This window comes from Periplaneta americana, chromosome 16, assembly GCF_040183065.1.
Source record: "Periplaneta americana isolate PAMFEO1 chromosome 16, P.americana_PAMFEO1_priV1, whole genome shotgun sequence".
In the NCBI taxonomy this organism is placed as follows: domain Eukaryota; kingdom Metazoa; phylum Arthropoda; class Insecta; order Blattodea; family Blattidae; genus Periplaneta; species Periplaneta americana.
In genome coordinates, this window is record NC_091132.1 from 5448412 (window position 1) to 5592590 (window position 144179).

Consider the following 144179-nt stretch of genomic DNA (forward strand, 5'->3'; position numbering starts at 1 on the left):
TTTAGATCAGAGATGGGCATCGTGCCTCACTTGAGAATTTGTGCCTCACTGACCTTCACAGAGCTTATCGCTCTGTGTGACATCATCTTCACAGTCCCCATTCCTCCCTCATGTAGCTCCTAGGTGTGGGCAGGTTCTATATCAGTTTCATAAGCAATAAGCATAATGGCATTATCAAAGCAGTGTGTATGCATTAGAAAACGATTATTTCATGAGAAATGGGAGGAAGAGTTTTTTTGCTGTTTAGAAGGGGAGAACATACTATGTATGTTATGCTCGAAAATCCTATTAGGCATTAATAAATATAATATACAACGACATTACTCCTTATGTCATAAAGAACATGCTGAATTAGAAGATAAGACAAATTAAATGTTATTTTTCGTACTATTACGAAGAAAATGTATGGTCTTAACATTTGCATAGTACACTAAATTCGACATTATACCTTAAACACGCTGCATTAAAAGGTACGAGGAATTAAATGTTGTTTGTACATTTTATTTCCAAAAGAAATTTATAAAAAAAAAAAAATCGAATGTGTGTAGAAAACGAAATATGATTTTCTGAAATTATTTTAGGTCGAGCATGTGCAAATCTATTAAGTAAACTTGAGAAACGCCAGAATATTCAAGAAAATAAATGTAGACAACGTGATGGAATATTATTGGCTACTTACGCAATTTCTCGCCTGTGATTTAAAGCAATTCAGCTATGGAGAAACAGTAAAGAGGTTTATGATTAAAGCTGCTGAATCAATTTGCCAAATTGAATAAAAGTTTTCGAGTCTCTCACGCTTTCCTAATAATTTATCACTGACCGCCTTAGCGATTACGATAAGGTGACGCAGGTCACAGCAGTTTATATTTCCCATCCTACTCTGCAGTCTCCTCTCCTAGTTAACAAACTATTTAAAATCGAGTGCCTCACGTAACCGAAAATTGTGCCCATGTATGTTTTAGATGAATTGACTCATATTGAACGGCAATAAAATGTCCAGTAGATTAGGAAAGAAAAAGTTTGGTATACCAGACATCATGTAAAAATTAATTTGTAAAATACATTTCAACATAAATCTCGAAATATGGATTTTTTTTTTTTGCATCAAAACCACACAAATTCATGCAAAATTTCTCCATATTTTGAATTTCGAAATTAAAAACGAAACAGAACAATGTGGGTCTTAAAAATTCGGCATATTGCATAATTAAATTCATTATTTCCTTTACCAGCTTATCAGATACGTATTACTTTCTAATTTTCATTACCGGTACTGATATCCTTGCTATCAGTTCAATGAACGAGATTTTAAGGAACATCTGGTTGCACAACTGTCTATGTACAGGCGCTCCACTAGTGAAGGCCTAAGGAGCGCCATATTGCTCGAAAAATTCTTCCTGGTATCCAGGCAATAGAATTATGAAGAGGTATGAGGAAATATTTCTTACAATCATTTTGGATGCTATAATTTTCATAGTAGATAAATGATGGAAACATTTCTTCACAGGACTATTTTGGAAGGTATAATTTCCATAATAGATAGCTGATGGTCGATAAGCGCATTCTCATGGTAAACAAAACACCACATCGAGACGCAGTTTTATAATAACCAGAATAAGGGACGAGTTGTAGAGGAAAACGCTATTTTATATTTATTTTGAAAGCAAATGATAAAATCAAATCAATTTTTAACATGTCATTGACCATATATTCGAATATTTCTTACTGTATCACAGCCACAGGGAATGCTTCATACAAAATTTCTGCATATTTAGTATTTCAATTTTAAAAACCAAACAACGTGAGGCTCAGTAATTCGGTATATTGCATTCTTAAATTAATTAATTGCTTATTCATTTTTCTAACTAATTAGATAAGTATCAGTTTTCAATACAGATATCCTTGCCATTAGTTTAATGAACGAATTGTAGGTATGTACATCTGGTTGCCAGGGTGCGCATTGAATATTTTCTCCCGGGGGGGGGGGGGCGGCGACATTTTTTTTTCATGTACTGAGGAGGGACCCGAAGGCTTATTGTGCTTACCACTCCTATTCTATGACGGTCATGCTCCTGCACAAGTACAGCAAGCCACACCGTGAAGTTAATCCAGGCTATGGTATGGATTATGATGATGATGGCTTCAGTTGGTTGAGAGAAAACCTCAGAAAAAAACCCCAACGAGATAAATTGTCCCAATCAGGATTCGAACCCAGGCTCGCTCATTTTACGATAGACGCGCTAACCGTTACTCTACACCTGTGGACTGGGGGGTGACATTACAATTTTAATTGCCAATAAAAGATGCTGTCCACAATAACTAGCAGTATTGGCTGACTGATAATTATTGTCGTTCTCAACTTATACTAAAGAAGAAAACAGAATCGTTACCGGTATCTACTGCATTAGGAACATAAAATATACTGAAAATATAAATTAAGCACCTAAAAAGATAAATGGAAGGCACATTTTCAGATGAATTTACTCATAATTATACTGTTATATACTGTTCTGTATATTTTGATTGCTATTCTTTCCATCCTTCGTTTTGCTGGTCGTTTATTCACTTGCAAGTTAGATTACGCAATACAGGACAGATGGCAGCACACGCACGATACAAGGAGCAACGGCCTGAAAAATAAGAGTTGGAAGAGGTATTGAGACTACCTTCAGTGAGACACTATGACTACTATAATGAATATTCGTACTTAGACCGTTTTAGCACAAAATTTTTATCGTCGTTTCCAAAACGATTGCATGGATGAATTATATAATTTATCCATGACGATTGTATATTTCTTCAAACAAAATGGTGCTCATCGTAAATGGAGAGCATCTATATTAACTATTATGCAACTCGAGATATATCTAATCATAATAAATAGATCTGTTAGCAAGGTTTGGAATTATAAATAACTAGCTGAATGTGTGATAGGCCAAATTAAAAGAAACGTAGGCTACACGAACGGGAATATGAATTGAAAGAAATGTGACAATTGGAGATATATTAATTAGAATTGCTCTTCTAAAAGTACATTGCACTCCCAGTAAAAAAAAAAAAACTGTCATAATTATTTCGAAAATCTCGTATTACTTTCGTAAATTAGTTACAACACTATTTTACTATAAATATAATTGGAGGTGTGCAATTTTAATAATAAAAAAGTAAATTATGAAAGGTATTGGTACCTTTTTAATAAAATATTTTTATAGGGGTATTTTGCTAGGAAATTTACTCGAAGTGCGAAGCAAATGATAAAATCAATTTGTAAATTTCGAAGTGGAATTTTCTTTGTATCACACCCACGGGAAATACTTCAAGCAATTTTTTTCCTTCACATTTTGAAATTAAAAATGAAACAAAACAATGTGTGTCTCAGAATAATTAGGTGCATTGCATTATTAAATTGAATTATTCCTTATTTAGCTCTCTTAGATACATTCAACACATGTATCTTGTCATTAGTTAAAAGAACAAGATTTTAAGGGTACATCTGGTTTGCAATGTACAAGGTGCTCAACTAACGCAAGGACCGCCATATTGCTTGAAAAAAAATCTTTCTTAGTATCCGGATAATAGAATTTCGAAGAGGCAATGGAAATCTTTCTTCGCACTCCTTTTGGAAGCTATAATTTTCATAAATATTAAATGACTGATTCTTTCTTCCAACGAACTAGAAATTTCTAACTTAGAAAGCATGATGGAATATTCAGATTGTCAATTTCTATAAATGAATACAATATAATATTTTATTACTCAGTCAATGACAATCAATGTAAAATAATGACTTATTTTATAGTCATTAAGTTTATATACATGAATTACAAAATTGCGAACTTTTTGCCTATTCAGGCATCCTCAGGCAGAGTTATACAATATCTCAATGTCACATACGTAGCTAATGGTGGTGAGTATTATTTGAATTAATGATGCACAAGCCATCTCCATTATTAAAATGTAATATTACAGGATGCCTGAATAGGCGAAAACGTTCGCAATTTTGTAATTCATGTATATAATCTTAATGACTATAAAAATAAGTCATTATTTTACATTGATTTGTCATTGACTGAGTAATAAAATATTATATTGTATTCATTTATAGAAATCTCTAGCTCGTTACTTTTATTGAATGCTATTCTATTTCGAGATTTTCCCTTTTCTTTAATTCTCAAATTTTCTCTCTTTTTATTTTTAATCAGTTTAATTAGTATTTGTTCTATTGTTCTGTATATTTTGATTGCTATTCTTTCCATCCTTCGTTTTGCTGGTCGTTTATTCACTTGCAAGTTAGATTATACAATACAGGACAGATGGCAGCACACGTACGACACAAGGAGCAACGGCCTGAAAAATAAGAGTTTGAAGAGGTATTGAGACTACCTTCAGTGAGACACTATGACTACTATAATGAATATTCGTACTTAGACCGTTTTAGCACAAATTTTTTATCGTCGCTTCCAAAACGATTGCATGGATGAATTATATAATTTATCCATGACGATTGTATATTTCTTCAAACAAAATGGTGCTCATCGTAAATGGAGAGCATGTATATTAACTATTATACAACTCGAGATATATCTGATCATAATAAATAGATATGTTAGCAAGGTTTGGAATTATAAATAACTAGCTGAATGTGTGATAGGCCAAATTAAAAGAAACGTAGGCTACACGAACGGGAGTATGAATGGAAAGAAATGTGACAATTGGAGATATATTAATTAGAATTGCTCTTCTGAAAGTACATTGCAATCCCAGTAAAAAAATAAAAAAAAAAAACTGTTATAATTATGTCGAAAATCATATACGGTAGTACTTTCGTAAATTAGTTACAACACTATTTTACTATAAATATAATTGGAGGTGTGCAATTTTAATAATAAAAAAGTAAATTATGAAAGGTATTGGTACCTTTTTAATAAAATATTTTTATAGGAGTATTTTGCTAGGAAATTTACTCGAAGTGCGAAGCAAATGATAAAATCAATTTGTAAATTTCGAAATGGAATTTTCTTTGTATCACACCCATGGGAAATACTTCAAGCATTTTTTTCTTCACATTTTGAAATTAAAAATGAAACAAAACAATGTGTCTCAGAATAATTAGGTGTATTGCATTATTAAATTGAATTATTCCTTATTTAGCTCTCCTAGATACAATGTATCTTGTCAATAGTTACAAGAATACGATTTTAAGGTACATCTGGTTGCATAACTTTCAATGTACAGGTGCTCAATTAACGCAAGGACCGCCATATTGCTTGAAAGAAATCGTTCTTAGTATCCGGATAATAGAATTTTGAAGAGGTAATGGAAATCTTTCTTCGCACTCCTTTTGGAAGCTATAATTTTCATAAAAAACAAATGACTGCTATCTTTTTTTCAACGAACTAGAAATCTCTAGCTCGTTATTTTTATTGAATGCTATTATATTTCGAGATTTCCCCTTTTCTTTAATTGTCACATTTTCTCTCTACTTCAATCAGTTATTTGCAAGACTTTAATAAATTTAATTAGTATTTGTTCTATTGTTTTGCATTTTTGATTGTTAATCTTTCCATCCTTCGTTTTGCGGATCGTTTTTCACTTGCAAGTAGATTACACAATACAGGACAGATGGCAGCACGCGCACGATACAAGGAGCAACGGCCTGAAAAATAAGAGTTGGAAGAGGTATTGAGGCTACCTTCAGTGAGACACTATAATGAATACTTCGACCGTTTTAGCACAAATTTTATATACGATAAAATAGTAATATTCACTCCATTTCTATTCCATTTTTGACCACGAAGATACTTCCCTTTATTCATTCATTATAGTATCTCCGTGGCTTATTGAAGGATAGCCGGCATATTGGACTTCCATTAAAAAGATAGAAAGATGCAATTCTGTTAAAGTAGAAACGAATGTTTGAATGTAATTATTTTCATAATAAACAAATGATGAACACCATGCGCATTATTTTTATAAACAAAATACTGTCGTTATTCACTTGGAAATGGAGAAAGCAATGTGTCTTGGATATTAAAATTCCTTAATTATTTATTTTTTCAACCACTTAGATAATTAACCATTACTTATCATTTTGTAAATAGCATCGAAAGTAATGAAGACGCTATTAATAATTACATCAAATTGTATTTATTTTTTCTAATTCCACTAAACTAATTCTTGCATAAACGTTACTTTCAATCATATGGAGTTTGTCTTATGCCCTGCCCTATTGAATATATTTATTTTATAAAAGAGAGACTAGTTATAAAGTTTTTTTTTTTTTTTCTGAAAATATAAGTGAATTTCTTAATTGTTTCCTGAAGGTTGGGAGAGGGTCTGTTTACCTACCTGCTCTTCTTGAATGACATCCATGGAGCCCACTCATGTCTTGTAACAAATTCCCTATGTAGTATTATTAATGAATGTTTTTCCAAGACACGGTACTAAACAACTTACCAGTTGAAAACTGTTGTGTATTTACAAAATGAAGCTTATCTTCGTAAAATCTAGCCCAGAACAACGAGACTTACTGTATCAGCCCTGTTTGGAACTTAAAACAATAAACTTACTTAAGAAATGGAAGAAAAAATAATGAACTTTAAAATATGTTCAATGCATCTGATATCGTGGTTTAAATCTTTTTATTTTGTTAATTTATTTATAGTCAACTGTACGCCAGTTCACAGTATGGAAAATAGCTCATTTCAAAGGAAATAGAAAGGGAATACGTCATGCAATATATCCTGTAAGAGCTTCCCTAAAAAATTTTGTATCCCCTCCCTAAGCATAAACTGAAATGCGTCCTGATTAAATTTAAAATTGAATCTTAGAGAGAGAGAGAGAGAGAGAGAGAGAGAGAGAGAGAGAGAGAGAAACTCATCCGGCCGGCCTTAATTAAGGATGACCACGAGGATCCGGAAATGAATAGCAAACAAATACAATTAATTAAATATGAATATTGTTATAAAAATGAAGTGTAGTAATTAAGCACCATTGATTATCAATTGTAAAATAAAATCTTAGAAGATGACTAAAATTATACTGATAAAAAAAGATTTTATTTAAAATTAGCATATCCTTAATTAAGGCCTTCTGAGTGGTATAAATGAAATTGTATAATCTGCAGGGAATCTTTGAGAATTTGCGAGATGATTTTTTCAATTTCAAAAGATGATATTGATAATTGTTTTAATAATTGATATGTAAATTTTGGTAAAGAACTCCGAGCACCAAAAAATAAACCTGTCACTGACCAATTGAAGAGAGGGATGTTATACTTGGCACTAAGGTAGGGAATACAAGGTTCATAAATGACCCTCTTTTCCTGATCAACCTGATTCAAGTTGAACAAGAGATGACAAGTATGGGCATATTGCATTCTCTGACCAGGAGTGTACAGACCTTCTGCATACAGAATCACATGCAGGGATATGCTTAGAAGACATGTTACATCTCGTTTAAAGGCTGCAAATGCCAGCGCCTGACATTCCTGAGTTGGACATTACGAAGGAGGGAAGTCAAATGCTTTAGCTTAAGGTGTTGCAGGATATTATTCCCAAAAGGAGGCAATAACTTTTAGATGTCTATTGTCTGATTAAAATAAGTTTGTGACTGATGTTTCTATCAGAGAGAATACAACATTATAGATACTTGGCTCATCAACCTGGTGAACCTCAATGCTGTTTCAATACCTGAGAAATTATTACACGCTATTTTGTTGTAATGCCATTGATATACTCCAATATATCTAATTTTCAATTGCTTAACAAATCCAAGGCAAAAAACAATATACAGATTTATTAACTTTTTTCTGAATAATTATACAGGTTGGCCTTGCCATCTGGTACAAAAAGAAAGTGAGCAGACATACAGACACACTGTATAGATGTATTTCCCAATTTTACTTTCTCATTTTTCGAAACATAGAGATAAAGCATTGTTTTTTTAAGTAGGTTATTTTATGACGCTGTATCAACATCTTAGGTTATTTAGCATCTGAATGATATGAAGGTGATAATGCTGGTGAAATGAGTCCGGGGTCCAGCACCGGAAGTTACCCAGCATTTGCTCAAATTGGATTAAGGGAAAACCTCGGAAAAACCTCAATAACTTGACCCAACCAGGATTCGAACCTAGCCAGCTGTGCTAACCATTACTCCACAGGTGTGGACTAAAGCATTGTGATAGTGCAAAATATTGATTTCAGAATTTAACAGATTTTGTTCATATTCATTATGTGCAGGTCAATTTATTCAGGAATGATGTACATAAATGTAACTTAATAAATTGCAATGGATCTTAAATTTGAAAACAAAAAACACAGAATGGCAATGCAGACCAGATAAAGGCCAATGATTTTGGATTTTGTTTATGATTTTTGTATGACATAGAATAAACTGATAAATAAGACAGTAAAATTCATAGAAAGCAAAAACAGAAATCTTGAAAGAGAAATTATTTATCTCTGTACTTCATTTTTGTTTCATTGTGATTCAAGACTAAGACTTTGCTTTCTCTACACAGTACCTGTGTACCAAAGCATTGCACATTCTGCAAGGACTGTGATCACTTGTTTGGAATGAATTCTGCTCTCTTCAAATTATTTAAAAGATACGCAAACCATTGATTAAAAGCTAAGAGAAGCTCTTTGTGTTTTCATCTCCGACTTTTTTGGAAGCTCATCCATGTCCTAATAATAAAAAATAAATAAATAAAACACTGTAATAAATACACTGAGTACATAAATGATTGATACACATTTAATTTGTTATACCAACATAAGTATTAAAGCTATATACTTGTAACTAGCGTCATTTGGAAGGTAAACACTGAAAGTTTTACTCATACACCTCAGTGTGAGCTCCTTGACCCAAAGTATTCTGGCTCATCCCATAACTCTTTCTAACATATTCTCTTTAGCTGCGGTAATTCTCGATTTCAATTCATCATTGTACACAGTGTTAATTAAGTATGCAATATGACCCATAACTTTTTTATGTATTAGTTTCACGAAAAAATGTGCAAATGTTGTTGAAATTAACTCCCTTAATGGGTTGGGGACAACTCGCCACATAACTGAAATTGGTATCAAAGACAATTCATCACATAATTGAAATTCGTATCAAAGACAATTAGCCATACATTAAAAGTCAAGGCAATACTCAAATTCGCAACAATTTATAATATATTTCTATGGTAACACAAGACAAATCCAGAAGCTGTAAACTAATTAGGAACTATGACGGAAGAAATTCGCTTCACAAAGTCAGAAAGAGGCTCTGACAAATTAATATATCTTGGCTACATGTACTTGAGACTTAGAGAACCAACGTCTGTCGTTATTCAAAATGAGTTACAGCCTGTTGCAAGCGAAGCCAATGTGAATCTACCGAAGAAACCAGCTATTAAAAAAACTGTGCGCCGTGCCAGGAAGCTGCACCTACCACCTGAACCAAGGGACATTGACGAACTGAACGTTATAGCCGACAGATACACTAAGACCGTACAGCCTGGGTTCGATTCCCGGTCGGGGCAAGTTACCTGGTTGAGGTTTTTTTCCGGGGTTTTCCCTCAACCCAATACGAGCAAATGCTGGGTAACTTACGGTGTTGGACCCCGGACTCATTTCACCGGCATTATCACCTTCATCTCATTCAGACGCTAAATAACCAAAGCTGTTGATAAAGCGTCGTAAAATAACCTAATTAAAAAAAAAAAGACCGTACAAGGAGAAAGGTGGTTGTATCTGTGGAAAATTGTCTATCTGTGGCGAATTGTCCGGATCCGATGTTATGAGTGTTCTTACAAAAATATTGTTTCAGATATACAACTTTTGGTAAAAAGCACTTCTTTTTCAAATGACACCCTATATTAATTATTAAGTATTTCAAATGTCCATTCAATTTTACATACATATATACAGAGTGGAAGTTATATAACTGTAAAGACTAAAGGGAGCACTAGAATACATCAAAATAAATTAAAAATCTATTATGCATTTTGTAATTAAGTGCATGGTTAATTAGAAAATTAGGTTGAAAGTCTGCATAGTTTGGCAACAACATATCATCGGCTCACCTACGAATACACACATGCACTCGGTCTGAATAGCAGTATTCCATCCCTTAGTCACTGCAGTAGAGTTGCTAGACTTTCTAATGGCAGGAAATATCGATAAGTGTTAATATTTTTATTTAATTTGCAAGAAAACCATCCGTTTTGTTTAAAAAATGCAAAAGGATAAACCATTCCTTATTAGTTTCTCTACTGGTAAGAGTAGAGATCAGAATCGTCCGGATAGTACTTATCAAGTAAAACAGTGTTAATATTTAGAGAAAAATATATTTTTTTTCTGAGAAATGTGTTCATTTGAGATTAATAAGGTATTAGAATTTTGTATTGCACTCTATTCAAGGAATAAGCTGTTAAAATCTGTAGTTTTTTTTATATATCTTCTCGCCATTCGTGAGCTGCCACAAGAGACAGAGTACTTAAAAATAGAAATTTTTACAAGTTCATGAAAAACCATTGATTTTGTTTTAACAATGAAATTCCTACAAATAATTTTTTTTTTGAGATTAGTGAAAATATACCTATTTTTAGAAAAGTGTTACAAAAAAGTAAAGAATGCTAATGAACTTGGTTTCATTTCGAATATAGGTGATGCTTCAGGAGAGCAATTGATCCATTCAATGCAGCTAAAGTTACAATCGGAATAATAGATGTAGGTATTCCAAGCCTCTTAAACACATCTTTCATGAAGAGAGTAGCGGTACCTCTTGCTCCAACCAGAAGTCCGATTACTTCAAGCTCTTTTAGCTGGTATTTTTGAGGTAATAGGGAATGGTAGGATTGTGGATATTCTTTTTCTCATTATCCACTTCTGCTGGCCGTTCCTCATCCGTTTCGAAATGTACAGTGGGATCAATTATGTATCCAGATCTTGTAGATTCCTTGAAAGCTATTATATCTATGTACTGCCAGTGACGGAGAGACCATGCACTTCTTCAAAGGTGTTGTAATCGGCATCTTTAAGGGCAGTGGCTATAACTGATCGTACTTGGTGGTGTCTAGCGTTTCGCAGAGCTTCGCCGTGCGGACAGGATCCCAGGATGTGTGCAAGAGTTTCAACCTCGTTGTGACAATGCCTACAACGGTTGTCCTGAGATCTTCCCGGCACAGTACGTACTGCAGCAACATTTCCAACCATTTTAATGCCATCGCGCCATTCACTGTTGGAGAGTCCTTCGTGTTTACAAATCCATTTGTTGGCACCAGGATATTGTTTAAATAAAACTACGCCTTTCCCTTTCTGTGGATGACGACATCAAATATCAAATTCTCTGTTCCTCAGAAGGTTACGAATCTTTGTAGCATTTAAGAAATGTTCATTCTTATGAAATAAGGCATCTTCTGGAACAATGTTCAGAGATTGGGCATATCTAATGCTCTCCTCATGAATCTGACGTGTTTGTATGATGTATGGGTTTTGAGATTTATGTAAACATCGAAGGGCATTAAAATAAGCTGTTAAAATGTGTTCATCTGAGATTAAAAAGGTATTAGAATTTTGTATTGTACTCTATCCAAGGAATAAGCTGTTGAAATCTGCAGTTATATTACTTCCACCCTGTATAAAAATGTCTTGCATGACATTGAATAATATTCTCATGTAAATATTACGCTTCTTTCAAAAGCCTTGATACAGAGTAAGTTTATGTATTCATCTAGAGTAGGCCATGAAACTAACAAAACACTACCATAAATGAATGGTGACTTTTAATTCCTGAACTGTCGTCATGGCAATGCTTCCTGAAAGAGAAAGGATACACCTCATTAAATGAACTGCATATCTCTTGTTGATTTCTCTTTCCAATGCCATTACCAACCTTCATTAGAATTTTTATCCTTCAGACTTATTTTGTATTACATATCAAGGCCTTTCAAAGAAGAATAACAACACTTACAAAAGAATATTCAATGGCATTAATGAAATTTTAATACATCTGTATGTAAAACTGAATGGAGATTTCACATGTGTAAGAATTAATATAGGATGCGATTTAAAAAATAAGTGTTTTTGACACACACTGTATACTTGAAACAATATTTTTGTAAGAATATTATCATAACATTAGACAATTATTTGCAAAAACTTTGTACACAGCATTTTTTCGTGAAACTAATATAATATTCAACACTTTGTACAATGGGAGAGTTGGCATAAATACTTTATCCTTCACATAACCTCATAAAAAGAAGTTGCATGAGATGACATAGGAGATCCAATGTTCATCTGCTCTCCAGTCCTCCCAATCCTGAAACTGGCATTAAAGATTGATAATATGGAGATATAACGCATTTTTTGAAATCTGACTTTCTGTTGCTATCAGTAATAACTGATATGGGTATGCTTTGTACTGTATTCCTCTCGTATTTTATTCACAAAAGTATATCACTCTTTATAGACATGATATACATGCCTATAACATTTCAATAATGAATTCATTGTAACATTATAACTTCACTTGTTGAAGTAACTACCACTACCTTCACAACACTACACAATTAAGGAAGTAGGGAGTGATATGTAGATATATTAGGATGTAAACTATCAGAGGCAAAGGCAAATAGACTGCGTGTAAAATCAAAACAATAGGCAACACTGTGCAGTTGCCATGGTAGTAGCACAGTCTAGTATATACAGTCACGAAGCTCAATACTTACTAAATATGCGAACATAGATAGTTGCTCACCACCAGGATAGCTACAATCGCATCACAGACTCTTTCCCTAGCAGACGATAAAATGTATTGTACTTTCGATATCGTGTTCTTTTGAAAAAAAAATTAGGACCTTACACTATTGAAATATGAAATACATAAGGTTTATATATTATTTTCATGAAATATATATTATATTCTATAAACTCACCTTCCTGGATCTTTCGGAAGAAGGATAACTCTAACCTATTTTTCTTACAATTTATAGTACTACAGACATCTCCTTGTCCCATATTATTACTCAAATTATTGTATTTTAGCCATTTACAGTTATTACAACCAATAGCGAACATTTCACAGTTTACATAGCTTTTCACAATAATGCGAAATACGGCACAGTCAATGCCTTTTCGATCTAGACCAGGCCGTAATGTTTGTTCGGGTTTTCTATTTCAGTGTATGGAGCTCAGTGAAATATTATATTATAACTTTATTGCGTATCATTGCTAAGCTTTATTTAGTGTAATGTGTCCATAAGTTCCGTTTACTTCTTGTTGCATAATATGTTGCAGAAATAATTACAAAACTGAGTTATTTTAATGTGAAGAGAATTTTACATGTTAACATAATCTATTCGCGTCAACATTTTAAGTTTAGATGGAAGCTATTTTGAGGTTTAATAAAAAAGAATTTATATTATGATTTCAGTTTAGCACATTTACATTCCTTAATTTCAGACAAAACATTTACCATACCACTCCTATGAAATTAGTGTACGTACAATTGTGTTACTTCGTCTCTTAGATAGTAGATAAATACAATAATTCAATACTCAATTGTAGTATTATTAAAATACAGACAAATTTAATGTATAATTGCGAATTTAGGAATATAAGTTAAATATAGTAAACATCTTATATATAAAAGTCAATGTGGCTATGTATGTATGTATGTATGTATGTACTCTAAACAAATCTACACGCTTTGACCTATACTTGCCAAAGTTTCCACATTTAACCTTCATAACCAGGAGAAGAACATAGGCTACATTAAAATTGTGCAAATGAATGTTAAATTGATAAAAAAAATAAAAAATAAAAAAAAAAAAAATAAAATAAAAAAAATAAAACAATGATGTATAATATTAAAATGCAATTTTATACAGTCAATTGTTCTTTATTATTGTCTGTTGTATTCAACATCGACTTCCATGAGGCCATGGAAAAAATAACACGACATGAAATAACATTGTTGATACATCCTGAAGACCAAAATCTAGACAATCTAGGTTGTGTGACTGTAGCCTGTACATATTTTCGTTTGGTTTTACTTTGTTTACAGTTTCATTTTCTATTATTTTATTCGTATTTCTGGAGGCGTGGAAGAAGGCCTAATGGCCTTAACTACGTCACAATAAATAAATAAATAAATAAATAAATAAATAAACAAAAACAAATAAATATATATTTAAAACAGTTGAAAGTAAGGCACATGACGAAATGTTTCCTTTTTGATGCCTGATCTACAGGTGATTAAATTGAGTTAACCCTGGCAGGCATTTGGCTAAGAAGTTCATTAATTCATGTATGTGAACACTATAGAAAGATTAATCTTTTAGGGTGCTATTCATAGATATTTCGTTAGCCCAGGCTACGAGCGTGCTAAACAGGATTCATATCTTATCATATCGCTGACACTGGTTTATGAATACGAAAAACGTTAGTTCGCTGATCATCCACCGAAAGCCTGTGCTAAGAATGTCTATGAATACGGCCCTTAGGGATGAGGAAAGCTTAGTAAAGACAATTCGTTTTGGTTGTCTGTAGTTGGATTTCGGAGATTTCCGAAATGCCTAATAACCAGTTTAACTAAAAACAGAAGCAGAAAGGAAAACACAGGCAACGACGGGTTATTTCAGCTAGTAACCTATAATTTTCATATGAATGACAAGGCATTGGATTTCACTAAATTTAGACAGAAAGGGGCAACTGGTACAGTAAACATAACCTATAATTTCAACATATCTATCGTGCATGAACGAATGAACAAGAATTTCGCAATATTTAATCGAAATAAAGGCAGGTATTACACATACGAAAACGTAATTTTCACACAACAAATAATATTACACCTTAACTTGCAAGTGAATTATGTCTGAAGTGTCTCATAAACATTGTTTTAAATTTTATTAATGGAATTAAACTACATTTTAGAGAAACATATGTTACTGTTTATGCATTCCAATTAATTTATATGGTTGAAACGCCGCCCTTCGTGATTGGGTTAAGCAAGTTACATGGTCTGCCTTACGGCCTGTATTAGATCACGATGGCAGTGGCACAGTCTATTGTTCCTAGTACTCACAGCGCTCCAAGCGGCTAGCAACTATAGCGAGAATTGCAAAAAATCATCCCAAGCTTCGTGACTGTATATAGTAGACTGTGGTAGTACCACAAACCTTGATAACGAAGGGGAGAGTCCTCCTATCACTGTCAACCACAGACTTATTTTAATAAAGAGGCTAAATTATGGTCTACAGTGTATAAATCGTACTTGGGTATATGTAGGCTTGGGTAATTGTCCACTACAAAAAAAAATCATTGTGAATTCTGTTTAAGAGCTCCAATCTTTATTTGTAGCTTTGAAGGACATCAGTTTTTATAGTTCGAATTGGAAAGGCTACTGCCTAAATATTAAATTCTGTGTAACTCCGTTTAACTGAATCTTCGATTTATTATTTTAAAATTCATTTTGCGGTAAAACATGTAATAAACCAACAACTATAATGAAACAGTTACCTAAAACACAAGACACATTAAAAACTATGCATTACCAACTCCATCTTACAACTTACAGTTTCATCTATATCCAGCAGATGGATTCAATTACAAACAAAATAAATGCTATTCAAAATAAAGCCAGACTGCTGACTTTCATTGATGAATAACCTCAATATAAATTACAATACGACAGAAGCTTCTTCACCAATCAATATAATTATTAGAATAAGACAAGAGCCTGTTCAACAAAAGAAAAATGGCAGGATGATGTTCAAAGCAGTTACAGTGCATGTGCGCAATTCAAGAGACAAGACTGAAACTGAACACACACAACTTTTAATATAGTAGCACTAACAGATAAAAATAACTAGAAACTGTACGTGGAAGATTCTCAACAATGTTGGAAGAGGAAGGATCTCTAGTGACGAATGACATGCACCTTCATCTAACTGCCTCACCTTCCTGTCCTCACCAAATTCCTTCAATGAAAAAAACAGTTTGAGTAAAGAGGAAGTAGTTGGAATAAGGAGAAAATAGTTACACGTAATCTAAGCAGAACCTATAGCCTACCTTCCTTCAAAAATGCTCACCACAAACTTCATATTCTGACTTGTGAATAAATTTTAACCGCAATGAAATCGACTCACACCTGTGTAACACTTTACAGGGAGAAAGACAAGTTCTCATCATTGCACAGCAATCCGAGACTTAAGATAATGTTGCTTAAGTCATTAAAAACTGACTGAACATTAGTACAATTTTCGATGATAATCGAATTTAATGGAATTAAATAATGAATGACAATAAAAAATGATGACAAAGCCCCATTGTACATGTTCCTAAGAATATACAATACATTGAATTTTCATTTCAAAACTTCTCAGATTAAATAATTATTTCAATTAAATTTAATTTAAACAAAAAACACGTAAATTTAGATATTGAGGGGGAAGTTCATAAAACCGGTGTTAATTGCAGTTTAGGTTTCACCCCTTTACTCCTCCAACCCCCTCTTTGTTACGATACTTATATTTGAAAGAGTATGTAATTGCTTATACATCTCATTTATTTCTTTTCTATCGTTGCCTGGCAAACTGGATTGTTATTGTCTATTGTAGGATGGAAAAACAGTTTATTTTGGGTAATTTCCTAAATTTAATTAACTGATTAAATTTATGAAATTATGTGAGGTTTAGGTTTGTCTTCGGACAGTTGACTGAACAACAACATAAGTTTGTGTTACTATCTGAAATAACGTGTAATTAACAAGCCTTGTAGTTTTATTCTATTCAGCTCTAATCAACAATAAAAACAATCCAGGTTGTCAAGCGATAGTAGAAAACAAAAGATGCGAGAACAAATGAATGAGATGTACGTATAAACAATTGAATACGTCTTGGGTTTCTGCCATCATGGAGAATTGCTCCGAATCAACAGACATAATACGGTTCGAATAATTTGAATAATTTCGAGGGAAAAATTGTTCCGGAGCCGGGTATCGAACCCGGGACCTTTGGTTTAACGTACCAACGCTCTACCACTGAGCTACTCGGGAACTCTAACCGACACCGATCCAATTTTTCTCTCTATATCCACAGACCTCAAAATGGGCTGACAACCGTCAAGCAACCAACTTTGAGTGCACACTAACTCCGTGTGAATTAAATTGTGGTTTTCTGTTAACGAACAGTGACGTGTATTATGCAAATCAAGATTTTCAGGTATAACTCCCTGTAAAGTTGATTTGAATAATTTCGAGGGAAAAATTGTTCCGGAGCCGGGTATCGAACCCGGGACCTTTGGTTTAACGTACCAATTGGATCGGTGTCGGTTAGAGTTCCCGAGTAGCTCAGTGGTAGAGCGTTGGTACGTTAAACCAAAGGTCCCGGGTTCGATACCCGGCTCCGGAACAATTTTTCCCTCGAAATTATTCAAATCAACTTTACAGGGAGTTATACCTGAAAATCTTGATTTGCATAATACGGTTCGTTCTCTCATCGCATCTTCAATCCGTCAGAATGCTTCCTAAGAGGTTTATGAGGAGGTTGGTTGCCTCTCTTCTGATGACTCTACTAGACGTGCTGATATCATCATAATTGATCGGCAGAAGGATAAGGGTATCATTCTTGATCCCACAATCCGTTTCGAGATGCACGAGCAACAGCCACAAGAGTTGTGTCGTGAAAAACAAGTCATATATGAGCCTTGTTGTCAGCATCTTGGAGCACAATACCACATCACACATTGGACAGTTTTTGGACTCATGTTCGATGTCCGTGGCACGATCCCACGTGAAACTTTAAATCAACTTAAACAATATAAAATTTCTGATGCAACGATTGATGCCATAGGATCTCACGTGTTAAAATCATCCTTCGCTATAATTAGTAATCATTTGTACCCAACAAACTTTTTTTTTTGTAAATGATTTCCTACGTTTTCTTTAATGTTTTTTTTTTTCTTTCCAAGTGTCACAAAATTGTTTTGTTTACTTATTATTCTTTATGAATTGATTAGTAGGCCGATCTATCGAACCCTTATTTAGGGCGGCTTTTGTGTATATTCACAAATTACTACTACTTCAAATTTAAATATCGTAATATAGGGGTGCCATTTGAAATTTCAAAGATGGGGTTGAAGGGGTATATAAAGTGTAATTTGAAATTTCAGAGGGGGAGAAACTTAAAACACAATTAGCACTGATTTGAAACTTTTCCCTCAATATCTAAATTGATATGTTTATTGTTTAAATTAAATTTAATTGAAATAAATAGTTAAGACTGGGAAGTTTTGAAATGAAAACCCTGCAGTATACTGTTTTGAAACTTTCGACAATGATAAACTATCTCATTCAGAACAAAGTAGCACACCATGGAAGAAAAGCAATAGCTATTTATACCATAAAGTTGACTAGAATCTTATCGTTGCATGGTTACATGGACATGTATTTTATTATCTCGTTGCTGAAGTCAGAAGCTTCTTGGTTCAGTATTTTCGGAGATGTATCCATCTCACTTATTCTGTTCATACCTGGAAAACTATGCAATGCATTTGAATATAATTATATCTATCTAGAGCTTTACTAGTGCTCTGTGCATGTCTTTCAACTCTGGCAACATAAATATTTGTCTAAGAAACAATTATCAATTTAAACTGAAAATAATTGGTGTTACGGTCATTTTGTAATTTTTCAGTTATTCAAAAACTGACTGAATAGAACTTAATCTATGATTTTTCTCCATACAAAATTCTGCATCTTACGTACATATTTCCACTGTTAAAACTGTGTAAAAGCTTGAAGTCAAGATTTCCATTAATGGCAAGACATGTCCACAGGTTTCCATAAAATAAGATAGTTCAAATGATAGTAGGCAAAAAGAGGCTGATAAATTAATCTGATGCACAAACAAAAATACAAAATTCACACCACTTGAACATTGTGGAAGTCCTAAATTACACTTACAAATTAATGACTTGTACATCTGCCTTCCCCTTTCTTCACAAGTGTGTGCAACACCTCATCGTGGCAGCTGTAATCCACATATCAGGAATAATAATTATGAATGAATTGTGGTAGCCATTTTGAAAGGAGTTAAGACTAAGACAACTGGAAGAACTCATGGTATGTGGAAGTGCAACAGAATGGACGAAATCAGTCTTAGGGAAGAGGAACAACGTGGAAGATGTGCCAACAGATCTGGTAACTGCAGGTAACTTGGAGCTTTAAGCTTCATTCGTAAGAGCATTCTTCTGTGATGTTATCCCTGTCTAGCAACTGATATCAGTAAGAAGTTTACAGTTTGTTGCGAGGTACTACGAATTAAAAGATATAGTTAATTGTTCTTTTGTAATTTTCATATTTTCTGCACTTGCTGCCATCAAAGGGTAGAATGGAAGCAAGCAAACCAGGGATTTATTTTTCAACGCTCACATTTCCCTTTAGAAGGAAGCATCAGCCGACAGTCTACAATACAAGCTGTAAAATGAAGTCTGTCGTCGATTTGCAACAGGGGACATGTCCAAAATAACAAAGTGTTGGAAAATCGCAAAAACTACAACTCAGTTAACAAATTAAAATGTTCATATATTTTTTTCTAATTAGATCACTATGGGTACATACATTCAGGATCAGTGAACATTTTAATTTTGTAAGTCTATTGTGGTTTTTTTGCGATTTTCCAACACTCTGTCATTTTGGACGTGTCCCCTTTTGCAAATCGACGACAAAAGTATACAGCACAATTGTTACAAAGCGAGGGTGCCAATGGCAAATACGACATTTTATTGAAACGAAAACCAATTAATATATTTGATTGAAAATTAATGTAATTATGATATATGGTACTATTATTAAAATTATGATCTTATAATACTGTCATATCAAAATTACAGGTCTACCCTGTCAGCCAAGTTCACATAATAAATAAAGTAGTAGTAGTAGTAGTAGTAGTAGTAGTAGTAGTAGTAGTAGTAGTAGTAGTAGTAGTAGTAGTAGTAGTAGTAGTAGTAGTAGTAGTAGTAGTAATAATAATAATAATAATTAATCTTCTCAACTACTATGCCATAAGGTCTGTCAAGACCTTGAGTTTTCTATTCAACTTTTAAAGGACAGTTGAGAGATCTTTTACCATTAGAATTGTATTTTTTTCAAGACACCTTTTGGATATTGTGTATGAAGACAAGACTTCTACTGTTATTTGAACTACACCACAAGCTACCAAAATAGAGGAAAAAATAATGTTACTCTTTTACGTATGTTTCAATACTACAAGAAATGGATTCGGAACACCTCAAAAACTGTGCTTCAGTGGCTGACCATGATAATATCTTTGAAAAATATTGAAGTGCAAGAGGTCAAATGACTTTATTGTCAAACGCCTGGCATTAGAAAACAACAACGTTTCAATACTAGGAGTGCCAACTCTTCCACTATTTTCTGGGATTTTCTCACATTATTGCATCAACAAATTTATAGAATATGCTGCAGAAAGTGATGGCATGCTGAAATACATACAAGATTTGAGTGACGTTATGTTCAAGATGAACATAAAACAATATCCTTGACAGCCTAGATTGTTTTATATTGATTTTTCAAATTATAAATCATGTAATTGTTTCCGAGTGCCCTTCAGATTAATGCATCATAATAATAATTACGAATATAAGTTCATGTAGTCTCTGGGGTTTCCTCTCACGAAAAGTGGTTCTGTCTATCAGCAGACCAACCACCAAGTTACCTGCCAGCTACTTCAGTGCACAAAAATGACTCGGATAAGCATAGTAATGAAGAGAGGCTAGAGTGACAGAAGCAGGTTGGTGAAAGAGTTCAAGTAGACAACACAGGAATAAATGTAACAACCAAATGTAACAATATTTCCAGTGTATATTTTGTTAGATTTTCGTAAGCAGAAAACAGCCATAACACATTATGCAACAAATTATGGAATGTACAGTGAACAAAACACATTATATACACACATACACACTGTGCTTTAAAAGATTTGTGGTGTAAAAACAGACGAAATATTAGGCCTAATACCGTATCAGTCAAAAAAAAAAAAAAACAATAAACCACCGACAAATGGAATGTGCGAGTAGTGGTCAGATAGGAACAGCAAGGGCGAATTTAACAGGAAGAATGCTCAACAAGGGAGAAACGAAAGAGAGAAATAATACTGCCGTACAGTTCTGCAAATACGCAGGGTTTAAGCTGCAATGGAAATAAAATTTAATCTCGTAATATGCCATGACATTTTTAAAACAATGCAAAAATTGTACCTTTAATATAAAAATGCACTTTTTAAGGTTATAAAAAATACTGCCTAAAATTTCGCATCCTAATTTGTTATGTGAACTTCGTATCACACACCGCTGTTGTAGCGATGAAGATGCTTAAACCCTGAGTATGTTTAACATAATAAAATGCGATCCTTAACAGGCGAATACTGTAACTTTGTATGGAAATAAAGAGGAACACACTGCGTTGCCAATTATCTACTCCTCATCCTCATTCTATAGTTACATATTGCGTTAATTCAATTATTACTAGACTTCATAATACGAGGGGGATCCAGGAAATAACGACCGTTCGCGCATACCCGCCGCGCAGCTGACTCCCCTTCCTTGTTTGAAGGTCAACTGGCTTCCTTAACATGTGTTCTCATAATGTTGTGAGTACTGGTTGCAACAAGTCGCCATTGTGCATTTTGTGTTACTTCAAAATGAACGACGTGATTGATAATCCTGCCGACTGTGAGGTGAGGAGTGTGATTCGATTTTTGAATGCCCGACATTTGAAACCTGCAGAAATTTACCGGCAATTGAAAGAAGTGTATGGTGATACTGTAATGAATGAAAGAAATGTGAGAAAATGGTGCGAAATGTTCAACAATGGGCGAACAAATGTCCACGATGAAACTCGACCCGGACGCCCATCACTCATCACAGAAGACCTGAAGACTAAAGTGAACGACAGAATCTTGCAAGACAGCCGCACATCACTCGGAGAATTGCATATTGCCTTTCCTGACATTTCTCGTTCTTTGCTTGGTGAAATTGTGTCGCAACATCTTGGCTTAATGAACTGGCGGCAGAGGAGTATAACACGGGAATTCTAAAGCTAGTGAACAGATACGACAAATGTTTAAATGTAGGTGGTGATTATGTAGAGAAGTAAAGGAAGCTTCAGTTATGTAACAGACTTTGTTTTTTAAAATAAATATATTTTTTTTTAATTATTACAACAAAACGGTCGTTATTTCCTGGATCCCCCTCGTAATAATATTAACATCTTATATGAAATCTAGCTTCGTAGAAGTTGGTTTTCTTTAAAAATAGTTATTGAATATTGCTAACCGATCTACATCTGTCGACTGAGAATAAACCAACTGGGTGGCACTGGTCGAAGTGAAATTCAGTTTGTACTACCAGTGACGAAGTTGTAGTCTTTGCAGAGTATCACTTCAAGCTCGTGAAAATTCGTTTTTACAGTCACTTGGCAGAAGACTGACGTGATTGCAAGCTTAGGATTACGTAACTCATGTGTTAATAAATTAAAATTACTTGCCCTACTTCTTTCGGATAAATGCATACTGAAAAGCAAATTTACGTATTACCAAAGGTTTACCTTATAATTAATGTTTATAGAAATAACTCTTGCTTAAGTACAAATTTCATTCAAATCGTTCCATCACTAGTTTGTGCTGACGAAAAATGTATAAAATTAAACGCGATCTTATATCTCAATAACAGTTAAAACTAAAGACAACTGATGATTCCCCCCGAACCCTAACTGTTAACTCTACTTACAGAAAGCTGTATGCTAGCAATTTCTGTTCCTGCCACACAGACACACACAATTACCACAGCCCTAGTAAGATCAAGATCTCCCTTGAACCAAGTGTGATATGCTTATGATTTGTTGCATGTCTTCCATGGCTGGCTGGAAGATACATCGGAGATGCAGCAATGAGTTGTTTCTACAGCACAACCTGAAGATCGACAATCGTCGAAGGAAACTAACTGGCCTGCCATACAAATTTGCTCTTCATGATCCACTGTTGTCCAAGAGTGTGGTCGCAACTCCTGAGCAGAGGCTGCGATGTGTCTCGTATATCTGGCTTCTGGAGGCACTGGCCGGTGTTGATGTGTTTGATGGTGCGGTCCTGCAAATTGAGATCGCATGTCAAAGCACTGCTACAAAAAGTCATTCTATCCACTTGAAATCTTTTTCGTTTCAAGCTATCAAAACGACCTTTAAAAAAGATATTTTTTTTAAGTTAATAAAACCTTATAATATGGAATGAAAAATATAATTTATATATATTAAAATAAAACTCGCTTGACTGTTTTGTGGCTGGACAAAGGATTTAGCTGATTTTGGAACTGAAGTGTCTGCAATTTTTATTTTCTGTACAGTTGCAATTACATTTAAATCTTAGATTTGACTAATTAATTATTCATAAAGTTAAAGTTTGAAGAATTTTACTACTCTATTCATAGAGCCTATACACAAAATTGCATACTATGTATATGAAGAAACACTTTCAGTTATTTACGGAAAAATATATCATTTCTTTTTCTCTATTTAGTCATCAGATGTTTCTAGTTTAATGGCTAACAGAATTTTTAGGGAGAGTCTCAACTACATTACTTTCACCCTCTAGCATCACATTACTATACTCATCCATTGTTACTCTGGAAGTAAAACTGACAAATTAACGAAGTATAAAATATTCAGAAAAGTAACAGGTAATCTTTGAAAAGGCAGATACAAAGAATTATTAAAATCGAACCGGTTGGTACAAAACTACTATATTAATAATATACAGCTGTTTTTTAGTGTCAACATATTATTTTCTCCCACTTACATATTTATAAATGCCACATAATTTTATTATAAGTGAAAATAAATGTCTCCGATAGTTATACAAAAAGAGTGTAGCTATTTTTGCAATTTGAAGTTTGAGATTGCCATTTTTGTCACAATGATTTAGCTGTTTTTGCAATTATAAATCTGACTGATGGATATAACTTCAGTTGCACTTGACCACAGCAGGGGTTTAACTTCTCTTGCAACTTGACCCACTTTTTTTTCCTTGATTTTATGTGTTTTTAACGGTTGTTTAAAATGTTTAATTCATAACCAAGGAGGAAAGGAATTCAGGGGTACCAAAATCTCTCTCTTTTTTTTTTTTTTTTTTTTTTTTTTTTTTTTTTTTTTTTTTTTGGTATAGCTGCTTTTGCCAATAGCCTACTCATTTCATCAACACCATAATAATATGATACTACAGTAAAACTTTATCTAGTGTGTTCATTTCAAAACTTCCCAGTCTAAATAACTATTAATTTAAATAGGATTTAATTAAACAAAAAACACGTCAATTTAGATATTGAGGGGGAAGTTGTCCTTTTCCATGAATCTATACTCCATCACGTGGCATGCAAATTTGTTTAAGTTGAGATATAACAATGTGTACAGTTTGAGGGGAGGCTGCAACACGAGTTCATTGACAGTCCCCTTGTGAGAAAATTAATTGTTCTCATAATTTAATTCTTCGTTTATTTTTACATTTTCAGCCTTCCACTACCTTCATTTATATACAAATTAAAATTTTTCAGTAGCTGTTTCAATTATATTTAAGAATGTGTCAACCTGCAGTTCTACTGTAGTTGTATTTCTGTGCTACTGCAAAAAACTTTAAATTGTCGATAATGATAAGAAGGTGTACCTGGGTGTTGTAAGTCCAAGCCTGATTTCCGCCCATTCCGTGGCATCTTACAAGCTTCACTGGTCCCTCTGGACTCGATGCATCAAGGCAATTATCATCAGACATGATTTGCTGACGTTTTGTATAGGCAAATACCTGTCAACACACCAAAGAGAAAGCATCAGAGTCAAGTTACTGTCCTTATTCCTGCCGCACGGTGATTAGCCTATATCAACACTTTCTGTTCGCCTGCCCAATGTTTCATCACAGGCAATCTCAACTCTCTACATTAATAGAGGAACACAACTTTAGGTACCGAAAAGGAGAAGGCTTCACTATATTTTCAACTGTAAAATTTCTGCTCTCTTATTTCTAAATTTTATTAACTATATATAGCATACAGAATAGATTACAATAACGATTGTTGGCTCCTTTATATGATTCTGGTCATATGTGTATAGCTGACTGTGTTGGTAACTGAAATCTCTTTTAAATAATTTAGTTTGTATACAAATACACTTCAAAAATAATAATTATTTTTAGCCATCATCTGTAATTTCACTATTTAATGTTCCTGTTTTTAAAGAAGTCTTGACACTGAATTGCTAGCTATTGATGCTGCTCTTCAGTGTGTTGCTCAAATTTCTGAAAAATCTATTTGCATACTTACCGACTCCAAGGGGGCTGTATTTAATATAATTAAATATGTACCAAACCTATATGCACATAGAATTATTCCAATTCAGAAACAACTAAGTAAACTAAAAAAACTCCAAAAGGAAATAACATTTCAATGGATACCTAGTCACTGTGGTATACCTGGAAACGAGAAAGTCAATAATATTGCAGAACAGGCAACATATTTGCAACCAAGACCTCTCCAAGTGACATCTCTATCCAGTGCTTTTGCTTCAGTAAAGTCTCATTTTACAAACCTATGGATCAACAATTGGCTCTCTTCTCACAAAGGAAAAATTTTACAGTCTGTACAGAAGAAACCAAATGACCTGGAAATGTACAAAAACTTGCCCAGACGTGTTCAAACATTTTTAACAAGAGCCAGAATAGGTCACATTCTCACTCAATTGTACCTACACCGATTTCACCTTTCTGATAATCCTACTTGTCTGTGGTGTAATAATCATGATGAAGATCTGGAACACATTCTTCTATACTGTCCATCCATAAACCACAAAAGAAGTAAATTAAAATCATCAGTACAGTTGCAGAAGACACAGCCCTGCAGTATATATTGACTACACCCCAACTCTGGCTACTAGCAACAGGCATCTATAATGAACACCGATCAAAATACCCCTCATTTCTCGTGAAAAACAACTGAATAGACTACAGTGGACTTTATGTTGTCAGCAAACAGCTGGATACATTAAGAAGATTGAAAGAAGAATTTGTTAAATCCCAGTCAAATTACCATAAGAATAATGTTATTAATTCTTGCTGTTAAGGAAACTGGTTTAAGAAAAATCTTGTTTTAAGGAACACTTTTCAAGTGGATTTTGTGATAATGAAGACTGAAATATCAATTTGATTTTCAATAATCAATAGTACCAGCATGTTCGATAACACATCTTAATCAATAGTAATGCAGTGCCACATGGCGGCATTATTCTTGATCATTCTTATGGTTTTGCTTTGTGTTGCTTTCACAGAGTGGTTGCTCAGTTCTCGTGAGTTGTGTGGATCCTGTTTCCAAGTTTTTGTTAGTTTATACTGTTTGTGCATCGTTATAATGGTGACTAAATGGAAGAAATTAACCATCGGACAGAAAATAAAAATAATAAAGGATGTCGAGGCTAATCCTCAAATAACACTATCGCACATGGCAAAAAGGCATGGTTTGCAACTACTTCATTATGGGGAGTATTGAAGAAGAAAGAAGAAATTTCAAATCCTGAGTTTGGTCAGGTTCTACCAAACAGAATAACATTAGTGTATCACCATTTGAAGAGTTAGAAAATATAATGTATTATAATGAAATGTATTTTAAATAATACTTAAATAACTATAATGCCAGTTATATAACACACATATTAGTACTAGTTATTTTAGCCTTTCCTTCCCATTTTATGTAATGTAAACCCCCTTTTAAGGAAAACCCCTATTTAAAGAAAGAAAAAAAAAAGTAATCCCTCAGAAATTCGTTAAAAAGGGGTTCTACTGTGTATGTAAACACTGCAATTCTCAATTTCAGTCTCTGTGAAATAAATTGTAATCAATAATTAAAATTATTTTAACCTTTATAGTCCCGTCGCTCTTATTTCCGGCAGCCAATCACGTTGCAGGTCGGCTACATTTAAACGTGTGAGTTTTGTGATTCGCTGCTGATTACGTAATTCACTTCCTAAGGCTCGATAAATATTTAATATATCCGCCCGCCATTTTGGCTCTTTCATTGGCGTTCGCAGAAAGCACAGTAGGACGTTATTTGCCGTTCAATTATTTGCTCAATTACAGTGCGTTTGATTTATTATCATAGGAGCTACGACATGATAATGTTTAACAGTGCGGCAAATAGATTCCTCGTCTGGTAGCTCGGCAACGAAATAACAAAAATGACGAACGATACTACCTACCTATACTTTATAGAGCCTTCACTTCCTAAGGCGTAAGCAAAGAGGAGGAGTCACGCCGGAAATAACAGCGACGTATGTACATTTATATGTACACAGAAAGTTCTAATTCCCTATTCATTATACTGAAGAGGGTTGATCGTATGTTCATTTATTCCACAAATCTGTAATGGCTATTTTTTTCTGAAATTTTCAATTTAATAAATAAATACTCTCTGGCAAATCCAGAAAAACGCAAAGGACTCAGCAGCAAGAGCCTGGCAAATTGCATTGGGAAGTCAGAGAGAAAATTATGTCAGTCAACTAATTCCCAATGCCACTGGTCAACAACCACCATGGTGACGAATCAGTTCCACTTTCTTGTTATTTTTTTCAACTAAAGATACACTAACAGAGGTGAAAGTGATATTTCATGTGCATCAGTCTCAAATGAATTGACTAGCATATACAAAATTCGTCAACAGTTCAAGAGAAATAACGAACTTTTCATGGCGCAGCATCACAAATCACATGACAATGTTTACCTTTATTGATCCCATACAAGCCACTGTGCTAGCGCTGCACGTACCTGATTCCCTCCCAACCCGTGGCAGTAGCTCATTCCAAGATTCTCTCCACCTTTCCTTCCAAGAGTATCCAAGCAATTCTGAGTCTCTGCATTTCTCACCTATGAAATAAATTATGATCTCAGTATGTACAACAGGCGAAATATCAACTTCCTCTTCCCTTTCCTTCACGAACAGGAAGCAGAATTTTAGGTTTTCTTATAAAATGATAAAATAAAATCCATACATTTTTTCATTTATAACTTCACAAACAACACACTACAAAGAAAAGCCCCACAATGTAAAATTAAATTTAGATTCCAATAATAGATAAAATAATGTATAGCATACGTGGAAATTTTCACCCTCGGCTTCATCATGGACACTAAACTTTCCAGTCATGAATGAAATCTATTTTTAGCCTCTTGTATTAAAAATTACTACTGCACGTTGAATCAAAATCTTTTATTCCTTTAGGGTTCGAATTAAAAAGATTTAACTGTATTTACATAAATTAGTAGTGTATTTAAAATATTAATATTTAGCTAGATGAAAACTGAAACAAATGATGATGGAAGTGGATGACTTATTCAAATGACATTATTAATTAACATTTCACAACACCTATTTACCTCTGATTGAGGTCCTGGCTGACATGTACATCTATTATTATCAAGCAGGACATCTCGCTTGACAATATGTGTCAGAGGAAGAACAATTCTGTAGTGCTCGGGAAAAGTGGCACAAGTCAAAAATGTTAATTTTACAGGAGGAGGAAAAAAACTGTCTTCACACTGGTTTATGTCGAATTGATTTTCTTCTGTATGAATTATTGTAGTGGGAGAAATACTTATGTCTCTTTTCCCAAGCGAGCAGATGTTCTGTAAGTTGTCAATAAATTAATAAAAAATGTTTGCAGAAACTGACTTATGCCACTTTCCCAAGCACTGCAGAATTGTTTTCATATGTCTGAAGTCTGATTAGTGTAATATGTAACTAGTCAGCGATGTATGCAATGGAGGAGTAAAGGAACTGGACACCCTATCCCATTATCTTCTGGCTTAGTTGCCCCATAAGTGATGCCTTATTGGAGTCACTTATGAGGTTCATATCTTCAGACAGTTGACTAAACAACAAGAACACCTATTACTAATGTTTCTCCAGTCTTTACTGAAGATTCTAATCCAGTTTCATTTGTTTTCTTTCCTTTGTTTCTTTCCGTATTTTTTATTGCAGTAGTTGATCCGCCTACATATTTTACCACTCTCTGTTTCGTCCCGCAGCAAATGTCAATTCCTTGAACTTTGCTTTTCATGGCACATTTTTATAATCTTAGTTTTAATTTATCTACATTTGCTTCAACAGTTTCCTCACGTTTTTACGCACTGGGAATTTTGAAATTATTCTCAAAACTATGCCTGCCAGTTCACACTGTACCAATTAACTGCCTTTGTTTTTGGTGGTGTCATCTCATTGAATACAAAGGGCCATATTCATAGACATTCTTACCTCGGGCTTCCGGTGGATGATCAGCGTTTTTCGTATTCATAAACCAGTGTTAGTGATATGATATGATATGAATCCTGTACAAGTAATCTGTCCATAGCCGGGGCTAGTTTAGCACGCTCGTAGCGCGGATTACCTGGTTGGGTTTTTCTGAGGTTTCCCCCACCGAAAAGGCAAATGCCGAGTAATATTTTGGCGAATCCTCGGACCTCATCTCATCTCACTACATCTCGCCAAAATGTAAAAAAATGTAAAAAAAATTGTACAAAATTGTAAAAATTGTAGAAAATTACTAAATTGTAAAACTATAAAAATTTGTAAAAATTGTAATTGTAATATTGTAAAATGTTGACATGTTCCACATCTTAAAGCTTCATTGCTCATGTAAGATCTATGGAATAAAATAAATGAATGAATGAATGAATGAATGAATGAATAGCGAAATGTCTATGAATAGCACCCTAAGTGCTTTGATTGAGTGAAATATCTTGATGTTACCATTTTACTCCTTCCAACCCACATAGGTACATTTCTATCTACCTCCCCACATCCTGGCCAATAAATATGTGATATTGTTTGTCAGGGATATCTGCCTAATGAAATATACACATGGGAATGATATTTTCCCAGCATGCAATAGTGTTCCACGGTAACAGATGAACAAATCTGGAAACAATACTGTGACAGCGACGTGAGATTCGAACTCACGACCAGCGTCCCGCATGAAAGCAGATCGCACAGGCTGCACGGAACATTGAGTGACGTCGCGCGGTGGAGAGAAGAGAGAGGGTGTATTACGTCACGCGACGAGTTTGCGCGCGCATCTGGTGCTGGTAGAGAGGAGAGGGCTCTGGATTTCTCTGGAATGCCATCTCTAGAGACGGGTGGAACCTTCGAGGTTACGTCACTGTGGTTATAAATTACGGTCGCGAAGGAACGACAGCAGTTTTTAAGAGTTTTCAGTTATTCCGTCAGTGAGTAAGCCAGAGCAAGCAAGCCAGAGTTCGACTCGAGTGTGCGTCCGCATCTGCGTCAGCATCCGAAGGCCTGAGTTCGAGTGCAGTGGACCGCAGTTGGAGGGACCTGAGTTCGAGTGCAGTGGACCGCAGTTGGAGGGACCCGAGTTCGAGTACAGTGAACTGTCTCTGAAGGTCTGTGGTTCGAGATACTGTGAACTCGAGTGACTGAGATAGAAGAACTGTGAACTGAGAACTGGTAGTTCTGATTTGTAAATAGTGCTTTGTAAATATTAGTTAAGATTAACAGTTCATTGTTGTGCGTAATAGTCCAAGTAAATTGTCATTGTCGTCGGTGGAGTGCTATAACGAATACGGTGTTGAGTGAAGATCCAATTGTTGACGAGAGCGTTTAAGGTGAATTGTAGAAAGGAATTATTGTTGTGACGAATAAATTACATTGTTGTTACTAATAAAATTTACAATACCTTAATTCACTGAAACTACAATGAACTTCTCATGTCCAATGTTTAGCTGTGGTTGGTGTGGTAGTAATTTTTCTAGCAAGCAATAACAGTTTGCATGAATTCAACAGAGAATTAATCTTTTTTTTTATTATTTATCAATAGTTCGTTGAACTTCCTGTGCAAAAACAATAATTATTTTCAAGTATCTATAACCTAAAATCTGCTCCCTGAGTATCACATTTCACAGAAAATCTTAATTTTGGTAACATAAATACATAACTTTTTATAACCGTTACTCCTTACATGTACGTTTTAAGTTGTTACAATTCTTTTACTGTTGTACAGTTGTAATGCATATACCAATGAATAAATCATATGTAAAATTGTACCAATATAATTGCGCTTGGATTAAAGGAAATGGGACTCATGTTAACAGGAAGGTACAGACATACAACAAGTCATATGCGTTTACATATTGTGTACATACCTCACCCAGATAATAATAATCCAAAGGCATCTGTGATTCTGGATAAACATTCTCCAGATACCACCGGAAACTTTTACACTTTAATTTATTCCTCAATTCCCTTCTTTCTGACACATCACCTACATCAACACTTCTTGCACCTGCGAAATAAGATATCAGTTTGATCAGGTGGTCATGTACAGTCTACTTCATAATAATAATAATAATAATAATAATAATAATAATAATAATAATAATAACAACAACAACAACAGTAGTAGAAGTAATAGTAATAATATAATAAAGTAAAATGTTTTTGTCTGTGATGGTCACACTTATTCTTGTTTAGAGAATATGAATTATAAAACTTTTTCCTTTTTAGTTATAAATTAAATCTGTCCCGGTTTTGTTTTCCATTTGCTATTGTAGATGTTCCTTCCATTTATTACTTTACTGTTGAATTTTAACTTTTCCTGTTCTCTTCTTTCCTGGCATCTCAATTTTATTCAGTAACCTGAAATTCAACTCACAGTTGAGTAGGTAATAAACTATAAATTAAAAAAAGTAAAATAATTGATTGTTCTATGATAGTATTAGATCATGCAACGAAATGGTACTCATGTTACAAACCCCTGTTAGAATAACACTGTACAACCACCACCACAATTTCGCCTACAATAACAAGCCCTACTTCATAACACACAGAGTCTGTCTATATCTGTAACTCATATCGCGAGGACTTAACAATATTTCTGTTTTGCCATGCCATGAAGAAATATCACAAACTCACATAATGAACATGTTCATCATCTCAGGTGCAGGAAACAACATACATACAGTCTTTCACCTTTCATACTGTATTAATTTAAAAATGACAATAATGAAACAGATTTTAAAGATGTTATTGTACATAAACGTTCAAGAATTAAATTTATGCTGCACGGCATTAAATTTGTCCCAACAGTTTCAGGTTTAAACAGAATGCAATACTACTTTCGTTTGTAGAACTAATTTCAAATACATCACATATTCATTATGCGGTCTCGCCCACCTCATTGAATATTACACGACTACTATGAAGTAGTCAATGTGTATCATTACTATTTAATACAAGTAAAAAGCATTACGAGAGGTGTTCGGCCGGCGCCATGTATCATGTCCCGGCATAGCTCAGTTGGAAAGAGCGCTCAGCACGCAGAGCTGAGAGGTCCTGGGTTCGATTCCCGGTGCCGGTACGAATTTTTCTCGTATTAAATAGTAACGATACACATTGGCTACTTCAGAGTAGTCGTATAATATTCAATGAGGTGGGCGAGACCTCATGATGAATATGTGATATATTAACTGTTAGCAGTTGTCACAAACTGATGTTGAATATGGCCATAAAGTCATTTAAATATGCGCTCCTGCATGTATGACTTACATTGTCTAAAGTGCAGGTAGTAAGACCGTAAAATAGCATTACGAGAGGGGTTCGGCTGGCGCCGTGTATCATGTCCTGGCATAGCTCAGTTGGAAAGAGCGCTCAACGCGCAGAGCTGAGAGGTCTTGGGTTCGATCCCCAGTGCCGGTACGAATTTTTCTCGTATTAAATAGTAATAATTTCAAATAACTTGCTGACAACTTTTCCAACACTACATAAAAAATGTTGAGAATTTTGGTATTAGAATGAGAAAATAAATAAATTTGAATACACAACTACCTAATTTTCTCATGAAGAAAAAAATACTCTCTACATAAATTTTGCACGTTTCATAACAATAAATTCAGTTCATCATATTGCGGAGGTTGTTACTGTAGGTACTACTTACAGTTTGTTTTCTTGAGATGTGGTATAAAAGACACAAAACAACCCGAAAAGTAAGATATTTAGCTTAAATACAGTAGTTACATATTCACAAATTTATTGTAATAATTTCTAATATTTTTTTTATTAAAATAATCGACAATTCAAATTGATAAGAATTCCAGGTAAATTGACAAGGGATGTGTACATTTACTTATGTCGGATTGGTGTAAATAATAGAGAATCAGAATACTTTCTTTAATGGGGAAGTAAAATAGTAATAAAATATAGGATGTTTACTTCATTCATTTAAATGCCAGTACTCATCTTCTTTCTTGGCAAGGAAAGATCATCTGCCTTACAGGTTCACTGTAAGAGCTAGTTGCCATGACTACCTGCCATGATCATAGTACGTGTACACACATCTCTGCTTCATTTGAAAAACAAATGTAGTCCAATTCATAGTCATATTTTTTTAATTATTAAATTTACATCAATGTTTAACAAAATCCTGTTTTTTTCTTTTTAAATAACATATCTGTAAAGCTATATGTAAGTTCTTCCCATCTGTACGTCAGAGGATGAAACAAAATATCACGCTGACAGCAGAAGTAACCGCCATGATCTCAGGCCATGGAAAAACCAAGGCATACCTGCACTGTTTCGGGATCAGAGATGACTCAACGTGTTCATGCCTTCAAGATGCACAAACGGTAGATCACCTAATATACTCGTGTGTCAAATTGAATAAACAAAGAGATATACTGAAGAAGGGAAAATATAGAAATCAAGATAGATGGCCAGTGTCACATGAGAAACTATTGTTAAAACACTATAAGGAATTCAGAAACTTTGTTCAATCAATAGATTTCACAGCACTGTAAATATTGCAAATAGTGAAAATGCTACTCTACTTAAAATTAGTATTAGTATTCAAGTTAGAAATGTTAAAATAATTGTACGCAATTCACGACCTTTATTAAGTCAATATTCTTCACGGCAGCGTATTATATTGTAAATAGTGAAAATACTACTCCAGTTAAAATTAGTATTAGTATTAATAATTGTAAGTAATTCATAAACTCTATTCAGTCAGCTGACTTTACATCCTTGTAAATATTGTAAATAGTCAAAGCACTACTATTGTTACAAATAGTTTATTATTAGTTTCTGTTTTAAGTTCAGACAGAATGTAAAAACAGTGTAGCAACAAATGTGTGTAGTATTGCATTACTAAAAAAAAAAAAAAAAAAAAAAAAAAAAAAAAAAAAAAAAAAAAAACAGGTCTTATTACTATAGACAAATTCTGAAGTTATGTATTTTACTCTACACTACAACTGTTGTATCATAATACTGGGTGTTCATTTGAAAGTGTGTCACTGTTGTTGGGTCACCGATTTGAAGCGAGTTTCAGCTTATATGTTAGAGAAGTTGCCTATTATTTAAGGCGTTCTTCAGTCTGGACTTGAGAACGTGTACGGTATAACTTGAACGTCGTAGCAACAGATGGCGGTCTGTACGGTCTGTGTGCTACCATAACCTCTTTCCAACTGTGTTTTGCGCCGGCAAGTCGTACGCAGGGTATTTGTTATCATCGGTTGCGTACGGTAATATTCCACAACACAAATCAAATGCTCCGTGTCCATGTTGACCGTCGAAGTTAATGTCAACAAATACGTAAGTAATCGTCTTAACCCTCTCCCCATATCCCGACAGTACGTATTTCCAAACAGTTCACATTCCTGCCACTACTGGCGTTACCGTACATATCGGTACGTACTCTTCAGAATGAACGCCGTACTTGCTACGCAACTTCTCTACCTCTTACGTTATACACCTCTGCGGAAATGTAGGAAGATTGAATTCTCTAGGCTCATCAGCTAGCCACATGACGGCATACAGCGAGCCATGACACACTTTGAACTGAACACCCAGTATAAGAACAACAGCTGTAACAACACACTCAAGGTCAATAATGGCACATGTACCAGTAAGCAATGGGTTGTATATACACTGGAGGCAGGCCCCTATACACAGCTCGAACTATAAGATTCTGCTACATTACTGCAATATTTCTTTTTTACATAGCAACAGCAACTGTGGGGAGTCCAACTTGTGTACATTTCTATTTTGACTACACAGGTAATTTAAACAAGTTGTGACTGATTTCAAGTGTTGACTTCAAGAAAAATTAAGTGGAAAAAGGTAATACTGTATAACCTGTCAGGATAATGACATGAGAATCAATAGAAACAATGATAAATTACAAGACACATAATCCATGTCCTTACTTAAAGACTTTCGGACAATGGATAAGAATAAGAGATCATACGGGCTCCAAACCTGCTGGTCATTGTCTCACTCCATCAGGCACTTTCCAATCAGGAGACTTTGAGGAAATTAAAACTCTGATGGCAAAAGAAAAAGTAAAAAATTGACATTTATTACGTTAACATGTTCGAATGGAGGGAGAAGAGTTGCAGAGTACTACTATAACAGTTAGGATTTGCAGTAGCAGGATTGGGTGGCCTGAACATGTAGTTGATAGTGAGCACAGCAATCCTCAGTAGTGCTGGAGTCGAAATGCAGCTTTGTAGGAAGCCTCAGGAGGCAAGTAAAAACCAAGACACCGAGCTCAAAAAGTTAAAATTTAAATGTTTGACAAATGTCGGAACTGTTTTACGGAGGGCAGTATAAGACTATTTCCATTTTCATGGCTCATCTCGACATTTGTCTCAGCACCTCAGAAAACATCGGAAACCACAAACAGAATAAGTATCTCAATTCATGAAACGAGCTGTATGATGACTAAGAATTCTGGCACAATCGACCCTGAAAGCAATGTTGAGGGGAAAATGGGGAAGTGAGCAGTGTTGGAAGAGTAAGGCCTGGTTCAGACAGTGCTATAGACTGACAAATCGAACTGAAACTCTGACCGAGTTACTACGTGAGCGCTGGCTGTCATGGGGAGGAGCAAGTGAGAAAGCACGGGGGAAGGGAGAGAGCACTATGCACTATACTTGCAGGTCCACTCACAGTTTGTCAAACCTGCTAACAAAAGCATTAAAAGGTTGACTAGTTGCCTGCAATGCTAGCATAATGGAACCTTCCTAGCCGACAGTCAAGGCAAAAATGAAGAATCCGTTATTGTGGTAATACTGGAGAGTGGTTCTTCTATTGGTCGCGATGCCCACACACACACCCTGTCAGATATTTACGTGGTGATTGGTGACTGAATGACGAGGAGTGAGGGAGAGAGAAGAAAGAAAGAGAGAGATTACAGAAGTTGGCGTGTTTTACGGGGTTTCACTTGAAGTTGTCAAACTACAGTTTCTGTGATGGATTCCAAGGTGGCTGCGCTGATGGCTACCCTGCATGCTCACTTGCTAGAAGTAATGCACTCTGGTGGCTAGCTTGCCGAATTTCGAGGGTAGGTTCCTTGCTATTTTTCGTGATGATTTGCAGGCTGGAACCAAAGATGATATAGTATCACCACTGAAACCATGTCGCCATGTTCGTTGTTTTCCAACTAAACTTGTTTCTTCTATATTCTGTAGTTTCTAAGAAACAACAATTAAATATCGGACTTTAGCTGTTTTGCACTTATGGCTTAATTACCTTATCACAACATTTACTATTGTTAATGTAGGACTTTAGTCTTTTTTTCACTCACTGTTTAGTTTCTTTTTGACCAAGAGTGTTGGCAACAGATGAAACAACAATTTGAACTGTGAAAAGAGCCAGCTCCGTGAGAACAACTACCATCACTGTAGCCAACATGGGAGTCAGCAAGTGAATACGCAGGGCAGCCATCAGCGTAGCCACCTTGGAATCCATCACAGAAACTAGCACCGTCTGAACCAGGCTTAAGAGAGGAGGAGACATCGAGAGAATCTTGAATTGGTAGCATTAAGATGAGAATATACTGAAATTTGATTGTCTATATTATTACCAAATTTCTACCACACACTACTAGTTAAATAACATCACAAGCATGTTATTTTATGGAAACCAAATTAATTTAAATTTGATGCAGGTTAGTTTTTTCAGAAGACAGAGAAAGTACTGGTGACAGTTTTCAGTAAAACACATGCTGTATACTAAGACTATAATGTTTAGTGAGGATAATTACTGTTTCAACCACTCAACACCATATAAAATCTGGCAGGCAAAACAGAAATAAATAAACCCCTTCAAGTTAATTTATACCGCACATTATACCAGGGACAGAGCAACCTGAGGCTTCAGTGACGTCACTACAGAAGAGCTCACACACAGCAGAATTGTTCACTGCACTACTAACTGAAAACGTTGACCACTTAAGGTACGGTCACACGTTGCTACCTTTGCTGCGCTACTTTTGTACTGCAGCTGCAAAAGTTGCGTGTCGTGTTCACACATAAGCCAAAAGTAGCATGCTGCACGCTACTTTTCGTGCTGCGCAACCCGAGTGCAGCAAAAGTTGCAACTGGAGGTTGCGAGTCTGTTCACACACAAGGCGCTACTTTTGCAGCTGCAGTCATGCTGCAGGTCTCCATCTCCGTGTTGACTTCGCAAAATACATTTTGTGGTTATGTTCGCATTATTAATAAACTCATGCGAAAGCTTACTTATCTATTATTTGCTTTTCTGTCCTAACTAGTATTCAGAAATTGACATTATTTTTACTATAAAGCTTTTAAAAACGCCTATATACTTAAATGATAGCAAACAGTATATTCACGTAATCAATGTTGGCAACCCTCCTGTTTGAAACTACGTTACAGAAAATTAAAAAAGTGAATTATATCGTCAGCAAATATGCTCAGACTGTGTTGTGCATTTAATAACTGTTACAAATATTTTATTTTCATTACATCTAATATTAACATACATCCAAATAATAAAAGTATCATTGGCACATTTGGGTGGCAACATTGGTCGCAACCACAGCAAAAGTTTCAACAAAACCGATATCAAAAATGCTGCGGCTGCAACCCTGAGAACCCTGTTCACACGTCGCTACTTTTAAGCTGCGCGCAGCATGGAAAAGTAGCGGGCAGCAGGTTCGGCAGCCGCTACTTTTCGGGTTGTATAGTTGTTCACATGTCGCAGTACGAGAGTTGCGCAGTTTTTTGTACTGCACCACTGCAAAAGTAGTGACCTGTGACCGTACCTTTACTTTCACTGATCCAGCCGCACTCTCACAATACAATAACTTCCGTTTAGAAAATGTTTTGCAGATGAATGGTAGTGCAGGAGAAGGGAGTGGTCAGACTGCTTAAAAGTAACGTCTCCAAACCTCTAGACGCTCTATCCCAGTGTAATTGTCAGTTTAGTTGTAAAAGCATATCAAATATAATAGGTGCTCCAAGAAAACAGAACTGGTTTGCTGATGGAAGTATTTCCTTCACTTATGATAAGTATTTATATATAAGATAACTGTATTGCATGAAGAATCTGGGTTTCCCTACCACATGTTGAGACATCTCAGGTTCCATGACCAGGATCCAGAAATGAAGGATTGCTACTCTGCACAGTTGTAAGAGATAACTAGGCGTCACAGACTCAAGAGGTAGATCATCTTTCAGGTCATAAGTGATATGATTCTGATAATGGAATCTAATTAGTTCTCAAACGTAAAAGACAGAAAGTCTTAACACATATGCTGGAAAACCCAAATTATTCTTCACACGTGTTTCTCCAACTCTCTTTCAGGAATTCAAACCACATTTTTATAACAGCAGGATTTGTAACATTTCTCAAAATTCATCTTCTGGACAACAAAATAAGCTATCATGTAAGAATCCAATAGAAATCATTGTAAGTTCTTACAATTTATGCAGATTAATTTTGTCTAGCACATTCTATAATTTGTAAACAATTTCCCATGCTAGGTATTCATCACGAGATCTTTTTCAGACTTAACACTTTACAATCCAAGCCGAACCTATATTCAGTGACTTGTGCTACTATCTGTAACTTCTTACTGTTGCTCTTTGTAGAGAAAACATAAGACTGTTTTTAATATGTAATAGTTAACTGTAACAGTGGCATGTAAATAGTACCACTGTTAGCAAAGTTGGCACGTTTTCATAAACGTAAGTTCCAATTTCTTGGCGATTACAACTGTAATGATTCCAATTAATATTTGAGGAGAAAAATTCGCTCCGGCGCCGGGGATCGAACCTGGGTCCCTGGTTCCACGTAACAAGCGCTCTGACCACTGAGCCACGCCGAACCCAATCCAAAGGGAAACATTGAAGGAGGAAGATTCGATCCAGTGCTGTGGATTGGGTTCGGCGTGGCTCAGTGGTCAGAGCGCTTGTTACATGGAACCAGGGACCCAGGTTCGATCCCCGGCGCCAGAGCGAATTTTTCTCCTCAAATATTAATTGTCAATATTACAGATATTATTCTGTAGGACAAATTAATACAACTATAATAGTAATGATTCCAGTTTAGAAGGAGAAGAGAGTGGTATAGATTATGTGCCACTAGAATAAAGTCCAGAAAAAGAACTGGCATCTGTTCACATTCCTGCAATAGATATGTTTGGGGGGGGGGGGGCATTGCAGAGAAAGGGTGCACCAGTTGTACAGGAAGGAAACACCCAACAAATGACTAACTGGAAGATATTTCCCTGGGGAGGGGGGAAAAAAAAACAATCACAGAATAGAATATTAACTTAACATGAGTACGGAAAGTTCATTTGTAAAACAAGAAGAAAAGAAGCAAGTTGATGGTGTTCTGATAGTAATGTTACCCTCTACCTACTAGAATGATATAAAATTTTTCATAGAAAAGAAACAAACAAATACTGAAACATATTGTCACCATATTCGAAACTGAATTAATGGTAATTTCTTCTTCTGAGACTTTAGAGTATGATTTATGTCATCTGGAAATGTTGCCAATCAAATAAGAGTGCTAGGACAGCTATCTTATAATTTTCTATTACCGAAAGAAGTTCTAACATAATTATAATGCAAAAGAAAAATGGAATATTGGTAACTATATAAAAGATGGAATGACTTCTAAGATCAGAATAGAAATACATTTTCTAATCTGGGACAATAGAGGGGAGGAGGAGGAGGAGAAGAAGAGGAAGAATCTCTGTTCTCACACTGAAATCTGAAAATTTTCATTAGAATAAAAATAAAAATGTGGTTTGAATTCAATGATCTTATTGTAACAAATAAAAGACAATACCTACATGTAAGTTAGTATACTTTCTATTTTTTTTAATAAGTTATTCTCATGCAAAGTCTTACATACTAGATTAGTCTCACGAAGTACGTACACTGCAAACATACATCTGCTTCACTAGCTTCAATCTACAAACAGAACTTCAGTGGAGAAATCAAACAACATTCACTTATTTACCTGCAGCACGCACGGTAATTCTAGAAGCACTGGCATTTACTGGCTATTATAAAATACACAACATTTAGCCATACTTAACGTAACAAGCTGTTCATAGCATTGTACAACCACCACACACATCACACAGCCACCGGTGTTATTATCGTCCCCACAACTGCTCTTGGCTGATGGTACTGGGGTCACATTGTCAAGGTATTAAGGCCCAAATAACCACACCACAAAGAAAATCTTCGCTAGGAACAGAGGACTAAAGCTAGCAAGGCATGTTTTCATGTTCATATCATTACCTGTACTATATTATTTACAATCTGGTATTCTGTTCACAGTTCTTGCCGTGAGCTGCATGATAGTAGTCTAACCCGAATGATGCTTTGTTCATATTCATGTTCCACAGAGAATTTTAAGCATGGCATCATTTCTAACAAAGTTATGTTTTACCATTGAGTTTTAAGCAGTGAGGATAAAAATTTGGTAATTTTCTATAATGCATCACTGCTACATACCGTTTTTGCCCTAACAAGATAATTGAAAGTTTTTTAATAAATAAAGTTATCTACAATTATTACATTAAGAGTGAAGTGTTTTCATTAATTGTAGAGTTTCAAAATGTTTTGTGTTTTCATTCTAATTAAACTTTACTGTTTTCAATTATACGTGTATTTTCAAATGTATGTTTTTTTTCGTCCCTTCTGTATTGTGAAGAAGCCTATCACTGTATGTTTAATGGCTTAATAAATTGAATTGAATTGAATAAATTAACTATTAGATATCGTTACCTTCTATTTCTTCTCATTTCTCCGTCTTCCTTTCATCACCCCTACCATCTAATTTTATTACTATCTAGCTCATCTAATTTATTGACTACACATTATCCTAACTTAACATTTTATAAGCAGACATCAGAACTCGAATTACAATTGCAGTATTCCCTCCTCCATAAGTCATCTTATCCACTATGCTACGACAGCAGATTGAGAATCATATTCTGCGATTTTCCTCATATAGTAATGACGGCATACATTAAATTAATTTTATTACCCATGAAAATCAATGTAGGTATTTTTATTTCAATTCAAATTAGACACAAACAGTTAAATATTATAATCATTATTGAAATAATGGATAAAAATTCTTTAAAATGCTATAATTTCTAAAAATAAAAGTGTAAAGCTTTATCACCATAGCAACTAGATAAATAATAATTCATTAAGCACCGTATATTAGTCCAGGGAAATTTATTTAAATGTAATGAATATAAGATATTTATTGAATATGTGCTGCAACTGAATTATAAATTGTCAACCGATTCTCAACAAAGTATGCATGCACCCTGGATAAAATAATCGAAAATGATCTTGCAGTAATCAGCAACTACATGAAAAGTGGCAGCTTCGGAAACCAATGTGAACATAAAAACAGTAATTATTTTAATTTTTGCAGAGAGCCTGTTATGTAATCGTAAGTACTCTTAACTCATTGGTGGAGATTCTAAAATTCTCTTATTTCTGAAGGATATGTTCACGGTGTATAAAATAAATACAGCGATACTGGGACATAATAGTTTCAATATCCTCTGACTGAGGTTCTGGCTGATATGTACATCTATTATCAGGCAGTACATCTCACTTGACGATGTGCGTCAGAGAAAGAACAATTGAGCACCGTTTTTGCAAAACTTGCTAACTGCAAAGTTTTCAAAATTGAGATTTTGGTGGATTAGTTAACAAAAGACAGGCCTCTACATGATACTAAAGGCTTCTTAGGAAAATCTTATCATTTCCTTCACAGTAGTGTGTCAAAGTGTGATCGTTTTTTCAAAACTTGCTTTCTGCTATGTGAGAGTTATAGCAAAACTTGCAGTTATTTCAGTTTTTTGTCTCTCCTATAAAATTTAGTTTTTACAGTTAGCAAGTTTTGCAAAAACGGTCCTCAATTGTTTGCATACATCTGAAGTCTGACTAGAGTAATATGTAGCTAGTCAGTGATGTATGCAATGGAGGGGGAAAGGAACTGACTACCCTACCCCATTATCTCCTGATCTAGTTGCCTCATAAGTGGTGCCTTCTTGGTATCACTTGTGAGGTTCAGACCTGTCTTCGGACAGTTGACTAAACAACAAACAATAGTTTCAATATCTATGGCGCTATATTGTCAAAAAATTATATTTCCTTATCTTGATAGAGCAAAAACGGAATATAGGAGTTTAAAATGGCTATTAAAATAATTATGATACAATGGTAGGGTTGCCAGATGTTAAATTCTTGAAAGAGGGACGCAGAATCATGTATGTACATTAAGTCTACGTCAAAACTGTATCAGCAGAAACAGAAGTATTTAAAGCACTGACTAGATTACATTTGTTGTGTGGTGTGGTTCACTTTTAACTGCTGATGACTCACCAGCCAAGAAAGGTTGTGGGAACTGTACCATGTGTTAGTGCTCTAACCTGGGTTAATGCTGTAGTAAAATTCCTTCCACTCATCGAGCCAAACCTCTGCTAGGCGTGCGTTGTTATGGTTTACTATTTTAGAAGTGCCCCCAGGAAAGGTATAAGGGGTGGATTTGCGAAACACATGACCCACATGGGAGCAAGTGGCTATTTCTAAGTTGCCTCCACACATCCACACCTATAACAAGGAAGCTGTGCTTCAACGAGTAGACCATCCACAACACTGTGACTGCGAGGGCGAGAGCAATAGGGAGGTAGGGTATGAAGATACATCACAATTCTTGTTGTACACACCTCACAAGTGTATCATCTGTTTTCATGTCAACAGAGCTCAAAAACTAGACCAAATAAAAATTGAACATCTGTGCAAAACTTCACAATATTTAAACTTTATTCACACTGCAATTTTGTATGATTTCAATCAAAACTTTTTATATCCATTTGTTGTAAACGAAACAAAAAAGCATCATGCTTTCCTTCAGTAACTGTCGTAATAGTTATCCATTTTGTACGCATTTCCTGTATTTTAAATGTTATGATATTTTCCTTCATTCGGTGTCCGATTCATGTAATGCTTATCACCTCTAAAAACCATTAATTTATTTTACGATGGATTTGTAACTTAAATAATTTCAGATTTTCACATAACACAATTTAATAAACTAAGGCCCGGTTGCAGAAACACCGATTAAATATGATTGGTGATCAAGGAAGGTTTGATTGGCCATCAGTTCTATTTCTGTTGCAGAAAGAACAATCAGTATTTGATCGGAGATCAGTCTTCCATCAGATTTGATCAACAGATTTTTGCTGGTTAAGTGACTGATCACTGATCAAGTATTTATGTTGTTCTCTTTATAGTGCAGTTACTGCATTTTATAGTAAATGGTTACAGCGTAATAATATTGTTTTCGACATAATGGATTCTTCTAATGAAGAAATTTTAGAATGAAGGAAATATTATGAAGAAGGCATTTCCGTGATAGACGTGAATTGTTTTTATGTATAATGACAGAGAATTTGAGCAAAGATTTAGGTTAAGTAAGGATTCGTGTGTTTTGTTACTTTCAAAAACTGAAACAAATATATGCAGACAGACAAATCGAAACCTACCACTTTCCCCTATGAACCAAGTTCTAATAACACTGAGATTTTATGCTGTTGGAATTTTTCAGGCGGTCTTGGGTGATCTTGTTAGGGTCCACAAATCAACTATTTGCTGAGTAGTTAGGAATGTTACACATTTCTTTCTCAAATCAGCAATTAGTAAATCGAGACAAGTTGATTGGAGATTCAAGTTTGTGCAATGCAATGTAACCTACTAATGAGCTACACTTGAGCTATAGTGATGAGAGATTAATAAATATTATAAAGTGCCATATTTATGTTTTGTGAACATTATGGTTGTCTTTTTAACATGCCACTAATTTCTTGGTTTTCAATACAATTAATTCACTTGTTGTTCACTTTCATTGCCTATGTGCCATAATTTCTATTACTCCTAAGGATATATTTCCACAATAGATTTTTAAGTTCCAAATAATTGAGATTTTTTAAAAAGAAAATTTCTCATACTTCAATGTATAAATAAATTATTCTAATAGTGTAGGAGAAAGACTGTAAAACAGCAAAAGGTCTTTATTGTCTATTTGCTTAAATTGGAAGAAATCTTTTCTCTGTGGATCACTACTCATTCTTTCAGATTCATATTATTCACACAATTTACTTCGCAATGAATTTAGTGTTGTGCTAGAGAAGGAAAAAACAATAGTAGCCTACAGGACAATATACTTCCGGTAACTTCTGTTATATATTTTGTGGAAAGTGAGATCAGAGTAAAATTCTGCAAGCAAAGTATGGAAACAAACGTGAAACAGCTTACTAAATATGTGGAAGGACACACAAAAAACATGTCAACCTTCATTTCCTGAACAAATGCACGAAAGTGTGACCTCCAATCAGTAATACAACTGAGGCACTGTTCACATTAAGTCTGTCATAGTACAATTGATTTCCACTGACTGACAAATGTTATTCATTTCTCTAACCAACCTAGCAATTGTGAGTACATCAATACTGAAAACAAAACGAATGATATCTATAAACCCTGTATTACAAAACTAAAATAAATTTAATTGCAACAGAAATAATGACTGAGAAGTATTGCAAGGAAATACGTGAAAAACTGAATGTGGACAGCAACTAATATTATAACAATATTATTCTGAAATGAAATTTATTGTGTTCTTCCAATTTCAATTTCAAAGAGTTATCTCGCACTTTTGACGGCAACAGATTGGCATCCTGCAACTTATTCTGATTAAATACAACAGCCACAACCATTTATTGTCATTAAAATTTTTCATGCAAAACATCTTGATTTCATTAATCATTCCAGTCTTTTTAAAATGTAGTCAAATGTTTTCAAAGGTATTATTGTACAAAATTCATGCTTTAGTTATATTTCACAATTACAAACAGGTTTTCATGATGGAAAATCAACATTTGAAGTCATTTTTCCTGCATTTTCTCACATTCAAATAAAATCGGCTCGAATAAATTTCATACTAAGAAGTTCTGAAATTCTGAAAAGTATGGTTCACAAAACTACAGAGCTTTTTCTTTCTTAAGTAAATATTTAAAAAATTAAAACAAATACTATCCAGACACTAAAAAGAATTAAAAATTTTAAACTGACTGAATTACATTCAGAATTCAAGTTAAATTATATTCATGTTAAATATGCTATATAAATTTTTTTCAGGCCTGTAACTTATATTTTGTGGGATTTGATACATTTTGAAAAGTCATAATTTTTATTTTAATAACTCAAAAACTGTAAATTACTATTATTCATCTTAACTTTTCGTATTATGATATAGTGGGAGAATATCTACGGTTTTTCTTCTCACTTTTAAAATGCAACTGTCAAGAGAACTAAGAGAATCTTCATGAAATAAACTGGAAAACATGAGAATTTCTTTGAACAGCTGGCAAGGTTAACCTGTTTCTACATATCTTCCAATATGATCCAAATCTACACAATTGCTGCTAACACCCTCTCTGTGAACAAACAACCTGCTTTCTTTTTGTGACAAAAAATAGGCTAAGGGAAAAGAATAGAATTCTTGAAACGGAACTGAAATACAGCAATTGTAGAATTGAACCTTTTGAATTTTAATTTACGTCTAATCCAAAAGTGTTGTTCTTTTACTGTAGGGGGGAGAGAGGGAAAAATTTTGCAAGGAATCAACAAGAGGAAAACTAAACTGGTCAGTTTTATGTGCCAACTACTGCATGGAATATTATGATTCCCATGTGAGAAGCATCCTAGAAGTGCACTGCAGCTAACAAATACTGCTGCAGACAAGGTGATGAAAAGGTGCATTCACTGGAAACCTGTATGTTACAATGGTCTTATTTCAGTGGTACACAAAAACACACTCAAAAGCCTAGTTAATCAAACTAGTGGCAGAGACAGGTCACCAACACAGTGAAAACATTAATTTCAATTTAAAAAAATGCAGTGTTTGGTTATGTTTTATAAATTTATTTAAAGACAAGAAATGTCTTAAAAAACAGTGTCACACAGGTGATACAAAATATGTTCTTTTCTTTGTTATTGCTTGGGAAGAAAAAAAAAAAAAGAAGCAATATGTTATATTCATTTATCTGAACCAAACACTTCCCCTAAATAACAAGTAAATAATTTCTCATGAAATAATTAATACAGTATCTATTAAAAGGTTAATTTTACACAAATTTTCGGCAGTTTTAATTCACAAATTTCGTAAAACGATAGGAGATAAACAAATGTCACAGTATATACATGAATTTTAAGACAAATTTAAGGATTAAGTGTGAAAGTAGTACTTTTTCCGATATGGTTGGAAAATTATAGTTTTTCATAATGCGAAGTACAGTATGTGGAGCCTATTCAAGAAATGAGAAAACTTTGGATTGCAAGCAACCCTTTTGTTTGCTTGTGCATTACCAGATCAATGCATTAACTGACAGCCAACTTTACTTTACTCAAATGTTTAAGAAAATAAATGAACTAAGAACAGGTATTATTTTACTTAATATTATTATCTACAAACAATGTCGTAAATAGTAGTTTTACTATGTAAGCAGTTTTGTCTATTGCAAGACACTTCCTTTACCTCTATTATCTAAGAGTAGGTTGCTCAAGATATTTGGGGATCTCAACTGATTTAATAACTTTCAAATGGTTAACTACACTCAGGGACAAAAAAAAACCGGACACTTTAATATTTGCTGGTATTTTGCAAAACATTATCTTCTCATACAATATTATGGTAGCCATCTGTTGTTATGGAGAAGTGTATACATTGTTGATTGTTTTTTGTTTTATAAACAAGCCATTACAACCAAATATTTCAATTTTGCTTTCGGAGTCTCAGCTGTAACAATTTTGTCTCAACCATTTTGTGCTTCATTATCGTTATCATTCGTTATTTCTTTATTTTTACATTTTCTGAGTTTAAGTGGGGTTGTAACATTTGTCTTAAAACAAGATGCGACCTGAAGATGTGGCTCGAGCTGTAGCCCTTTACAATGATGGACGCAGTGTACGTTACATTGCAAATGTTATGAATATGGCTAGAAGCACAAGCCATGATGCCATAAAACGGTATAGAGAGACCCTAGAATATACCAGAAGACCAGGTTCGGGTCGTCCAAGAGCTACAAATCCAAATGAAGACAGATATATGGTGTTGAGAGTTCTTAGGGAGCTCAACCTGCCAGCTACTAGTGTAGCCCAGCAATTTGTTAACATGCATGGACGCCCAATTTCGGCCAAAACAGTTAGAAGGAGGTTGAAAGCAAGTGGACTGATATCAAGTAGACCTGCAACTGGTCCCAGACTTCTCAGGATGCATCGAGTTGAACGACTGCGTTTTGCAAATGATCACAGGGATTGGAGAAATGGACAGTGGAGCTGTGTTCTGTTCACCGATGAGTCCCGTTTCAATCTGTGCTCACCTGATGGACGTGAAAGAGTTTGAAGAAGGAGGGGAGAACGATTTTCACAGTGTTGCATTTCCGAAAATGTGCCGTATGGAGGTGGTGGAGTGAGGGTTTGGGCAGGAGTGTGTACGGATGCTCGTACAGAGTTGGTTTTTGTTGAAAATGGAAGACTAACAGCTGATAGGTATATAAATGAATGTTTGGCTGATCATGTTGTGCCATTTGGCCAATTTGTAGGCGATAATTTTGTTTTAATGCATGATAATGCATGGCCGCATATTGCCCATGTGGTTGGAGATTATCTCCAAGAAGTGGGAATCCATGTTCTTCCATGGCCAGCAAGGAGTCCAGACATGAACCCAATTGAACACATGTGGAACATGCTGGGACGGCGTGTTAAGAATAGACGACTGAGACCAGAATCGTTACAAGAGTTGAGGCGAGCACTTGGCGAAGAATGGGAACTTATTTCTCAAGAAGACATTGCTAACCAAATTGAGAGCATGCCAAGACGTATGGATGCAGTTATTCAAGCCGAGGGGGTAATACCCGTTACCAAAAAGAGTTTTTAATGTTTAAGGCACCATAAAATGAAAAAACAGTTAGACCAAACGATGCCATAGTTATACGCCCTTTGTAATCTTTTGTAAATTTTCTCATCAGAGATTTTTTTTTTTTTCAAATGTTGTCGTATAAGGTGCTAAATGAAACATTATTTTGTTTAAATGGGTTTTGTTTCATTTTGAAATAATTGGCAACAAAATACAAGCAAATATAGAAGTGTCCGGTTTTTTTGTCCCTGAGTGTATATTAGTTTCTGAATACGTTTTGAAAAAAAAAATGAAAAATGTCAAAGCCTGCTAATTTTTAAACATGGCACATGGATTAAGTTATTTCTTCATCATTTTTATTCATGAGTTTCTTATGGCAATATTAAATCGCCTTGTCCTATACCCAGAAAAACACATCACAGGTATATTTCATAGCAGGATTCTAAGACAGCAATAACATACCATTAGGTAACATGAAACCTAAGGCTAATGCAAGGCACTAAAGCAATGCTGAATTAAATTACGAAGAAGAAATGCCACTAGTTTGATATTTCTAATAGTTTAAAGCTAAGGCACCTGTAGGCTAATATGGAAGCCCTATTTAAGTTCATACTAAATGATATGCATTGGCTTGTACGTCACTAACAATACTAGCATAAAATATTGTTGTAAAATACTACAGTTCAAGTTAACTGTTAATATTATAAGATTTTAAAGATAATAAAAACTAAAATGGATAAGAAAGACTTGTATGTTGTATCAAATACTGCACATCAAAAAGCATACTTGCAAATTTTACATACTGTTACAGGTTCAACAGATCCATTAAATTAATTTAAATCTTTCGCATTCAACTTCAACTTCTTCTAGGAAAATATATTATTTTAAATTAAATAACTTTTACAAGATACTGTGCACCTTGTTTCCAGCTTATGCTTTCGTTATGATTATTCCTCCAATAAACTATTGGGATAAAATTAAACTTTAAGAAATAGTTTCCATGGGAATGCATGTAGCAAAATAAACTTACACAACAAAATTCATAAATTTACCTCAAGTTATGATGCAAGAAGAGAAAATGTGGTCATGATAGAGTGGAAGGTGAGGGTTACATTATTTGGGCACAAGATGTAATATTATTGGGTTGGATGTCGGATTTGAGGGACACAAGCTCCCTTCATTTCATGCAAAAAAAAAAAAATCTGTAATAAATCCAACAACATTTCAAAATTGTTACCAGCACAGATATCCCTCACACTCCCAACGAGAACAAACATGAAAACAACATATTTAGTATTCTATGTTGCATAACCACGTCAGTACACTATATTAAACAAAAATCCTTCACACAAATTTCCTTTCTGACACATTTAATGTGAAAATGACCACAAGGTGATTTTTATCATCTCTGAAACTGGCAGCTAGTGGATTATCATGCATGCGCTTATATGATCTAATAATAAGATGCATTAAGAAAGCAATAAAATTCATTAATATTGTCCACGCAATGTCGTCATTGGGTCTCATTTGAGAGTATGAATTTATAATACAGTGAAATCTTTCTTAGGCCGGAATCTTCATTAGAAGTAAATTTTTTACAATATAATATTAGTCTATCTAAGGTGATCATTATGACATAGAATGTATTTTCTTTCCATTAAAATTATAATCACCAGTAGCGAAGCTCTTAAGAGGCTTAGCCTACTCAAAAAATTTGAGTTATTATATCTAGTAACAGTCTAAGTTCGTAATAATGATGTATCGTAACATTTGGTTTCACTGCCGACTGTCATTCCATTGTGAGAAGCTTGTGGCAAAAGCCTCACAGTGAAGTGTGACGGCCTTGCTCACAGGCAGCAGCACTCACAAGCTTGAGGGGAGTCCGGGGAGGAGAGGGTATCGATTTGCTACAATTCAGTAGCAGGATGCAGGTCTAGCATCAATTGCGATATAATACGCAGTGCTATGTTGGTTTCTGTGAATGTCCTGCATTGTTGAGTGTTAATTTAAGGGTATATGTACATGAAAGACCACAAATATTATCAGAAAATGCAGAAAATTTTATAAGAAAATGAACTCACAATTGGACAAAAATTACAAGGTACCACAACAAGACTTATTAGAACTTAAATATCTGATAAAAGTACATAAAAAAGGTTACTAATAATAGTTTTTAGAATTTACTTTTTATTTTAAATTAAATTCTCCAAAATTTGAAAATTTTCACACATATTATTTCATAACTCCACAACCTTTAGAGATAGAATTCTGAAATTTTGTACACTGATATAACAGGCATTTATGCAAAAGATAGAGTACATAATGCCCATTTCTTTGAAAATAGAAAAATTAGGTCGCAAAACATTACATAAATTTTAATAATTTTATATAGAACAAAAAATTAATTGTATTAAAATAAACAACTCTACATATCTGAGAGTAGTCTACTTTTTAGAAATAAGTGTTTATTACAGGCAGGAAAAATATTAAAGATGTCAGAGAGACCATAACAATGTTATGGTTACCAAATGATGTAACTGCAGAATTTTTTTTTTCATACTTTGATAAAACTGGTTTGAAAAATATTATTAGTAACCTTTTTTTAAAAACACTTTTATCAGATATTTAAGTTCTAATAAGTCTTGTTGTGGTACCTTGTAATTTCCAGCCAATTGTGAGTTCATTTTCTTATAAAATTTTAGAAACTTAGAGCCTGCATTATCTGATATTTGTGGTCGTTCACGTACATATACCCTTAATCAAAAGTGTATTTATGTGTTACATAATAATTTTACTGATTAACTTTCCATCTTCTTTACTATGTTAATATTTAAGAATTTACCTGGCAACTAGTTTCGAAGTGTTGTTGTTCTTCATTGTCCATAGCCTATGAAGAACACTTCGAAACTAGTCACCAGGTAAATTCCTAAATACTAACACAGTAAAGATGGAAAGTCAATCAGTGATATTTAAGTGTTAAAAATGTATACAGAAAAATGATGTATTAATTTTGTGTAAAATGCCTCATACTGAGAGAACATTGAGGTCATTTGCAGAATTAAAAGAGAAACTGTTTTCAAGTTGGTTGTATGAAACAAAATGTGCTTACAAAGATAGGAGATCAAAGGTAAGCGTTCACTACATCGTATCGCAAGCATTGGACGAATCGCACGGATCGGAAAAAGACTATCTTTGCTGTAATTGTTACGTAACCGCGTTCACTACATCGTATCGCACACATCGCCTCTCGGCAAATCCGTCCACGTTTCTCGGATGGGCAACTTTTCCGATGCGTGCGATCATGACCTTCTTTAATACATCAATTTTAGTTGGTCAACTGTTACTATTATGTTGTGCTATGTTGTGTTGCGCCAAAATGGCAGACGGAAAATTTATTTTGCGTGTAGAAAATTGCGAAGAATTATGTAATTTGAGGCGTTTCCATTACAGTAATCAAGTCGTTTCTTGCAAATATATTATGTAACCAATATTTCTTTCGTTTCTTCCTCTTCAATTAAGACACATAAAGCAATTACAAATTCTTATTCGCTAACAGATGTAATTAATAGACCTAACCTCAACTACTCTGCTTTCAGTAATGTCAATATCGTACAACGTCATGTTTCAAACAGCTGATAGGGGAATCCGATGAGGCGATGAGGTGAAGCCGTTACAGTGAACGCACTGCACTTAAAATATCTGTTGCGTGCGATTCGTACGAGGAGTGCGATACGATGTAGTGAACGCTTACCTCAACACTACATTTACATATTAAAACAATGGATGAAGACAAAAATAGAAATTTTTAATTATCATGGTATAAGAAACATTCTTGGCTAACAGAGTGCTGAGACAAATAAGTTATATTGTTATAACCGTATTCTGTTTCAAGGTGAAGGTAGGGTCTGTGTCACAAAAAATTTTGATAGAAAAACTGAGAAGCATCTGGTGTATAAAAAATACAAGGTAAGCAGATTTTTTCAGCCTACACAGTATTCACACCTTAGCTTCGCCATTGATAATCACTGTGAAGTGTAGGCTACTGTTATACTAACCAGATTAATTTGTACACAACAAAAAGAACTACATGAAGTCACTGTAGGATCAAAGATAACTCGTCATGAAATCTGATGACAACATCATTTCAAAATTTTTCTTGCTTCTTAAAAAAAAATGATATCTTTTATATCAATAAGTTATTTGTGTTTGAGTGTCCTCTTCAACCCTACAATTTCGTAAGTATGGGTTTAATTGCAATATTGACTTTTTCATTGGCGATCTCTTAAGAGACTAGAAAATAAAAACTGAAAGCACAATAAGTCTTTTTTGATACTGTAATTAGATTTGTAAAACACACTGTAGTACTGTATTGTAATACACCTACACTCCATTCTATCTCCAGCTGAAAACTTTTTTTCCGGAATTATTACTGGTCCTTTTAAAACAATTTCACTGTATATAAAATTCATGTTTTCAAAGTTTCTCACTCTGGTAATGTGTATTTTAAATTTCAAGTTTCCCTAAACACAGAAACATTATAATACCAATACCTGCTTAGTCTCAATTGCATTCAATGCTTGTACAATAAAACTGCCATTCTAACATCCAACAATGTATTATTAAGCAACAATTTCGTCCTTCTACTCTTGACTTGTTAGTTGAATGGACATGAATACTGCAGCACACACAATTATGCTGACTTATGTTAGTAACTTATTCATCAATAGACATTAAATTTAATGGTCTAGATTTTTCCTTCTTTTCATGATAGAAAAAATAGAAATGTTAATCCTCAATACAACACAGAAAAGGGCAACCTATTGGGACTACTTGACATATGAATATGATATGAGTTTAAAAGACTGGTGGCCGGTTTTTCCAAGTGTTGTTAGAAAATGTAACGACTGTTAAACTCTAAACAGTTTGTTAATTAATAAAATTGTATGTTTTCAACACCAGTTTGGTTTAACAGATTGTTAACAGTCTGTTAATTTTAAATGTAGGATTTCGGGCAGTTAACTCGTTTAACAGTTACTTAAATATGGCCGATGTTTCCACAGCTGTTCGAACAGAAGTTGCGAATTAATATTTTGTGTCTCTCTGTAGGGAATGTTTAGATATGACTGGTAATATAACTTTAAAAAATACTTTGGACTGTTTAAATACATCAGTGTTATTTTATTTCTTTCATATTTCGTATCCATAATAGCAATGAGGAAATATAACCTTACTTTGTAATTATTATTCAGCACGTCACCTACAACTTTCATTTGTCAACTGTTTGTTTATGGAGCGTGGCCTACTATAACAGGTTGTCATTTTATGCAAGTTTCATGACTCACTCTATAATATAGAATTTAAGGATTAATTTTAGCCAATCATAAATTGTCTTACATGTGTAGAATCATTACCAACTGCTGTTGAGTAGTTAAAATAGTGCTAACAGACGTTATAGTTAAGTGTTGGTTATCTTAAACAAAATTATGTTGAACAAATGGAAAATACATTAACAAAGCGTTAAAAATAAAGAGACTGTTAATTTAACATTCGTTAAGCAAAATTAAACATTACTTGGGCAAACTGGCCATGGGAAAGGAGATTTTAATTGAATGTCAGAACAAATGATGTATTATTATTACTTTTAAAGGTTTTTTAGAGACTACAAGTACCGCAAATGCTGTAAGCAGCATTCTAGCATCATATTTATGAAAAACCTGAAATCAAATGCTTCTAATACTACATGGTTAGATTTGAAGCTAACTTACTTGCTTTAGCATAACCAAATACATAAACTTACTGCATCTGTTGTTAGTAAGTATTAGTTAAAACAAACAACATAAGCAGCGTCAGTGTTAGTAACATGGGTGAGACACAGAAGCCATACAGTATTAGTTTTGCTCCCAATATATGTACGTCACACAGTTGTTTCTTCTATCTACCTGGATTCATTAAATAATAGAACTCTCGCCATTCGTCCATCCAAACTTCTGCCACACGAGCGGCATTTTGCAACACTATTTTGGACACCCCTCCTGGGAAAGTGTAAGGGGACTTGTCACGAAATACGTGACCAACATGTGAACATGGAATTATTTCCAAAATTCCTCCACACTGCCATACCTGGAAACAACCTATGCTTAAAACACAGAAACGTCTATACACTCCAATAGGTTTACATTAGAAAAGGTATAATTGTTGAAGATGGCCAGTAACACAACCTTCTAATATCATATTTACCAGAATTCACAATTACACTTCAACAAAAATAATTAATAAATTGTTACTTGATTATCGGACTGTTACTAACATTATCATAACAAAATATCTTAGCAATTTAACTCGTGTTCATGCATAGAAACACACTATGAAATATAGAGACACAAAATCACAAATAATGATTAATGAAAAGTTTGACAGCCTTACAACTTCATAATTTATACAAGACTGTGCCATCCTCAATGGTGCCACAATTTTCTAGCAATTTTGTAAGAAATTACCTGTCTCCTCTCTCTCATTAGAAATCCGGTATAACAAAGAGGAGAAGAAAATATTTACATTCGGTCTACATGCTAGAGATGGGAAAAGTTGTTATTTTCTAGTAACAGTTCCAACTGTTCCAGTTCCTTGAAAATACTAGGTTCCAAATAACAGTTCCGAAATAACAGTATCATATGTAACGACACATGTGCACAGTGGTATCTTGGAACATGGACATATGACTAGTATCTGATGGAACAGTAGTATTTTGCAACAGGTATACGTACTACTAGTATGTAATGTAACAGTGGTGTTCTGGAACATGCACGTACGACTGTATGCAATGTAACAATGGTATTTAGGTTGTTAAATGATCACATAGGCCTACTTCCTTGTATACCATGTGATGCAGTATGAACCAAAATGTGAATTCGTAGAAAAGAAATGTTTTCTAATGTAAAAATGGAATTCGTAGATCAGATTTCTTCGAAGCAGGAAATGTGTTGTAATTTTATATTTCTTGTAAATTGGTCACGAAATCGAAGTGGATTTCAATGGTAAATAAAACCTAACCTATTCTTCCTCTTCTGCTCAGCTCAAGTTCACAATTTCTCCAAAAATTAATAAATGAAGGCTAAATCATTTCGGCCTTGGTAAATTCATATTAACACTGTTATAAAGAGTAATAATCTCATTGTTATGAAATAGAAAAATTTACCGTTGTATTTTTGTAAATAAAAAAACTTCAACAATAGTCATGTTTCAACAGAATTCAGTTTAATTTTAAGAATTAGTAATGAAACGAAAAATGTAAAATATTTGTAAATAAAATATAACCTATATATTTTCATCTCCCTTGATAAAATTCATAATACAGTTACTGTAGTTTAATATAGGTATTATGTTAATAATTGTTTGATAGAATCCTACACTTAGTAACATCAGTTTTAAGATAATAATGTGTACATTTTTTAAAAGAAATTCTTCGTATCATTAATATTTTTTTTTCTTTTACTTTAGTTTCCAACATGTCTTTCTGTGCGACGAAAGGATTCCCACTTCTGCTTTCATTCCAATAGTGCCAAACGTGTTCGTTCTGTGGAACAGGCGTTGTCTTAATGTAGTTTCAAAGTGAAACGAGTATTTTGTAACAGCAAGTATTTCGTACTAGCTCAGAGCAACACTGTTATTTTGGAACGTAGTGTTCCAAGGTGCTGTTACTTTTTACAACAGTTCGAAGCACGGAACTGTTCCAAAATAACCGTTACGTTATTTTTTCCCCACCTCTACTACATGCTTAACCGATAAGAAAATGTAAAACATCATTGACATGTTAAGCACGTGCTTTCCATCAGCCTGACAAGAAGTTATTCAAGTGCAAGTTTTAAGCTATTTTTCGAAGCTCTTTTTTATGACTTACATACCTACATTATAAGTCAGTCTTCTTTTGTGGTATTTGATCTTTGCTGGAGTGTTTTTAATTCATAATTTTTTTAAGATTCTCTTGTTATTTCTCCCTGGATATATTTTGGAAGAAAAAACATCTACCAATTTTTTAAGACCATTTGAATTCAATTTAATGCACTGAAAAATAATTGTTTATACACAATGAAATTATACAAGATGACTTTTTTTCCTTTATTATATATTTATTTAAAAAGGTATAATTAGGAATTATTTTTAAAATAACCTTTCAGTTTCGATGATCTAAGAAGGAAATTCAAGGATTTTGTTTTGAGGGGGAAAGCAGATGGTAGGCCCATTTTAAATTTCTTTTTGAGTACCTAGATCCATGTTTATTATCTTAACATTCGACATCTGGTGATTACAACGTTCACTGAAATTTAACAAAAACTGAAAAACTTTCCAATAACAGAATAAACATAGCACAATTAATGTTATCACAATTACAGGCCAAAAATTCTGAATCACAAAAATAAGGAACAATGCCTGATATGAATGAGAGGATCTGGATGGGTGGTGGCAGAAAAATGAATAAAATAGCAATTGCTACCAATTATACTGCAGCAAAAATGAGGCACACATAAGCAACTCTTTTCACAAACATTAACGTTTCTTGTGAAATTAGAAAATGAATGCAAAAGCACTGTGTTTCTGGTCCATTAAAGCATCAATTACACATTACTCTCAAAGATATACCAGCATATAATAATTTTCTGAATTTATGTAAGAGAACAAGACACATGAGATAACAAGACATGTATAAAAACGACACACAGCAGTATAACGTGTTGCTGAACTTACCCTGAAAGACATCTCGAGATTCTCTCCCCCCCAGATATCCATTCCCTCATCATAAGCTCCAAGTTCATAGAAATAGTCTCGATCTATTGAGAACAAACCACCAGCCATGGTTGGCGTCCGAAGAGGAGCAGTTCGATCACCTCCTCTCCGATCCATTTCTCTCTGTGGCACACGGTACCTGAAGTAAGAGCAGACAATTTTATTAACCAACATACAAACCTCTACTCTGAAGATAAAACAAATTTCCTTCAAATCACAGTCTTCCTTGGTATACGTATTCATTTCCAAGCATAAAAATAATATTTTTACTATGTTGCCTTTACATTTCTGGTGCTATAGATCAAGGATTAGATTGTTGATTTTAGTGAAGCATTTTATTCAACAGTAAACCCATTTCTTTAAAGTTGTTTCTGACTGAATTTTTTAAGCTTACTTGTCAATTACATCAGCAATAAAATCATAATTACTTCATATCCACTGCATAGTGAGGTCAATGTTTTCATCAGTTCAATTAGCCTATATATTATATTTTGAAGAAGATGATTTACAAATTGCTATATTTAAATTAACTCAAATAGCTAATGAGTATGATATGAGAATTTCGGAACAAAAAACAAAAGTTATGGCTCTTGAAGGGACAAACTACTTGAGATGCAAAATAGTGATTAACTGAAAAATAATAGAACAAGTAAATAACTATTTGGGATGCAATGTATCCTACTGCCAAAAAAGTGATATCAATATAAAAATAAATAAATTCTGTAATATGTGTGGAACAATAAGAAGAACATTAAAAAATAAAACATTAAGAACCACTCAACTAAAATTTTACAAAACAATGGCAGTACCTATGTTAACGTACGCCTGTGAGAACTGGACACTTAATAGATCAGACAGAAGAAAAATAGAGACAGCTGAAATGAAGTTCTTGTGTTCCATAGCGGGTTCTACACTTTTAGACAAAAAAAACATAATGAAGACATAAGAACACAATTAAATATATACAACGTAAATGACAGAATAAACCAAATAAGAACTGGTTAGAACATATTGAAAGGATGCCACATAATAGATTTCCACAGCTGACAGTTCAATAACAACCTAAAGGCAAAAGGAAAGTAGGATGTCCAATTACAAGATGGAAAGATGCAATCTCTTGATGTGGAAACAGGTCAAAGACCTAATTCCATGAAGAAGAAGAAGAAGAAGATTATATTTTGAAATATTTATTTATTTACAATATACTCATAACAGTTCAATTACACAAAACAACCAAATGCACTGACTTGGTCTTAAAACCTGCTTCAAGTTTTATGAGTGTTTATACTCGTAGTACCTATAGTTCAGCTTGCCTCCAAATCCAAGTGTATTTAGGTTCAAATAAGTCGGGGCAATGGATTTTTAGACAGAAACATTTCATGTGTGGTTTCCATCAAACATCTTAGTAATACCTATTTAATTCTTGTTCATTATACCTTCATACATCATTTTCTGAACTTAAAATGTTGTTGTTGTTTTCCAATGCCAGGCGTTTGACAACAAAGTCATTTGACCTCTTGCACTCCAACATCTTTCAAAGACACCACCATGGCCAGCCAATGAAGCACAGATTTTGAGGTGTTCCGAATCCATTTCTTGGTTTGAGTTGCACAATGGGCAGTTAGGGGACTGATATATTCCAATTCTATGCAGATATGAAAATGGCAAGTTGTAGCCAATTTAAGTGAACACTATATTTTAACGTTTTGGTGGCTACTTCATTCACACACAACCCCCAGAATGCAAATATAGTCTTTCAGGTGAAGCTCCCTGTAAAGCAGATTTGAATAATTTCAAGGGAAAAATTGTTCCGGGGCAGGGTATCAATCCCGGGACCTCTGGTTGAACGTACCAGCGCTCTACCACTGAGCTACCCAAGCTGGTACCTGAGCTCAGGTAGCTCAGTGGTAGAGCGCTGGTACGTTCAACCAGAGGTCCTGGGATTGATACCAGGCCCCGGAACAATTTTTCCCTTGAAATTATTCTACCCCCAGAATGTCTGGAGGACCACACCTGCTGTTGGTCGACGGGTCCATTGGACCTAGCTGGGAGTTCTTGTTGATCACCAGCTTTCCCTCCTTAAGCCACTGGAGGACGATTTTAATGCCATAGCAGGTCAGCACTAGGAACAGAAAAGTAGAAAGAGGAGGAAGGAAAGGGAAATGAACCCTTGGCCTCGAATGCTCTAATGCCGTCGGGGTCGAAGAAAGTAAGAGTTCAGTCAGAGGACTGGATAGGAAAGAGTAAAGAGGGAATTAGGTATTGAATAGAGAGAAATTACACCAAATTCGGTCATTAACTCATCAACCTGACCAGTGCTAATTGATGATTAGCCCCTCCCTTTAGTTCAGCTGTAAAATTATGCTTACTAACAGCTGCACCACGGGAAGGTAGGGATGGGACATTGGGTATTTGTCCAGGTTGGTTCCTTAAAGCCTGCAATGGGAAGGATTAATGGCTCTCCCTCCTGTATCCGACAGATACCCTTTTGCAGCCAAACTTAAAATGTTAGTCTTTATAAAATCAATACGGTCATATTAAAATTGAAGAAACTGTAACATTAAAGTGTCACCTGCAGCACACTGAGGTCATGTGACCCAGACTGCAATGTGCAGTAGCCCATAATCACTCTATTCTTGTTTATTTTTATTTCCCCTCTATAGTAGTCTCCAAAACGTGATCTTCAGTTTCCTCTACACAGCAGCAATACTCACCATCTGAAGTTCAGTTTCCAGTTAAAGCCGCCCCATGTCATGTCCGAGGCAGTGATGTACTCGAAAGTCTCGTCGGATATCACATCTATGATGGGACACACCACAGTCTTTCTGCAAGTAAAAACCAAATGACTTACAACTGGAAGTGTTTAATACCAGCAATTCCAAACTTTTCTTTTTTGTCTTTTGACTCCTTAACTAGGCTTTTAATGAAACTGTATCTCCTAACTTCCCCCCCCCCTCGCCATTTTGAACCACACCACTTACATAAAATGTAATAAAACGATTTTATATATCTAAGTTACACTTTTTTAATTTAAAATAATGAAAACAAATAATGGCGACTAACAATTCATGATGGAAACATCCCGCTCTTCCGAAATTGTACTCTAGATACATTATGATATGCAGACGATCAGATTCTTTTTGCTACAAATGAAGACGAGCTGCAATACTCAATACATCACCTGAATATAATAGCACAAAATTTCAATATGAAAACTTCCCCAAACAAAACAAAAATTATGGCGTTTCAAGGTAAACAGCCAGTTAGGAGTAACATTTGCATTGGAACCCATACGGTAGAACAGGTAAACTCATTTAAATATTTAGGTTATAATTTGACATATTTACCTGTTACTGATATGTCTGAAAATATTCAACATTTTAATGGAGCCTTAAGAACCATCAACCAAGTTTTCACAACCACGAAAACCCAAAAACATACCAGGTTAAAAGCATATGAAGTTCTAGCAAGACCTGTCCTCATGTATGGTAGTGAGGCCTGGACTGTCCAGAAACTCAGATGTTCAACGCCTAACAACTGCGGAAATGAGATTTCTAAGGAGGACTGCCGGCTACAGCTTGCTTGACCACAAAAGGAATGAAGTCATTACAAAAGAATTGAAAATTACACCTATTTATGAACATCTCAACCACTATAGACAAAAATGGCTTAACCATGTCAATAGAATGGACCGTTCCAGACTCCCAAGACAAATTCTCCGCTATATACCACATGGAAGACAATCTTTGGGACGCCCCCTGAAAAGATGGACGGAGACCGTACAGGCCACTAGGCCTAATACCTGCAAGGACGATGATGACAATGAAAACAAACTTGGCAGAACCAGTATTTATTTTACAATTTTCTGAATGTAATAATATAATGAGTGGCGACGTGTAGATGACAGGGCATTGCATGGTGTGAGGCAAACAAAATGTAATGTCCGCCATTACCAATATTATCCTGAGTGGCCCAATGTGACCCCATGTTGGGATCCGCTGAACAATACGAAATAACCTTTCACGTTTTGGATAATATAACTTAATTGGGGTGGGGTTAGTTTACAAGAGTCAAAGTGCCTGAAGCAACTCCACTTTCCCAGATGAATAGTCAGATTGTAATTGGCATTCAAGTGGACTGTGAGCAGCCAAGTCATCAATCTTGGTGTACACTTCCTGCCATGTCATTAACCCGACTTCATCGCTTCCCGAGTATCAACATCACCTTGTAACAACATAATACACCTCAGAATTAGTTGTTCACATTACCACAACCCTAACATACATATTTCCAGGTTATTTTAAGAATATGGAACTCCACCTTACGTCTAACACAAATAAGTATTTCCACTTACCTATCTTCAACAATTCTAGCAAGTAAAGGCTCCAGCCAGCCCTCCGTACACTCGCAGTGAGCGTCCAAGAATGTGATAACTTGCCCTTTTACATGTTTTGCTCCGAGCAGTCTTGCGCGGATCAAGCCAGATCGCTTCTCTGTTCTGAAAACACGAACTGAAACTGGCAATGTTGCCACGTAGTCTTCAAGCTGTTTACCTAAGTGCTCTGAAACACACATAAAAAGGATGTTTCAATTATATAAAGATTGTTGAAAGCCAGCACTTGTTGGAACAATTTACTCGTAATATGAACCCTTTCAATACCCTAGTTATCTATCAGGGAAGCCAAACACTTCAAGTATCACTACATGTCACTATATATTTTGTGTATTTAAAAAAAAAAGTTATTCGTTACATTCCTGTTTACGTAATATAATCACATTCTTACAGTACACTTCACATTCTATCTCCTTTACATCACTCTACAGGCATACACACACTGACACACTTCAAAATGCATGTTCGTAAATTCACATAACAGCTATTCGTGTATAAGAGGCGAAGTTGTTGGTATCTCAAAGTGTATAATCAAACAGAATCTAAAGGAGAACGTGACGAAGGGTTATTGGGTGCCTCGAGATCTATAGAAGCCATAACTTAAGAGGATGGCCAAACTCCTCATTAGAGAACCAAAACCCAACTGGCCTAAACAATTCCTAGCTCTGGAAAGGAGAACCTTAAGATAGGTAATCAGACTCCAGACTGCATACTGCCATCTACATAGGCTGGGACTTATAGATGACCTAACTAGGAAATGTGGGATGGATAGTGAGTATCACCTCAAATTCTGCTGATTTAAACTATATCAGACATGAGTATCTCAGGAAACATGATTATGTTGTCTCCTGGGTTGACTTCCAGTTTATGGGGTGCACAATGGGTCATTCGTGCCTAAGGCCTTCAGTACCAGCCTACATCTTGCATCCTTTTGATTACTTGCAGGGCATGACTGTTTGTCAAAATACTTGAACAAAACAGGCATTTTTTTCTTCATCACTTTGTCCATTGTGGAGTCTTCAGGAAGAAATGAATCAGAATCATCTTCAGAAACGTCCAGCCCTTTACTCTAAACTCACTGTGTGTGAGAAATATTGGAGAGCAAGAGAGTTAATGACTTTACTGCCGAGAACTCAGCATTAGTAAGAAGAAGAAGAAGAAGAAGAAGGAGAGAGAGAGAATAAATAGTGTATGAAGGAAGAAAGAAATAATCGGAATGAAAGAAACAAGAAATAATATAACAAATGCAGATAAAAAATACTTTTAACTCCATGTATAAAAATGTAATGTTTATGTATAAACCTCGTAGATCAGAAATGATGTTACACAGACTGGAAGTAGGTTCAGTGTTTTCAAAGCGACCATATTTTTCCTTTATATGGCCAGAACAAAGTTTTGTCACTTGAATACTAATGACACACTGAATGCTTAGGCTTAGTTCCAGAAGACAAACAAGTTGTCTTGGCAATACATGGCCAAATTTATACATATATACACTGGCAGTCAGTGTTGTCAGAGGTACATACTCGTCTTGGGCTTAGTGCCCAGAGAATCAGGAAGAGAAAAGGGAATTAGTTGGGTCACTGACTGAGAAGAAACTGACTACTAAAGGATGCACTGGATGGAATGGTGAACGGAAGAAGAGTTTGGGGCAGAAGAACATATCAGATGTCAGATAACATTAAGATACATGAATCATATGCAGAGACTAAGAGGGAGGCAGAAAATAGAAAATATTGGAGAAAGCTGGGTTTGCAATGAAAGACCTGCCCTTGAGCAGCAAACTGTGAATGAATGAATGAATAATCTTAAGTAAAAAATTAAAAAAATTCAACAATAATATTTTATTCCAAACCACAAATGATAAAAATAAATATACAATTCCATTACTCAATATTATTCAGCTATATGTAAAGCAATAAAACTACAAAAAATCTTTATTCATTCGTGTGTAACCTGATTTATTGGTAAGATATGCATTTTTATATTTATTTTTTTAAGAACCAAATTTATAAATAAAAAAAATCTGAAATTTCAACATCATTCAATCTTAATGACAGGAACTAGTGATTAAAATTTCAATGAAATCAGATAAAAATTGTAGAAGTTTCAAAAGTCAGTAGCGCATGCCCTTAAAGATCTTTGCCATTTTCCAAGAGGCAAAAGAAGTGCAAAAGATCAATGAAAAGATAACGTGAGACCGTAACAGGCCAATGAGGACTCTACATACATTCGGTAATGATGAAAGTGTGTCACTTACCTCTTTCACTAGCATCATCTACAAGAAGTATTTCTTTCAGTAATGGACGTGGAGATCGGTTGATGGCGCTCCATATGGTGCGCATCAGCGTGGACCAGGCTTCATTATGAAATACAATTACTATAGACGTGGTGGGCAGCAGAGCTGGGTACTGCTTCGACTTGCACCTGCAATCAATTATCAACTGATGTAGTACGAACGCCATTATGGGGGCACATATGATCCCGAATATGTCACGAATTTCAGAATTGCTCTTTGATTATCAAAGTCTTTTACGAAATAATATCTATACTAATAATAAATCTGTAGCCGAAATTTTTCTGGTAATTTTCGATTTTCCAAAAATAATTGGTCCTAACATATATAATTAACCACCCTGAAACCGAAAATCGCTTTTTTGAAATTTTTGTTTGTATGTCTGTCTGTCTGTCCGTCTGTCTGTCCGTCTGTCTGTATGTTTGTTACCTTTTCACGCGATAATGGATGAACGGATTTCGATGAAAATTGGAATATAAATTAAGTTCGTTGTAACTTAGATTTTAGGCTATATGGCATTCAAAATACATTATTTAAAAGGGGGGTTATAAGGGGGCCTGAATTAAATAAATCGAAATATCTCGATTATTGATTTTTGTGAAAAATGTTACATAACAAAAGTTTCTTTAAAAATAATTTGCGATAAGATTTATTCCTTGAAAAATTTTGATAGGACTGATATTTAATGAGATAAATGAGTTTTAAAATTAAAATAACTGCCATCTAAGGCTGTGTCATGAATTAAAAAACAAATGACTTCGTCTATAAGGGACCTTGGACAGCAACAATCGAAAGCTATGAAAGATAGCCTACAGAAGCTAAATTAACCGATTTGTATAATTAATTATTATTTCACCATTGGAAAGTGTAGTTTCTCTAGATGGACATAATGCTATAATGTTATTACAGGAACTTCTGAGTGAATCGAGGACAGGTAAGATTAAAATAGATTAAAATAGATTCCTATGCACAGAAAACTTGATAGGCTATTCTGTACATTCGTTTCCTGTATTTCCTAAAATAATTTTTATGACCAAATGAGTGTCTCTGGATCAAAATGATCGCATTTTAATTTTTTAATTCAATTTAAATTAAGTAACATAATAAACGATTTATCCTTCTATCAAACACGAATGTTCCCTGGATCAAATGTCCTATTTTAATTATGTAATTACTTTATATTTATTTCTAACGGGTGCAGCGGAGTGCACGGGTACGGCTAGTTTATAATAAAAGAGTTTCATTGTAATCAAATTTGATAAAAAATTAGAAAATCATCAATTATACAGAAGAATTAATTATAGAAGTGTCATCCTATGTAGTCTAGGAGTTGCCGTGGGTCCCAGAATCACGGGTTTAAACTCAACTGAAGGTGATGGATTTTAAAGGGTCGTAGATTTACGGCATGTAAAAGAAACCCATCCCTCGTAAGAGGGCTTCATTTCTTGCCAATGTTGAATATCAACATGGATAATCTCTGCAGTTGAAACTATAATTAAATACTACCATATAAAGAGAAAGTCTTATTTCTTGACAAAATGGCTCATAGATACTTCCTCTCCCAACCCCAATTGCAACAGGTTGTTTTTCCACATTTCTAGTCTTCTCTCCTGGCAGTAGCTTACATGTAACCCATTTCTAAGGTTGGGGGCACCTGAAAGGAGGAGTTACATTACCCTGAAAATATTTTAGGATAACGATGTGGCACCATTTCTGTTAGCCTACTTGCAAATTTGGCTTTCAGGTATAGCTCCCTGTGAAGCAACTTGAATAATTGAGGGTAAAATTGTTCCGGGGCCGGGTATCGATCCCAGGGCGTTTGGCTTAGCGCACCAATGCTCCACCAAATTATTCAAGAAAGTATATTTCTTTATGTAAGTTTCTGATACTGTAATAGAAATTTGAATAAGAAGGGTTTTGTATTAAGTATGTATGTTTATTATTTTATGAACAAAGCAAAGCGAATATTTACATTTAATACACTTCCTCACTTCAGACTCTTTCTTTCGCACACCCACTCCAACGCTTTTGTCAGTCTGCTATTTCCAAGTCAATAGAGACATAATGTGTGTTTCAATGTTGGATTTCTGAAACTATTTACAAAAAATGAGCACACATTATATGCTACATAATACAGTATACACACACACACAAATGGTGTGTTTATTTGGGTATAGGACTTAAGGATTTAACATTGTCATAAGAAACCTACGTATAAAACAATGAAGAAATGACAATCAGTGGGACATGTTTAGAAATTAGCAGGCTTTGACAATAGTAAAACAAGAGAACATCATTTATGGTTTACTATTAACAGAGAAAAATTCGTTTCGGCACTGGGGATCGAAGCCAGGACCTTCAGCTCTACATACTGAGCTGTGCCAGGGTTCCAAGTAGGCAGTAAGGGAAAACCAAGGACAGGAGTTTGATCTGATGCTGTGGATGGAGCCCTGGCGTAGCTTAGTGGTAGAACTGAAGGTCCTGGGTTCGATCCCCAGTGCCGGAGCGAATTTTTCTCCGTTAATAGTAGATAATAAACATAACAGAGAATTCTGTTGGCTTAAAAAATTAATATCATCATAACAGATAATTTATATTTGCTAAGTCAAAGCCTATGTCTTATACTCAGAAAAACAAATAAATTATAAGTCTGTACATAACTGTAAAGAAGTTCTCCGGCATATTTCATAGAGTGTGCCTGCCAAAACACAACAGTCTGTTCTTGTAACAGCTGTGCAGTTTATGATCACATGTGGCAATAGTTAAACAATCTGTATCCTTGTATGCCGACTTCAAGGCAAATAACAGCATTGCTGACACAAACTGTGAAACACAGATGTGACGAACTTCAAACACGCCTATTACACAGATGAATCAATTTTCCCATCTTTATACGCAATTACAGACGTGTGCAAATTATTAGACTCAACACCACATTTTTTACATATTCATAATTATCATAAATTATTTGCCACAAAATAATTCTGTAGAACTCTATGCGACAGGATCAGTACAAAAAAGTCCTAGAAACTCGATTTTTTCCACAAATGAGGGGCTGGTCCCCTGATGGTGAATGTGTCTTCATGCAGGATGGAGCACCCTGTCACAAAGCCAGATCAGTAACTAATTTTCTGGCTGAAAATAATGTAGACGTCCTTCCCTGGCCAGGTAACAGCCCAGATGCAAATCCAATTGAAAATCTTTTGTCTATCGTAAAGAGAAAACTAAGCCTTCTATAATATGCATACAAGAATCTTTTCAGATTGCTGTATTTTAAAACTCTACAAATTTGCTGACTACAAAATTTTTAATCTGTTTCGTGAAGATAGAGGGAGTGGAGGTGTTGTTACCATGATCCACAACTCCATTCATGTAATTGAATCTAAACAACTATTTTAAAGAGAAAAGTAAAAACAACGACGATTACCACCAAGGTGGCCCTCATAGAAGCACTTATCCAAATATGGCACAGAGATGAAGACATCAAGAAACAACGTGAAAATCTCATGAACAACATGCCAAACTGCATAAAATTGATGATAAAGAACAAAGGGGTTCATACTAAATATTAATATTGTTGCAAATGAATAATGATAAATGAGTTTTGTAGAATAAATGTTACTTGAATGATATGAAGAGTTCGCGGGAAAAACTATGAATGTCACAGTTTTATTAAGCCGGATGGCTTATGGTGAGTCTATGGCAAGTCCTTGGCATCAACCCCTTTGATTTGATTACCCCCCTTTGATTTGATTACCTGGTTGGGGTTTTCCGAAGTTTTCCCCAACCAAAAGGCAAATGCCGGGTAATATTTTGGCGAATCCTCGAACCTTACCTCATCTCACTACATCTCGCCAAAATATTGTAAAAAATTGCACAAAATTGTAAAAATTGTAGAAAATTACTAAATTGTAAAACTATAAAAATTTGTAAAAATTGTAATTGTAATATTGTAAAATTTTGACTTGTTCCACATCTTAAAGCTTCATTGCTCATGTAAGATTTATGGAATAAAATAAATGAATTAAAATGAATGAATCTAATTCAATGGATCACTGCGAAATTTAATGTTGTTCTTATGAAAAATGGTAAAAAGGAGAATTATCACCACGAATACAGTAATCCTTTCCTTTATTTTCTATAGAAACAGCACTACATCTTGCAGTTATAAACTCAATTACATCATTATGTAATCCTTAACAGAAATGTGACATTCATCATTTTTCCAGCGAACTCTTCATATATATTATAGTTTGAGTCTGATAATTTGCACATGTCTGTACATTGCAATATTTAAGTTGTACTGTACCAAAGTTGATGTGGATATAGATAAAAGAAAGTGAAGAAGAGACGGGGCAAGAAAAGAGAGAAGGTGAAACAGGGAGAGAAAAGAAATGGGGAGAAGACAAAGGGATGGAGATGGTAGGAAGAGGTTTAGGAGAGAGAAGAGAAAGAAGACGCAGAATGAGAGAGGAAAGCAGAGGAGAGAAGAGAGTAAAGAGAGACGAGGAAAAAGAGAGATGGGAGAGGAAGGAGAATATGGAAGAAATGTGAAGACCAAGGAAGAGGGAGGAGGGGGGGAGAGAAGACATGGGAGTAACAAAGAGAAAGAAGGGAAGTGAGGAAAGGAGAAAAGAGGAGAGGAAGGGAAGGAAGAGCAAAGAAACGAGGCATGAAAAACGTGAGGACATAGAGGTGAAAGAAGTTCAGTGAAGATTATTAATGCACTTACCCACTTAGTCTTACATCAGTCAGCGAGCGATTGAAGGAGATCATGTCGCTCGCCAGCAGGTTGAACTGATTCAGCTTGAACTTCTCTTTCATGAGTCCCTCCTGGTCGGGGGGGATGCGCACCGCCTTGCCCAGCTCGCCCGGCTGTCCGTGCTGGGGCAGCACGCTGGGGGCAGGCTTCCAGTGCCGCAGATCCTTCACCGGGTACTTGCCCTTCTCTGTCACCTCCGCCTTCCCTCGGTCGTGAAGCTGTTCGTACAGGATCCCGCGACCCTTGCTACTTCCGCCATGGTCCGTGCCGTAATTGCCTATCTGTTCCACACGAGCTGCCGCACTGTTGCCACCACAACCCCAACCCGAGCCCCCCACACAGTCTGAATAGAACGTGAGTACGACGACGTCCACCAGGAACCACACCAGCGAGGTGAGCAGGATCACCTTGCAGGTGTGGATGCGAACTTTAGTCCGGAACATGGTGCACAATGAATAAGCCGTGTACTACGTACACATCACGCTTGCTAACAGATCCATTGTAAACTTGAGATCTTTGCAAAAGGAGCTACAGTTCACAACCACATGTATGATATGTAAAATAGATGCCTCTGAAGATATAACGTGCTTGCAATAATAAAATACTCAACAATCATGTCATACTGTTGTAAGAGGCAGTTGCTGAAGAGTACTCCACCACTTCTGTAACAATAAACAGGGAGATCAGGATTAGTGATCGATAATCTCTTTGGTAACTGCCCATATCCTGGATTTTTGCAATTATTTTTCTGTCGGAATATGTATGGTAAGACTTTCCTGTGTTAAATTTCAACGTACCTCGTTAACATGTTTCGACCTATTTACGGGTCATCTTCAGAACTGGTCGTTGTTGGTCTTGGCGCCACTTGTTCTGTTTCCTGTGAGGGTGTGTTCCTGTGGTATAGTGTAGAGTCAAAGAGTGTGTGTTTTGAAGTTGAGTTGTGAAGTTGAGAATTTCGTTGGGGTGTGTTTTTGTGTGTCTGTATATTTCATATTGTTCTAGTGTGTTTAGTTTCTGGCTGTTTGGTTCGATGTGTAGCATTTCCATGTCTGTGTTGATGTCTCTGTGGGTGTGGTTAGCATTTGTGATGTGTTCTGCATATGTGGAGGTGTTTTGTAATTTTGTTATGGCTGTGATGTGTTCTTTGTAATGTGTCTGAAATGATCTCCACCTCCACATATGCAGAACACATCACAAATGCTAACCACACCCACAGAGACATCAACACAGACATGGAAATACTACACATCCAACCAAAAAGCCAGAAATTAAACACACTAGAACAATACGAAATATACAGACACACAAAAACACACCCCAACGAAATTCTCAACACACAACTCAACTTCAAAACACACACACTCTTTGACTCTACACTATACCACAGGAACACACCCTCACAGGAAACAGAACAAGTGGCGCCAAGACCAACAACGACCAGTTCTGAAGATGACCCATAAATAGGTCGAAACATGTTAACGAGGTACGTTGAAATTTAACACAGGAAAATCTTACCATACATATTCCGAAGTGATACAGTGTTAAAAGTTGTGTAATCAAGATGTATTTTTCTGTGTTGAACGTAGTAAAATTTAGAAGGGAACTGTTGATGAGCTAATATTGAAGCCTCTCCCCAAATTGTGCACATTATCTCAAGAGAAATAGAAAAAAAATTGTCTCCCTATATGAACTGTAAGAGTATAAAATTAAAGCTTGCATAAAACATTATCGAAAAACAGAATCCCCTAACTTGTACTGCGTCAACTGGCACAGCATTCTGGGTGCACGACCTTGCCTTGCATGGCACATGATAGGGTATCAACTACACTCTCCAAATACGCGCTAATGTTTTGTAATGCACCAATTCTATAACTTTGTCACATTTGATCACATACACCCTGTATGCATAAAACATTTCAAATAATATTATGATAAGAAATACAATTTCACTGTATTTATTACGCAGTTATGGCTTCATTAAAACAAGTGGGATTTAACCGTATTAATAAATTAGAGCCAATCTTCTTCACACAATAACTAAATACGTAATCAGTAACGCAAGACTTCTAATGGCATAATTAAATTTAATGTCACAATTCTTCAACGTCAGTTGAAGTCAGATTGCAAAACGACTTACTGTTGGCCACATACGAGTCAGAAGTTCTTTAAATAGACTAATTTGAGCCTACGCCACACACAAGTTCTTTCTCACTTGGAATAAATCTGATGCATCTAATAATCAAATAGTTATACCTTCACTATAAAAACGCACCCACATTAATTAAGATGATCGGAAACAGTCTCCCCTCTGTAGGCTACGCATTTCTGACAAATGAAGTAATTTTTCATCATCAATCAAAGATCTACTTTTATAAGCTTAATTAGAGATAATTTCCTATCATATATTAAGCCAGGTGCTTATTTTATCTAAGTCTACTTCTGTGAACAAACATTATTTATCTTCTTGTACAGTACAAACTAACTTCTCTGTTTCACCAAGCTTTTTGTTGTCCTCGATGGTCCAGCAAATACCATGCTGTTTAATCCAATAATTCCTGGGTTAAAATCTAGCCAAAGGCAATAAGATTCTTTAAAATTTTTTGCATGGATTCCTCTGTCAGGAAGTAAAACTGTGGGTCCCATGTCATAGATCTAAGGCACGTTTTTGATTAAGAGCTTCAAGTGAAATTTGTCAGTAATTTCTCACCTGAATTTTGACACTGAATAACCTCTGTAGTTCAATTAGTAACATACTGTTACTACTACCATAATTCACCACGATTGGTATAATTCAGGGATTCATAGTACAATTTTGAGCCTACTCATGAGACACAAACAAGATTTTAAGACCAGGTTCCTGGAAATACATTCTTAGTAATCCTAAAATAACAAAACTGCGATAAAATTGTCAACTGGGCTCAAAACTGAAGATTCTGTTCGTAAATACGAAAAGAATGTGACAAATGGGAATACGAAGGCACAAACAGAAAGTCATCGTCATCACCAAAGAAGATCCTCGGCTTATGATAGGGAAGTTAAGTGTATAGACTTAAAACAAACTTCAGTTCTCTTCATAGTGAATGAGATTTAATTACAAAATTAATACAGACATGCCCATTTAACATCAATAATTTGCTGCAGAGAGTCAGCAGCACTGCAAGAATTTCAATCCAAAACATCCAACCAATTTTCACAGTAAAATACTAGCAGTGGTCTTCAATTACTCTTCTTCAAGGGTCAAAGAGAAATTTTAGAGTTTGGATACAAATCAGACGACAGAAATAATATTTTATACTCAATACTTAAGAAAAAACTGTTTCTGGTTAATTAGATGGAATGTTTTTCATAACGCCCAATACAAGTATGGATTAACAGTAACTTTGTATTTTGTAATAACTTTGTTAGCAAACATTTTTACATCTAGCCTATTTTATATTTAACTGACTGAACTCCATGTTAATGGGGAAAAATGAGCACGATTTCCATAGGAGATTTTATCTAAGTTGGGGTGTGAGTGATGGTGAATAATCTCAAAGCATCTTGAAAGTGACTGTTTGACAGTCTACTTCTGAATAATCTTAAAGTGACTGACAGTCAATTTCAGTAACAATTTTGTACACTACTGTACTTATGTCAGACAAGCTGATTCCCACATGCAGGTTGACACAAATATTGGCAGAACTTGCAATGCATATTTCTTGGAATTGGAAAATTATCCACATATTTTGTCCAAAAAATGTAATACAATTAATTGATTTTTAAGTTCTTTTAAGCTATCAATGTCATACATTTCAAATTATGAGCTATCTTTGTCTATCTCAATAACATTTATTTTACTTCTTCAGAAATATAATTTATCTTCGAGGATATCAGATTATTTGCCAATTGCTGATAAAATGTACTGTATTTGAAAAATATCTGTAGATCTGTACCTATTTCATATTTATCGAAACAGTCTTATTTCGCGTAACTATATATTCTGACTGGGTCCCCCCCCCCCCTCGGAGGACCGAACCAAACCTTTCATGGGCCCATCTATTTGAAATCGCTGGCCTACAGTAAGATTCAAATGATCCTCTGAAATATGAAGGTACGCAATCTTGCCAATTAATAATAAATTACATGCACACTGCACAAGGAACTCTTACTGCAAGTTTGCTAGTTTGATGCATATGAACTGGTATTGTATTTTAGTAGCAATGAGTTATTTTATTACGTTGTTGCACTAAAGATCTCGGGTTCAACTCCACGCAATGACAATAATTCGTTTTATTCATTCTTGAATTTGTATGGGACATTCTGGAAAAAAAAAAAAAAAAAAAAAAAAAAAAAAAAAAAAAAAAAAAAAAAAAAAGAGAAGAAAACTGCTTGTTTGTATAAAATTAAGAAAACATTTGGTCCTAATCCCTCACACAAAAGTCAAGACGGTAACAGGTCAAAATAAAAGATAAATAAAAATGGGAAGTAGACATATAAGTAAATGAAGTTACCACAGACTAGGGAATTTGGAGGGCAGTAGAGGCGATCCTGCTGAGAAGTCAGATATTTTACTGTTTAATATATTTTTTTATTTTAGTTGGTTATTTAACGACGCTGTATCAAGTACTAGGTTATTTAGCATCGATGAGATTGGTGATTTGGCGAGATGAGGCCGAGGATTCGCCATAGATTACCTTGCATTCACATTACGGTTGGGGAAAACCTAGGAAAAAACCCAACCAGGTAATAAGCCCAAGCGGGGATCGAACCCGCGCCCGAAAGCAACTTCAGACCGGCAGGCAAGCGCCTTAACCCACTGAGTTACGCCGGTGACTACTGTTTAATATTAATGTTTAGGTGAGGGGTTTGGACTTTTTCCATTGCTGATTGTTACAATCAAAAATTAAGACAACGTTTCGAAGGGTGGTTCTCCCTTCGTCTTCAGGTGGAAGGAAGGAGAGAAAGGAAAAAAAAACTTACTGTTGGGATCGTTACGTACAGCTATTCTGTATGACTGATCGATTGATTCCTGGCTTCGGTGGAAATTCTAATTAAGAAAAACCCGAAGTCTTTAGCAGTATGTTGGCACTAAGACGAAGGGAGACCCACCCTTCGAAACGTTGTGTCTTAATTTTTGATTGTGACAACCAGCAATGGAAAAAGTCCAAACCCCTCGCCTAAACATTAATGATCCGCCATTGCTTTCCAACCCCTCATTTAGATCAACTGTTTAATATGTTATGTAGATTTTTAAAATGTTTATCAAGGACGTGTTCTAGTCAGAGATGAAAATCTGCTTGTACTTCTGACCTAAAGAATTCTTCAGGCATCCCTTATAGATGGGCTACGTGATTAGCGGAAGAAGGACATATGTGGCTACTCATCGACACTCGAGGCTATTCTAAAGTAAAAATGTTATTCGATTTCACTGACGTACGTGAAAATTAAATGTACTTTTATACGAAAATGGTTCATACATCTCAATGACGTGCGCAAGGAGACAAAAACCCACACTCTCCCACCCACATCCCTAAGTGTGCACATATATTCCCCGCGATCTCCTGTGGGCACACGCCCCCACGAACACAACCACGCGCTCACACAGCTCCACATCTCCCACGCGCGAACACACCCACCGACCACCACGCCCGTCAACACAACCTCTCAAATACACCTCCCAAAAACATTTTTTTGTGCACTCTCTCCTAACACCTCCCCACGCACGCCCATACGCCTCACGTGGAGACAATTTTACACACTACACAGACACGTGGAAACCGCGAGCGCACGCATTATTGTTCACACACCTTCACGCGAACAAGACACCAGCACAGAGTCCTCCATACAGAATGGAAGCGATATAATTCTGCAGACTGAAGGGGACAATAGAATACATTAATAGGTTTCCTATTATAAGTTATGTAATTACGCGCACGGTTAACTAGAAAATCAGGCTTAAAGTCTACGGAGTCAGGGAACAGCGCTTTGTCGGCTCACCTACGTAAGAAAAAACACAGGCACTCGTCGGAATAGCAAGCAGCATTCCATCCCTGATGATTTCCTTTCCTGATGACAGGAAATAACGATACGCGTTTAATCTTTTTATTTAATTTGCAAGAAAATCGTCCATTTTATTTATTTTGCTTGGTTATTTAACGACGCTGTATCAACTACGAGGTTATTTAGCGTCGCTGGGATTGGTGATAGAGAGATGGTATTTTCGCGATATGAGGCCGAGGATTCGCCATAGATTACCTGACATTTGCCTTACGGCTGGGGAAAACCTCGGAAAAAACCCAACCAGGTAATCAGCCCAAGCGAGAATCGAACCCGCGCCCGTACACAACTCCGGATCGGCAGGCAAGCGCCTTAACCGACAGAGCTACACCGGTGGCCTTTTATTTAAAACTGCAAAGGGATAAATTATTCCTTGTCAAATGATGAGTAAAAATCAGAATCTTAAGTATAGTACTTACCGAGTAAAAGTGTTATCATTTAGAGGAACAATTTTTTTCTGAGAAAAGTATTCATATGGGACTAATATGGTATTAGAATCTGTTGAGGAATAAGCTGTTAAAATCTACACAGTTACATTACTTCCACTCTATGACGTCCCTCACACCTCCATCTTGGCGGCATTTTCTGTTATATACATCTCGCACAGCGTCAAATCGGCGGCCGTTTCTACGGCAGTAACTTTAGTTTCTAAAACCTGTTTGGCGGGGCAACTATTTATGAGCAACCTATGTTCAGAGCGTTCTCCTCATGCTTCAGTACATTTCTGTCATCTCGAAAGATGGTTCTGAAATAATCGACTAATCTCTTCTTGCGAAATGTTCGAAATGACCTGTCCACCTATTTTGGAAACTTAAAACTACAAAAACTTGCTGCAATATGTTATACACTACTAACAACCAGAAGTCCACACCTGTGGAGTCTAGCCGCGAAACAAGGTGGCCCGGGTTCGATTCCCAGACGGGGCAAGTTACCTGGTAGAGGTTTTTTTCCGGGGGTTTCCCTCAACCCAATATGAGCAAATGCTGGGTGACTTTCGGTGTTCGACCCCGGACTCATTTCACCAGCATTATCACCTTCATCTCATTCAGACGCTAAATAAGCTAAGATATTGATAAAGCGTCGTAAAATAACCTACTAAAAACAACCAGAAAAACATAATAGTTTGAACTACACTTCGCACAAATGAGTAATCCATTCAGTGTTCCCAAACAATTAGAAAAAAAACACAATAGCCTGCACTACATTGCGCACTAATGAGTAGTCTAATCCTTTCTGTATCTCACGACAGGCTGAAGTGAATTGCATGCATGCAACGTCCGACAAACGACTTGAACTTTTGGTGCGTACAGCTGGTGTATTGTGGGCGGTAGCATTTCTGGTAATTTCATAGAAGACGGGCACTTGGTTGAATATAGTACGTATTACCAACTTTTTTATTTCAGAGTTAAATGTTGGTGATCTTTTAGTGACTTTAAATGTTGGTTCTAGGTTTTTTATACTAGGTGTCGCCGTGATTTTCTTTTAATTTGATTGGTTATAGTTGTCATTTGTTCTAGAATTTTCGTTAATTTTTAATGGATAATGACGTTATCAGTTGTTCTTGGTTGTTTGACGTGAGTTGTGTTATGTTGTGTCTGATGGCTAAAGCTATTGAAAGTTTGTCATTTTATGATTTTCTTTCGATTTGATTGGTTATAGTTGTAATTTATTCTAGAATTTTCATTAATTTTGAATGGATAATGATGTTGTCAGTCGTTCCTGCTTGTTTGACGTGAGTGATGTTACATTGTAGATTTGTCTGCATTTGTCGAATGCGCATCATCATGCTTACGAAAAGGCACTTTTCAGTGCCAATGATTTATTTTGTGTGCACAAGGTTGGAACTTTGAAGTAAGAGGGAAAGGAAGGAATCCGTGTTCTGAAATTATTTATTAAATTTTGTGTCGATTTTGGTTTAGTTCTTTCGCTGGTGATTAAGGATTGTGTTGAATGTTGAGGAGAAAACTGTTTTTTCTGTGGTTTAAAGAAATTACTTACTGAATTTTCTGTAGATGTTATGGTGTAATAAGTGTTCGAAGAGAATTTCATTTAGTGTAAAGACGTGGTTTATTTATGCACAGTTGACTGTACGACAAAGTGTTGGTTTAGATCTTTGTTGCCTGCATGGTTTAAGGTTAGATTGCCTTAAAGCCTGTGTCATTTATACTGGAAGTGAAGTGGTTGTCGATGAAGACGTCAATGAGAATTGAATTTTATTTGGTAAGGTGATAAATTATTATGTTTTTTTTTTGTGATTTTTGGGGGTAAAGTGCGGACGAAAACTACCAGAAAAGTACTACCAACTACGAAGTTCGAATGCCACGAAACGCCAAAAAAAAATCAAAGGCGAAAAATTAAATATATTTTCATTTTTTGGAGGGCTTGTTCTTCTTTAAAAATACGAATATATATTTGATTTTTCATCTTTGATTTTGCGATGTTTGGTGACATTTGGACTTCATAGTTGGCAGAAAGTTTTTGGTAGTTTTCGTCAGCCATGTTGGATTTTGCCCGTCTTCTAGGAAATTACCGCATTTTCTGTACATTCCATTACGTCATATATATTAGAGATGGGATAAACTGCTCTTTTTAAGAAACAGTTTCGACTGTAACTGTTTCATGAACGAAACTGTTCCAAAATAACAGTTTCAAAGAAACAGTTTCATAAGAATATGTGTACAACACAACGAGTTAGATACTATAGAGAGGCTAAAGATCTCTGATAAGCGCTCCCTGCGGAGGCCAACAGTACTATGGATCGTTCCCTAAAAAACATGGCGGTCTATAGTACCGCCGGCCTCCGCAAGGAGTGCTTATCAAAGGTACACTACAACGAGTTGGTACATGTATTATATTTTTCAAATACATCAATATTTAATTTTAACATTTCGCTAGGTTTTGTAAAAAGCTGATTTATAAATGAAAAAGTAATAATTAAGACTTTGAAATTTCCAAAAATGTCCCATTCCCTCGGATTTAAATGAAATGTACCGTAAATGATAATATTCGTTGCTGGATAATTAAACCCTCTCAATAGAGGTACCATTGCCGCAGAGAATTATAAGATAAGACGGACTGAGCATAAGCGAAATATCTGTATTAATAAGTTTGTACCATCAAGAGTTTAGTATTTATTGTGTTTATAGGGCCTACTCCAATTTTCTTTTATTAATGCGTAGGGCTCTTTTTGTTAACAAAGAGGAAAGTTTGCACTTGCATCACACACAATTTGTCATTATTGTTCAAAATAAAGTAAGAACAGTTTTATTCTGCAAAAGCCTCTGCCTAGTTGCGAGACACGTGTGAGATCAATGTTTGTTTCAAATTATATTAGACTACAAGATGTCTCCATCACGCGACAATATTTGTTTCAAATTATATTAGACTACATGATGTCTCCATCACGCGAAAAGAAGTGTACCTAGCTGTGGCTCCTGTTGTTTCTGATAACAATGTTAATCGTAAGTATCTTATCGCTTCAATAAATGTGGTGAGTTATGATCACGAGTAACTTTCTATTATTGTCATTCTTTAATTATTATGTTGCATGCTAAGAGGTTATTTGTAGTTTTAATAATTGCAGTTTTCAAAAAGTTCTCTGTGTTAATTCCAATTTCAAATGAATTTTTCTCAATAACTTAATTACCGTACTGGATATATTTTTTTTAATTTTCGCCACTAACCTTTCCTATATTTTACTCCTATTAGTTACATACGTCGTCTCTCTTGAAATCACCTGGTGAGCACTGAATTACATAATTTCATATTAGGTTAGATTAGCTGTAAGGTAATTAAATTTGTGACGAAGTCAAAAAATTATTTATTTTTCTTCTGCCGATTAAATTCATCCGTCTTTAGGTGCTTTGCTTTGGTTGCATCGAGTATAGCTTGTCATTTAATATCTGGGCTATATTTAGTGAAACTAATAAAACATAGGCCTACAGCTGTTATAAAACGTAAAGTTTTGTGTGTATTTTACTTTTTACTTATTAACATAGTCTTAATATGTAGCTTAATTCACAATAATACTAACTTCATCATAGTCATTTCCTACAACATCCGAACCACGCCCCTTTGTTTTGACTAACCGAAACATGGCGGACCAATGTTCAATTGTCTTCAACTTTCTGAGATCTTTGTCCTCTCTATAGTATCTAACTCGTTGGTACAACATCAGTGCCATCTGTTTCAACTTCTCGTCTGCTTCAGGAACATGTTTCAAGGCCCTTGTATCGTCTTTAAATCAGCTGTTCAGTGTATTATGACCACGAAAGTCATTTTTCGTAGGTTACTGTTAAAGAGTACAGTAAAGAACTACAATTCAAAATGAATCGATTTTAGTAAAAGTTATGCTTATAACCCTGGGAGAGTTTAATAACTACGGGATTAACCGATGGTATTTTTCGCGGTATATTAATAATTAACACTATGTTAGGGCACCATCAACATATTCTCCATCAATGGACAGCTAATAATTAATATCAGATTTATTAGGGAGTTTGATTCGTACAATTAAATTGTGCTATCCTACATAGGCTACTGTTGCACGAAGGCCGTGTGGAAAATGGATATTATACCTATTTTCGATTGGAGGTCAATGATAGCGCTAGACATGGCCTTTGCAGACAGCAAAGAAGAGGAAAACTGTTTGGAAATTGATCTGTTTATCTCTTGGAACCATGTGGAACGTTGGAGTGATCACTGGAGCAGTGTAACACCCTTTGGAACAGGTTATATCACGAAACTGTTCCGATAACAGTTTCAATTTTGTAACAGTTTAAAAAAAACTGTTCCAGCTTTTTTTACCCATCTCTGATATATATGGAGGACTCTGTACATATCATACTTCTTGCGCGCGAACACATCCCGCCTCGTTACACACACAATCTACACTCAATCAAGACGTTAAAACACACAACACGCTCACCATATACAAGGATGATGGCATTTTCAGGTAAAAAACAGGGTTATGACTGTCCACAGTTTACTAAGCTGGAAATAGAACCGGTGGCATAGGTCAGCACAGCCTACTTCTTCTAATATTAGTTAATGAAACTTAACCCTGCGTTGGTGACGTGGGGTTTGACACACCCCACCTTGCTTTGTTTTTTGTTTGCTACTAATCACTCTGGTTTATTACGTGGGAATTCGTTTAGCTGCTTGAAATACTTCCTTCAGTATGTTCCATGTCATATTCAGTAAAAAGCCAAAAAATGAAATGGGAAATCTCAAATCTCACGTCATTACTGATGTAATTTTCTTTCAGGTCACCAGGGCAGGGTTAACAATGCCAGACTAATAATTATGTGGCTGTACATATTATCAAGTTATCTCGATCATCTAACCAGCGAATAGAGATTATAAAGAATGGACACTTCGCGTCGGTACCTTTGATGTAGCCGGACTGATTTCAATGACCTTCAAGCCAGCTAAAGCGTCAGATTCTGCTTTCTCCCTAGAGTTGGCGCTGACATCACACCAGCTAGCAGTCGACACAGCGGAAATATAACACATTCAATTAATACATCTAGGTACATTATGTATCAAATAAAATAAATTGGATCCATAAAATAATAAATCCTTCATTAACTGCAATGTCTAGACTCTAGAGTTCCTTTAGAATGAGAGTTCAGACGTTGACTCCAACAACAATTAAAATATGTAATGATTTGATAGCGCTGAAAATGGAAAAACAAAACTCTTACGAGAAGTAAAACCATATACCTATATTATATTACTATACAAATATTAAACGAATTCGATACTTAATTTTATAATGTATTATATTATTTTATAATATAATGTATTATATCTGAAATATAAAATATTATTATTACAACTAGTTTGTCACTGAGAAATAAGGAAAAGCTGTTAACTTTAATTTATTTAAAGCAAAGCGTTACTGGATTATGCAATAAGGTAGGCGATGTTTGGATCCTGTGCCTTAACTCTATTCTCAATTATTATCTTAGCATATGCTCGATTACACTACCTCTAGCGCTTGAAAGTGGAACTAGCCGCTGGCGCACAGAGAAACAAAACACAGGAAAATTCGCTCAGTGTCCATTCTTTATAATCCCTATTCGCTGATCTAACCATCTAGTGGTTACCATGTCCGCGAGTTCTGACACGCTCACTTCTGAAGAAAATACAGACCGTGTCGTACAACCCTGTCCCTGAAGAAGAGGGTTCCAGGCAAGAATTACCGGCCATTTCCCGCCTACATACAAAATGTAATTTCAAGGAACAGTACACTGGGTGAGTCCACACCTGTGGAGTAACGGTTAGCGCGTCTGGCCGCGAAACCAGGTGGCCCGGGTTCAATTACCGGTTGGGGCAAGTTATCTGGTTGAGGTTTTTCAGGGTTTTCCCTCAACCCAACATGAGCAAATGCCAGGTAACTTACGGTGCTGGATCCCGGATTCATTTCACCGGCATTATGACCATCTCATTCAGACGCTAAATAACCTAAGATGTTGATAAAGCGTCGTAAAATAACCTACTAAAATAAATAAACAATGGGGAGCGAAGTGTCGGTGGGTTCATCTCACCCTTAACTCGCAATCAAACGATCCACCAACTGCGCACTACTGCAGCCACTCTCCTAACCCACTCAGCAAAGAATTTCTGCAAAACAACGAAGTCTGGTTCAATTCCCCAGCATTAACTAGGGTAATATTTGTGGTGGATAAAATTTCAGAATGAAGATTCTTCAACGGTTCTCCTACTTCTCCTAGCTTTACAATTTCATTATATCAACACAATCTATTTCACCACATCCTTCCTCTTATTCTACTATATATAAAAATAGATAGGTGCATTATAGTACCATAGCTGAACTATGAAGCATATCTTTACACAGAACTACAGAAATGAAATAAGGCGAACACATGGCGAACAAGGGGAACAGGAGGATCACGAAAAAAAGGGGGGGACACACGAACAATTTTTTGTTGGTTATTTAACAACGTTGTATCAACTACTCAGTTATTTGGCGTCAGTGAAATTGGTGATAGCGAGATGGTATTTGGTGAGATGACGCCGAGGATTCGCCATAGATTACCTAACATTCGCCTCACAGTTGGAGAAAACCTCGGAAAAACCCAACCAGGTAATCAGCCTAAGCGGGAATCGAACCCGCGCCCGAGCGCAATTCCGGATCGGCAGGCCGACTGAGCTACGCCGGCGGCCAAGAAGAATAAGGGGAACACAAGGATACCATCGGAATACAAGGAGAATTAGGGGCAGACAAAAAAAGGGAAAAACAAGGAGGAAAGGTGGGACACAAGAAAAAGAAGGTAACGCAAGAAGAAAAGGGGAATACAAGGAGTACAAGAGGAACACAAGGATAACATTGGAATACAAGGAGAATAAGGGGAAGACAAGTAGAACAAGAGGAAGACAAGTAGAACAAGAGGAAGACGAGGAGAAAAAGGGGAAGACAAGGAGGAAAGGTGGGACACAAGGAAAATGAAGGTAATGCAAGAAGAAAAGGGGAATACAAGGAGTACAAGAGGATACAAGAAGAACAAGGAGAACATAAGAATATCAAGGGGAATACAAGGAGAACATAGGGAACACAAGAACAAGGAAAACACAGGAAGAAGAATGGTAAGATCAGAAGAACACGAGGAACACAAAATGAAGGGGAAACATGGAGAACAAGGGGATTACAAGCACAACAAGAAAAGGCAAGTAGATCAAGAGAAATACAATGAGAAAAAGGGAAAGTCAATGAGAATGGAGAGAAGACAAGGGAGGAAAGAGGGAAGACAAAGAGAAAAAGGAGCATAAAAGGAAAACAACGGAAAGGCACGGAGGATTATGAGAATACAAGGAAAACAAGAGTAATACAGGACATGAGGAAGACAAGACGAACGTGGCAAAGACAAAGAGGACTAAGGGACTACAAGAAGAACAAGGCAAAGACAAGGATAACAAGCAAAGGGGCCGCATTTTTATGTGACAGTCAATTTCCAAGTTGCTCCCCTCCCCCTCATACCTAATGAGGAAAAGACGTAAGGTAGTTCTATGTCAAAATATCACACAAGATGACATACAAGCCTTGGTGATATGCGAGAGAGATGGTGAGTCATTTACAACTTTTTCTCTATTGTTATAAGCTCAAGATTCTAGGACAGTGAATTACGTTGAGAGTGCCTATTATGAGACCTGACTCCTCAGTTGGGGTCTTTCGATCTGGAGATCTCTATTTAATGACATGGCCTAGGGTATATCCGAGGTATCTGCAAACTCACCCAACCCATGTCTGCCTCCCTCCCAAGAGCTCAGCAAGCACAAGACTCTAAGGTTGCATCACCTAAACACTCCTCTACAATAAATGTAAAAAAAAAAAAAAAACATAAAAATATATATGTGTATGATTAGTAATTCTAATTAAGCAAGTTTTGACACAGCCATTCCTACAGAAATACTAATCATGAAAACTGAACACTTTCATTTACTTAGTCTAAGCCATATTGTCTTCTTTTTATCCCACTTGGAGAGTAAAACGTGTTTGACATTTTTATATGGAAAAGAATACCATCACAAAGAACCGCTCTTTAAACCGAACAGTTTGAATATCCTCTGATTAGAAGCAAAAGTAGACATAATGGACGACTGGGGTCGAATTATTCACTGATTAACTTTACAACTTCTTTACTGTGTTATTAGAAAATTACCTGGCTGACTAGTTTCGAAGTAGGCTATTCAGAGTTCAACTAATTCGCTTCTCATTAGAATTCTATTCTTTCTACTTTGGTTAGAAAGATCCCTGAATATATTAGCTGTAAGAAAATGTCCTAATAAAGCAATGTATTATCTATGCTTTTAGGCTAGAAATGAATAAAATTGCTCACAAATTCTTTCCACACATAAGAAATTATCTGATATTGGTTATTATTCAAAATTATTATATTCATAAACTCTATGAAATATTTGTTTCAATAATTTGTAATGAAGAAAGGCCTCACTACACAAATTCTTCCTTTTGCATACCTACTTACAACACTCATGAGAGTTAATAGAATACATGGATCACAATGTTATGAACGTCGAATCTGCAGCTTCCCATATCATTAGAAAGATATTTATATTTCTTAGCAGGAAAAATCTCCAAATTCTAGATGCAAGTTTTATTCATTAGCTACTACATAGGCCCTAATTATTATAAATAATATATTCCAGTTCCTTACGGTGCACTATTCTAGAGCTATATAAGATTTCGCTTTGATTCTTACTTTGAATCTGACAGAATATCACAATATTCATCACAAACAATAAATGTAATTTAAAAACTCTACTTATGCTCTTCATCGACCCTTCATTGTGCCTTGTTCAATGATCTCAAGTTCATTCAACCAATCCCAACAAACACAAAATTGATAACTGCAATCTTAACCAAACATACCAACACCTTCCAACGGACACGCTGGCTCTACGTATTCCATACATGGTTGGCAAAAACTGAGCATTCCGCGATAAACACATTAATATATTCATACCTATTTCTTTTTATGAAGGCAACACATTTCTTTTGATAAAGACAACACACCGTACACTTAACGATATATACACTCCTTCATTTCATTTTGACGAGTTATTATGTGAAATGTAATAATAAATGAACCATATAACAAAATTATCAACACATCTTAAATTATCTAATGAAGTGACTAACCAAGAGATCACACCTGTTCCTAGCGTTCTTATCTGCACTCCATTACAATTCCGACTAATTTCAAGCTTTCCCACAAGGTGGCAACACACTTCAGCCACGTCAGACCGTTGCCTACCTTACTGTACACGAACGGGATAAAGATGATGCGGCATTATAGTTAAATATTCGGCCACAAGTTTCGCGGTTCAGCTTCAATATCCAATAGCCGTGGTTAACGAGTTCCAATCCACTTTAATAGATTTTGAATAGGCATCTTAAGTTTATAACGATCATAATCAAAGTAATATTATTATAATTAAGACTTCGCCATTTCGGTGTCTATCAGAGATGAACTGGATGTACAAATTCTCTACTTTTCCCTAATTTTTTTAATGTAGTACCACAGTATATTATATACAGTCGCGAAGCTCAATATGTAGTAAAAATGCAAACATGGGTAGTTGCCCACCACTAGGATCGCTACTATCGCCTCATCATCGCAGATCTCTCTCCTAGCAGCCGACAAAATATGTTAACACTTTCGTTGTGTTCTTTTGGAAAAATTAACACCTTCCTTCCATTATTGAAATATTAAATGCATAAAGTTAATTTGTTATTTTATTAATTATATTAAATTGCACCATAAACTGGAAGATACCTGCAAGAAATAAGTTAATATAATTTTTGTTTATGCAAAACGAACTGAAATTTACTATAATAGCTTCACTCATTCAAGATTATAGCGATAATTAACTATGAAACCAATAAATATTAATTTACATTTCCCTTTGCAACAATAATAATGGAAATATGAATTAAAGGAGTAACTTACGTGTACAGGTACTTGTAGTGTAGACTTACGTAGTTAACAAAGTGGGATGAGGTTAAGCAATAATAATCACACCAGAATTGGAAATAAAACGTGATCAATAAATTTTATTGTAACAGACTTTTTCTATGTCTCTAGTAAAGTAACAAATAAAAATAACAACAAAATTAACAGCTATAATTAAAAACATATTTTTTGAAAAAAAAAAAAAAAAAAAGTAGGCCTAAGCAATAATAATCCCACCAGAATTGAAAATAAAACGTGATCAATAAATTTCATTAAAACAAACTTAATTTTTCTACGTCTTTAGTAAAATAACACATAAAAATAATAACAAAATTAATAGCTACAATTAAAAATATATCCTCTGAAAAAAAAGTAGACCTAACCTTTATTTCTCTGGAAATTTAGCAGCCTAAGTGACAGAACTTTAACAGGTATCTAATGTCCTTTCGGTTAGACTGAAACATTTCATTGTGAAATTTAAGGATATAATGTATTCTAACAGTCACAAAGAACTTCAAATTATTTTGTTTCTGCACAGCATTCTTGTGGAAACCCAGGAACCTTTCTGAATCTTTCGGAAATCGGAAAAAGGATAACTCTGGCCTCTTTCTCTTACTGTTGCTACAATTTATAGCACTACAAACGTCTCCTCCTTGTCCCATATTATTATTCCAATTATTATATTTTAGCCATTAACATTTTAATTATAACCAATAACGAACATTTCACAAGCATCAATGTGAAAAACGCAACGAGCTAGCACTCGATAGAAATACGACGCAGTCCAAAGTTGACCATGGACAGTCTATTGTTTCTAGTTGCTAACCACTTGGAGCGCTTTATCACGAGATTTGCAAAAAAAAACACCTCAAGCTTCGCGACTGTATATAGTAGACTGTGGTAGTACAGAGAGACGAATGTTTTAAAATCCACAGTGCATTTGACTGAGATTAGAGTGTAGGACATAAATTTAAGGTACCGGTACTTACAATTTGTCAATGTTAACAAACATTAGTCATGTACGCATTGCGCCGAAGATTTAGTTTCGAAAAATGACCCTACCAACTTACTCTGTCAAAATGATTAGGCCTAATACCCTTGCTATTAGTATTGCTAACATTGGAGTGAAATATCTCTTGCCTTGGGAATTAGAACTTTCAGAAATCATTGCAAGAGACACACAGCTTAAACTTTGTACTTATCCTTTTCATTATTTTCAGTTTCCAAATATGTGTAAGTTTACTTGTTCAGTGCATATTTGCATGTTTTGGCCTTTTTGGGAATAAAAATATGCATAATGCATATTTAAGCAATTTTTAGCTCAATCATGCATATAATATAAATTTTATTCAGTATAAATGCAAGTTTTAATGGTTTTGAGTGGGGACACTTCAGTTTCTCAATTTTTATGTCCCTTAATTTAGCTTCAGGAATAAGGGTTGAAGAAGAAAAGGAAAAGAAAACTAAAGGTTCATTCAAGTCTGAACTCATAACTTCTTGCGATGTAGAGAGGTCATTCTCTGCCTACAAAAACATACTGACTGACAAGCGCAGGAACCTCTCAGAAACCATTTAGAAATGTTGTTACTTGTTAACTGAAGGGTCCAGGAAAAAAACCAGGTAAGTCACTTTTTTGTCGAGATGGAGTTTGAGGTGCCATTAGGTTCTCTATAGAAAGAACTATCTTTTAGAGGTATGAAACAGGAAAAAAAAAAAAAAAAAACAGATTAATCATGAGTTTATTTGCCTTCAGACTTTCGGCATACAGGAAAAGAAGCAGGCAAGTCAACTGTTTCAGCGAAAAAACCAGGTTTCATGGAAAAAGTGATTTACCTGGTTTTTTCCTTGGACCCTTCAACTGTGCAAAAAAAAAAAAAGTGAAGTGAAGTGAAATAAGAAATTTGGAACAAAAAAATGAAAGTGGGACTGAGGCCGGATGGTCTATGGCGAGTCCTCGGCATCAACCCCTTTGATTTGATTATCCCCCTTTGATTTGATTACCTGGTTGGGTTTTTCCGAGGTTTTCCTCAACCAAAAGGCAAATGCCGGGTAATATTTTGGCGAATCCTCGGACCTCACCTCATCTCACTACATCTCTCTAAAATATTGTAAAAAAATTGCACGAAATTGTAAAAATTGTAGAAAATTACTAAATAATTGTAAAACTATAAAAATTTGTACGAATTGTAATTGTAATATTGTAAAATTTTGACTTTTTCCACATCTTAAAGCTTCATTGCGCATGTAAGATCTATGGAATAAAATGAATGAATGAATGAATGGATGAATGAATGAATGAATGAATGAATAATGTATTTTTCGCTTGATCATGCATGTTTCATAGTTTCATAGTGCATGAATGCATGCATATTTTAGGATTTTATAGTGCATGAAATTCTCGTCTCTACTTACAAAGTAATTTCTGGAATCGAGCTTAGATTGAACAAATTTTAAATTACGTAACAGTAGTATTAAGTTAATTATTCTCAAATATTAATTAAGAAAACTTTCGGCGAATTACCAATAGAATCACCAGAATTACAAACTTCATCTATACTAATAATAAATCTGTAACCGAAATTTTTCTGGTAATTTTCGCTTTTCTAAAAATAATTGGTGTTAACACGTATAATTAACCATCCTGAGACAAAAAATCGCATTTTTGAAATTTTTGTATGTATGTCTGTCTGGATGTTTGTTACCTTTTCACACGATAATGGCCGAACCGATTTCTATGGAAATTGTAATATAAATTATGTTCGTTCTAATTTAGATTTTAAGTTATATGGGATTCATAATACTTAATTTAAAAGAGGTTTATAAGGGGGCCTGAATTAAATAAATCGAAATATCGCCCTGACTTTTGGCTTTCATTAAAATGTTACATATAAACGATTTCCGATAAGTTTTACTCTATACAAAATTTTGATAGGACTGATATTTAACAAGATACACGAGTTTTAAAATAACAATGCTTTTGTCAGCGCCGCCTCAGATTAATACACGAATAATACAGGTAAAATTAATAGCTCTATTTTTATTATTTTATTACCTTCTAATAGCATTAAATTCAACTACATATCGCTCAGTCATCGTTAGTTTCGACAGTATATCAACTTTTCTGTGCGTAGGGTCTGTTTTAATCATGCCGTATCATGCATTTGTGCCCAGTCCTCGATTCTCTCAGGAACTTCTGTAATGACATAAAGCCTATTACCATTGGAAGGAACTACACTTTCCAAATCGATTAAATAGTTTCCTAAGATTGCCTCATACAAACACACAAACATTCTCTTTTTATAATAATATTCAGTATAATTTCAAGGGAAAAATTGTTCCGGGGCCGAGTATCGATCTCGGGACCTCTGGTTGAACGTACCAGCGCTCTGCCAACTGAGCTACCCGGGAACGCCACCCGACACCGTCTCATCTTTTCCAAGTCACACAGAGTTTGTGTGCACTCGATGTGGGTCTCTGGCGTTCGTCAGCCCACGCGAGTTGTGTGGATATAAAGGGAAAAGTTGAGACGGTGTCGGGTGGAGTTCCCGGGTAGCTCAGTTGGCAGAGCGCTGGTACGTTCAACCAGAGGTCCCGGGATCGATACCCGGCTCCGCAACAATTTTCCCCTTGAAATTATTCAAATCTGCTTTAGAGGGAGCTTTACTTGAAAGACTAGATTTGCATAAACTATTCAGTATATTATAAACACTTATGAATAATTAACATTTGAGGAGAAAAATTCGTTCCGGCGCCGGGGATCGAACCCGGGTCCTTGGTTCTACGTACCAAGCGCTCTGACCACTGAGCTACCCGAATTCAATCCACAGCACCGGATCTAACTCTCCTCCTACAGTGTTATTTCTTTTGTGGCCTGACTCCAAGTTGGGCATATGCGTTCACGTTTATATTCCAAGTTAACTGCCATTATACAAGGAGCGCACTCAGCTGAGTGACTAATGGCCGGGATTCCGCAGTGAAGTGCACAGCAATCCCATATAACCTAAAATCTAAATCTAGACGAATTTACTAAAGATGTTATTATTTTGGTCCAACAGAATAATATCTGTTATGGTGACAATTAATATTTGAGGAGAAAAATTCGCTCCGGCGCCGGGGATCGAACCCGGGTCCTTGGTTCTACATACCAAGCGCTCTGACCACTGAGCTGCGCGGAATTCAATCCACAGTACCGGATCTAACTCTCCTCTTTCGATCCCCGGCGCCGGAGCGAATTTTTCTCCTCAAATATTAATTGTCACCATAACAGATATTATTCTGTTGGACCAAAATAATAACATCTTTAGTAAATACTTATGAATAAGTCGGCATGTGTAGCGAAATCGGTATAGTGCTGGCCCTCTGTACTCGAGGTTGTTGGTGCGATCCCGGCCCAGGTCGATGGCATTCAAGCGTGCTTAAATGCGACAGGCTCATGTGAGTATATTTACTGGCATATAAAACAACTCCCGCGGGACAAAATTCCGGCACACTGGCAACGCTGATATAACCTCGGTAGTTGCAAGCGTCGTTAAATGAAAAACAAAATTTTAATTTTCAATTCTCTAAGCCCCCCCCCCCCCCCGTTGAGAATCATTGCGTTAGACAACCATTAAATAACCTATTAAAACAGAACCCATTTCGATGCAAAATAAAATACCTACAACCTTAGCATGTTCCCCATTGAAGTTTTATAAAGCATCGCAGCACTGCCTTGTATATGAGAGTGAATGCTGGATAACAAGACGTAAAAATAACAGTGGGTTCTTATTGTTATCTAGTCTTGGAAACGACATTTTTACGAGCCATAAAAGGATGTTCACGACTATAACGTAGTAAGGATGAAGTCACGAGGAACGAACTAAATATTGACCACGTTTTAAAGATGAGTGCCACGTTAGTCAGACTTACTTTCTCACTATATCATGTTTTACGCATTGCGTAACGATTCAGCTCCTTTACTATGCTGCAAATTGTATTACATCCATACTTTATTTTCTTTAACTATAATTGCATGGTGAATTTGCAAAACGACTTAAGTCCCTAGAAGTAGTTTTGAGAAAATTAAAGAAAACTGTTTTTAGCCTCGCTGAATCATATATTGTTACAATATAATTTTTTATATGTAATAGATATGTAAGAGAAATAGTTTTATTATAAAAATTCATACTTTTTTATTCCTCTTCAGGTCGTAAAAAATTTAATTATCTTCAGGACTTAAGTTGTTCTGCAAATTAACTTCAATCCTGCATCATAATTATTAGGTTACCGACACACAAACATGTTTAACTAAATGTATTTATACCAAAATCATAAAATAACCTTATTGCAGTTGTTGAACAACATTATTTTGAACAATTTGTTAATCACAAGAGCACAGACAACTCTTAGGAGTGTTATAACGAGACCACAGCTTAGTTTCATCTTTCAATTCTTTGTTGTCTCCCATGCTATAATGTTTTCGTAAAATGCATTCACGTCTTCTTCATCACGAATGTGCTTAAGCATTTTACGAATATCTTGAATTTTGGTTTCATTGATCGAGGATAAACCACTGTGTTGGAAAGTGTGGAGAAAGAATGATGTTCAAATGATCAAGAAGTAGAAAGGGAATTGGTTGTGTCATTGGCTGAATAGAACTGCCTACTGAAGGATGCACTGGAAGGAATGGTAAACGTAGGATAAGTTCGGAAAGGATTACCAATGACAACAGACAAAAAAACAATTAATTGTCAGCTGAGTGTATGATTAAAATTACATATTAAGTTTCTTCAGCACTTGACAGGAAAAACAACTTAAGTCCAGGACTAAAGTCGTTTTATCCCTTAACCAAAATATTCTGCTGCTAATAAAAACTATACAAAAGTCCTGGATTAAAGTCATTATGCTACTAAACGATGCCCCTTGCACGCAGTAACATAATTATGCTCTCAACTCAAAACCCCCAAAATGTGGACTTAAGTCGTTTTGCAAATTCACCATTCAATTCAAAAGACGTATAATTAATGAAATATGCCTAATTTAATAATCTAAACTAGAAAATAAATTTACTTTTTCTGGATTGAACACTAAAGGCAACTGCAAGAAATTTAACTTCATTTATGTAGTCTATAATATAGACGGCCGTGATGGGAGGAGCAAAACAATTTTTTTGACGTCAAGAGTTCTGAAAACATATCTCTCCACGAATATCTATAAATAGATTTTTTGTAGCATCACAATGTTTTATGTGCCGCAAAAATTAGAAATGAATTAAGTGAATATAAAGAAATGAGGAGTAGACCTAGCACTCGGTAGTGTAACAGCCCCCTTGGGGGCAATCTACGTAACCCTATTTGAACACGGGGCCGCTAGTTTCATGGTCCAACGTGCTAACCGTTAGTCCACAGTTACCAAATATCTATCAAACTTCAAATAGTGTTGCATGTTAGTAGCAGTATGTGAGTGTAATCATCGACAAGGCAAGCCAAATGAAAACCTTAACAAATCAGTTGCATTGTTTATTGCAAACAAGTGCAGTGGAACTTTGTCATTTGCTGTCTCATATGAAGCATAAATGGAAGTATTAGGGCCTACTATAAAAGTATTGTGATGCTTAAAAAAGAGAATATTTCGAGATACAACTTTTCAGCATCTCTGATACAAGAAAATAAATATTTTGGACTTGCGTCTCCCTGCGCGCAGCGATCTCCTAAAGTATTGGTTCGATTATCCATATTCAGTATCTACGATCTACATAATAATTTCTGATGCGTATAAAATATAACAATTTTTACCATAAAATAACGAGCCTTGGTTAAAATAACACACAAAATGTCAATATACCAGAAATTGTCTCTCGATCAGAATCACTATACGATATTTCTTTTTGTCTTACATAGAATAAAGACAGTGGAACGATAAAAGTTAGTACCGTAAGTACTTGTAGTTATTACAGAATTGTTTCCACTCTTTGTTCCGAAGTTTCAAGGTTTTATAAGCTCCAAAACATGTAAGACGTTTTGCTTTGCGTCAGTAAGCAATCCAAGCGATTACAAGAATATTCTTGATTTGTTTGCAATAAAGAAATATTAATTATAGCAAGTGGCTAAAGAAGTGTTTTTTAATTAGTTGGGTGTCCTGAAAATACGAGTAGGCCTAGAGAAAATCACTGAGTCATGTAATATATTATTTTTTCATCGCCATTTGAATATTTGCAGAAACACATAGATCCTAATAACATTTTTAAAATGTACAAATTTTAGTTACGTAGTTATGAAAAATAAACTGAAATGAGCTAGGCCTACTTGTAAGCACCGTATGTATGTACGTTTCCAGAAGGCGGTGGTTGTAAGTTTCAGTGGTTTCCATAGTAACAATTTACCAACAAGATAAATGAATGAGAATATAGCATAATAGATAAGATATTAAAACATTATTACAAAAATATCCCTAGTCATTTTTAATGAAATTGAATTAAGGGCGCATTTGCTACTATTTTAAATGTTTATAGACTCCAAAAACGGCCCAGGTCAAGTGTAATAGACACAAGGATAAAACACCAGTTTAAACGGAAATAGCTGACATGTGTTATTCTTTTTTTTTTTATTGTTCTCCTGAAAAATAGCAATTTTGACAAGGGTTGTTTTTGTAATAATGTCTTCATATTATTTGTAGTTTTGTTGCTGATGACAGCAGTGAAGAAACCCACAACCATATTAATATAGATGGGTCGAATTTTAGCAGTAGAAGTCAGTAGTATTCCAGGAATTAATACAAATAATATTAATAACAGTACAATTAATATTAACTTTCGTTAACAGTCAATAATATATCACTGAAACTATTTGGAATTTTTATCATTGGTTATTAATGGAAAAAATGCGTTCCGGCGCCGGGATCGAACCCGGAACCCCCAGTTCTACGCACTGAGTGCTCTATGTTTGCATATCTGGGAACTTTACGGGTATCTAAGGTAAGTATTTAGTCCAAGTTTCTTTTATATTTTGAAAAAAATACAGTTGTCAGTAATGTTTTTTTTTTTTTTTTTAAGAGACAGTGATAAAAATTTATAGGTAGTTTCCTTGTACTCGGTACTCCTTACATAAGTCGTTTTTGTGTTAATACAATGGTTCTTTTCTGTAAAGAATTTTAATACTTTGTCACTATATGTGATTTTAGCCAGTTTGTATTATATTTTTGGTTAAGGAAAAATATAGCCTACATCTTTTATTAATATAAAACAATGGCTCACTTAACGGTTTATGTAACGAATACCGGGTACTAGGAAACTTCTAAATTATATTTTAGGTAATGGTTATGAAAAATACAATTTGTATCTCCTTATCTAGGAGCACTATATATATATATATATATATATATATATATATATATATAATTTGAAGTGGTAATGGAAATTACGGGAAAACGGCTGAACGGATTTTAATAAATGACCCCTCATTTTGAAGCTTGGAACCTAAAGTTTTTCAGAAAAATAGTAGTTTTCAGTGAAATGTCAATTTTCCTACATCATTTTCCTATTTTCCGAAATCCATCTTTCGTCAGTTTTGAGAACTAATTAATTGCATTTCAGAATAAAACAAAACACACACTACAGTAAACAATAGACTATTACACCAAGGCCATGACCTGCAGGATTGCTGACATAGAAGTCATATGGCTCAGATTTTTCACATCATAATGCCAATATGTCGATCTTCATTTGTGTAATTTTTTGATAACGTATAAAAAATAATTTACAGGTCTGATTCTGCGGTGTGTAATTTTCTGAGTACAGCTGTGTATTGGATATTAAAAGCTACAAAACTTGAGGTGGTTTGGTGACATTACTGTATTACTATTAGAAATTATTATAGTTAATGTCATGATGTGATTATTTTTCATTAATTATACATATTAATGCTATATTGATGATTTGAAAGTGAAACGTTTTGGAGAGAAATATGTTAAATTAGATGTTCATTTCTATAATTTACTAAGTGGCGGCTATATACTTAATGGCGGTGTGGTGTAGACATTTATATGCGTCATTCTCTTCAGTATTGGCTCGAGAGAGCGCAAAAATTACAGTTCCTAAGGAAAAACCACAAGGTATTACCACAGCCTACTATATACAGTCGCGAAGCTTGAGGTGTTTTTTTTTTTGCAAATCTCGTGATAAAGCGCTCCAAGCGGTTAGCAACTAGAAACAATAGACTGTCCATGGTCGACTTTGGACTGCGTTGTATTTCTATCGAGTGCTAGCTCGTTGCGTATTTCACATTGATGCTTGTGAAATGTTCGTTGTTGATTGTAATGAAAATGTTAATGGCTAAAATATAATAATTGGAATAATAATATGGGACAAGGAGGAGACGTTTGTAGTGCTATAAATTGTAGCAACAGTAAGAGAAAGAGGACAGAGTTATCCTTTGTCCGATTTCCGAAAGATTCAGAAAGGTTCCTGGGTTTCCACAAGAATGCTGTGCAGAAACAAAACTCTTAATTTTGAAGTTCTTTGTGACTGTTAGAATACATTATATCCTTAAATTTCACAATGAAATGTTTCAGTCTAACCGAAAGGACATTAGATACCGGTTAAAGTTCTGTCACTTGGGCTGCTAAATTTCCAGAGAAATAAAGGTTAGGTCTACTTTTTTTCAGAGGATATATTTTTAATTGTAGCTATTAATTTAGTTATTATTTTTATGTGTTATTTTACTAAAGACGTAGAAAAATTAAGTTTGTTTTAATGAAATTTATTGATCACGTTTTATTTTCAATTCTGGTGGGATTATTATTGCTTAGGCCTATTTTTTCAAAGGATATGTTTTTAATTATAGCTGTTAATTTTGATGTTATTTTTATTTGTTGCTTTACTAGAGACGTAGAAAAAGTCTGTTACAATAAAATTTATTGATTACGTTTTATTTCCAATTATGGTGTGATTATTATTGCTTAGGTCTATTTTTTTTCAAAGGATATGTTTTTAATTATAGCTGTTAATTTTGTTGTTATTTTTATTTGTTGCTTTACTATAGACGTAGAAAAAGTCTGTTGCAATAAAATTTATTGATCACGTTTTATTTCCAAATCTGGTGTGATTATTATTGCTTAGGCTTATTTTTTTTCAAAGGATATGTTTTTAATTATAGCTGTTAATTTTGTTGTTATTTTTATTGGTTGCTTTACTAGAGACGTAGAAAAAGTCTGTTACAATAAAATTTATTGATCACGTTTTATTTTCAATTCTGGTGTGATTATTATTGCTTAATCTCATCCCACTTTGTTAACTACGTAAGCCTACACTACAAGTACCGGTACACCTAAGTTACTCCATTAATTCATATTTCCATTATTATTGTTGTAAAGGGAAATGTAAATTAATATTTATTGGTTTCATAGTTAATTATCGCTATAATCTTGAATGAGTGAAGCTATTATAGTAAATTTCAGTTCGTTTTGCACAAACAAAAATTATATTACTTATTTCTTGCAGGTATCTTCGAGTTTATGGTGGAATTTAATATACTTCATTAAAATAATAAATTAACTTTATGCATTTAATATTTCAATAATGGAAGAAAGGTGTTAATTTTTCCAAAAGAACACAACGAAAGTGTAACATATTTTGTCGTCTGCTAGGAGAGAGATCTGCGATGATGAGGCGATAGTAGCGATCCTAGTGGTGGGCAACTACCCATGTTTGCACTTTTACTACATATTGAGCTTCGCGACTGTAGGCCTATATAGTAGACTGTGGTATTACTTACTGATGAAATAAGAGACCTAGAAAATTTTGTAGTCTCCTGATCATTTCAGCAAAATCACTTAGCAGGATAGGATAAAATGATTTTACCCTCTACATTTCAAGCTCTCCATGCAGCAGCTATACCAAGATGCTATATCTATTGTTCGAAAGCATAGCAAACTTGACATTTTTTTAACTTTCACCTACAATCCACAATGACCTGAAATAACTATTGCTTTACTCCCACATGAAAAACCCACTGATCGTCCTGACATTGTTACTTGCGTTTTCGCGTTGAAACTGAAAAATTGAAGGTGGATAGTTTCAAGAAAAAGTATTTGGCATAAAAACCATTCAGAGGGAGTGTGTGTCATTATTACGAAACCAAATAACTTTCAAAATGTCTGGTATTCTTAACTGAAAATAAATCTGAAAAATGTTTATTTGAACGTCTAATGAACGGAATTTGCAGCTTGCTGCACAAGCCACTAGTATGATTTTATTTGCGTGTACCTTGTAAATGATAGTCCAATAAAATAAATCATAAGCAGGTAGCATGATAAAGAACTGGAGTGTCGCGACACAGATAGTACGTCAAGAGAAAGTGCTGAGTGAACAGTTGAGCGATTTTCCGCCACTCGGCTCTGTAGGATCAAGGACAGCGAGATGGAATCATGACGCACCTCGTGTTACATTGCTGCGTAACCACAGCGGATGAAATGGATTAGCTGAAGTATCACAATCCACAAAGAATGTTGCTATGTGATTAGCACGTGCTGACGCACTTAGCAGGTGAAAGTTCAAAGAAGACTTCAATGATACCAGGGGCGGCTTTCGAAGAGGGGCTGCGGAGCTGCAGCACCCCCCGACATTTATGGCTCTTGTCCCGTTTTATGTTGCGAAAAACATTTATTATACAGTCTTTATTTAGCGGCTGGAATTAAAAAAAAAATTCGCTCTCAATGACATGCACGTAATAGTTAGTGAAGTCACTTCCTCCCCTGGCGCTGCCAGAGCGAAACCAGAGACAAGGACTATAGGGTGAAGCCACTTCCTCCCCTGGAGCTGCCAGTCTCGTCTCGGATGCTTTGCGCGTTAGTTTTACCCCTCCTCCCTGCTGCCCCTTGCCATGAATCCGGAGTTTCCAGGCGCTGCAAAATTTGCAGCAGTTTGTCAGTAGCGCGCAGTTTTAATTACATTTTCTTTAACGTTGTGAGTATAACAAGTGCAACAATGTTTCATTCTGTACAATATTTACAGTCTATTCAGTTCAGAACCTTAACAATTCAGGAGAAATGTGAAATTAAGTGCCCATCAGTTGAATCTCATAATGGAAAGAGCCGCTAAACAATATACAAAGGCTCGCATATTTTTTGCTGATTTATCCAGTATCCCTGCTTTCTTCTCTCGATCTCCACACAGTCTGTATTAGATTAATGTGTTTCAAAGACAATTCCATCAGCTGGAGCAACGAGAAAAATTTAAAATAAGAACAGTAAATGTTGTTCATGAGAAAAAGGAGCCATTGCTAGAATGTTTTCAAACCATAACAGAATCTGAAACATCTAACATCACAATAAATAAGGCAAGCGCCCTGGTGCGTACTCTTGAATATCCCGAATTCAATTTCTGGCTGTTATTTTTTTCATTTATTGATGTATCATGTATATATATATATATATATATATATATATATATATATATATATATATATATATAATACAACCAACTACAACATCGCCAGTTAGATATTTCTAAGGTTTAAATCTGCATACATATAAAAAATTAAACTATGGTTTATTTAACGACACTCGCAACAGCAGAGGTTATATCAGCGTCGCCGGTGTGCCGGAATTTTGTCCGTAGGATCCTTTTAAATGCCAGTGAATCTACTAACATGAGCCTGTCTCATTTAAACACAACTTACAAGATAAGGCGCATGGAACTAATCTTTAAATAAAGTAAGTTGCTTGGTTTATTTTTGTATGCAGCCCCCCCTTAATTCAATACCCACGAGCCGCCACTGATGATCACCTATTCCCTAGCGACTAAAGCCTCGTTCACACTTTTCAAGTAATTTGAATTCAAGTCACTTGAAAGACGAACTTGAAAAGTGTGAACTATGTTTCAAGTTGACTTGAAATCAATTAACGGCTTGAATTCAAGTTTCAAGTGAAGCTGGATCCGTTTCTACTTTTTACTTGACTTGAAAAGTGTGAACGTCACTTGATAACTTCAATTCAAGGAGAAAAGAGCAGGAATTTAAATTAACAGCTATTTTAAGAGCGTTAAATTAACAGCTGATTGTTTTTCAGTTCTACAGGGAACGTAAAAATAATAGGAAACAGCAGTAAGTGAAATAATGACCAAATATTTGAGTTTCTGAAGTTGTATAAAATTCACGAAGGCCTGCGGATTATAGAAACTGCAAAGTTTCGTAATAGAAATGCAAAGGAAGGAAGAGTTCATTGAAGAACTGAACAGCAGAGATTTTAACGTGGACACAGATGAGATAGCCTATGAAAAATAATGTAAAACTATTAAACTATAGATAGAAAAGAAGTGAGGAAGATATGAAGGATTAAGAAGAGAAGAGTGTTGCTTGAAGGGATGACATTTATCGCCGAAACTGGCATGGTTCAATGTGGTGGATAGATTTTTGTGGGGGAACTGTAACAGCTTCAAGATAATCATTTTCAATTATAGTAAATCAGACTCGCTTATATTATTATTACATTTGCGATAAGAATTATTAAATCTGCTTGAAGATTTCACTTATTCTATTTGTAATGGTCAGTGGTCGTGTATTTCTCTTATTAATATAATTCCTACTGAACAACGCGTCTTCCATTTCTTCAATATATTTATCATTTCCCTGGCACGGAGGTTTGCTACTACAGAAATTCCTAATTGCACAACATCCATGGACGCCATTTTATCCTACTTGAAAACAAAATAACTTGAATATGTCTGAACGGCGACTTGAATTCAGGTACTTGAAAAATGTGAACGAGGCTTGAGTCCTCAGTTATGCTAACACGTGAGAGTTCAAAGACGATTTCGAAAAAAAAAAAAAAAATTGGGATGTGGCTGTGTTGGGGACACGGGTGTGGGTTTTTCGGGTTAACGTGAATACGTCTGGCTTAATCGACAGATCTAGACGAGATGTTTCGTTTGGCACCAAAATCAGCGTGCTAGCACATCAGAATCTCGAGATATACTGCCCGGAAATTTTCGCCCACGCCCAAAATGGCCGCCAGTTGCCAGTGGGCTTTTACCCGCGTCTCGCGCATGCGCGGCGCCAACTCAAGATTATGCTCGCATCGTAATCGTATACCCTACCGAATGAGATCACATTTATTTCAATTGTGTTACTAGTCACGAAGTTATAGTGTCAGAATGAACCACCCTGCATACGTTACATCGTCGTTTCCATCCTGCTCAGTGGCGGCTGGTGGTTTGAAAATATGGTGGTGCACAATGGATATCGAAGAGGAGTTAAACATACTTTACTTTAAAGTTTAAAACCATGTATACCTTAGGGTGTATACATATAAAGTTAATTTATATGCAATTAATAAGTAAAATGACTAAATACAAGCATACCTATTTATACAGAAAGTCCAAAAGTGGAAGGGGTCGTGGGCGGAGCTCTCTATATTGCGATATACCCTCATGAAAAACATTTGAGCACAGAATCGTTATCAGAATGCTACGAAGTACCAAGTGCAACATTTTCGTTCATAAAATTCAAATGCAGCTTTCGTAGGCTGTCGGGAGATAGCAGCACTTATTGTAAGAATGACAACTCTTAGAACTTTAAAGCAAAATACAAGCTCCTTTATGTATTGAGCTGTTTGTGTGCATGTAGATTGAAAAAGTAATATGCGAAATATGCGACTGTCCGTTGCACAAGCCGAATGAATACATTTTTCATGCTCATTACTTCGGACAAATGTCTAGTTGAAACAGATACTTTCCCAGTGAATTTAGTTTCTTCTGCACTGACGTTGGTGTCCATGTCAGGGAGTGCGACAAACCGTTCTCAATGAGGAAAGCAGTAGACCACGCCTCTAACCCCCCTGTCCCCGCATTAGCCGAACATCTCTATAAACTGCCTTCCCTAGGTTTTCAACATCTTTGCAAACCAAGAGGTTCGGAGGCTCCTGCAGACGTACAAAACAAGACGCCAGCTGCAGATAGTCATGAATGAAAATTGTAAAATAAAATTATATTTTTAATAGTAACAAAGCCGGGAGATTAGGAACATTACTGGGGGGTGTACAAACCTGCAACCCCCTTGAGAAGCCGCCACTGATCCTGCTGCTCCTTATGTCAGACTAATTTTGAAGTCGTATTCACGTCACTCTCTCAGGTAAAGAGAAGGCAATTTACGTAAACAGGAGTAACATTCTAAAATTCCTTTTCGCAACGAAAAGTTACATTTGTTCGGATCAAATTTCTGCACATTTAAAGAGCGGAACTAAAATTCCTTCAATCAATTATTATCATAAGTCGGCCTCGGTAGCGTAGTCGGTATAGCATTGGCCTTCAGTGCTCGAGGTTGCGGGTTCGATTAAGTAAGTATTAAGATTTTTTTATATGTTCCATATTCTAACTGTGAAGCTATGTACGAATACCATGGAATGTAAATAAATACAATACAATACAATAATACATTAGCTTTTACAATGTCCGACTGTAATGAGAAAGACGTCAGAAGATGTGGACGAGCACGTACAACGACGAGATGGGAAAGAACGAGATGATAGAGGAGAGTGATATTTGGTGATGCGAAAGGTAATAAGGAGGAGGTCGAAGGATGAGGTAGACGGGGAGGAAGTGAGGAAGCAGGCGAAGAAAGAAGTCTGAATTGTGAATTAGAACTAGTAAAACTACAGGGACATCATTTTATTTTTACTAACATTTTTAATATTAACCTGGCTATACCTTTAGAGAACCGGAAATACAGATTGGTACCCCCTTCCACGACTGTAGTTCGATGATACTGGCGTAAAACACAAACAAATCACTCTATTAGATATGGGAGGGAAGAAAAGTAGTTCATCCATTTACGTAAACTAGGAAATATCGCGATTTTGAGTTCGATAATTTTCATTAGGTACTCAAGAACTGAGTTAACCATGTGGACGTATTCATTATGCAGTGTATATTATACTGTATACAGCACATTACCGTACATTACAGAGAATGAAGTTAAATTGAAAAATAATCATAATATGGATATTTAAACACATTTTTGAAAATGGTGGCCGTTCATTTCGATACAGGCTTCAGTTCTTTTGTGCATATTATCGCACTATAGACTATTGCATCTAATTCCAATTGTCAGTTTCGTCCTTCGTACTAGTAACTCATGTTGAAATAATTCTGTACCTACTCTATAAAAGAGTACCTTACGTACTGTAAATTCAATCTTCACTTCTGCCCGATCCGAAAAGATAAAATTACTCAGACATGCTATCTACTGTCCGTCCAAGTGGTTATGCCGCAGGATCATAGAAAAGGGGAAATCACGGGACAGTTAATTACAGTACTTAATGAGGCCCTTTTATTTAAGCTATTTTAAACAGTTGTATAATATTACGTAAACGTCCAATTCCTAACAGAAATTAATGTTTTCAGAAAAGAGCTTTTACAGAGGGGCGAACAGAAGCAGGTGGGGGAAATAGGGATGCGACGCAGGCAAACGGACGACAGTACCTGTGCCAAATATGATTCAATATTGAAAGCTCTTTCGTCACTGGAAAACGCGAACATATTTCTGGAACGTACTATACTCATTAACTCAGTGTTTACTATATGCGGTCTTGGATCTGTGTGTAGAGGACAGTTGGAACTTCATTAGTAGAAGGGGTGGGAGTGAAGTACATTCAAAAACTCAGGTACAATAAAAATTGAAGTAAAAATAAAATGATGTCCCTGTACAAAGAGTTGGAAGAGAAGGAAAAAGGGATAATGATGATGTAAAAAGAAATGGGAAGTAGAGGTGGAGGAGAATATGGGGTCTAGAGGAGCAAGCAAAGAAGAAGTATATGGCAGTGACTGGTTCCATCCGTCTTAGAATTTTATAGTAAGATTCCCACCACCACCACCACCACCACCAGCTTGCCGTCTGCGTTCCACAAGGAGGGAACCCAGCTCAGAAGTTATTACTATGGACACAAAGACCGGCGTGGTTTATTACCATACTTTTGCTTTGTCTGGAGAGAAAGTAGTAAAAAGGCAGTTAATTTCCGGAACAAGAGCCTCGCATTGCATGTCTATTGTATGTACAACATCGACTATAACAGAAAAGAAACATGAAATAATGATTAAAGAAATTATAGTTCGAAAGGTAAAAGTTTAAAATCTTTATTCTTTAATTCCAGACTGGGGGAGCGTTGTATGGAATTTGGAGTACGGGGCTAATATATTAAGACATAAAACGTTGCGGTCGATTCAACGCAAATTACTAACCACATCGTTCTAAACGAAGGCATTTTCATGCGGTCTAAACGTACGTGCGTGACTACAACGCATTTTTCAGCGTACGTCTGCATTCTATCCAAACTTCGTAGTCGATACAACAACCAAAGTTTGTTGCATTTGCTGCTTCAGCACCAAACAGAAGCCTACTGGTTCGTAACACTGCAAGTTATACGTACTAACACGGTCAACGTGAAATATCGGCTCGTTTTTAATGCCAAGTTTTATTTGAATGAAATACAAGAAGAAGTATCGTGACGAAATAAGACAGTTCTTCCATACTTTAATGATAACATACGATTCCAGCATCTCTGATACGAAACGACTGGGTTTCAGTAGGGCCTATGTCGTTTCATTAGTTGGTTATTTAACGACTCTGTATCAACTTCTAGGTTATTTAGCATGAATGGAATTGGTAATGGCGAAATGAGGCCAAGGATTGGATATAGATTACCTGACATTTGTCTTGCAGTTGAGAAATATCTCAGAAAAACTCCGACCAGGTAGTTAATCTAAGCCAGAATCGAACCCGTGCTCGAGCGCAACTCCGAACGAAAAATATCTAGGGGAAAGTGAGAAGTGTATGAGTGTAGATCAGTATATAAAAGCCTCAAACTGAAAATTTCACACACATTTTAAGACACACACACACACACACACACACATACATACATACATATATATATATATATATATATATATATATATATATATATCGTCGTCATCATCATCATCATCCAAAACATGTATTAAACCAAGTGGTCTGTTAGGGTCTCACATCAGTCCATCTCTTAGCTGGGCACCAACGGATCTTCTTTCACGTGTAGCATACTGCAGCATTTGTTTCGGGATGCGTGTTCTCTCCGTCCGTGAAAGTTCACATTTGCCTTAGTTATAAATATTTTTGTCTCGAAAATTTTAATGCACTATTTTCCTATTTTCCGAAAGAAATGGCTTACAGGTGGTCCGAATCACCCATTGCCTTTCCGTACGTTTTCTCATTGAAAGAATAGGAATTAATAAAAACGTTTCCTATGAAAGTTGTTTGTTTTGAAGAGCTCTATCAAATGGTACATTATTTGACCCTGACTCCCATTTAAAACTTTAAAGTGATACGCCACTGACCCTACTTCCTGTTAGAGCTGATTGATGAAATCAAGCTCAAGTGAAAGTTCACATGTGGTTTAGTTATAAATATTTTTGTCTCAAAAATTTTAATGCATTAATTCCCGAAATAAATTACTGTTACGGGTGGTCTGAATCACCCTGTATAAATACGTATTTTTTTTTTAACTTTACTGCTTTGTAGACTAATGACATATAGACTATATATCAATAAACGCTCGTTGTTGTTGTTTTTGTTGTTGCTGTTTAGTCAACTGCCCGAAGACAGGTCTGAACCTCACAAGTGATCCAATAAGGTACCAACTATGAGGCAACTAGAGCAGGAGATAATGGGGTAGCGTGACCAGTTCCTTTCCCTCTGCATTGCATACATCGCCGACTTAGCTACATACGAGTATTTCACTAGTCACACTTCAGATAAAAAGAACTGTTCTTCGTCTGATACAACATATCGTCAAGTGAGATGTAGGCTATTATTTACTCTTTAGGATTAAGTGCTGAGAGAACTAACCTAAAGACGACCGGAGTTGCCTGCTTCAAATCTTGGACACAGCGATTCTTCGTAGAATTATCGATTGAATCGAAACGACTAACTCCTTAATTTATTTATAAATTTATTTACTTACTAGCCGTACCCGTGCGCTCCGCTGCACTGGCTAGAAATGAATATAAAGTAATTACATAATTAAAATAGGACATTTGATCCAGGGAACATTCGTGTTTGATAGAAGGATAAATCGTTTAATATGTTACTTAATTTAAATTGCATCCAAATAATTAAAATGCGATCATTTTGGTCCAGAGACACTCATTTGGTGCAATGACAATTCCTTTAACATGTTTCTTAATTTTTATTACATGCAGCCATAGCTTAATGAAGATTGACACCATTTAGATTTAATGTGTATATTTTATTTTACTTGTTATAGGTTTCCATTGAATTATAGTAATAACTGAATTTTAACCCTTGTTTTCTACGTATTCAGTAAATGGCCCTTGGCCCACTATGGTTCTGAACCCTTCAAATAACTTGAGTTATATTATATTATATTATATTATATTATATTATATTATATTATATTATATTATATGTGTTGATAACGGATGTACGCCGATAAGTAAGTTTTTAATTTGTTATGGAGGCTCTTGAATCTCAGGAGGAACAACTTACACAACAGCGCAACATAATCTGCTTGGCTCATTACCCAATTTTTTTTGCATTGCATTTAATGCATATGTATTTTATGTATTTTAACACGTTTCAATTGAGCATTGTTAAAATATGGATTATAAAATAATGGAATGCTAAGCTAACATACTATTACTGCATACTAAATCAATACACTCTCGTTGTTCGTTAATTCTCTGAGATTTAAATGAATGTGTACATAAACATTATTTTAAGAAATACAGGAAACGAATATACAGAATAGCCTACCAAGTTTTCTGTGCATAAGAAGCTATTTTAATCTTACCTGTCCTCAATACACTCAGAAGTTACTGTAATAACATTATAGCATTATGTCCATCTAGAGAAACTACACTTTCCAATGATGAAATAATAATTAATTATACAAATCGGTTAATTTAGCTTCCGATACTACTTCATACAAACACAGCAACATTCTCTGTAGGCTATCTTTTCATAGCTTTCGATTGTTGCTGTCCAAGGCCCCTTATAGACTAAGTCATTTGTTTTTATTACATTACACGGCCTTAGATGGCAGTTATTTTAATTTTAAAACTCATTTATCTCATTAAATATCAGTCCTATCAAAATTTTGTAAAGAGTAAAACTTATCGGAAATGATTTTTAAAGAAACTTTTGTTATGTAATATTTTTCACAAAAATCAATAATAAGCGAGATATTTCGATTTATTTAATTCGGGCCCCCTTATAACCCCCCTTTTAAATAAACTATTTTGAATGCCATATAGCCTAAAATCTAAGTTACAACGAACTTAATTTATATTCCAATTTTCATCGAAATCCGTTCAGCCATTATCGCGTGAAAAGGTAACAAACATACAGACAGACAGACATACAAACAAAAATGTCAAAAAAGCTATTTTCGGTTTCAGGGTGGTTAATTATATATGTTAGGACGAATTATTTTTGGAAAATCGAAAATTACCAGAAAAATTTCGGCTACAGATTTATTATTAGTATAGATTTATTTTTATTTAGGCCTACTGTCTCATAATAGATATACCTATCAGCCAGAACCTCAATCAGAGATGAAACGTTCGTTACAACAATTAATATAAAAGCCATCCAAGACAACAGAACCGTTAGAAGTCGCCCTTTCCTAAGGAATCCGCCATCATTAGTTCTAAGGGCTACTTCGTTTCGCACGGCGAATGCCTTAGCACTCTTCAGTGGTCTCATTTCACAGTACTGATGTCTATGTAACAAAATGAGTAACATACTTAATTGCCCATTGTAAACTGCTAATACGAGGGGGATCCAGGAAATAACGACCGTTTTGTTGTAATAATTAAAAAAATATATATTTATTTGAAAAAACGAAGTCTGTTACATAACTGAAGCTTCCTTTACTTCTCTACATACTCACCACCTACATTTAAACATTTGTCGTATCTGTTCACTAGCTTTAGAATTCCCGTGTTATACTCCTCTGCCGCCAGTTCATTAAGCCAGGTGTTCACTGTCTTCTTCAACTCTTCATCACTTCCAAAACGCGTACCACCCAGAAAGTCTTTCAGCTTAGTGAAAAGGTGAAAATCGCTAGGAGCAAGGTCTGGACTACAGGGCGGATGATCAAAGATTTCCCAACCGAATTGATCCAGCAATTCTCGAGTTGAAGCAGCAGTGTGCGGACTGGCACAGATTTTGTGGTAGCCAAGATGTTGCGACACAATTTCACCAAGCAAAGAACGAGAAATGTCAGGAAAGGCAATAAGCAATTCGTCGAGTGATGTGCGCCTGTCTTGCAAGATTCTGTCGTTCACTTTAGTCTTCAGGTCTTCTGTGATGAGTGATGGGCGTCCGGGTCGAGTTTCATCGTGGACATTTGTTCGCCCATTGTTGAACATTTCGCACCATTTTCTCACATTTCTTTCATTCATTACAGTATCACCATACACTTCTTTCAATTGCCGGTAAATTTCTGCAGGTTTCAAATGTCGGGCATTCAAAAATCGAATCACACTCCTCACCTCACAGTCGGCGGGATTATCAATCACGTCGTTCATTTTGAAGTAACACAAAATGCACAATGGCGACTTGTTGCAACCAGTACTCACAACATTATGAGAACACATGTTAAGGAAGCCAATTGACCTTCAAACAAGGAAGGGGAGTCAGCTGCGCGGCAGGTATGCGCGAACGGTCGTTATTTCCTGGATCCCCTCGTACCTTAGATATTTCTATCATACCGAAATAGAGTGATTTCCCATAACTATGGTCCAATAAGATTTTGTACTCCATAACGTAGTACCTCGTTTATGTATATTTTTGCTGTACTGTAGTTTGAAGTCAAGTCACTGCAGCTATCTACGAACGGTCTATGTTACTTCCACAATGTTCTTTGAATGGTTGTATCGTGGACCATAGTTGTGTTCCAGGACGGTACCTATTTTTATAACTAGGAAAGCAAAATGTAGAAGCCTTTACAATATACAAATAGCTATTTTACATACATTTTGTGAAAGATAGACTCTACTTAATTCGTACACTAATTTATAAATCACGTCAGATATCTTAACTTTAATTTTTGGAGTTACGAAAACAAAAATATTTCTCTTTATCATGATATCGCCCACACTATTTAATATTTACATGAAGAATATCGTCCAAAAGTAGATACCAGAAATAACACCGATCCAAATAATATCCATATGATAGTCTTTACTAACAAACAAGTAGCCTTAGCAACAACAGAACGTGAATTATTGTAAAGAAGTATGGCGTACATAAACTTTCTGCATTAGCGGGAAGACGTCAGAGGCAAAAACAAGAATTTTAGCATTCGAAGGAAATGAGTTAGTCTGATCTAAAAAAGTAATAAACAGTAAGAGTAGAACAACTGAACAAATTCAGTTATTTAGGTTTCCAAGAAAGTTCCTCCCCCCCCCCCAAAATAAATTGAAAGCTTGATGGCTAAATAGGCCCTAAATAAATTCTAACTTATTTCATGTAATAAAAAGAGGACTCCAAAAAAGTAAGTACTGACACATTTTCGAAGTTTATAAAGTTTCAGCAATTTCTTTGTTAGTCTGTGTAGGAATGTTTGAAGTTAACACAAAGGTATAAAAATCGAATAGGAATCGCTAAAATAAGATTCTTAAAACCCATAGCAGGGTATTATGAGAATAGATAAAAAACAAACCAGAAAATACGAAATCAACTACAGATAACAACAGTCTTAAAAGTAATCAATACGTATCAACAAAACTAGTAAGCTGCCTACATAATAACGAAATAGAAGGTAATAAGCAGGGAACGGATTTATATGGACTAAAAATATATGAAATATGTAAATATATATGTAGTTATTTTTACCAAAATATGGAATTAAATATGGATTTTTACCAAAATATGGAATTAAATATGGACTTAAAATTATAAAAAAATGACTATGTACGTTAAATATTGGTACATTTTAATCAAACTAAACAAAAAATATAATGGACGTACCTTATCTTCCAATGTAGTTTCAACAAAACACAATTTTTATTGTCTGTTACCATAACAATAGGTTACAAACATTTCTTTCAAGTGCTGAAAAGTGAATCTTCTTCTATTGTCTCTGAGGATAGATTTATACTGACTAAAAGAGCGTTCGACGTCACAAGAAGTAACTGGTACATAATTCAATTTCACAATGTCTGCTGGGGATAAGTCCAAGTTAATCTTCACTGTTGATTCACCACTCATCACAGCAACAACCTTTTGTAGTTCTTCATATCCAGGGTTTTTTGAAAGTACAGTGTCCACCTTAGCTCTTACTGCATCTGCAACTTTACCTCTACCACGATTCAGTTGTTCCACAGTACTATTTATAATTTCAAAACTTTCAGATAGTGAAAGGTGCCTATTTTGGAGACTTTTGAGCGTTTTTATGATGCATGAAAATGTATGCTGAATGTGAGCTAAGTCATTCTTCACACTTATGTCACAGGTAACTGTTTTCGCAGTATCAATTGAGACTGCATCTTCAGAGTCCAATGCAAGGAGAACATTGTTAAGAGAGTCTATATGTTCGGCATAATATTCAACTGCTTCTAGCCATGTACCCCATCTAGTTAAAATTGGCTTTGGTGGCAATGGAATTTCAGGGTACATTTCTTTCAACACGTTAACTCTACTGGGAGCTTTGAGAAATACTTTTTTCACTGATGAAATCAACAAATCTACTTTAGGGAAATTGTCTCTGACTACTTCTGCCACACGATGAAATGCATGCGCCACACAAGTAAAATGAGTCAATTTAGGATATACAACAGATAATGCTTGTCCAGCTTTGACCATATAAGGGGCAGCATCGCTAATAAAGAATAACACATTATCGTACATAATACCCTTTGGCCACAGGATACCCATAGCTTCGTTGAACAGTTTAACTATAGTTTTGTTATTGCACTTTTCTAGAACATCACAATGTAAAAGAATTCGTTCAGAATATTGTTCACTTAACAAACCGATAACTACATTACCAACAAGTCTACCTTCTTTGTCGGGAGTCTCATCAATGGAAACCCAAATTGAACTATCTTTAATTTCATCTCTTATCTTCTGTATTGTCTCATCGTAGATGGATGGAGCATACGTCTTCCTAAGTGTTGACTCATCCGGGATTGTATGTTGAGTATATTTTTCAAGGAATTCCCTGAAGACCTTATTCTTTAGTTTGTAGAGAGGAATATCAGCAGAGATGAGAGAACGGCACAGGTCGATGTTAAACTCAGATCTTACATTCGATGTTGTTGGTTGTGTTAAAAACAATTGTCTCTGCTTGGAATTTAGTTGTTTGTTGGCCTGATGTTTACTAGTTGTAATGTGTTGTTGCACCAGGAACTTTTGTGTAGATGATACTGCACACTGACACAAATTACAAAATAATATTTTATTGTCAGTTGATAAACCATCTTCTTTAAATTCTGAAATGTAACTTGTTAGTTTTGATTTTAAATTGACTGAATGACGTACTTTTGGCATATTTACCGTCTTTATAGTATGATTTACAAAACTGAACCTATGTGTACTCTGACTGGCATTTAACTGTTGAGCTGCACAACTGAAGTCTGTTAAAAATTTTAAATTAAATTAATACAGTTTTGTAACTTACTTTCCCATTGTTGATAGGACTGCTAATTTTCAAATAACTCTGATGTTAAAGGGATTACTGAACATGTGTTTAAATCTCTATTGCTGAAATGTATTTTTAAAAGTTAATGGAATTTTGTTTTGTTTTATTGTTAAACCTAATATAATATGGACTGTTTTATATGAAATATGGAAAATATATGGAAATTAACGAAAATATGTACTAAACTCTAAAATATGGAAAAATATGGAAAATAAAAGTAGGATTTTTCAACCCTACACATTGTGAAACATAAAGATAATGCAAAATATAAATTATATTAGCTTTATAAGTAAATATGTATTTACATATAAATCCTTTCCCTGGTAATAAGTTACACTCCATATGGGTTAAGAACAGAGGACGATCTACTATGAGGTAGAGACAACACATTGAAAATGGAGCAAGAACTGACCAACAAGTCTAATTCTTGAGGAAGATGATGATAATATCTTTTGTGCGAGATCGTGCGTATTTGCTTGGTTTCCGCACAAAACCAATCCGCGGAAAGTCTAAAATTCCACATTCAGTATTCCCAACCTAACACACATAACAATTACCGCTTAAGTGACATATTGATTTTACTGCTTTAGGCTTTTAACATATTATTTTTAGAGACGTTCAATATAAAAATAATTATAAATTGGAAACTTACCACTGCAATTTCACCTAAATTGCACTGTTAATTATTGTTTTTAAATATTTGCAGAAATTAAGTAAACTCTACAACTCCACTAAAGTTACTGCATTCGTGATGCAAGTAACATTAAGGAAGCCGTGAAAAAATCAACAAACTTGCCGATGTTATTACTGCAATATGTTATATAAATAATATAGTTAAAATATTAAAATGAAAAATAAATCATTACATAACCTTACCGTTTGTTTTAAGTTCGCATTTATAGACTGGGAGAAAAAAAAAAGACAGACGTAGATCACGGCCTGCTGGAGTATAGTAAACATAGAAAACATTTTAAAGCAACAATGTTGAAGATAGATATTTTTGTTTTGCAAATTTGCCGTCATTGAACAGAAACCAAGATGGAGATTTCATTGCAAGTAATTAGAAATTCCTCTTTCAGGTAAGTAATAAACGATCTTCGCACAAAATAATGTACGATACACGAGCGGTATGTTTTCTTTCAATTCTTGGAAATTAAAAAAGCTCAACTACGTTTCGCTTTTTTAAACTTTTCCTCGAAAATGAAAACTTCAACATACCGCTCTTGTAACGCATATTACCATTTTAATGCTTTACGAGGAAAAAAAAAAAAAAGAATTGATTTTCGCAGCTTTGTTACCATTATGAATGAAATAACGTTCTACCCACTTTTTCCAAAATCAGAATAACATAATTCCTCTTTCAATCTGTTTCTGGATTTGTAAAAGTTTGCTTCCAGGACAGTTGAGCTATAGGTCTAGATGAAATTAATAAATATGTATTATTGTGAGGAATAACGTTTCCCTGGAAACCTAATGATCTGAGACACTTCCATTCCACTTCTGAGAATAACCTTAAAGTTTGCTAACCAGTTTCCATCCACCCTTTATACCTAACTCCAATTAATGCAAAGACTGCTCTTGCAAATTGTCGTTAGTAACTAGTGGTGCACTTTCTTAGAAGATGGCGGCGGGTACTATGAAACGCCTCGTTGTAATGGACTAGCTGTCACGACATGCCAAGTCACGGAATTCAACTTGTCATCGAGTCGTTCCCCGTGGTCCAGTAGCTACGTCGCCTGCCATCACGTCCAAACTTAAGTCGTCGGATTTTTAAGAACGGTAAAATTGCTTATTAAGTTTCCCTTCCGAGGGCAAGGGAAGGCGTACACGTGTACAAGACGTAAAATTTACTGCCCTTTTTTGGCTTACGTAAAACTCAATTTACTATCTACGCATAACACACCGTTATTTCTACAGTTAGAAGTGCATTTTTTAAAACAATTATCAATATCTTCTTTTGAAATTCAAAAAATCATCTCGCAAATTCTTAAAGATTCCCTGCAGATTATACAATTTCATTTATACCACTCAGAAGGCCTTAATTAAGGATATGCTAATTTTAAATAAAATCTTTTATTTATAAGTATAATTTTATAGCCATCTTCTAAGATTTTATTTTATAATTGATAATCAATGGTGCTTAATTATTACATTTTATTTTTATAACAATATTCATATTTAATCAATTATATTTATTTGCTATTAATTTCCGGATTCTAGTGGTCATCCTTAATTAAGGTCGGAAGAGTTATTTCTCTTTCTCTCTTCAACGGTAAAAATAATAGTAAGAACTTTTGATATGGTTATTACATTACAGAATTCTTCCAAATTTTTACAAATTTTCTTAACTTCTTGTTCTTTTTGACAGATATTTTAAAATAAGTTTGGGTACCGGTATCCTTAAAGAATTCATTGGTCATTGCAATCTTGTTAATATTCAGCTCTGAAAGTTACTACGTTTGTTCGAAAGTCACCAGATATAAATTAAAATTTTACAACGTTTATTTTCTGAGAAATTCCTATGACGATTGTTTATTACTACATATAGGTATAGGCTCTCTTTCCATAATAGTAATAGTAGTAGCTTTATTTTGACTGGCGGAGTTAAAGGCTAAGGGCTTCTCTTTCACTCAACCAGTAATATGTAATTCTTCTAATATCGCAACAAAAAGATATTTGAATGTTAAGTTTGAAATGTATGACGAGAAAATATACATTCGCGTGTTTGTGTGTCATTACTGATAAAAAAGAAAGGCCTTACTGCAAAAATAAGTTGTCGAAAAAATTAGTAAAATGTAAGTTGAAGGAGTAGCGCATAGAAATGCTGCAACAATTTGGTTCAATCATTTCAATCAAGCTCTTCACTGCAAACCCAGCATTCTCAAATCCTCCCTCTTTTACGCCTTCCTCTTCGTCTCCGCATACGACCCATATATTATATTAATGTTGCCTATCATCTGATATCTTCGTTCACTATTCCTTCCACTGGATACTTCAGTAGGCAGTTTCTTCTTAGCCAGTTTCAGCATTATTCTTTCTCCGCCCACTCTTTCTAGCACAGCTTCACTTCTTATTTTGCCTTTGTAATAATCAATCTGCGGATTTTTAGGAACTAAAAACAGTTGAAATAGGCAGGCAAAATAGGCATTCAAAATTCTAAAATAGGCATTTAAAAAGGCACTAACAAATTTCTAATTCTCAATGGCTAACACGACTACAGCGTAGCATTATACACTACTTTCTATAGAATGTCATTATGGCAGTGAATAACTAAATATTCGTCCAAATATTGTAATGAGAACTGATGTCTGTTGTCTGTAAGAATGCTCTTAAATTGGGAGAAACTCCCTTCCACTTCACATGAAGTGATGGGGTAATACTTCAGGGATCCAGTCTCAGCTGGGGACCAAACCAGTGGGAACGCAGTAATGTCAATGTATTTTCCAATCAGTGCTTCTGATGACTTTTGCTTTGGCATATCTCCACGGTATACTTCACGTATCACAGCAGAAAACTCAACTCCATACTCAATTCACAGACTCACAAAACGGATACACAGTTTAAAACAACTACCCCAGTCAACTACCACAATGATTCATGCGGCTTTCGAAATACATTTTTTTCGTATTGGTTCATTTAAATTACTCGAATTTCTCCGCGCTCTGATGGCAGTAAAACGTAACAGACAAAATTATCGATAGTTCTATATCACTTTTAAAGTGACAATTTATAAATTGCTGATTAGATCAGTGCTTTTGTATGGTTCTACAGTATGGGGATACGCACCTAAGACAACATTAGATCCCATTCGAGTTGTACAAAATAAAGTATTACGTGTAATTCATAACAGCGGGTGGTACACAAGAAACGAAGAGATACATCAAGATCTAAAAGTGGAAAGTATCCCAGTTATCATTAGGAGATTCGCTGAAACATTTTATAAACAGGCACATTCCCACCAAAATGTGTATGTATCAAAACTAGGAACTTATAACCCTCAGTACTACACAAGACATCGTACACCTTTGTTCCTCTTCTAACAGTTATCTGTCAAAAATTGTTTTCGCGCTGTTCATCCTGGTTATGACAGGAGTGCAGTATCATAAATGAACTACCTCTCAGCAATAAGTTTAAGTAATTAGGAACAGTCGGGAGATCACCCAAGATTTCGATATTGTATCCAAAAGTTGACGAATTAAAAAAGTTAAAAAAGAAACAAATTACAGATTCAAAAAATGTCGATAGAATGAACAGTAAATTCAAGTACAATATATAATACGGATATTTAGGCAACTTTTAGGCATTTATAAGTAAATAGGCATTTACTAGTGAAATAGGAAATTATAGGCACTATAGAATTCGCATATAATACTCACAATGTCTTAAAATGGATATGTAACCTAAAATCTTCCGCCTTCAGGTTAAGGATTAAAATAGCATATAGGCATAAATCCGCAGCTTAATAATAATAATAATAATAATAATAATAATAATAATAATAATAATAATAATAATAATAATAATAATACCACAGTCTACTATATACAGTCGCGAAGCTCAATATGTAGTAAAAATGCAAACACGGATAGTTGCCCACCACTAGGATCGCTACTATCGCCTCATCATCGCTGATCTCTCTCCTAGCAGCCGACAAAATATGTTACACTTTCGTTGTCGTGTTCTTTTGGAAAAATTAACACCTTCCTTCCATTATTGAAATATTAAATGCATAAAGTTAATTTATTATTTTAATGAAGTATATTAAATTCCACCATAAACTCGAAGATACCTGCAAGAAATAAGTTAATATAATTTTTGTTTGTGCAAAACGAACTGAAATTTACTACAATAGCTTCACTCATTCAAGATTATAGCGATAATTAACTATGAAACCAATAAATATTAATTTGCATTTCCCTTTACAACAATAATAATGGAAATATGAATTAATGGGAGTAACTTACGTGTACCGGTACTTGTAGTGTAGGCTTACGTAGTCATCAAAAAGTGGGATGAGGTTAAGCAATAATAATCACACCAGAATTGGAAATAAAACGTGATCAATAAATTTTATTGTAACAGACTTTTTCTACGTCTCAACAAATAAAAATAACAACAAAATTAACAGCTATAATTAAACATATCCTTTGAAGAAAAAGAAGGCCTAAGCAATAATAATCCCACCAGAACTGAAAATAAAACGTGATCAATAAATTTCATTAAACAAACTTAATTTTTCTACGTCTTTAGTAAAATAGCACATAAAATAATAACAATTTATAGCACTACAAACGTCTCCTCCTTGTCCCATATTATTATTGCATTAACATTTTCATTATAACCAATAACGAACATTTCACAAGCATCAATGTGAAATACGCAACGAGCTAGCACTCGATAGAAATACGACACAGTCCAAAGTCGACCATGGACAGTCTATTGTTTCTAGTTGCTAACCGCTTGGAGCGCTTTATCACGAGATTTGCAAAAAAACACCTCAAGCTTCGCGACTGTATATAGTAGACTGTGGTAATACTTCAAGACAGAGAACGACAAAAACTTCGGAAGGTGAAGAAGGCGGTGGAAGGAAGAACGCACGTTGGAAATGCATCGAACTGCAAGATTTGAATCCTAAATGCGGATACTGATGATGGTGAAGATAAATGCTAATCACCGACATAATAATACGTGTTCTGCAGTCAAAGAAGACACATCCTGATGCTGTCAGTGAACGGTTCCGCCTGTCTGCAGGTTCCTGCGACGAGCCTCCCATTTCCAGGAAGACAAGATGGCCATCTGCACTTCCCATTATGAGTGCCTTCCTTATCTTCATCTTTCCCTAAATCGTGATAATAAGTATAAATACATACGCAGCTTGAGGGTGCCGCAGTGTGTTCGCAGACATGCTGATGCTCGCTCTGGTAAGTCTTTCACTGCCTCACGTGTACATTGGCATTCAAAGATACCTGACCCCCGATAATCGATAGTGATCGATAATAGTTCGTTATGACGTACGGAATAGAGTACATTTGGGAAAAACTCAAGATTGGTGACATGATTAGAATAGAAAAAGTCAAGACTATGTTTATGAAACGGATACTAGGAGTCGGAAAAGCAGCACCATCCCGCCTTGTATATGAGCTCATGAGAGAGACATATTTCGTAGATGATATCAGATCGCAGCACTGGCTACCATCCACAGGACCCTACCAGGAACTGGTAAGCATAAGAGACCGGAAGAAGAAGGAGATAGACCTAGAGTTCTACACCACATCAGCCATGCTAGACGACAGCTGGACCAGGGAGTGTAGGAGCCAGAGACACGTGACAACAAGACTCGCAATACACGGGTTTCATCATAAAATATGTGTGAACAACAAGTTCCATGAACCGAACGAAGACTGCAAATGTGTGCTGTGCGGGCAAAGATGTAGGAAATACCACATCATAACGTGTGCGAAGAGAGTTAAACCAATAACAGACTATGGCAAAGACTAAACTTGGACATTAATGCTCAACTCGAGCGCATTTTTCTCATTATTATTATTATTATAGTTCGTGTAATTCTGGCTTCTTTAGTTATTATTTATATGGACAGATGGCGAAGATAATAATCAGTGTCGCCAATAGTACATAAATATACCCCGCATTGTAGAATTCAAAATGTCATCCTCTTCTAATGATCGTAAAAAGCATTAGAAAAAGCGGGGAACCGCTGATACTATCAATTATGAGAATAATTTATACGTAATCTACATCATCGTCTTCCCCAACACTTTTTACCCGTCCCAATTGAGAACTAGAGGAACTATTTTAAAGTTTGTCAATTTTTTTTTTATAAATTTGGTTCTAACTTTTCCCGTGGTTAGAAAGTTCGTTTACACGATGAGAAAATTGTAGTTGAGATATTTTTGAACACCGGTGTGCATGTATCACTCCGTGGGCCGGATCCTGACTTTAAAAATGGGTTATTAATTGAAACATATCGCATTTATAGGAATAAAACTTGAACATGCTGTATAGTCAAACAATGTACCCGCGAAAAATTCGTTCCTCAGGGGTAGTTTTTCCAAAAGTCGAAACAATCTTTGCTTTGAGATCATCAATATCCCTGGATTGCTGTGCATACACATCATTCTTTACAGAACCCCAAACAAAGAAATCCAGCGGCGTCATAATCAACTATAATTTACATCTCGACAAATATGTCCTACTATTGAGAATGCTATTTTAACATTTGGACAAAAATGTAGTCTATTGCTAAAAAAATTGAGAATTTGGACGTCATGTAATTGGTCACCACGACCTAACCAATTGATGTTGAATGTTATTCACGATCTTCTTTTCTTCAATGAGGTGGTGCGCCGTCCTGTTGGAACATCATACCCGTATTGTTTTCTTTTTGCAGCTGTGGTATGAAAAACAAACGTGATCCGTTACTGGAGAGCCATCGCGTAAAGCCCGAACACTTTGCCTGCAGTAGAGGTAAAGTTTCAGGCAACGTTGACAAGTTATGTGTGGTATAGCCATCTCTGCGGACAATCGTGTAAGACTCTTCTTGGGACTTGCTGTGATGTCAACGCTAATAGCAGTTTTGGTTTCGACAACACGCCTATGGCCACCAGAGTATGTCATCTTAAGGGTACCCATGAGTGAAATTACGAAATTCTAAACTATAAAAGCTAGATTTTAAAAATTTGTATCATAGGTGCACACTAATATACTGCAGAACTAAAACAAGTTTACATTTTTGGGGGACGAGTAATTCAAGAAGTTCTTTGCGTAAAATTTTTTTTTTCGGTCTCTAATTTGTAAATAGGCTCACATACTTCTTTAATCACTCATCTAAAATTTGTGTGACTGCAACCTGTGTATATTTTTGTGTGACTTTACTTTGTTTATGGTGTAATTTTTATTTTTATTTCTGTTAATGTATTTGTATTTCTGGTGGTGTGGAAGACAAAGCCTCATGGCCTTAACTACACCAGAATAAATAAATAAATAAATAAATAAATAAATAAATAAATAAATAAATAAATAAATAAATAAATAAATAAATAAATAAATAAATAAATAAATAAATAAATAAGTAAATAAATAAGTACGTAAGTAATAAATAAATAAGTACGTAAGTAATAAATAAATAAATAAGTACGTAAGTAATAAATAAATAAATAAATAAATAAATAAATAAATAAATAAATAAATAAATAAATAAATAAATAAATAAATAAATAAATAAATAAATAAATAAATAAATAAATAAATAAATAAATAAATAAATAAATAAATAAATAAATAAATAAATATTTGGGCTTATTAGATAAGCCCCTATAATTTTTTTAATATTGTACTTTTTTTCTTAAAAATAAGAAAAATGTATTAAGAAAGTGACTATTGAAATATTGTATTCACCATAAAACTCAGAGCTATTTTTATTCACTACATATCTGTGAACTTAAATACCGAGTTTGAACTATCACAAAATCTGCTTCGCAAAGAGCATTTTATAGGATTGAAAATGCTGAAAATTTGAAGTGTGAGAAAACAGCAATGAAAGATTTGAATACATTACTCATATTAAAATCCTCCTGGTTCACCAGTGAAATTTGAGAACATCTAACAATCAAAGTAGCGCGGTATATTGAAGCAGAAAATGAAAATGCAAATAAATCCGAATTGCTCAGTACAGTGCAAAACTGAGCGTGTCGCAGCTGGAATTTAAATCACCACGGGTCTTTTAAAATTGGCGATTACGTACCGGTGGTGCTATGTAGTATTTCATAATGCCAGAAAACAAAATTGTATATTTTTTTTTAGAGATTATCTTCAATATTCACTCATGAGTACCCTTAACAGACCACTTTTCTCAGACGTACGGTACCATAACCTTATTGACTTGTAATATTCATCAGTGGCGTAGGATGAAATTTTGAGCAGGGGAAGCTAACTCAAGTTGTCTTTCATGTACATATGAGAAAACGTATTACAAAAATACAGTCTTTAAATAAATAGTAGTCAATGTCAAGTCAGCAGTCGAAGATTGGTTGGAACCTCGTAAGTAACACCAATAAGGCATGACCTCAAATGGTACGTAGTAAAATATGATTTCACTGTTTACACATACAGTATCTCTAACAAATAGACATGTATACGTATAACATTAGCTCACTCCCTGTCATACTTAGAGAAATCACAATATTAACGGTCAATAGATACAGTATTAGTATCATTACGTATGTATGCATCTGTGTTTTGGTTATGTCCTTCATTGACAGCAAGGGAGTCGGTCATTTGTTTTCTAAATCACACTTTGGTCGTAAGTCAGTCTTGATAATAGAATTGTCCTAAAAAATTCAAGTAAATTGGTGTCAGGAACTGTTATTTCATTCATTATTTATTATATCAGCCACAATGCACACTAACACTTCAAGTGAACACAACTCACGAAAAGGGATAATTCGGAAACTACTTATTTTTAATGTCAAAGCTAGCTTCTTGCTAGCCTTACGACCAGGGTAGTTTAGTTAGAAAGGGATGGAAAATCTGCGGGGTGGGTTACACAGAAGAATGAGTGTAAGAAACCAGTCTGCTTGGAAGCTGGTGTGTGCAGGCTTCTTGTTTACTGCTGCATCACAAATCATCTTGAGCTGCCGCATCACAATATTTAACGCATAAATATAAACTCTATTAAAATTAATAAATAACTAGTGGCTTGTGCAGCAAATGCTGCTGCAAACTAAGTTCGTTAGACGTTCAAATAAACATTTTTCACATTTATTTTCAATGAAGAATACTTGTCTTTTTTATAGTTATTTGCTTCCATAATAATAAAACATACTCCATCTGAATGGATTTTTAAGGCCAAATACTTTTTCTTGAACTTATCCAACTTCAGTTTTTGAGTTTCAACGCGAAAACGCAAGTATCAATGTCAGGACGATAGCAGTAGCTATTTCAGGTCATTGTGGATTGTAGGCAAAAGTTAAAAAAATGTCAGGTTTGCTAAGCTTTCGAACAATAGCATTTTCGTATAGCTGCTGCATGTAGAACTTGAAATGTAGAGCGTAAAATCATTTTATCCTACTAAGAGGTCTTGCTGAAATGATCTGGAGACCAGAAAATTTTGTAGGTCTCTTATTTTATCAGTAAGTAATACCTTTTGATCTTTCCTTAGGAACTGTAATTTTTGCGCTTTCTCGAGCCAATACTGAAGACAATGACACATATCAATATCTACACTACACCGCCATTAAGTATATGAAAAAGATCCAACCCCACTGGGTTAATAAATATAAAAATATTTGATTTTTAATAATATATTATTATCTTACTTAAGTTTTGTAGTTTTATTTATAGCAGCCACTCAGTAAATTATAGAAATGAAGATCTAAATTAAGATATTCTCTACATTTACTTACATAACCACAAAACGTTTCGCTTTCATGTCATCAATATAGCATCAATATTATGTACAATTAATGAAAAATAGATGCATCATGATATTAACTACCGGTATAATAATATTTAATTTCTAATGGTAATAATGTCATCAAACCACCTCAAGTTTCGTAGATTGGAATATCCAATACACAGCTGTACTCAGAAAATTATACACTGCATAATCAGTTTTTAATAACAAATTGAATTGAGCTCTAAATATGTCGGCAATCCTGCAGGTCATGGCCTTCGTGTAATAGCCTATTGTTTATTGTAGTTTGTGTTTTGTTCTGAAATTCAATCAAGTCGGCCGTGATTGAATAAAATTAGTTCTCAAAACTGACAACAGATGAATTTTGGAAAATAGGAAAATTATGTAGGAAAATTGACATTTCACTGAAAACTACTACTTTTCCGAAAAACTTTGGGTTCCAAGCTTCAAAATGAGGGACCATTTATTAAAATCCGTTCAGCCGTTTTCCCGTAATTTCCATTACCAGTTCAAATTATATATATATATATATATATATATATATATATATATATATAGATTTTGTTCATAAACTGCAGGTTTATTATGAAATTATTATTAACTGGGGAAGCTGAGCTTTTTAGCTTACATTGACGCTACGCCACTGATATTCATACTCACGGTTAAAACGAAGTTGAACTGATGTTACACGTTCAAAATTTGCAAACCTTAACACACATTTCGCTAGTCGCCTGGCATTTTGTTTATTCAGTCATTGCTAAGTGGCATTCTGGTTTCTTTGGTTCGTAAAAGCAATGACAAAACTCCCGGGTTTTAACGTCATATAGAAACTAATAGGCTATAACTATAGTAACCTTCCTGATATAATTTTTATGGCGATTTTATTTAATGTGCTCCCGAACGGATCGGATTCTATTATACTGTGGTAAATTGACTACTAAAGATAAATGTGTTCCCTGGCCCTGCGCGACGTATGGGATTCGAGGTAGAGCTCACATGCTTTCTCGAATTCGACAAGAGGAAGTGATGACTGATTGATGCTGAATAGGAACAAAGTGAGTAGAATAGCTGAAGGGAAATCGTTGTATACAGGGTGTTTCAAAGGTGATGGTCAAACATTTAGGGATGAGAAATAAAAACGAAGAGAAGCGAAAAAGTTCCAGTAAACATCGGTGCGCAAATTAATCGTTTACGAGATAACATCATTTTATGCTGGTTGGGGCTCGCTGAATAGAAAGTACTAATTCCAACAAAAGCAGTGACAATTTTATTTAATTTGTCAATTACGAGACAGTAAAATCATAAATTTGGCTTCAACACCACAGAAATGTGATTAAAACATACACAAAGAAACTTTTTTGTTTGAGCAGTAGGCCTAGTGAAGTTCTGTGAATAAACAAGGTACAGTACAGAATGATCCTCTGATTGAGGTTCTGGCTGATATGTACATCTCACTTGACGATGTGTGTCAGAGGAAGAACAATTGTTTGTATGCATTTGAAGTCTGATTAGTGTAATATATAATATGTACTGACCTGGTTGCATCATAAGTGGTGTCTTCTTGGTATCACTTGTGAGGTTCAGACCTGTGTTCGGACAGTTGACTAAACAACAAGAGTACAGAATGAATTTGTTAACTGAAGAATTTCACAACAGATGTTCAAAATGCTGACCATGCACTTGAATGCATCTGTCTAGTCTTCTCCGGAAAGACCCAAGAATGCGCTCGAGCAATTCTGGGCCATTCTTCATTTGCTGGAAGGCATCTACAATCCGATGCTGCAATTCTTCAGGAGTGATGATGTCTGTTGTGTAAACTAGCCTTGCATAACTCCATACACAAAAATCAACAGGATTTAAATCCGGTGATCTAGGTACAGGTCCTCCTCTACCTATCCACCGTTCATCATATCGTCTGTTTAGACATCGTCCCACGCTTAGAAGGAAATAGGATGGGGAAGTGCGGCATAGTGCGAAGCATGAATGTTCGAGTCACTGACGACCCCAACAGCAAAAAGAATAAAATAAAATAAAATATATAAAAAGGCATTATCTTGTAAACGATTACTTTGAGGACCCATGTTTACTGGAACGTTTCTGCTTCTCTTCGTTCTTAATTCTCAGCCCTAAATTTTTACCATCATTTTTAAACACCCTGTACATAGATAGGCGGCGTGTCCTAAATCACTTTCTGCATAAAGAGTGGCGAAGATGTGTATTTTCGTGAACATCACGACATTCGCTTTTACACCATGTCATCTTTATTTTCGCACTGCTGCAGCTCTTGTCGGCAGCCATCGTGCTGGCAGTGGGCGAAGATCGGCAGCTGCCGGCGGACCGTGAAGCCGCCAGGCGGGCCAGGTACTACTTCGCATCGGACGTGGAGGACCACATGAGTGCCGTGAAGCAGCACCGCGACGAGGTCCGCGACGGCCTCAAGGTCCGCGGATCCTTCTCCTACAGCGACGGCTTCCATAGGCGGGAGGTCAAGTACGAGGCGGACGAGAACGGCTATCGGGTCATCAGGTGAGACTTCGCAACCAAATGTTGCTTATAAATAAATAAATAAATAAATAAATAAATAAATAAATAAATAAATAAATGAGGTAAATATTTCAATATGAACACAGCTAAGTTAAAATAGGATATTATGAAACAAGTTTGTAATGTTATACTTTATAATAGAAGTCAATGTTTAGGGAACGAGCGAATACTGTAGCCTATAACACTACAAACATGTTCCATACATTATTTTTTTTACGACAGCATTATAAGACAACTAGTGGCTTGTGTAGCAAATGCTGCAAACTAAGTTCATTAGACGTTCAAACAAAACTTTTTCACATTTATTTTCAATGAAAAATACCACATATTTTGAAAGTTACTTGCTTCCATAATAATGAAAAACTCCCTCTGAATGGTTCTTTTTATGCCAAATACTTTTTCTTGAACCTATCCGCCTTCAGTTTTTGAGTTTCAACGCGAAAACGCAAGTAACAATGTCAGGCCGATCAGTGGGTTTTTCATGTGGGAGTAAAGCAGTAGCTATTTCAGATAATTGTGAATTGTAGGTGAAAGTTACAAAAAGCCAGGTTTGCTATGCTTTCGAACAATAGACATAGCATCTTGGTATAGCTGCTGCGTTTAGAGCTTGAAATGTAGAGAGTAAAATTATTTTATCTTGTTAAGAGATCTTGCTGAAATAATCGGGAGACTACAAAATTTTGTAGGTCTCTTATTTTATCAGTAAGAAATATCGTCTTTCCTTAGGAACTGTAATTTTTGCGCTCTCTCGAGCCAATACTGAAGAGAATTACGTATATAAGCATCAACACCACACCGTCATTAAGTAATATGAAAAAGACCCAACGCCACTTGATTAATAACTACAAAAATATATGATTTTTAATAACAATATTATTATCTTACGCAAGTTTTGTAGTTATATATATTAACATCATGGCATTAACTATAATAATATTTCATTTCTAATGGCAATAATGTCATCAAACCATCTCAAGTTTTGTAGATTTTAATAACCAATACACATCTGTACTCAGAAAATTTCACACCGCAGAATCAGACCTGTACATTATTTTTAGTAAGTCTTGAAGTTTTTAATAACCAATTGAATTTGAGCTCTAAATATGTCAGCAATCCTGCAGGTCATGACCTTCGTGTAATAGCCTATTGTTTATTGTAGTGTGTGTTTTGTTTTATTCTGAAATGCAATTAGTTCTCAAAACTGACGAAAGATGGATTTTGGAAAATAGGAAAATTATGTAGGAAAACTAACGCTTCACTGAAAGTTACTATTTTTCTGAAAATCCTTGGATGCCAAGCTTCAAAATAACGGGTCATTCATTAAAATCCGTTCAGCAGTTTTCCCGTAATTTCTATTACCGGTTCAAATTTATATAGATTAATAAGAAATGACATTAGATTTGTAATGATGGAAAGTTTTATTTCATGGTCTATGAAGAAAGAGGTTGTTATGGCAACAATGATGTATTAAATATTAAAACATGGCAAATCGTTTCATAATATTAACTTTATGGCACAAGTTATGCCGTCATAACAGAAGTCATGACGTTTTAATTGCCATGGTAATATTTTACACCACTGCTGGTACAATAATGTAGCATATTATGAACGATTTTCACTAACGATAAAGATTGTTTATAATGCTGGAATACAAAAAATTGTTTATCCATGACCATAACGAAAAACATGCCTTTACTAAATACTTTTGCGTGTGTAAAGTAGGCTTTTATTCAACATTACTTTATTTCACTAGTGAGATAAAGACTTTACCTCACAGTTTGAACTTTATCTCACAGTTCATTAGTATTTTCCTAGTACCCGGGTACACACGTATACTTTTCCATTGAACTATTACTCAAGAAGTTAATATATTAGTTACTAGATGTCACTACCTCTACTTCTTTATTACCATTTCTTAAATATACATACACTCAATCTCCTCCTCTTTTCTCTATCTGCTACGTCGTAATTTGTACATTACATCCATATCTAATATGCATCTTTTCAAAAATTTGTAATAATTCACCTTTTGGGATGCGAGGAGACTTGAACCTACGAAGTTGGGTTTATAGGATTTTAAAAGAACACGCGTTAGCCAACTGAGCTAAACAGACACGATGATCAATTAAGTTTTAATATTCCTCTTAAGTTTACAGAAGTAAAATGTGAAATTATTTTAATCACATTAGTCCCGTGAACACTTCTAAATAATCCCTGAAACTTCAAAAGACGAAAATAAACGTTTAAAGTGAAAAAATATATATTAAAATTATATAATTAATTATAATTTGTTATTTATCCAACGCCTTAGATACCATTCTTTACTAATCATGGCCTCCTACATCATGACCTACCTAGTAACGTATTGATTCTAAAATCCATGCTATGGTATGTGATTACATGCGGACTTATTTTCAACATATTTTCTTTTATAAAACATAATTTTTCGTTATGGTCATGGATAAAATTACGTATGGTACTTGTGAGCGTGATCTTCATTGCGCTCGGCTGACGCCTCGTGCTTAAATCTTTCCACTCGTGCAATAAAGATGCACTTACCTCACAAGTACCATAAATAACTATTATTTATCAAAAAGTGAACAAATTATTAGTGATACAAGTGTTAAAAGTGTGTAATCAAGGTGTACAGAAAATAAAGCAAACTTTTTCTCCAACAGGGATGAGATTCAGCCCTTACCTGGACCAAAAGTGAATCCTAAAGGCACAAATTCAACTCCCGTCGTCATGGATGGCGCAGAGATTCGTAATAGTCTGACCAGAGTACCTGAAGAAAAGAAATAAACTCTCAATTCATGTATTGTTATGTCTATCAAGTATTTAAGTTTTAAATGAAGTCTCTTACTGAACAATGTGACGGTTAGTAAAAAATAAACTGAGTGTATAACAATGTAATAACCAGAATAGAGGAACCCAAAACACTAAAAACCAAATACCACTTTATAGGACCACAGTGAACTACTGACTTACACGAGTAAAACACTTACTGAAAATGATCTCCATAAACGCTGACATAAATACTTGATATGCTTATTTTACTAAAGGGATTAATTGCAAAAATGCAATTAAAAATATTGTAAAAAAAACAATTCCGAAATTTTCTCGGCGATGAATTTTTCAGCATTACTGGTAGGCCTATCGAAAAAAAAATTGAAGTCATTATGACGTTTTATCAATTTCGAAACTACTTTTTTTTAAACATATAATAATCCAGTCATCCAAGGCCTACAGTAATTAATGACGTAACCGTATTAACAGAAAGTGTGACCAGTTTTCTCGAATGCCAAGGGCACAAACGTTTCACGTTAAAGTTGCCCCCCTGCAAGCTGCTGACAGTGTTTAAACGGTTATTTAATGATGTTGTATCACCTACGTGGTTATCTTGCGTCGCCTTATATTTGGGGTAAATATCGGGCGAGAGGGGCACCTGCCAAGTAATTAATTGGCCGAAGCGGGATTCGAACCCCGAGACTATACCGGTGCCCTCGCATAATGTTACATCTCCAAAGTAGATACAGAAATTCCCACAAAAAGCTGCCTAAGCCTCTAAGGTTGCGAAATTAAAGCCTGAATAAAAAAGTACCTATCGTAGAATTGATTAGCCCAAAGCCGTGATAGATACGTAGTGCTCACTCAGGTGGCGCAGACCTTAGCTTGCATGTCACGTAACAGGGTAGGAATTCACGGAGGACGGCACCCCAACCACTCTCTCCAAGTACATTCGTTGTTTCTTAAGAGGGTACATCCATCTTTGTGTATTACAAATAAGGACAAAATTAAATATATATTTTCTCATAAACTAGAAAATGTATCAAGCTCAGAATTCACTGCCTCTATTTACAAAAGAATATGTGCAGATAATAAAACTAATACATAATTACCTTCTTTAGTTGGTTATTTTACGACAATGTAACAACATCTTAGATGATGAGATGAAGGTGATAATGCCGGTGAAGTGATTCCGGGGTCTAGCACCGAAAATTACCCAGCATTTGTTCAAATGGGTTGAGGGAAAACCCTGGATAACACCTCGATCAAGGAACTTTCCCCGACCGGAATTCAAACCCGGGCCACCTGGTTTCGCGGCCAGACGCGCTGACCGTTACTCCACAGGTGTGGACACATAATTACCGGTAATTAAATATTCAAAATGGCGTCAATGAGAAATACATCCGGAAATCTTTTCCGCGCCTAGTTTCCATACAATATCTCTCATTAGAGTTTTATTATTTCTTTTACAATCTATAGTTAAATCATATATCTAGAAAATGTACTAGCATCAGTTTTGTAACATGAACGGTTTAAATAATATAAAATATTAACTGTCCTAAAAGTCACAAACTTTAGTACTCATGAAAAAAAAAATAAATAAAAAACATATTTTTGACACAGATACATCTAACGTTCTGATATATGATCCAGACATAAGATTTAAGAACAGAATGGAAAAAGAATCATAGAAAAATATTGAGGATTATGGAAATTAGTTAGGAAACGCTTTACAACTTCATTTTTCATGGTCGCCATTTTCAATATTTCATTGTCGATAATTGTAAATTATTTTTAATATCTGAATAGTATTTCTTAAAGCAGAGGAAGTGAATATTTAAGATATAAATTTTGAATTTAGCGCACTTTGACAAAAAAATAATCCATTTTGTCCGTAAAGGTGCTAAAAGGTAGATTTATTCATTAATTCATAGTGTTCTGTCCAAGGACAGGTCTTTCACTGCAAACACAGCATTCTCCAGTCTTTTCTATTTTCTACCTTCCTCTTAGTCTCCGCATATGGTCCACTTATCTTAATGTCGTAGAATTTGGAAACCTTGATCAATGTCGTAGGGCTATATTATTTCATATCTTTTTCTGTCCCGAACTCTTTTCCCGTTCACAATTCCTTCCAGTGCATCCTTCAGTAGGCAGTTTCTTCTCAGCCAGTGACCCAGCCAATTCCTTGTTCTCTTCCTGATCAGCTTCAGCATTATTCTTTCTTCATCCACTCTTTCCAACACAGCTTCATTTCTTATTCTGTAGCCTATGTCTATTTCTACGATCCATTCTTCTCCATATCCACATTTGAAATGTTTCTAATCGTTTCTCTTCACTTCGTCGTAATGCTTATATTTGTGCCCCATACAATGCTACACGCCACACAAAGCACTTCACTAGTTTCTTCCTTAGTTTTTTTCCAAAGGTCCGCAGAAGATGCTCCTTTTTCTACTGTGAAAAGACTCATTATGTCATGTTTGCAGTTTTTCTTGGGAAAGGTAAATGCTGTAGCTTCCAGTTGATTTCCGCACGCCACTCTCCTTTCGCATCTTAAAAGATCCCAGGAGGCCCCAGCATGGAACTGAGAAGAGTGGATTTGATTAATTAGGTCTTCCGGACTTCACTGAAATTCACCGCAATTCTATCGGGGTTTTTGAGCCGATCAGAGACCGAGAAATCCCAATTAGTCTTTGCCCCTTAATGTAACATGCAAAGTAAGTTTTCACACAACGAGTTTCGCTGCAAAACAAAGAGGGGAACAACTTTCTGATTTCATTATTGAAATATCAAAATAAAGCAACTGTGTTCTGGGAACAGGTCGCGAGAGCGGTGTATTCAGACTGGCTCTCTTGTGTGATCTTTAGAAAAGGAAAACATGTCACATGAACTTACACAATGGTTGATGAACAAGAAGATGCCAGGATTGTTAATACGAAGCGTAGAAAGGTTTCACTCCATCTGAATGAGAAACATGCTGTTGAACAACTACTCTGTGACCGCCACACCATTAAGATGTATCTCTCGACACACGTTACTTCGTTTATTTAAAGTTCCCACATCTATCTATCTATATATATATATATATATATAATGGAAATTACGGGAAAACGACTGAACGGATTTTAATAAATGACCCCTCATTTTGAAGCTTGGAACCCAAATTTTTTCAGAAAAATAGTAATTTTTAGTGAAATGTCAATTTTCCTACATCATTTTCCTATTTTACAAAGTCCATCTGTCGTCAGTTTTGAGAAATCGGTAATGGCCCTTGCAGAATAAAACAAAACAAAACAAAACACAAACACACTACAATAAACAATATCACACGAAATCTATGATGAGCAGGATTACTGACATATTTAGAGTTCAGATGGCTGACATAATGCTAATATGTCGAGCTTCATTTGTGTAACTTTTTCTGAACTTTTCTATAATATTGGTTATTAAAAACTTCAAGATTTACTAAACAGAAGATTCTCTGGTGTATAATTTTCTGAGTACAGCTGTCTGTGTATTGAATATTAAAAACTACAAAACTTAAGAATGTTTGATGATATTATTACCATTAAAAATGAAATATTATTACAGTGAATGCCATAATGTATTTGTCACCAATTATACAGATTAAAGCTTTATTGATGATATGAAAGTGAAACCTTTTGGGGTTATATAAGTAGGTGTAGAGAATATCTGAAGTTAGATCTTCATTTCTATAATATTTACCGAGTAACGGCTATATAGTAATCTATACAAAACTTCCGTAAGATAACAATATTGTTATTAAAATGAAATATTTTTATAGTTATTAGTCAAGTGGTATGGGTCTTTTCCATATATTTAATGCCGGTGTGGTATAGATATTTAAAGCTGAAAGTTAGAATTTATAAAACAGTTATGCAACCGGTTGTTCTTTATGGTTGTAAAACTTGGATTTTCACTTTGAGAGAGGAACAGAGATTAAGTATGTTCGAGAATAAGATACTTAGGAAAATATTTGGGGCTAAGAGGGATGAAGTTACAGGAGATTGGAGATAGTTACACAACACAGAACTGCACGCATTGTATTCTTCACCTAACATAATTAGGAACATTAAATCCAGACGTTTGAGATGGGCAGAGCATGTAGCACGTATGGGTTAATCCAGAAATGGTATAGAGTGTTAATTGGAAGACCTGAAGGGAAAAGACCTTGAGGGAGGCCGACGTAGATGGGAAGATAATATTAAAATGGATTTGAGAAAGGTGGGATATGATGGTAGAGACTGGATTAATCTTGCTTAGGATAGGGACTTGCAAAATGTCTGGTATTCTTCATTGGAAATAAATTTGAAAAATTTTAATTTGAATTGTAATGAACTTAGTTTGTAGCATTTGCTGCACAAGCCACTAGTTTAATTATATTTTGAGTAGGAAGGCAGCTTAGGTTTCGGAATATTTATTATGGGATTGTGTCACACTCCCCAGTACAAGAACCCACTTTCGAAGGATCAAATCCATCCACGTTCCCCATTACAGCAACAGAATTGACGTCTTTGTGGAGGACAACAAATGTGCACGCAGGAACCACGACGACGTGCACCGGGAATTGCTGACAACAGAAATAACAGAAGAAATCGGCAATTACAAAACAAATTGGAAACGTCACGTATAACGAATCCTGCAAGATCTGACTGCTGCATGTAATTTAAATGCTAGAAGAAATAAACGACGTTTTCTAAAAAGAAAATATACCTTGTCTGAATTATTTTAATTGAGAACGAGCCAGTTCTAGAACACCCTCTTTGAAAACTACAGGATTATTATTATTATTATTATTATTATTATTACTATTATTATTATTATTATTATTATTATTAGTCACCCTGCGTGGCAGAGTTGGTATAGCGCTGGCCTTCTATGCCCGAGGTTGCAGGTTCGATCCCAGCCCAGGTCGATGGCTTAAATGCGACAGGCTCATGTCAGTAGATTTAGTGACCTGTAAAAGAACTCCTGCGGGACCAAATTCCGGCACACCGGCGACGCTGATATAACCTCTGCAGTTGCGAGCGTCGCTAAATAAACCATATTTAAATTAAATTATTATTATTATTTTTTTTTTTTTGACGTTTGAGATGGGCAGGGCATGTAGCACGTATGGGCGAATCCAGAAATGCATATAGAGTGTTAGTTGGGAGGCCGGAGGGAAAAAGACCTTTAGAGAGGCCGAAACGTAGATGGGAAGATAATATTAAAATGGATCTGAGGGAGGTGGGATAAGATGATAGAGACTGGATTAATCTTGCACAGGATAGTGACCAATGGCGGGCTTATGTGAGGGCGGCAATGAACCGCCGGCTTCCTTAAAAGCCAGTAAGTAAGTAAGTAAGTAAGTAAGTAAGTAAGTAAGTAAGTAAGTAAGTAAGTAAGTAAGTAAGTAAGTAAGTAAATAAGTAATTATTATTATTATTATTATTATTATTATTACTTCGCAAATGTATAAAATAAGTACTGAAAGAGCTAAAGAAAAGAAATAAAAATTATATCGTCATTGTTCCTGCAATAACTCCTGTGTGCAAAATATAAAATATTTCAGTAGGAAGAAAAAACACGTTTATTCATCCTATGGCAGTCGTACATATGAGTCTGTGAATTCTAACGTTTTCGTAACAAAGAAATATAATTACATATAGGAGATTTTATTATTTGCTGTATCACTATTTAAGTTATTTAATAGAGCAAAAATCTGAAAATCGATAAATGTGTCACATTGGAGTTATTGCAGGAACAACGACTATATTCAGAAACATTTTCTTGTCGTTAGATCTATACGGTTTTGTATTTCATGTAAGTTTATTTTCGTGAAATTAAAAACTAGAAACAAAAAAGGAGACCAAAACAAATAAAACTTAAAAAAAAAAAAGAAATAAAAATTATATACCGAAACAAATATAGAGCTCAAAAACACCTTTTTTTTCGCCTATTACCTACGCCATATTTACGTATTAATAGAAATACACGCCACCGGCGTAGCTCGGTCGGTTAAGGCGCTTGCCTGCCGATCCGGAGTTGCGCTCGGGCGCGGGTTCGATTCTCGCTTGGGCTGATTATCTGGTTGGGTTTTTCCGAGGTTTTTCCCACCGTAAGGCAAATGTCAGGTAATCTATGGCGAATCCCCGGCCTCGTGTCGCCAAATATCATCTCGCTATCACCAATTCCATCGACTCCAAATAACCTCGTAGTTGATACAGCGCGGTTACGGACAATTGGCCACAGAAAATTGGTAATAAGCACAATTCGCCACAGATAGAGAATTTGCCACAGATAGACAATTTGCCACAAATAGACAATTTGCCACAGATAGACAATTTGTCACACTGAGGTACAAAGATAAATCCATGACTTTCAGAAGCTCTATAATGTGCGAATGGATATAGAGATTAATAATTGTAAATTCAACTAAGTATTGCTATGTACATGTAAATTTGCCTTCAAAAATGTCCTGCTAGGTTGTGGCCTACAGCTGTCAAGTACCAGATGACGGTGCCTTCTCCTTGTACCCCGGATATTCTTCAACTATACATGATATTCGTCTGTCCATGTCGATGTACTTCCGCTTCTTTTTGGTGGGACAATGATCACCTTCCAATCTCTCTATGCATCTGTCCACTTCTTGCACTTCCAACGGCAGTTGCTCCAGCACGTGATACAAGGAAGGATGCGCTTTATATATTAATTTGTCAGAGCCTCCTTCTGATTTTGTGAAGCGAATTTCTTCCTCCATAGATCAGAATTAGTTTACAGCTTCTGGATTTGTCTTGAGTTACCATAGAAATATATTCTAAATTGTTGCGAATTTGAGTATTGTCTTGAATTTCAATTATGTGGCGAATTGTCTTTGATAGAATTTCAATTATGTGGCTAATTGTCTTTGATACGAATTTCAATTATGTGGCTAATTGTCTTTGATACGAATTTCAATTATGTGGCTAATTGTCTTTGATACGAATTTCAATTATGTGGCGAATTGTCTTTGATACGAATTTCAATTATGTGGCTAATTGTCTTTGATACGAATTTCAATTATGTGGCGAATTGTCTTTGATACGAATTTCAATTATGTGGCGAATTGTCTTCGATACGAATTTCAATTATGTGGCTAATTGTCTTTGATACGAATTTCAATTATGTGGCGAATTGTCTTCGATACGAATTTCAATTATGTGGCTAATTGTCTTTGATACGAATTTCAATTATGTGGCTAATTGTCTTTGATACGAATTTCAATTATGTGGCTAATTGTCTTTGATACGAATTTCAATTATGTGGCTAATTGTCTTTGATACGAATTTCAATTATGTGGCTAATTGTCTTTGATACGAATTTCAATTATGTGGCTAATTGTCTTTGATACGAATTTCAATTATGTGGCGAATTGTCTTCGATACGAATTTCAATTATGTGGCTAATTATCTTTGATACGAATTTCAATTATGTGGCGAATTGTCTTTGATACGAATTTCAATTATGTGGCGAATTGTCTTTGATACGAATTTGAATTATGTTGCCTCTGTGGCCAATTTTCTGTGGTGAGTTGTCCCCAACCCGATACAGCGTCGTTAAATAACCAAGTAAAAAATTAAAAAAAATAGGAACACAGTACTACTCAATGACGATACATTCTAGGGTAAAAAAAATCTGCTTTTAGGAGTGGTTGACTAAAACGACTTTTTTCGATGAGGGATGCTGAAGATGTAATTACCGTTAAACTCTCGAAATTTGTTTTTGCAGCATCATAACAGGGAGAAAGAAAAAATAAAATTGTGGCTTCTAACTTCACAATGAATTGGACGGGACATTGTTGGCAATAACTGCCTCTGTTGCAACACATGTGGAAGGGGATGATAATGAAAGGTCAAAGGATTACAGGGAGATATCGCGTGCAGAGTTCGTCCGCGCGGCACGCAACGGATGTTCGGTACACATTAGCGTGGCTTCCCGAGATCCGACGACAAACTAAATTACTTAGGGAATTTTATCTCATCCCCGATCTGCCGTTATTAATGTCAACCTCTGCATTGTGATCTTAGCCTTCTGAACAACGTTCAAGTTTAAACGACGTTCAGTTGGGTACAATAAAGAGCACGGACAGCCCAGTAAATCTGACCTCCCCCCCCCCCTCTTATCGTTAAGTTCAGTTGTTTAGCTGCGCTTTCAATTTAGCCCTTGTGGACTCTGGGTCGCATCCCAGTATTTACATAGAGCCGGCCGCGGTGTTGCGTGTGTGAGGGCTTTGCATGCTCTAAAATCATCATTTCGTCCTTAGTTCAAATTTCACGTAAACATTTCAAAACTCGAATTAGCATCAAGATTACTTTGTACAGTTAACTTAAGCCGCAAGCAACAACTAGGGGCTGCAGCGGTTTCCCAGGAACCGAGCTATAACACAGATTTTAACACAAAGCATTCATTACTCGGAAAAGCACTTTGACAAGTTGAACACTGCACGTGTATATTTCCTTGTGCTCTCCATTTTACCAGCAAAATGAAGGAGAAGAAAAAGACAAAAACAAGTTAAATTGTAGGCCTATATTTCAAAATTCTTTTTTTTAAATAATTGACTAAATGGCGATCTTACTCGTGTTAATTATGTAAGTATGTGCGGCTTACAGCTGTTTCGGTGCTACTTGACACCATCCTCAGAGCCTACTAGATCTCGGTGACATCTGGAACTTCGCTGCCTGTTGTGTGGGTGCGTTCGATTGTTGAAAAGTGTTGAAATGTGGAGTCAAATAGTGTGTGTGTTCTGAAATTGATCTGTGTGTTGAGAATTTGATCAGGGTGTGTTTTAGTGTGTCTGTATATTTCATATTGTTCTAGTGTGTAGAGTTTTTAGTTTTTGGGTTGTATGTGTAGGATTTCCATGTCTGTATTTATGTTATTGTATGTGTGGTTAGCATTAGTTATGTGTTCGGCATATGTAGATGTATTGTGTCCTCTGGTTATTGCTTTAATGTGTTCTTTGTATCGAGTTTGGAATGATCTGCCTGTCTGTCCAATGTAGAAACTGTCGCAACTATTGCATGTGAGTTTGTATACGCCTGTGTGGTTGTATTTATTTGTTTGTGTTGTTTGTGTGTTGAGATGTCTTTGTAATGTGTTTTCTGTTCTGTTTTCTGAATGAGGTTACGATCTTGTGTGTGTTTTTGTTTTCGTATGTTAGTGTGATGTATTTCTTGTGTTCTTGTGTTTGTGTTGTGTTTTGTGTGTTTTTGTGTTTGTTGAGTTTTTGTTTTGTCTTCCTTATGATGTTGCCTGTTATGTTTGGGTTGTAACCATTTTCTTGTGCTATGTATTTGATTGTGTTCACTTCTTCATTGTAGTGTTGTTGGCTCATGGGTATGTTGAGTAATCTGTGTACCATTGTCCTGAATGCAGCATGTTTGTGTTGTGTGGGGTGATTAGATGTGTTGTATATGTGTGTGGTGGTGGTGGTTGGTTTTCTGTATATTTTGAAGGTGTGTTTGTTGTCAACTTTTGTTATGGTGATGTATAGGAAATTTATGGAGTTGTTGTTTTCAAGTTCCAGTGTGTATTGGAGTTTTGGGCGTATTTTGTTTATGTATTGGTGTAATTTGTGTATTTGTCTTTTGTTTCCTTTGTATAGTATGAGTATGTCGTCTACGTATCTGTGCCAGTATATTATGTTGTCTGCATATTTGTTGTGTTCATTGTTGAGTATGTATGTTTGTTCTATGTTGTGTAAAAATATCTTTGCTAGTATGCTAGATATGGGTGATCCCATTGGCAATCCTTCTGTTTAGTGTAGTATTTGTTGTTGTGTGTGAAATAATTTTGCTTTGCTATGATGTCTGTGATTTGGATGATTTCTTCGATGTGTTCTTGTGGTGTGTTGTTGTCTATGAGCATTTGTTTTAGTATCTGTAATGTGTCTCGTATCGGTATGTTAGTGTATAAGTTTTTTTTATCTTCTCTGCATTTTCGCATCTCCACACGACGTATCAAGAATTGAGCCCATTACTATATATGTAAGTTATTTGATTGTTCACCTGACGAAGTTACGACTGGTCTTGTGTTTGATTTCCGTAAAAGTAGGCCTATTATAGTGACTAAGGGCAAAACTGTGCTCTGCAGTAATTTCTATATTTATTTAGCTAGTAAGCAAGTGAGTATATATTCAAAATTATACAACAAAAATGCTTCTAGCCACTACCGTAAGAGCCAGGCTCGTGTAAGGTGCGGTCTTAGCCAATAATACAACATAAACTATTGGTCTATATTATAATCAGAATCATGGATCATCTTTGGGAAATACTGTAAGACTGTATTTTTTAATACCTTATCGCACCTGATGTTCAGATGTTTCAATGTTTCCTTAACAATACAGTGGGCCGTGATATTGCGTGATGACCGTGTTAGTAAATGTAAGTATTAATATCTTAATCTATACTAATAATAAATCTGTAGCCGAAATTTTTCTGGTAATTTTCGATTTTCCAAAAATAATTGGTCCTAACATATATACTTAACCACCCTGAAACCGAAAATCGCATTTTTGAAATTTTTGTTTGTATGTCTGTCTGTATGTTTGTTATCTTTTCACGCGATAATGGCTGAACCGATTTATATGAAAATTGGAATATAAATTAAGTTCGTTATAACTTAGATTTTAGGCTATATGGCATTCAAAATACATTATTTAAAAGGGGGGTTATAAGGGGGCCTGAATCAAATAAATCGAAATATCTCGCTTATTATTGATTTTTGTGAAAAATGTTACATAACAAAGGTTTCTTTAAAATTGATTGCCGATAAGTTTTATTCTTTACAAAAATTTGATAGGACTGATATTTAATGAGATAAATGAGTTTCAAAATTACAATAACAACGTCATCTAAGATGGTGCAATGAATTAAGAACAAATGACTTCGTCTATAAGGGGCCTTGGACAACAACAATCGAAACAGGGGCCTAGGACATCAACAATCGAAAGCTATTAAACATAGCCTACAGAGAATGTTTCTGTGTTTGTATGAAGTAATATCAGAAGCTAAATTAACCGATTTGTATAAATAATTATTATTTCACCATTGGAAAGTGTAGTTTCTCTAGATGGACATAATGCTATAATGTTATTACAGTAACGTCTGAGTAAATGGAGGACAGGTAAGATTAAAATAGCTTCTTATGCACAGAAAATTTGATAGGCTGTTTTGTATATTCGTTTTCTGTATTTCTTAAAATATATTTATGTACACTCATTTTAATCTCAGAGAATTAACGAACAACGAGAGTGTATTGATTTAGTATGCAGTAATAGTACGTTAGCTTAGCAATCCATTATTTTATAATTCAAATTTTAACTATGCTCAATTGAATCGTGTTAAAATACATAAAATATATATGCAATAAATGCAATGCAAAAACAAATTGGGTAATGAACTTAGCAGATTATCTTGCGCTGTTGTAAAAGTTGTTCCCTGGATCGAACGTCCTATTTTAATTATGTAATCACTTTATATTTATTTCTAACAGGTGCAGCGGAGCGCACGGGTAAGGCTAGTTTATAATATAATCTGTATGTACATGTTATAAATTATTTATTAATATATTCGCGAAATAGTCTTATTCAAATATCACATGGATTCTCATCTTGTTGACAATTCACTAAGTGAAAGCAGCTAGTTCGAAATAAAATATTGCAATCTCAAAATATTTGTTTAATTGTGCTGTTTCACTAATCATAATTTCTACAGATATTGTCAAATGTTTACCCATGAATTTCATATTGCAGAAGGCTAAGACGATGACGGACGACCAATGAAATATATTAAGATAGCAACTTAAATAACTTATTTAATAGTAATAGAATTATGCTATCTTCTTTTAATTATTTACTATTATTCGCGGAATAGTCTTATTCAAATATTACGTGAGTTCTCATATCTTTAGATAATTTACCCTTGCTAATCGCTCGTGAAATATCAACAAAATTAGAACTCTTGCGATATTACCTGTGACAATTTAAAGCACTATAAAGCTATAAAAAGTCTTGCCTAGCTAACGTGAGGTAAAATTGCAAGGCAGGCACCATATCAGCATGTGGAATTTGAAAACGCGAGGATTGAGGTTTTTCCTGCGCTCGTGTATTTGCATCTTTCAGCAATACTAATATTGCGCCTCAAGCATTGTAAGTTTAATCGTGTATCTTATATGGCACTATACCCCTCAATTGGTCATGCCTCTTATAGTTTCTACCTGCACGCATTTATATTTTGTGAGACCAGCTCCCAGTTGCGACAATCCTGAAGCTTGATAGCATCCTATCTCATACCCCTCCAATATGTGCGAGCACAATCTTCATGACAGTCTTAGGTACCCTACCAGATAAGAGTCTTTGTATTGATACAAGATGCGAAGTTCAAATATCATATGTGGCTGTTCACTTCCTTGTTACATATCATCCATCGTCTTCCTTTCTCCTTCGCAGGTTAAAGAATATGTAGGCTATACGATATGTTAATATTTTCCTTCCATATGACCTGAATAACTCTAGAGAGAGTCCAGGCTTACATATTAATACAGAGCGAACATTGGTCTATCTATCATCATAACTTTTAGCCTAAATCATGTAATAAAAAAGGACAACATACAAAACTATACCAAATTTCTAGGACTTTTTATAGACTCTAGTTTAACATGGGAAAAACATATCGAATATATATGCACAAAGTTATCAAGAGTTATATATTTATTAAATAAATTAGTGACTTGTGTTTCTCAAAATCATTTAAGATGTGCCTACTTTTCGTTCTTTCAGTCGATAATTCGGTATGTTTTAATTTTCTGGGAAAATGGTAGCAAAATTGGGATTGTCTTGATTTTGCAAAAGAAAGCCATTAGAATTCTATGTCATCAAACTATCTTGAACATTGTCGACCACTTTTCAAACAATCACAGACATTAACTGTCATAAATTGATATACAGGGTGTTTCGTAAGTGGTGTTACAAGCTTTCAGGGATGTTGGCGAAGGGCACATGTATCAATTTGAGATGAGGAACCATGGTTTGGAATTACTGAGTCGAAAGTTATAAGCAAAAATAGTTGTGTGGAAATGGAATTGTAATTTGGCAACACGTGCCCTCCTTTCCTTAACCTTTGGAACAGTCGTGGAAAAATGGTATGGGCCAGATGTCTCCTAAGTGGGTACTTCGCCCGATACAATCTGTGAGCTTGTCTACTGTTCCCATTGGCTCATCCGTATTCGAAAATCAGGTCTGCATATTCCGCTCTCGTGTACTCCTCCATTTCACTAGGACTGATCGACTGGACACTGCAACTTGTACACATACACTGCTGTCTACAGACGTGCATATCAGGACCGACCATGTCCATTACACATTACGCTATCTGCATTGCTTTAGTGTAGTTTCCTGTCCCCATCCCTCAGACAGCGCACTGAATGGAATACTGTAAGTAGTTAACGTAAACAACGTCAGATGAATACAGCATGTGTAAGATGTACAGATAAATACACATAAATAAAGTGTACAGAGGAATAAAATTATTTCATTTCCACACAACTATTTTTGCTTGTAACTTTCGACTCGATATTTCCGGACCAGGTTTCCTTATCTCAAATTGATACATGAGCCCTTCGCCATCATCCCCGAAAGTTTGTAACACCACCTCGGAAACACTCTGTACATACGACCTAGTCCTTTACACTGGATAAAATATCGACAATTACTCATTAGTAGCCAATATACATGATCATGAAATTAGAAATAGTGAACAAATTAATATTCCATACTTTAGATTACATAAAACTAGTACAAAATTTTCTGTCATGGGGATGAAATTATATAATAAGCTTCCCAGTCAGTATTATAAGTTACCAACCAATAGTTTCAAAACTAGATTTTATAATTGTCTTCTACTCTGTAGATGAGTTTTTTTTTAACATTAATCATATGGCATTGTTGTTTTAATAAATAAAGTTGTTTGCATTTGGGTAGCTCAGTTGGTAGAGCAGCTGGCTACGGGCTGGAAGGTCCAGGGTTCGATCCCAAGTGGTCATAGGATTTTTTTCTCTTTGCCAAACTTTCAGAACGGCCCCGAGGTTCACTCAGCCTCCTATAAAATTGAGTAACGGGTCTATCCCGGGGGTAAAAGGCGGTCAGAGCGTGGTGCCGACCACACCACCTCATTCTAGTGCCGAGGTCATGGGAAGCATGGGGCTCTACCTCAATGACCCCCAAGTGCGTTCATGGCATGTTACGTGGATACCTTTACCTTTTTTTTTTACATTTATTTACAAATATTACATTAAGAATGAAGTGTTTTAATTAATTTTTAGAGTTTCAAAATGTTTTGTGTTTCCATTCTAATTAAATTTTACTGTTTTCAATTATATGTATATTTTCAAATGTATTTTTTCCCTTCTGTATTGTGACGAACCCTATTACTGTATGTTTAATCACTTAATAAATTGAATTGAATTGAACTGAATACTCTTTTTATGAAATTGATCTTCTTATTAAAATAAGTGAATTCCTTGAATTATTTGGGCAAGTTATTGCACCAAGCACGTTCCTGTATAGCATTGTGCTGGTAATAGATGAGACATGTCGCCTTGTGAACAAGAATTTATAGTGTTCACATCGGAATGACAGAAGTTCAAGTCTGACAAACCTCATGCCGCATAACAATGTTACAGTCTCATTTTCCTACCATTGATAAATTCATGCCATTGTATATCCCTATAAGAATTCGTGCTCTTTTCAATTTAATATTGAAATAGTCCACTTCTTTAACACCCATTTTTGTTCACGCGATATCCCCGTAGAATACGAGGAGTGAAAATAAAAGTTGAGCATTTACCTCATCGCACTCATGGAGTCATTTACACCAGGTTATTCAAATAAAGTTCCATTTCAAAATGAAATTGTCATGACCCTATTCCTCAATCCAAGTTCCCTCAAAATAAAGGCACAACGCATGTATTCGTAAAAGCAGTAGCGTTTGTCGTCGTTCAGATGCTGTTTTCGTTACTATAGTAACAGGTTTTTAATACATTCACGAATTAGTTTCTTAACCAATAAATTTAACAATCACGCATAAATTTCTGTAGTGTTTGTAAATAAATTCTTAATTTTCAAGTATGCATAGATCTTCAGTATAACAACCGTACATTAACAAGTTTGACAATCATATCCTAAGAATTTTTCCGATTTATTCCTTAAGCATTATTCTAAATCACTTGATATATACGTGTATATATTTGTTGACTGAAATTAACATTTCTTTATCAGTGAAATTCTATGCGTTCATTTTTTTACACTTACGTCATATTAATAGCAACTGCATGTAAATTGCGTATCGTATAATTAGGATAAGAAGTTGAAAGTAGATCTAATGTGTGGAAACTGGAAATTTATTGCAAAATTTGACCATGAAATAAAATAAAAAAATAAACCATGATATCAGTCCTATTTGACGTGAATATGTTAGGAGAAAATCCACAAACGATTAGGGAAAACACGGGAATTTTACTGGAAGCAACTAAAGAGATAGGTTTGGAAGTAAATCCCGAAAAGACAAAGTATATGATTATGTCTCGTGACGAGAATATTGTTCGAAATGGAAATATAAAAATTGGAAATTTATCCTTTGAAGAGGTGGAAAAATTCAAATATCTTGGAGCAACAGTAACAAATATAAATGGCACTCGGGAGGAAATTAAACACAGAATAAATATGGGAAATTCCTGTTATTATTCGGTTGAGAAGCTTTTATCATCCAGTCTGTTGTCAAAAAATCTGAAAGTTAGAATTTATAAAATAGTTATATTACCGGTTGTTCTGTATGGTTGTGTAACTTGGACTCTCACTTTGAGAGAGGAACATAGGCTAAGGGTGTTTGAGAATAAGGTGCTAAGGAAAATATTTGGGGCTAAAAGGGATGAAGTTATAGGAGAATGGAGAAAGTTGCACAACACAGAACTGCACGCATTGTATTCTTCACCTGACATAATTAGGAACATTAAATCCAGACGTTTGAGATGGGCAGGGCATGTAGCACGTATGGGCGAATCCAGAAATGCATATAAAGTGCTAGTTGGGAGGCCGGAGGGAAAAAGACCTTTAGGGAGGCCGAGACGTAGATGGGAGGATAATATTAAAATGGATTTGAGGGAGGTGGGATATGATGATAGAGAATGGATTAATCTTGCTCAGGATAGGGACCGATGGCGGGCTTATGTGAGGGCGGCAATGAACCTTCGGGTTCCTTAAAAGCCAGTAAGTAAGTATCAGTCCTATTTGTGATTTAAGATAATGTAACATACTTAAGAAATATTGTCAGCGCATCTGATACAGATGAGTGACCGCTAAATTTCAAGTGGCTTATCTTGGTCGTGAGCGTCACAGTACTAAAAAGCAGAACAACTTTTCGCCTCTCTCTTCCCCCTCACCGCAAACTGTGCCGTTGAACAGAGGCAGAGATGTAATAAAAGATCTACACTATAGTCTAAATCCTCTTTTTTTGTCTGTTTTGTAGTCAAGTTTACCCCAGTCTAAGGGAAGGAAAATAGTTAATTTCAAAGGAAATAGGGAGGGAGTACGTCAAGGGATTACTCGATAAAGCTTTCCCTAAAAAAATCTTGCCCCCCCCCACAAGTAAAAACTGAAATGACGCCCATTGTAAAATGCTTAAAATCAAATAAATACCTTACAGATGGATGATAAATAAAGTTTTTTTATTAGTGGTGTTGATCGATCAAAATATTTAATCGATTAACTATTTGAATTTAATTGATTAATCGATAGATTAATCAAGTTTTGATCGATTTGAAAAAAAATATTTTAATATACTGTAATACACGTTAAATTTAACTTGTGTTCGGTGATAAGCATAAGTATTAAATGTTGTATATCTGTATATATTGTATCGTTATATTACAAAACAACTATTTTAGTTACTTACTAACATAGCTATTTATTATGTAGGCTTATAATTTATTGTGTCAATTTCTCCGGGGATTTTTTAGACAAACATAAATAACGAAAAGTATGAAGACTCACCCAGTTAATACTGCTTCATCCATGATTTTAAACATGTGAGTGCATTCACATGCTCCGAATTAAGTGCCGCTCTACGTTTAGTAACAATGTTTCCTGCATCACTAAACATGAAAAAACTTTTTTCTGTCAAGCACTTCTCCACGATCGTTCAATTTAAATTCAAACGTTTCACCTAGTTTACCTCTCAAATTCTCATATGATATAATGGAGTTTACACTTTTCACAGACCACAGAAAACTGACTTTTTTTCTTTATCAAACTAAACACACAACCTTCATATATAAACTCGGTACAAAAACTTCAACTGCAAAAGTACAGAGTTCGAAACAGAAGACTGGCCCCTATTATAATCGAATTACCAGATTTTAGACAGAGAAGAAGATAGTTACGCTCTCACTTGCACACAGTGTAGACATGGCTATTTTATAAGGGATGAGGGGGACAAATCCTAGAAAAGTATGTATTTCATATACTAAGAAGATGAGCTGACAACAAGGTGGAGGTTTTCTTGGAAAACCATAAAACTTAATAAGGGTTTCGCATTGTGTTTCAATTTTCAATAGAGGTAGACTAGGTCACTGTCCTCATATCTCCATCTCTTTCTAAAGTGTTTGTGCAAAGATTTTCCCTACGCTACTTGCTTTGCAGTTAGAAAATAACAGTACTATTGTGCTTTTAAGTAAGCAATTTCCGAAAGAGGAATATTGTCGGAATTTTTAGTATGAGTTTGTATTAACAAAATAATAATTAATATCAACTCCAACCGATTAATTTTAATCGACTCGATTAAGTATTTTGATCGATTAATCTCACAACAGAAATTTAAATCCCACAACACTAATTTTTATATTCAACTAGCCTTACCCGTGCGCTCCGCTGCACCCGTTAGAAATAAATATAAAGTAATTACATAATTAAAATAGGACATTTGATCCAGGGAACATTCGTGTTTGATAGAAGGATAAATCTTTTAATATGTTACTTAATTTAAATTGCATTCAAATAATTAAAATGCGATCATTTTGGTCCAGAGACACTCATTTGGTGCAATGGCAATTCCTTTAACCTGTTTCTTAATTTTTATTACATGCAACCATAGTTTAATGAAGATTGACATCATTTAGATTTAATGTGTATATTTTATTTTACTTGTTATAGGTTTCCATTGAATTATGGTAATGCTTGGCCCACTATGGTTGTGAACCCTTCAAATAATTTAAATTATATTATATTATATTACATTATATTATATTATATCAGAAGTTACTGTAATAACATTATAGCATTATGTCCATCTAGAGAAACTACACTTTCCAATGGTGAATTAATAATTAATTATACAAATCGGTTAATTTAGCTTCCGATATTACTTCATACAAACACAGAAACGTTTTCTGTAGGCTATCCTTCATAGCTTTCGATTGTCGCTGTCCAAGGCCCCTTATAGACGAAGTCATTTGTTTTTTAATTCATTACACGGCCTTAGATGGCAGTTATTTTAATTTTAAAACT

General features: G+C 35.1%; 2 protein-coding genes across 4 annotated transcripts; one reads left to right on the forward strand and one right to left on the reverse strand.

Moving 5' to 3' along the window:
- Positions 1-15431: 15431 nt before the first annotated feature.
- Pgant5 (polypeptide N-acetylgalactosaminyltransferase 5) lies at positions 15432-84455 on the reverse strand. Of its 3 annotated transcripts, none has more exons than XM_069848981.1 (11): positions 84336-84455; positions 68588-69279; positions 63820-63986; positions 61521-61728; positions 59881-59991; positions 57128-57305; positions 42840-43020; positions 31264-31403; positions 27871-27969; positions 24733-24867; positions 15432-23166 (listed from the first exon to the last, which is right to left on the reverse strand). In XM_069848981.1, exons 2-11 carry the CDS (start codon positions 69058-69060, stop codon positions 23020-23022), a joined length of 1839 nt encoding a protein of 612 aa, XP_069705082.1. In that variant the 5' UTR covers positions 69061-69279; positions 84336-84455; the 3' UTR covers positions 15432-23019. The 3 variants fall into 3 exon arrangements, with proteins under 3 accessions (XP_069705082.1, XP_069705079.1, XP_069705080.1); XM_069848978.1 differs by lacking the exon at positions 42840-43020 and adding an exon at positions 54325-54505; XM_069848979.1 differs by lacking the exons at positions 42840-43020; positions 84336-84455 and adding exons at positions 54325-54505; positions 84160-84311.
- Positions 84456-115714: 31259 nt separating this feature from the next.
- Positions 115715-128628, forward strand: LOC138691261 (uncharacterized). The gene is made up of 3 exons (XM_069813089.1): positions 115715-115742; positions 122535-122779; positions 125476-128628. The coding sequence occupies exons 1-3, from the start codon at positions 115725-115727 to the stop codon at positions 125597-125599; spliced, it is 387 nt and encodes a 128-aa protein (XP_069669190.1). The 5' UTR covers positions 115715-115724; the 3' UTR covers positions 125600-128628.
- The last annotated feature ends 15551 nt before the right edge of the window (positions 128629-144179 follow it).

What these genes read in the sequence shown, in the direction of transcription:
- Pgant5 (XM_069848981.1), bottom strand. Translation starts at nt 69,060, where the DNA reads ATGTTCCGGACTAAAGTTCGCATCCACACCTGCAAGGTGATCCTGCTC. An exon ending in AGATGATGCTAGTGAAAGAG is followed by an intron (nt 61,729 to 63,819) that starts GTAAGTGACACA and finishes TGTGTGTTTCAG; the next exon opens with AGCACTTAGGTAAACAGCTT. An exon ending in TGGAAACTGAACTTCAGATG is followed by an intron (nt 57,306 to 59,880) that starts GTGAGTATTGCT and finishes CTCTTACTTCAG; the next exon opens with GTACCGTGTGCCACAGAGAG.
- LOC138691261 (XM_069813089.1), top strand. An exon ending in AACGGCTATCGGGTCATCAG is followed by an intron (nt 122,780 to 125,475) that starts GTGAGACTTCGC and finishes TTTCTCCAACAG; the next exon opens with GGATGAGATTCAGCCCTTAC.